This window comes from Microtus pennsylvanicus, chromosome 21 (assembly GCF_037038515.1).
Source record: "Microtus pennsylvanicus isolate mMicPen1 chromosome 21, mMicPen1.hap1, whole genome shotgun sequence".
Classification (NCBI taxonomy): domain Eukaryota; kingdom Metazoa; phylum Chordata; class Mammalia; order Rodentia; family Cricetidae; genus Microtus; species Microtus pennsylvanicus.
Genome location: NC_134599.1, coordinates 5,969,853 through 6,090,593, shown reverse-complemented (window position 1 = coordinate 6,090,593; position 120,741 = coordinate 5,969,853). Strand labels below are relative to the sequence as shown.

Genomic DNA, 120,741 nt, shown 5'->3' with positions numbered 1-120,741 from the left:
GCTTCAGTTGCCTAGTCACCACCGTGCCCCACACCCCTGCCAAGTGCAGCTTAGAGAAAGGCCTCTGCTTTCCATAGGAATTCCCCCATCTGGCCCTACCCTTTGTCCAGTTGGGGCATAAAATCTCCCTCACGGGGCAGCCAACCAGCCAAGTGGCTCAGCGTCATGCACAGTCACCTGACTGGCAGTGTACACATCACTTAGTGTGATTCTAAGCCCCCTGACAGCCACAGGATGGCTACTCACCAGGGAATGGGACCCTATGACCAATGGCTGGTGACCCTACCCTATCACCCTGGCTTGACTCTGCCAGCCCCTCAGTAGAGAACAGCAGATTAGCTGGGCTTCCTCTCAAAATATGTTTCCAAGAGTTAAGGGGGACATTTTATAACAAGGCCCTTAAAAGCCACAGTGCAGTGGTCCCAGAAAGCAGTCAGACCTGTGCCCCAAGCCATTGTAGTCACCTATCTTTTGTAAGGTGTTACTTGCCACTAAACCTGGGACAGTTTCTGAGACTGAGCCCAGTGTACATACAGTCAGAGGCAGCGCACTGTGCGGTGGGTGGAACTACATCCCCACCACTCAAGGCCTGAAGCTACCAGAATGAACCTGGTCTCCAGTGCTTTTCAAAGACACGGAATATAAATACAGTTCTGGGGCCAATGAGAAACACCTGCCACCAAACTGAAGGACCCGAGTTCCATCCCCCAAGACTCACATGGTGGATGAGCACACCCACAAGTTTTCTTCTAACTTCACACACATTGTGACACACACCCCCAATAAATAATAAATGAAACATTAGAAGAAAGTGTATGTAAATAGTGGGTGTATCTGATTACTCTTGAGCATACTAAGGTTTTGCCCAATTCCCAGATACATGAGAGTATAGAATTTACCCAGCACAGACCTTGCAGTCCCTGTTCAGATGCCCTCAGGCTATGGCCCCTCGTCAGAGTCCCTCACACTCCGCCAAGCCAGCTAGCACTGAGCTTGTGCTAGTCCTCCAGCTCCAGAGTGTACACACCCCACCCCTGCAGCTCTACCCTTCTCTTCTGAATTCCTGGAAGTAGCTCCAGGCCTTGGATCACTTGCTGCCTTTGCCCCCTGGGGGAGAGGGGTGTTAGGGCCTGGAATGCCCTCCAGGCATCCTCCCTGCTCAAGACTAAAAGGAGTACAAAATGACTCAATGGCTATTAGGGTGGGGGTAGCGGATCTGGTCACAGCTATCAAATTATAAGGCAGTAGTCAAAACCCAGGAACTCGGAGTTTATGACTGATCGCAAAGCTGGTATTGAAAAGGCTGGACTCCTCGGTGGTCATTAGAGAAGACATAAGACATCACCTCTCCATGATGGTGTTGGACCACTTTCAGAAATGAGGAAGCTTCCCAGGTGCCAGAGGTCATGATCCTAGAATATGTTAATCAAGAGAGGAAGGTGTCAAGTCACACCGGTACCCTGGCTATTTTGCGGGGTAGCAGGAGAGTCCATAGTCATTGCGGAGGAATATAGCCTCACAAACAGGAGGGCGGGAGAATGAGGAGGTGGGGTCTGGGTCACCAGGTCAAGCGGGACACTCAAACACAGAAAGCCATTGGATATGGAATCTGAAGAGGGCCTAGTCATGCAGGATGCTGGGGGCACAGGAAAAGAAGATCTGCTTGTGCCAAACCTCCCACCACTCTTCAGCTTGGTCAAGAGCCAGGTTCACTCTGCGAAAGAACAAATGGTTATGCCAGGTAAGTTCATGGAAGGGCAGGAAAGGCAAAAGGAAAGAGGGGCTGAACCAAAAATCAGCAGCTAACCCTCTGGTCTGGCATTCAGGGGCTGTGACTGGGAGCCTGAGGGGCCCCAAAGGCATCCCCAACCCCAATACATGTCTGGGTTTCCTTCAAGCCCTATCCAGCATTGCTGCGGTTTCCTCCTGGCGCCTCTGGTCTCTGACAGCAGTGACTCCCCCCGTGCTGCACTAATGGCTCAGCCTGGGGCCCCAGGGACCTTCCCTACCCCCCAGACTGCTCTGCTGGCCCCCAGCCCCCCCATGCTGAAACCTAATCCTCTGCAGCAGCTTCAGCTCAGTCCTGCCCTCCAGCCCCTGCCTGCCACTACCTCCTGCGCCCTACCTGGTCCTTACTGCAGAGCCCCAGCTCCAAGGAGCCACGCCTGTTCTGGGGAAAGCAGAGCTGGACCGAAATTCATCTCATCCAGTCCTACCAGGCCAGTACCTCTCAGTCTCTACCCTCTTTTCTACCTTCTCCTTTGCTCTCCCCCCTATTCCTCGCTGAGCCACTTAACTCCCTTTTCAATTCCCCAACTGTCCTATAAAACAGCCTCTGTCACTCCTTGGAGTCCCTGTACCCAGTCATCAGTCCCTTCCCTGGGGCTATAGCCATGAAAACCCCCTCAGGACTGGAGGAGGCCCAGCGGCGACAGGCCTCAGACATCCGGGTGTTCGCCAGCAGCTGTACAATGCATGGTCTGGGCCACGTCTTTGGCCCGGGAGGCCTGACCCTGCGCCGTGGGCTTTGGGCCGCAGCTGTGCTCCTGTCGCTGGCGGCCTTCCTCTACCAGGTGGCTGAGCGAGTGCGCTACTACGGGGAGTTCCACCATAAAACCACCCTAGATGAGCGGGAAAGCCACCAGCTCACCTTCCCAGCGGTCACTCTGTGTAATATCAATCCATTGCGCCGCTCCCGCCTCACACCCAATGACTTGCATTGGGCTGGGACAGCATTGCTGGGCCTGGACCCTGCTGAACATGCTGCCTACCTTCGTGCCCTGGGCCAGGGCCCTGCACCGCCTGGCTTCATGCCCAGTCCCACCTTCGACATGGCACAACTCTACGCCAGAGCCGGCCACTCCCTTGAGGACATGCTACTGGATTGCCGCTACCGTGGCCAGCCCTGTGGGCCTGAGAACTTCACAGTGGTGAGCCAAATGCCCTGAGACCATGTCTATAATCCTCGGCCTTGTTAGCCCAAGATTCCCCCAAAACAGGGAACTTTAACACCCCTTGTCTGGGTATTCCTTCCTGCCTGCCAGCCACAGGCTCTCCACTCACCAAGCCATTCTGTCTAGTCTAGGAAGTGGCTTCTGGGGGTTCTCTCCAGCTCACAATTAGACATTTGTGCACCTGGCTATGCCTCTCGGCAAGGACACTGACCCAAGCAGGCTGCAGGGCCAAGGGCCAGCTGGTAGAGACACTACTCCTAGGGTAAAATTCAATACCCCGGGCCTATTCTGGGGCAGAAGACCCCTCTCTGCTAGGAGAGGACTTTCTTCTGTCTCATCCAAATTTCGTCACCCCAAAGGAAGACAATAATAGATCCATTGCCTTTTATTCCAATTACTTCTATCGGCTGCGCCCAGGACTTTGGTGAGAGGCAGAGGAGCTGGAGTGAGAAGGGAGGTCTCTCCACTACACATATCTATATATGAGGCTAAGGGCACTGAGATGTGGGCTTCAGAGTTCTTTCAAGGAGAGTGGGAGACTGCATGAGACTTGGTATCAAAATGTCCACAGCATAAAACAAGTACAGTAGCGCACACCTTTAATCCCAAAGCCTGGGAAGCAGAGGCAGGAGGAGCCCTGTGAGTTAAAGGGAGCCTCATCTGCACAGTAGAGAGAAAGTGTATCAAAAAAGAAAGAGTCTTAGGGCAGGGTGGAAATTCAGCTAGATCACCTAGATTTAGTAACCTAGGTTCAGTCGCCCCCCCCCCACCCACCAAGTATTTAAGTAACACATTGAGGGGGTAAGATCCAAGGATTTGTATAGCAATTCATACCTATAATCCCAGCACTTGGTATTTGGAGGCAGGAGAACCAGAAATTGGAGGGCATCTCAGCTATATAGCAAGCACCAGACAAGCCCAGGCTGCGTGCCCCACCCCACCCCACCCCCAAAAGAAAAAAGCCCCAAATGACAAAAACAAAGAGAAGGGGTCAAGGAGGGGAGTGCTCCCATGCCCAAGGGCTTGCATAAGAGAGGGGCTATTCCTTTCTTCCCAGATCTTCACTCGCATGGGGCAGTGCTACACCTTCAACTCCGGTGCCCACGGGGCAGAGCTGCTCACCACCCCAAAAGGTGGTGCTGGCAATGGGCTGGAGATTATGTTGGATGTACAGCAGGAGGAGTACCTGCCCATCTGGAAGGACATGGGTGAGGGGCACAGGGTCATTTGCCTGTGAGGAGGGATGGGGGGGGGGAGGCATGCATGAGGCTGGGAAATCACAGAGACCATGGGAAGGAGAGGAGGCAGGTGTGCAGGGACGAGTTTCAAAGCGCATCTTGTGAGAAAAGACAGGGCTGGCTTTTCCAAATCCTGAGGAGAGGAACTGCCAAGGGATTCTCTCCTGGGAGTGGAGTGTCTGGGGCCTTAAAGGCCCCTCCCTGCAGAAGAGACCCCGTTTGAGGTGGGGATCCGAGTGCAGATCCACAGCCAGGAGGAGCCCCCTGCCATTGACCAGCTGGGCTTCGGGGCAGCCCCAGGCCACCAGACTTTTGTATCCTGCCAGCAGCAGCAAGTATGTTGGTTCAACTGTCTGTGCCTCCCACCTGCCCCAAACTCCTACCCACCTCAGAAGACCCTCAGACCCCAAACCACAATGCCTCAGCTTGTTTCTGGGGCCCTCACCCCACAAACTTCTATTAATGCAGTCTCCTTAACCTTGTCCCTCCACAGCTGAGCTTCCTGCCACCACCCTGGGGTGACTGCAATACTGCATCTGTGAACCCTGACTTTGATCCAGAGCCCTCTGATTCCCTGGGTTCCCCTAACTCCAGCCCCAGCCCTCCTTATAGTTTAATAGGGTGTCGCCTGGCCTGTGAGACCCGCTATGTGGCTCGGAAGTGTGGATGTCGAATGATGCATATGCCTGGTAAGAAGCTGGGGTCTGTTGAGAGTAGGGAATGGGGGTACCCTAGGGGGCGCTCTTGGGCTCCGTTCTCATCGCTCTATCCTAGGAAACTCACCAGTGTGCAGCCCCCAGCAGTACAAGGACTGTGCCAGCCCAGCTCTGGGTAAGGGCACGACTCTTCAGCCTCCCTGTCCCGTCCCATCCACTCGGCTGTTGACCTCAACCCTCTTGCTGAGTGGTCCTGATCCTTGCTTTGGGGCCTGCCTGCAGACGCCATGTTGCGAAAGGACACGTGTGTCTGTCCCAGCCCGTGCGCCACTACGCGCTACGCCAAGGAGCTCTCCATGGTGCGGATTCCCAGCCGCGCTTCAGCTCGCTACCTGGCCCAGAAATACAACCGCAGCGAGACCTACATCGCGTGAGCAAGGGCTGGTAGCAAAGCTGGAGGCACAGTGCCTGAGTCGAGGGGTTCCTAGCAGGGAACAGGACCGTAGCCCTTCTGCACATAGCCCAGGCTGGATTCATCTCCACATCATAACCGGTTCTGGGACTTTGGGCAAACTACTTAAACTTTCTGACTTGGGGGATGAGAATAACCCCAGGTTCTCCAAACCGGCCAGTGCATCCACACCTACTTCCCCCTGGCACCAGGTGGTGTACAGCAAGCAATTCAGGCTTCTTTTCCTCCAGGGAGAACGTATTGGTTCTGGACATCTTCTTTGAGGCCCTCAACTATGAGGCGGTGGAGCAGAAGGCGGCCTATGAGGTGTCGGAGCTGCTGGGTGTGTATGGAGTACCTGGGTCTGCAGAAGTGTGGATAGGGCAGGTGGCTGTGAGCTGACAGCACTCTGCCTCCACAGGAGACATTGGGGGACAGATGGGACTGTTTATTGGAGCCAGTCTGCTTACCATCCTCGAGATCCTCGACTACCTCTGTGAGGTGGGACAGAACCCCAGACACGATGGGGAGGAATCAGGCCTCAAGTGTCCAGGGAGGTGTATGTTGGCCACCTATTCCTGTCGCTTGCCCCCAGGTTTTCCAAGACAGAGTCTTGGGGTATTTCTGGAACAGAAGGAGCTCTCAAAGGCGCTCTCGCAGTACCCTGGTAACAGTCCTCTCACCTTTCCCCACCCCTAGCATCATAGGCCTCACCCCAGACCTTAAATATTTGGTCCAGGAGCTATCATGTGCAGCCATCTTGGCTGGTCTCCACCTGACTCTCCCTTTTCCTACAGCTTCAGGAAGGGTTGAATGGCCATCGAACACATGCTCCCCACCTCAGCCTGGGCCCCAGGTAATATAAGACATACCCCATAAGGTCAAGGGACAGAACAGGTCAAGAGGAAGAAATTCAGGTCTAGGGCGAAATAGGTGGAGGGGTCCCGCTCAGTGCTGTGGTTTGTCCCACCAGGCCTCCTACCCCTCCGTGTGCTGTCACCAAGACACTCTCAGCCTCCCACCGTACCTGTTACCTTGTCACAAGGCTCTAGACCGGCTGTGAGCACCTGGCTGCAGCGTGACATCCTGGACATATCCAGCCTGTACATCTTTGCTGTCTTCATGCTAATAAAGCTCTAGTGCATGTGCCTCAAGGGTTGCCTTACAGATCAGACACTAGCAGGGTTGGTGCCAGCCTCCCCACTTCCGTCCACTGTCCAGCTGGGACCTGGGTCCAAGTTAGGCTTTACAACTCTCTGGGGGGGGGGGAAGGGTAATCTTAAGAGATCAATCAATTGCACCTTAGTGTTAATGAGCTTATCAAACCCATTTTAATTTTTTTTTTTTGAGTAATGGGGACTGAGATCGGGGTCTGGAGGATGCCTGCTATGCAGTGTTCTCCCGCAGAAGTGCATCCCCATCACTTTTGTTCCTCAGAGGCAGGGTCTCACACACTTCAGGCTGTGGGTGAACTGTGCACCCACTGATGATCTTGATCCTAATCTTTCTGCCCACACCTATCAAATGTTGAGATCATAGGCATATACCACCATGTTTGGCTTCCAAGCCCTTTTTGTATCTTGTTTATTTAGAAACAGAGTCTCATTAAATTGTCCAGATTGACTTTGCACTCTGCTGCCCACACTGGCCTTGCAGCTCTCCTGCCTCAGGCTTATTGGTAGCTTGGAATACAGGCCTGTACCGCCAGGCCTACCTTCTATCAACAGCTAAGAAGGCAGGCTTTGCATGACCAGATGTGATGGCCCACAGTGGGCATGGTCAGTAGGTATTCGCTGTACCAAGAGTATAGCTAGAACGAGGTTCTAACTAGTTCAGCGAGAAGGTGGGAGTGGCAGGTTTACACTAGAGGATCTAGTCCTCGTGCAAGAACACAGGTTGGTGTCCTGCTTCCAAAGGTCATGCTATGGGAAAGTTTTTCCCTTTCCAACCACTCCACAGAAGCTGACAGCCTACCTGACCCTGCCTTTTCCTTCCTGCCAAGAGGGCACACTGGACCTCTGCCTCAGCTTGTTTCCTTCTTTTACTGTATCCCAACCACTGGGAGACTGGCAAACAGGAACTGGGAAGGACTGTTCTCATGACAGAGACCCACACAGTTCTGGGTCCTTCCTGCCCCAGCCTACAACTCCGACTGTGAAAACAGAGAAGGAAGGCTCTATCTAGAATGTGGAAACGCCCATAGAGAGGCCTGGCCCATTCTCCCCATTCTGGAGGAGGCTCAACTTTTGCACACAGGCCAGCAGCATCCTACCTCAGAACTGTATCTGGCCCTTCTAGGCAGAAGAGAAAAGTGTGCAGGAGGATATAAGCCTGCATGTGGAGACAGCACTGCCATGATACAATCAAAAGGATGGGGATCATGGCTTCCTGTTCCCGGTCTCAGGACATGTAAAGAGGCAGAGCAGACAGTGAGCAGCTCATTGCACAAGCTGTAGGCAGGGTCACAGAGGGTGGTAGGTCAGGGCAGGGGTCACCAGCCACCCTTCAGAGCCACCCCACCACCATATCAGCAGACTGTGGGAAAGGAGCCAATTTATGAAATTAAATAAAGTCCATGGAGGGAGTGAAAACTGCGGGCCAGGGCAACTCTACCCTGGCTGGGCCCAGCACAGCTGGGGCTCGGCTTCCCATACCCCACTTTTCCACCCTCCTGTGAGGGAGGCTTAAATAGGCCAGGCCCCAGCCTGGCCACCAGGAGTCAGAGAGCCTACGGGGGACAGAAGTCAGAGAAGTAGGGGTGCTGCAAGGCCTCCTCTGCTGAGATGCGCTGCACAGGGTTACACTTCAATAGGTTCTGCAGGTGGGAAGAAAGGCAGAGGCGCGCTCAGACCAGGACAGCCCACCATCTTTTTGTCCCTCTGGACAAGCACCACAATCCCCAGTTTCTAACCCTGGGCAGGCAAATGCCCCCATCTGCGTCTACCCCTAGGTGCCTACCTGCAACAGGTCTCTCCCTGTGGCATTGAGCTTGGGTACGACGTTCACCAAGGATGTTGTAGCTGGGTACATTGGGTAGGGCTGCAGAGGAGGGCCAGGCAGAGTCAGGCCAGAGATATGGAGCATAAGAGTTGGAAAACAAAAGGGTCCTCTAATGAACTAAGACCTCCCATAGCTAGTCACACCTTATAGTCTGGCAGCTTGGTCATGGCAGGCCATTGTTCTTCAGTCGGTGTCCCTAGCAGTGTGTCCATGTGGTCAAGGGTCACTTGTGGGGAGGGTTATACCTACACCTCAGGGAAGAGGGGGAGGATTCCTTACTCCCGCCTCCTCTTCTCTCATACCATCTTGCTCTATGCCTGAATCTAGCCTGAGATGGACCCCATTTTTATGGTGTTTACAGTGGACGAGGAAAATCAATCCCTGATGCTTGTGGTCCTAAAAATGAGAAACCAGTCATTTTCCTCCAAGAACCCCTACTCCTTTATCCTAAGGCTTACTGGAGCAACTTTCAACTGCCTCATCAGGTGTCCAACAGGCTACATCTCTCCACAGTGTGACCCCATGCAAGGACACTGTGGAGGGTAAGCAATGGTGACCTCTGACCCCTGCTCGGAGCTCCATGCTCACTCCCTTTCTACAATGAGGTGGAGGAGAGTGGGCTAAGGGCACTGGAAGGATATCGAAAGATCCTCTTCAGCTGGTCATCCACATCATTGCCAGGGAAGAGAGGCCGCCCCGCATTAGCCAGCTCTGAGAAGGAGACAGGGATAAAATAGAGCACATGAAGGACCCATCATTCTGCAGTGCCCCTGTGCCTTCCAGTCCCAGCCCCAAGAGCCCCTCTCCCCTCCCTCACAAAAGATCCTCCAGACCCTATTTGTTAACCCAGCTGGGAAAGCAAGTGCTTCTGCAGAACCCCAATGTGTCACCTGCAAAGATGCAGCCGGCTGACCACATGTCGATGGACGTGGAGTACAGCTTGGCCCCAAAGAGGACATCCGGTGGGCGGTACCACAGCGTGACCACCTGGAGAAGACCCCACCCACAGGGAGCCCCCTCCCACTTAGAGTGCTGGAAGGAGGTCCAGGAGGGCTCAGAGAGCAGAGGAAACAACACGGTATAGAGAAGCTACTGGGGGACTCCTTCCCTTCAACCTCACATACTACTTCCCAGGCTCACCTCAGCAGAGTAGCAGCGGACTGGGATACCAAAGGCTCGAGCCAGGCCAAAATCAGCCAATTTCAACTCCCCATTCTAAGGGGAGATAACACAAGGGGGACATGGAGAAGACTTTTAAATGGTTTAGGGCAGGCTCCAGCTTCCTTCTCCCCATCCCTGGCTCCGGTTTGTGTAAACTCACTCCCTGTTCCCAGAGCAATACCCTGTTTATGAGCAGGTTCTGGGGCTTCAGGTCCCTATGCAGCACGTTGCGGCTGTGACAGAATCCCAGGCCTTTCAGCAGCTGGAAGAGGAATGACTGGGGAGAGGCAGGGAAGAGGAAGTCAGATCCGCTGTGCCCTATAGCCCACATGACCTGCAGCAAATTGAGAAGTCCATCCAATTATTCTGGAATTGAGTGCATGTGTATATCTGGAGAGGCCAAAAGTAGGGTCACCTGGACCTGGAGTTACAGGTAGTTGTGAGCTACCCAATGTGAATACTGAGAAGAGAGTCCTCCGCAAGAGCAGCAAGTACTCTAACAACCGATCTCGCCTTTCAGCCTCTCATTTGGTTACTTTTATAAATCTGCTTCGCATGCACTGGGTAGAAGAGGTACAACATGGCCTGGCAGGTTAGTGGGCCTTCCTGCATCTCAGGTCCATGCTTGTCTCCCCTACACGGCTCCAATTTAGCACACACGCCATGACCATCAACACAGACACAAAGCTATAGTATGGAACCCGGGTCACGGCACTTGGTCTTGGGCCTAGAACAGTGACTGGTACAAAGCAAAACCTACAGCATATATTTGTTGTGTTAGCTTTCCCCTCTTAAGATTTAGTTTATTTTTAAATTATGTATGTATACGGGGTAGGGGTATGTACACATGAGTGTGGGTGCCCTTGGAGGCCAAAAGTGAGTACTGGATCCCCCTGGATCTGGAGTTACAGGTGGTTGTGAAGCCACCTAATGTGGGGGTTGGGAAAGGAACTCACATCATCTGCAAGAGTAACATATGCTAACTGCTGAGCCATCTCTCCAATCCCTTTCTGTTTTGTTTTTGCCTTGATGTTTGAGACAAGGTCCTGCTATGTAGCTCAAGCTAGTCTTGAGCTTGAGATCCTCCTGCCTCGGACTTCTGAGTGTTAAAGTTAGAAGTATGTGCCCCTCTGCAGGGCTGGTATTTGTTGAATCCATTTCAACAAATATTTCTCATGTGTCTCATCTCTCGAGTACAAATGACATCATTGAAGTCAGATACTGTGCAAGTCAAAGAATGTTCACCAAAACTAGTAGCCTTGGAGGACAGAACCAGGTTTTCTCTGGTACTCCAGGACTTCAACCTGTTACCCAAGGAGTGCTGATACTATAGGCACACCTGGGCTCTGTGAACCCCTGGCCACCCCCTGCCTCACCTTCACAATCTCAGGGTCCAGGTCACCATTGCAGCTGTCAAAATATTTTTTCAGGTCCTAAAGAGACGAGGGTGTGGAGAAGAGGACAGAGTTCAACCTTAGTCTGGGCTCCTATACCCTCCCATGATTACTAAGCCCCCCAGGCCCTCTTTCACCTGATCACAGAACTCAAAAACCAACGTCAGCTTCTTGTCACTATGCAGGACATCATGAAGCCTAGGGAGAATGAAAGGCTCAGCCAGATCCCCCAATAGGCCTCTAGCCGCCCAGTACCAGCCCAGTCTAATGAGGGCCTAGCTCCTCCAACAGACCTTACCTGACAATGTTTTTGTGCTTCAGTTCCTTGAGTAGACAGATCTCCCGGAGGGCTGAACTTGGCACACCCTACAATATGCAAGGGGACAGTAGTCATAGCCCACCCCAAATAGGCCTTATACCCATCCCCCCAGGCCTCAGTCCTACCTCATCGTCATCATCCAGCCTGACACGCTTCAGAGCCACAATCTCGTGGGTTTCCCGGTTTTTGGCCTTGAACACAGTTCCATAGGTGCCTAGGGGAAGGTCGGGGGTGAGGGAGAGGATTCTTCTCAACATCTTACTGTGTAAGGGCAAGTTTTCAGGTAAAGGCTGGGCATAGAGTAGTTTTGTGAGTGAGGATGCCAAGGCGAAGGTGTCTAAAAAAGCTCAAGGCTTCAGCTGCAGGGAGAATCTGCCATAAGCTCGGGGGTGGGGGGTGGGGTCGGGAAGTAGCGTGGAATCATCTAGGAGAGCAGTGAAGGCCTGCAAAAAAATGTTAAGGTTGGGGGTTCTGCAGTGAATTGAAGCAGGGGTTCCAGGTGAGGTTTGCATGTGATGCTGAGGCTAGGGCTGAGAAATGCAGGAAGTGCCGCGGCTAGGAAGACGGGTCCATAGAGACAGCTAACGCTAAGAGCAAGAGTTTGCCGCAGATGCTAACACAGGGAGAAGGGCTGGTATCTGCACAGAGTGTTGGATTCAGCGGCCAGATCTTTTGACCAGTGCTGAGATCGGACCCTGCAGGTATAGATAGCTGACGGTAAGGGAGCAGGGACTGCAAGCAGGGTCTTCAGAAAAGGACCTTGCAGGAACATCTCGTGGTTCCATTACCTTCCCCAATCTTCTCCAGTTTCTCGTATTTCTGCATCGCAGCGGCCGCGGGGACCCCTGCGGGCCCTGGGTTCTAAGACTCCCGGCCCCGGCGTTGCAGAGGAGGTGGTACCCACAGCTCCAGCCCCGCCCACCCGCTCCCCCACGCTCAGGCGTCTGGGACTTGTAGTTCCGAGATGGCCATGTTTCCCGAGAATGCCCGTGACGGAGGGCATGAGGACTACAAAGTCCAACAGGCTGCGCTCGGACTCTATGCAGCGATCAACTCCCGGGACTCGTTTCCACCGCAAAGACAAACCTTAAACTTCAACTCCCAGAAAGCATCGCGTGTCCGCTTTTCGGGCGTCTCCGCCAAGGCGCGGAGGTTCCCAGTGTGCCCCGCTCTTGTTATTATGCCTTTTCTGTGCTCACAGCCTTCCAGAAAAGGGTCGCTCCGGGACTACGCGTTCCAGAATACAGTGAGGGAGGGGGTGGGGTACTCCGCTTGAAGTTTGCGTTTGACGGCCTAGATCCCGGGCGCTGTTGGCCTGGCTCTGACCTGGTTGGGTGTATTGAGTCGCCAGCGACCTCCTGACAGCTTCAGCACTAGTTTCCACCTCTCCCTAGGCCACCTGGTGACCCCAGGACTGATTGGGGAATGACTCCTAGCGATGTCTTACTGCTGATGACCTCACAGGGACCAGCTGACCACAGGGCTGGGCAGCGAGACAGGTGTGCCCCGCTAGAGGCTGGATTTGAGTGGAGGGACACACGCCAGAGACCCCTCTTTCTGCTGGGCCCATTTTATCGTCTCGAAAGCCACCGGACTCTAGAGGCTCCACTTTGACATGCCGAGGCCAGCTGACTGGAGCCTGGGTGTCCCCCAGATCCCAGTCTTCAGAGCAGGCCCACTGGAGTCAGCCAGGGTGTGGTCCACGAGGACTGGCAGGTCAGTTACTCCCCTCAACAGACAAGACCACAGACAGATGCTACACTTGCAGCAAGCAGCCTTTACCTCACCCCATAAAGGAGCTGATTATAGATTTTCTTGCTCTGCTCTCTAATTGTCTCATGATTGCGTTCTTGAGGGCTGTGAACCGGGCGAAAACGGCCCCAAACAGCATTCCTCAGCGCCGGAACCAGAGTAACGCTAACCATTTGTTATTAACTTACTTAAATCTGAGTGCTTTTGCATAAACAATACTGTGAATCGCCCACGTGGCAGACTGAAGACGCATAAAGTGCATTCTTTATCTGAAATAATTGGTTTAGTTGAGAAAACAGGATGACACACTAAGGTCTTTGAAATAGAGATGTCGACTGTGAACAGGGTTCCATTCAGCGCGGAGGCAGTTCGAGCGAAAGCGAGTCCTCAACAAGTCGTTAGGTTTTTTATCAGTTCAGGGTCACGGTCACCTAACTCTAGCATCATTACCCCTCACATTCGTGTGCCATCCGTTCTCTCAAGCAGACACCAGGGCTTTCTTGAAGGCAGTGGGTTTGATTGGGCGGGAGCCCTGCTGAGCCTTAACGCCAGAGAATCTGTTGTTCAAGTCCCTGAGCCTCCATTTCCTGGCCCTCCCTCGATCCCCAACGTGAAACTGACTCCTTTCCTCCCAGAGGTAGTTTACTAGACCAAAAGAGGGCGTCCCCGGAGGTTTTGCGGGCGTGGTGGTGGTGGGGGGACAGCCGGGGTGCCGCGCCGGCGGTGTCGGGCTGTGCCTGGGAGCGCGCTCCCGCCGCGGAGTCTCAGAGGCCTCTCTCCACCACTCAGCTAGCTGCGCCGGGGCCGCGCACGGCGCTCTGCGGGGGGCGCGCACGCTGGAGGCTGGCCTGCCCGCGGCGCGGGGGAAAGTTGAGTTGGGAGAAGTTGGGAGCGGCGGGGGCGCGCCCCGGGGTGGGCACCGGGAAGTCGTCGGGAGCGCGCGAGGGTTCCGGAGGATCAGGGGAGACCCGGAGACCCCCGGGACACGAAATCCAGAGCTAGCGGGTAAGCAAATAGGTGGGGGAGGGGGAGGGCCGCGAAGGAGGGGGGGGGACTGGAGACTCGAGCGCCGAGGGAGTGGAAGTGGAGGAAAGGGCGGGGACTGGGGCGCAGGGAGCGAGGTCTTAGGGAGAGAGAAGGATGGGGAGGTGAGTGGGAGTACCTTTCCGAAACGAGATCCCGGGGTCCGCCTTTTAAGAGTTACCTAAAGCCAGGGTGCCGCGCCCCCTGTTACCAGGAGGGGGTAGTCTCAGAGAGTTGCTGCCTTCAGCTTGCTCTCTCACTCTAGGGCGGGTTCCAGACTACCCTTTTCCCCCGAAACTTGCCAGTTTGGGGGTTGCCCAGGATCTTAATCCCCCTGATCTCGCAATTGGAAAACGGAGCCCTGAAAGGGGGTTGGCGGGTCAGGTCAGGACAAGAGGTCAGACAGAAGGGGGAGCAACTGGGTGAGGATGGAAAAGAAGAGCCTGAAGTTTGATTTTTAGGGGGCTCCCTTCTCTGTTTAGGAAACTCCTTGCTGGGTGTGGAGGCAGTGCTGCCTCAAATCTGGGTCCACTTTATCAAACTCTCTCCGCCCCCACCAGCCCCACAGCCAAGAGCTGTGGAATGTACAAATTCACTTGGGGAATGGTTAATGCCCAAGTGGGGGTCCGGACTGCTAATCCCTTGGGCTTGGGGAGAGATGCTAATCCTTTGGGCCCGTCGGGGCTGGTCCGGGGAATGTGCCCCCACTAGGATTATCGGCACCGATGCTCTGGACAGAGGCTGCTTTGTATTCTACGACCGCGGGGGAGAGGTGGGGGCGCATGGGTAAAGGGAGGAGGGCTTGGTGGAGGAACACACTTGAGGGCGAAGCCTGGAGGTGGGAGTGAGCACCTGCAGGTGCTGAGGACAGATTCCCTATACCCCTCCTAGACCAGGTCCCCTCCCTGGCACCTCTCCCCCATACTGGCCGGCCCTGGCCGAAGGCCGTCTGAGGGGGGAGGTGGAAAGATCAGTCAGCTGAGTTGGAGTTCTTGCCAGGAATATGTAGCCCAGACTCCCCACCCTGGGCTGATCCCCCCAAGACCTCTATTTTTTGACCCTGTGCTAACTTGTCTCACTGCCAAGGTAGCCATAAGTCAGACAACCCCAACTTCCCAGCAGCACTTAAACAGCTTAGCTTTGCTACCTTTGGAGAGCCTTGGGTGGTGCCTTCACTAGGAATAGGTACCCCAGTGTGCACTGGCTGGGTTCCCTCCACCCCCTTCACAGAGCTCACACCCTATAGTCACTGTCAGGAGGGCTGCCCTGCCACTCAGATTTTCCTGGCCCAGGGCTAGGGAGGGGAGGAATAGAGACTGCCCCTCAGGATTCTTGTGCCCACCCCCTTGGCGATGTCACGTGCCCCTCCCCCATTATAAGCCCCACTGTCCAGTCCCTTCGTTTGTCCTTCGTCCTACTGAGTAAGTGGAGCTGCGCTGGGGAGCCTGTGTCTGTCCTATGCCTAGGCTGGTCGTGCTTCTGGTTGGCCTGCCCTGTGGGGGCACCACCTCCTTACTCGCAGGCCCTCTGCTCTCCCTTTTGGGTTTTCTCCAAAGTTCTTTCTGGTCCTCTTTTTTTTCTGTTTGGGAAGCCAGCCACCCTGGCCTCCACACCCCTCTTGCTCTGTGGGGTGTCTCACTCCCTACCACACCCCTTTCTGGTCTCAGGCTCACCTCCAGGAGCCCCTGGTTTCTGTTCCCGTCTGGCCCTTCACTCCTGATCCTTCTGTTCTTTACCATTCCCTCCCTCATCTCTTCTGCTTTCTTTCCAGGGCTGGGCCTTGACTCCTTCCTGCCTCATTTTTGTTGCCTCTTCCCTTTCTGCTTCTGTTCTCTCTACTGTCTTTGTGCCAGCCAACCAGCCCCTTATCTGCAGTGCAACTCTTTGGTCTTCTTTTCCTATACCTAACTCTCCTCTTTGTTCTTGCTACCTCTGAGAACTACTATGAGGTCCTTCATAGTCTAAAAGGATCTGGTATAGTTGGAGACACTAGAGTGGCAGACAGCTGAGGCTCCTCTACGTTCTTGAGCTGGACTGGGGATTGGTCTACTCTTCCCCGATGGTGACTAGCCCTTTTCCCTACTCAGGTTATGCCTCCTCCTTGTTGCCCTGAAAGCCGAAGCGACAGCGAAAAGGGCTAAGATTTGGCCATGAGCAGCGCCCCCAGGCGCCCCGCCTCGGGCGCAGATTCTTTGCACACGGTAAGCCCAGCCTGCAGGTGAGCTGGCCCAGGCTCCAGTGGGGTGTGGGTGGGGTGCAGAAACTACAAAAAAGAAGCTGTGTTGGATTGAGAGGCACTACCATCCATACCCAGACTTTGCTGAGAGCATGAGGATGCTGAAATGGGGAAGGGGAGGGACAGGTGGTCTCCATTTTTCTGAGGAGTTGGATAGAAGTTTGAGGGCCCTAGATCTTAAGCCCTGTTACCCTCTCTGACTGGGTATTAACTGTATAGGCCCCCACAAGAAGTTCTACACACCAAAGTTCTAGTCGGAGCTTGCCGGCAGTGACTGGCCCCGCCTCTGGCCCACGTGCCATCCAGGCCCGTCCTCCCCCCTTCCCCGATGTAGCCACTACCCCACATGGCCCTCTTTTGATTTTCCTAAGGAGTCTAATGATTAACTCTGGTGGCACAATCAGCCGCATTATATTGGTCACTTTAGCCCATCGGGGCACGTGACTGGGAAGGGACACTGGCTGGTGCCCTCCCCTTTCCAGGTTCACCCCTGCCGCCATGGACTTCCTCCTACAACCTCAGGTTTGAGGAGATGGCCCATTCCCCCACCCTACAAGCTCCTCAGGAGCTGGTGCCTCTCTTGCTCCCTGCCTGCTGCTCCCTCACTCACCAGCTTCCTCCTGCCCAGCTGCTTCTGGTGGAAATGGGGCAAGTGCTCGGGAGATTCTGCAAGGGCTGCAGAGAGATGGGCTGGGCAGGACCTCCTTTCTCCAGTCCCGCGTCCCTGCCTGCCCTGGATCTTTTTTTTTTCCTGTGTCCCCCCCCACCTCTACCCCTGCGTGTCTCCCCAAGACTGATCCTTCTCCCTGGCTCTTCCTTGCTGTAGCAGCTGGCACTGCCATGGAAGGGGTGGCATACCCTGGCCTTTGGAGGTCCTGACGCCCTTCAGGTCCCGAAGCTCTTGAGCAAATATTTGGTGGTGGCGCCTGGAGCTGAGACCTGCTGGGGGTGGGGTGGGTAGGGGGGCTGGACCAGTGCTGCTGGGCTTGCTGGGCCAAGCTGCTGGTCCTTTAGCCGGCCTGAGCTTTCCTGCAGTTCTGGCCTGCCCCGGCCCTGCTGTCAGCTGCTGCTCTCCCGCAGGATGACTCAGGTGGGGGGAGTGGGGGTGGGGTGAGGGGCGGGACTGGCTGGCTGGCTGTGAGGGGAGGATAGTGCCGCCTAGGTGGGCACGTGTGCTGCTGTGAAGGGGATGGGGGCTTTCTGGCCAAGCAGGAGCATACATTTCTGTCCAGGCAGGGTTAGGTTTGACTCAGAACTACTCTGAGGCAGTTAGTTTAGATGCCTTCAGAAGTTACTTTTAAAGCTCAGCCATCGTCCTCCAGCCAAAGGAATTTCTTCTGCCGCGGGAACAGGGAAGTTCACATTCAGCCTGGTTGCAGAAGGGCTAGACCAGGAGTTCTGTGTTTTCTAGTGTGGGCCTGCCCTGGATTCACTGGGCTGTTTTTAGGGGGGGTGAGCTGCTGGGAAGCTACGTCCCTGGCGTTGGAGGCCGCAGTTGCTGGAGATGTGGATTAGGTCCCTACATTGGAAGGATTAGGTTGATGGAGTCACTAGATCTCCAGCCTCTGGCAGATTAGGGCCTTTGGGACAATTCCCAGGGAATCCCGTCCTTCCTTCCTTCTCACAGCCAGAGCCTGAAAGCCTGAGCCCCGGAACACCTGGGTTTCCTGAGCAAGAAGAAGACGAACTTCGTACCCTAGGTGTAGAACGGTTCGAGGAGATCCTGCAGGAGGCTGGATCCCGAGGAGGAGAGGAGCCAGGCCGAAGCTATGGGGAGGAAGACTTTGAATGTGAGAGGGCAGCTGGGAAAGGGAGGCTGAGGGCTCAGCTTGCACTGTCCAACAGAGAATGGGCTGGGTCTTAGTGGGAGAGGCCAGGACTGGAAAGAGGGATGCTGTGCTTGCCTGCTGCTAAGTCCCTCCTCCCTGCAGACCACCGCCAGTCCTCCCACCATATCCACCATCCACTGTCCACCCATCTGCCTCCTGATGCCCGCCGCCGCAAGACTCCCCAGGGCCCAGGACGGAAACCTCGGAGGCGCCCTGGAGCCTCTCCCACTGGGGAGACCCCTACAATCGAGGAAGGGGAGGAAGATGAGGATGAAACCAGTGAAGCTGAAGGGTCCAGGGCTCCCCCACAGCAGCCATCCCCTGCCTCTACACCTTCTTCAGTGCAGGTAAGTGGTGCCTCGGCCCTGGGGGCTGTCAGCAGGGTCCTGCCCTTACTTTTCCCTGTGGGTTCCTCTTGTAGTTTTTTCTCCAAGAGGATGAAAGTGGAGAACGGAAGGCAGAGAGAACAAGCCCATCCCCCCCTACACAGATGCCCCACCAGGAGATAGCTTCCCGGCCCACCAAAGGGGCACAGACGGGGTAAGTAGACCGTACTCAGCAGTGTTCTAAGTAGGCACTCCCCTTGCTAGAGCAGGGAGGAGACATGAAAGAAAGCGGGAGTCCTGAACTAACCAGGCTAGGGTTTAGATTCCAGGCCCACCTCTCCCCAGCTACTTGGGGAGGTGAGAGCGTGACAGGACAGGGCTTACTGGCCTTGATAAGGATTATAGGGTGGTTTACCAGTCTCAGCTGCTCCCGTCCCCAGCACTGGCTTGAGCACTGGGCCAGTGATGGAGTACTTACTAGAACCCCCTCTTTCTTTTCGGGAGCTGCCAAGTGCACCCAGTTGGAAAACAGATGTTGCCACCTGAAGTGGCAGCAGAACATCCCTGCGTCCAATGACCGGGTGGGTGCAGGCAGAGTCAGTCCAGGCGCTTGGTAAGAGTGTGGGGGCATTAGCCAGAGAAGGCTTCCACGAGGAAATGACTTTGAGCAAAATCTTAAGGTTATGACTATCACAGACCTGTTGTTTCTGGGTACCAGGCAGCGTGATGTGCTATGGGAAATAAAGGACATGGTGTCCCTCTAGAGAGTGAGTGTATAGGCTCACTGGGTGCCAGGCTGGCAGGCGAACAGGTGGGAGGCGCAAGGAAATCCTGGCACTGAGGAAGGAAAGGAGAAGCAGGCAAGACCGTGGCATAGCGAGGTCGTGGGCTCAGTGGATGATAGGAGTAGGGGCAGGAACTGGTGCATCTGAAGGGCAAGGCTCAGCCCTCCATAAACATACTGCCAGGTTGGAAGGGCAGGGGAGTTAATATTGATAAATGCTAGGCTCTGAATGTTACTTTTCCAAAACCTCACCTTCTAAAACACTGAGGAATGCTGGCCTTTGCCCATGCTATGAGGAAGGTTTATATCTAGATGAGCCTTGGGGTGGCTGCGGCCACTGCACAACCCCGAAAGGCTAGAGCTGGGATTCAGATGCTGGCTGTCGGCTCTCAGAATCCTCAAGTCTTGTCACGTGCCCACCTTGCAAGAGTGGGGGTGAGAAGGGCTGAGGTAAGTGTGCTTCTCGGGCTCTTTGGACTCATGGCTGTTCTTTCTACAGAACCCTGGTGGAGGAGATGGTAGCGGTGGCCAGTGGCACAGCTGGAGGTGATGATGGAGGTGCTGCAGGACGTCCCCTGACCAAAGCCCAGCCTGGACATCGAAGTTACAACCTTCAGGAGAGAAGACGAATTGGCAGTATGACAGGGGTGGAGCAGGCATTACTGCCCAGGGTCCCTACTGATGAGAGTGAGGCCCAGACACTGGCCACAGCTGACCTTGACCTCATGAAAAGTGAGTGCTTGCTGGGGCCTATAATCAATCTCATTGTTGGTGGGACAAAGGGTAAGAAAAGGAGGAAACTGATCCTGGTCCTCTCTGCACCCCCAGGTCACCGGTTTGAGGATGTTCCTGGGGTACGGCGACACTTGGTGAGGAAGAATGCCAAAGGTTCTACACAAGCTGCCCGGGAAGGTCGAGAGCCTGGCCCCACACCTCGGGCACGACCACGGGCCCCCCATAAGCCCCATGAGGTACATCTATCTATATCATGTCTTCTATCACCTCCCCTTCTACCAGGCAGACCGATGGTGGTGCCCCAGAGCTGCCTCTGTAATAGGGAAGCTGCCCACTGCGTCCTTAGGGCAGTATGGGCTCATGTAGAGTACTGTGTTCCGTGAGGTGAGCCTTCAGCGAGGTGAGCCTTCCCTGAGGTGTGTATCCCGGCCATCTGCTGACAGGCTGCAGTAAGTGGTCTGCAAGAGAGAACACGGAACCCTCAGGCTGCCTGCATGTAGTGCTTCATTGTCAATGCCCATCTTCCCTGCTCAGCTGAGCCTTCCACCAGCTGGTGAAGGAGAAATAGTACGGGTGGTATCAGCCATAAACCAGGTCTGTTCCTTGCCCAAGGTCACTTAGTTATTTAGGGACCCTGCCCATCTCAGACTGCAGGGTTCTGAACTTTGACATAGTGTGGTTTCCTTTTTAAATGTTTTTATTGAGGTATAATAGCACTGTAATGTAAATCACACCTGTGCCAAGTGTCCAGTCCAGGGACACATTACACCCACAACACCCAGATGGCCACTGCCCAGCTAGGGACGGTTCCCACCCTCAGCAAATCCTTTCCTGCTACCACCCTGGCAGTGTCCTATAGATGACCGTGCCCTGTTGTTTTGTAGTCTAGACTGGCTTAGAATTTGCTATGGAACCCAGGCTGGCCTCCACCACAAGGCAGTTCTGCCTCAGCCCTCTCTGCCCCAGTGTCCTGAGGGCTGGGAGTACGGAAATAATCCACCGCTCGTTGCTGTTAGTCTTGTCAGGCTTATGTCGGTCTCCAGAAGCCCATGGCTTCCTTGCATGGTGACTCCACTTGTCTCCGTGAATCCTCTTCACAGTATATATTTTACAGATGAGGGAAACCCATGTCTGGTTAGTAAGTCACACGTGCCCATGTACCATCCACCATGGCCCTAGGTCATGTATGCTTCTGGTGCTGCTTTTCCTGAGGTGGATTCTAGCAGCCTCTGGCTATGTTCCCTGCAGCATTTTCTCGTCTCACCCCAAGGTGTTTGTGGAGCTGAATGAGTTGCTGTTGGACAAAAACCAGGAGCCTCAGTGGCGGGAGACAGCCCGCTGGATAAAATTTGAGGAGGATGTGGAGGAGGAGACCGAGCGCTGGGGGAAGCCTCATGTGGCCTCACTGTCCTTCCGAAGCCTCCTGGAGCTCCGCAGAACACTGGCCCACGGTACACCTCCATTTACCTGCTGTATGAACCCTCTGTATGATCTCCATAACCGAAGCTAAAAATGACTTGAAAGCATTTGGATGAGAAACATCTGACATTCCTGACGCGCCTTCTATAGCACGTTTTGTTTTAGGCCCTCAAGTAGCCCAGTCTAGCCTTGAACTCACTATTTAGCTGGTGCCGGCCTTGAACTCCTTATCCTTCTGCCCCTACCTCCTGAGTGCTGGAATTACTGGCATGTGTTACCACACCCAGCTTCCTTCTTAACATCTTAGAGGATCTGGGAATATTACCTAACCTGTAGGGCTGTCTGTGAACGTCACTAAATACCCAGAGGCTCAGGACTCCAGTGGACTTGCTTCCTCCTTCCTGTTGGGTAATCACTCCCAGTTGTTCTTTCAAAGGCTGTTTCTAAGCAGCTGAGGACAGAGAACTCTGCTCTTGGAATTGTTTCCAAAAGAAGAGCAAACACGCTGCAAGTGAAGTTTCTAGGCTTTGGGTAAAACGCCAGAGGGAGAGCTTTATCGCTTAGGGTGTTTTGGCTGCTCGGAGCAGTTGAGTCCGTTTATTCCTTAGTTCTTTGTTCTGGAAAGTTGACCTTGCCAGATAAGTGGCCTGGCAGCTTTTGAAAGGAGTTCCATTTCTACACGTTTTTGGGGTACGAGCAAGCACCCACTGGGCTTGCAGAAGTGAAGGGGGAAGTCTGGAAACTTTCAGTTGACCCCAGGGTTGCCATGTGGACAAGGCCACAGTCTGGCTGGAATATGAGGGAGATCCAGGACCCCAGGAGCGTCATGGGGAGGCAGCACCATGAATTTCTTACAGCGAAGACGATGTAGCTGTAGTGGGTGCCCCGTGTAACCTCAGCTGGGTGCTCCTGGGATAAGGCATCGGATAACTAAATCTTGGTAGTTTTTATCAACCTCATACAGTATTCCTGAGAGGGGAGAAGGAGGGAGACAAATAGGTGAGAAAGGCAAAGTGGTAGAAGCTTTAGGAACAGAGCTGGTACTCAAGCCCAGACCTTTGGCTGCGCCCACCTGTTCCCACTCTCCCTCCTGTCTGCTCCCCGCTGCTGTTACTGGTTCTCTCCCTACCACCTATCGCAGGAGCTGTGCTCTTGGACCTGGATCAGCAGACCCTGCCTGGGGTGGCCCATCAGGTGGTAGAACAGATGGTCATCTCTGACCAGATCAAGGCAGAGGATAGAGCCAATGTGCTACGCGCCCTTCTGCTGAAACACAGGTATGGCGTCAGGGTAGGAAGACCCCCACACATTCTGCCTCCCTGGCCCTAGCCCCACTGTTGTCTTTCCTGACCCTCACTGTCCTCTGTCCCATCAGCCACCCAAGTGACGAGAAAGAGTTCTCCTTTCCCCGAAACATCTCAGCGGGTTCTCTAGGCTCTCTGCTGGGGCATCACCATGCCCAGGGGACCGAGAGTGATCCTCACGTCACGGAGCCGCTCATCGGTGGTGTTCCTGAGACCCGACTGGAGGTGGATAGAGAGGTGAAGGGGAATGAACCCTATCTAAGGGCTGGCAGTAGGATATGAGCAATGTGGAGATGCAGCTGGAACATGTGGGAGGTGCTGCCTAGACTGAGTTCTGTTCTCTTCCTCCCTTCCCAACCCCTAGCGTGAGCTTCCACCCCCAGCCCCACCTGCAGGCATTACCCGCTCCAAGTCCAAGCATGAGCTGAAGCTGCTGGAGAAGATCCCCGAGAATGCTGAGGCTACCGTAGTCCTTGTGGGTATGTGGGGGAGATAGGGAATAGTAGAGGCTGGGCTTCAGGGCCATCCAAGACTTAGAGACCAGAGGGTTCCTGTCAACTGCTCTTGTCCATGGTGACTCCATATATCCCTAGGCTGTGTGGAGTTCCTTTCTCGCCCCACCATGGCCTTTGTGCGTTTGCGGGAAGCTGTGGAACTGGATGCAGTTCTGGAGGTGCCTGTACCCGTGCGTTTCCTCTTCCTGCTTCTGGGCCCCAGCAGTGCCAACATGGACTACCATGAGATTGGCCGCTCCATCTCCACCCTCATGTCTGACAAGGTCAGCTTCTTCTCCATCTGATCCTATGCATCCTGCCTCAGCCACTAACCTTGTGCAGCCCCAGTTCCCAGTCTGGCCCCCTGCTAGTATACTCCCTGATTCCTATCTGCTTGAGCAGCAATTCCACGAGGCAGCCTACCTGGCAGATGAACGGGACGACTTGCTGACTGCTATCAATGCCTTCCTGGACTGCAGTGTGGTGCTACCACCCTCAGAAGTGCAGGGCGAGGAGCTGCTGCGTTCTGTTGCCCATTTCCAACGCCAGATGCTAAAGAAGCGAGAGGAGCAGGGCCGCCTGTTACCCCCTGGGGTTGGGCTAGAACCCAAGTCTGCCCAAGATAAGGGTACGCCCATGTAGGCCTGGGCCAGGAGCTGCTGCCTTAAAGAGGGAGCCTGAGGGCAATAGAGGGCTTGTAGGGGCCTGGCAAAGGAGGCCGACTGTGTTGCTCCTGGCGCCAATGTGGTCTGTGTTCACAGAGGAGGGCCTGATGGGGTGGTTGGGAGGGAGGGCTCCACAGGCACCCTGACGGAGGCCTGGGTTGCAGCGCTCCTGCAGATGGTAGAGGTGGCAGGTGCAGCTGAAGATGATCCCCTTCGGAGGACGGGCCGGCCCTTTGGGGGGCTGATCCGTGACGTGCGGCGCCGATACCCCCACTACCTGAGTGACTTCCGCGATGCACTTGACCCTCAGTGCCTGGCTGCTGTGATCTTTATTTACTTTGCCGCCCTGTCTCCTGCCATCACTTTTGGGGGCCTACTGGGTAAGGAGAGGCTTTAGTGGAGATGGCAGGTGGGCATAAGGCTTGGCCACCAGGTACTGAGCTTGTTCCTTTTCCACTCCAGGAGAGAAGACACAGGACCTGATAGGAGTATCAGAGCTGATCATGTCCACAGCACTCCAAGGTGTGATCTTCTGCCTGCTTGGGGCTCAACCACTGCTGGTGATTGGCTTCTCTGGGCCTCTGCTAGTGTTTGAGGAAGCCTTCTTCTCGGTAAGAGCTCCTTCTGTCTCACTTCACTGCCCTTCCTGGACACAGTTCCTGTCACCCTAAGGGCTCCCCACCTTTCCTGCTCAGTTCTGCAGCAGCAATCAGTTGGAGTACTTGGTGGGCCGAGTGTGGATTGGCTTCTGGCTGGTGTTCCTGGCCCTGCTCATGGTGGCTCTGGAGGGGAGCTTCCTGGTCCGCTTTGTCTCCCGATTCACCCAGGAGATCTTCGCCTTCCTCATCTCCCTCATCTTCATCTATGAGACCTTCTACAAGCTAATCAAGGTGGGTGTGTGTAGGGTACAAAGGAGCCTGGGGCATACTGTTTTGTCTTTAGAAAAATGTTTTAATTCAGTTTTCTTTGTTCTGTGTGTGTGCATGCACGCATGTGTCCATGTGTCACAGTGCCCATGCGGAGGGGGTCAGGGTTGCACACAGGAGTCGCTTCGCTTCTTTGACCTTTTGATGGAGCTCAGATTGTCAGGCTTGGCATCAAGTACCGTCACCCACTGAGTCCTGTTGCTTCCTTCCTTGCTCTCTTCACTTTATTGTGTTTTTCTGTCTCATATCTTGGTTTTTTCTTCGGGACTACAGGCCAGGCTAATTCTGGCATCGTCTTTTCGAAGCACAAAGTAACATGAAATCAAGAAAGGGCTAGAAGAGCTGGGAAAGCAGGAAGGTCGCTGGGAGTGTGGCAGAGTTGAACTCCAGCGCCACAGTCTGTGCTCCCCCACTCCACCCCTATCCTCCCATGGCCTCCTTGTCATCAGCAAACAACATCAGATTAGTATTTCAAAAACTCATATTTTTCATAGCAAGGATAACATGCACTTTCATTAGAATCCAGGAATGGAAAAATGAGGGCCCAAAGGTGACACACAGTCTGGACATCTAACACACAAATCGCAGAAGTTACTATCCTTGATCTTCCGTGCTCATGGCTCCTCCTCTTCCCTTAGCCCCTGGAGCCCAGCTTTGGCTCTGGCTCTCTCCCATTCCCCGTGACCTTTCTGCCCCCTCTCCACCCCATGTAGCCTTACACTTACACCAGACTCTCTAGTCTCAACTAAATCTTTTTCTTTTACTTCAGTTTCAGTTTCAAATTCTTTATTATACGTCATGCTTGCTCAACATGAGCTGAAACAGTTGATTTTCAAAGTCTCTGAATATTTTGCAGATTTATACATGCAGGTGACTATGAAAATATTTGGCATTTTTAAGAACCTGAAACCCTGAACAGGCACTTACACGAAGAGAACATTGCCACCCACAGATACAGACATTTAAAAAGCTGTTCAGGACATGACCGTGCAACCTTTGACCAGTGAAGAAGTGGGTTCCTGATCACTCTCTCTGAAGGCTGTAATAGGGGCTAGGGTTTTAATTCAGGGGTAAAGTGTTTGCCAAGCACATGCAAGGCCCTGTGTTTGGTCCTCAGCTCCAAAACAAATTAAAAAGTTTAAAAACCGGAGTCTAAATGCCATAATAGTAAAATGAATCTAAAGAAATGTAATTTGGGTTTTTGGAATTCATAAAGTTAACTGACAAAACTGTTACTGAGATATATTAAAAAAAATATTGGGGCTGGGTACAGTGGCACACACGTTTGAGCCCAGCATTCTAGATGCAGAAGCAGAGGCTGTTAGATCTCTGAGTTTGAGGCCCGTCTGGTCTACATAGTGAGACCCTATGTCAAAAAGGAAAAAATAAATATTTGTGGAGAGCCAACAAGATGACCCAGTGGGTGAAGTTAACGGCCATCAAGTCTGGTGACTTGAGTTTGATTCTTGGGACCCACCTAATGGGTAGAAGAGAACTGACTCCAGAAAGTCATACTGATCTCCACATGGGTGCTATGAGTGGCACATGCATGCCCACATACATACATCATACACACACACACACACATACATACATACATACACACATATACACACACACATACATACATCACACACACACACACATTAAATAAATGTAAAGAAATAATATTTGTGCAAAATGAACTAAGTTAAGTGAAAATTTCCACACATACATCTCATACTTTGTATGTTTGTGGTCAGACCCTGTACCTGTGAATTTGTGACTGTAACCTTTCTTTGAGACACTGAATGAATGATAAAGTGTTAACTTAAACTGGATTAGCCGGGCAGTGGTGGCACACGCCTTTAATCCCAGCACTTGGAAGGCAGAGGCAGGCAGATCTCTGTGTGTTCGAGGCCAGCTTAGTAGTCTACAGAGTGAGTTTTAGGACAGGCTCCAAGGCTACAGAGGAACTCTGTCTTGAAAAAAAGAGAAAAAAAAATAAACTGGATTGAGTTTTTGAATATATGGAACATTTTAGTACAGCATACCATCCTTGCACAGGGCCATTCTGATCTTTTCTGTACCTAGTTTTAGTATCTGTGCTACTGAAGCAAGCACTAAGTAATTTTCTTAACCTGGTAAGACAAGCTTCTAAAAGGCAGGTTGGCCTTTGCCAAACTCCTCTACCTCGCCAACATCTACCCTGACCCCAGTTCAGCCCATGGTCCTTTGTGGCTCCTCCCCAGATCTTCCAGGAACACCCTCTCCATGGCTGCTCAGTCTCCAACGACTCAGAGGCAGACAGCAGTAGTGGCAATATGACTTGGGCAGCAACCATGCTGGTGCCAGACAATGGCAGCACAGCCATGCAGTCTGGACCAGAGAAGCCCCGGGGCCAGCCCAACACGGCCTTGCTATCGCTGGTGCTGATGGCTGGCACCTTCTTCATCGCCTTCTTCCTTCGCAAATTCAAGAACAGCCGGTTCTTCCCTGGCCGGGTATGTAGGATTGCAGACTGGAGGAGCTGAGGACAGGAAGGGGATAACTTGGAAGTATGGGGGAGTTGCATGGGATAGGAGGCCTCTGAGCATGGTGCTTGCCCTCTTAGATCCGGCGGGTAATTGGGGACTTCGGGGTGCCCATCGCGATCCTCATCATGGTGCTTGTGGATTACAGTATTGAGGACACCTACACCCAGGTGAGGCATTGCACATAGCAGCAAGATGCTACTGGGCTGTTTCTACCACCTTGGGTTCTGATGCTCCACTGAGTACCCTCTGTAACAGCACACTCCCTCTGCCTTGCAGAAGCTGAGTGTGCCTAGTGGATTCTCCGTGACAGCCCCAGAAAAGCGGGGCTGGGTCATCAACCCTCTTGGAGAAAAGAGCCCCTTTCCCGTGTGGATGATGGTGGCCAGCCTGCTGCCTGCTGTCCTGGTGTTCATCCTTATCTTCATGGAGACACAGATCACCACGTGAGCCATCCTAGCTAAGGGACCAGAGTCCTCAGCCAGGCTCAGGGATACAGTATAGGATCTATCACCATGGGGCAAGGACCTCAGGGGACCCTGGATGCCAGCTAACCAGCTTCTTTTGCAGGCAACAGAAACATCATTGATGTTACCTGAGGTGGGACAGGGCACACACATTGCAAGCTAGCCTAGCAGGGCTTAGAGGAATTCTGTAAGATACAAGCTAAGGACACAAGTTCAGTTCTATGATGGAGTTCCAGTGGGATGAACAGAGTCCACCAGAACCAGTTGGGACCTGCTGGAATGATATGATCTCCCATGCTGAGGGTACCCTGGGGTTCACAGTGCCTCTCCTCCCCCAGGCTGATCATCTCCAAGAAAGAGCGGATGCTGCAGAAGGGCTCTGGTTTCCACCTGGACCTGCTGCTCATTGTAGCCATGGGTGGCATCTGTGCCCTCTTTGGCCTTCCTTGGTTGGCTGCTGCCACAGTCCGCTCTGTCACTCATGCCAATGCACTCACTGTCATGAGTAAGGCTGTGGCACCTGGAGACAAACCCAAGATTCAGGAGGTTAAGGAACAGCGGGTGACAGGGCTGCTGGTGGCCCTGCTTGTAGGTATGCTGCCCTTACTCTGAACCTCACCTTTCCTGTAGGTCCCCAGCTTCACTGGAGGGAACCAACTGTTTCTTCCCCTTTCCCAGGCCTCTCCATGGTCATTGGGGACCTACTACGACAGATCCCCCTGGCTGTACTCTTTGGCATTTTCTTATACATGGGAGTTACTTCCCTTAATGGGATCCAATTCTATGAGCGGTTGCACCTGCTACTCATGCCACCCAAACACCACCCAGATGTTACCTACGTCAAGAAGGTAAGTTCCTGTACTCAAGTGGTGCAGAACCTCACCTCAGCCAGACTGTTTGTCTGTACATAGTAGCTCTAGAAATCCCTGTGGTAGTTCATCTCCCAGGGGAGAGGAAGGAGGGTCCTGGTCCTTGTGGCTGGCTGGGATATATGTCTAGGTTCGCCTCCTCTCTGCCCCCAGGTTCGGACCATGCGGATGCACCTGTTCACTGCCTTGCAGTTGCTGTGCCTGGCCCTGCTCTGGGCAGTCATGTCCACAGCCGCCTCCCTGGCCTTCCCCTTCATCCTCATCCTCACAGTGCCACTGCGCATGGTGGTACTTACCCGCATCTTCACCGAGCGAGAAATGAAATGTGTAAGCACCCCTTCCCCCCTCTCTCTCCTCCACTCCTCTCTTCTGTGGTTCTATAAAGGTCAACACTTCCATTCCTCTCACAGCTGGATGCTAATGAGGCAGAGCCAGTGTTTGACGAGCGTGAAGGTGTGGATGAGTACAACGAGATGCCCATGCCTGTGTAGCTGCTGTCCAGAGCATAGCAGAGGGACTAATGGGTAGGGGACAGGGGTTGGGGGCTGGGGCTCCCCTCCTACCCTTCCACATTTTTATTTAAGTGAATAATTTAAAGCCCCCTTCTCCCCACCCTGCAGTAAAGTGCTTCAACCCCAACCCTAGGCCTGGTCTTCTGTCTTTGTTAGTCGAGGTCATGAACAGAAAGAGATGCGGCCCAGCTCTGTTCCTTGGTCCAGAAATGAGACTCACCATGGGGAAGGAAAGGGATTTTAATGAAAAAGCCAACAGGGAGCCAAAGTGCAAATTGCCCCCTCCCCAATAGGGGTTCCATCCTGAGCCCTGTCTGTACTCCCTCACCCACCCTCAGGTCCCCAGCGGAGGCCTAAGGCCTGAAGTTTCTGCCTCAGGTAGCTCTTGAGTTGGGGCAGGCCTCTCTGAGACTCCAATTCTTCAAATGGCAGCTGCAGAGAGAAGACAGAAGATTACAGTGACTTGGCTCTTAATACACACATGGGTGGGGTGGGACAGGACTTCTCACCGGCAGGAGTTGGTAGCCCATTAGGCCCAGGTGCCGCTCCCTCAGAGCACGAGAGCCCAGAAGCACCCTGCCATCCCGGCAGAAATGCCAGCGTTCTCGCAGCATCAGCACCACCCTGAAGTAGAGTGGACCTGGCTCAGGTTGCTGTCGGCCCAGTAGCCAAAGACTCCCCAACCGTTTCATTTTCCTTACCTTTGGGTGGAGTGTTGTGTTGTGGGGTTAGAGCCAGCCTGGTCCTGTTGGCAGGACCGTGGTGGGTACGGCAGGAAGGGGTCTTGTGTCCTCATCGGCAGCACAGCACCAGAACTACCAACACAGAGCAAGAAGTCTGCAGGGCAGACAGGCCTTAGTCTTGTGCTGGCTTTAGACTGCTGGCCACCCATGTCCGTCCACACCTCACCTGTGCAGTAGCCCGGAGGCACAGTCAGGTCCTGGCGGTATTTTTCTTCCCCTAGCAGCTGGCGCAGCCCCTCGGCTACTATGTCCTTGTGACTGAGGAGAAAGGACAGTGGTAGAGGGAAGGTCCCTGTACCTGCTGAGCACTGCCACCCTGCAAAGGCCCTTTGCTGCCTCAAGGCTATTCTTCTGTTAGGAGACATGGGCTCTGGCTTTCCTACTCTGTGCTCCTGTGGCTGCCCCTCCTCTGGCCCACCTGTATTTGCAGCGGGCACGGTCAGTGATGAGGGGCTGTGGGAAGATGGGCACTCGCTGTCTTTGAGGAAGGCGGGGGCCTTGGTACCCTGGGAGTTCAAGCTCCACGGCCGTGTCGAGTAGAGAGAGGTAGCGTCGCACAATCAGAGAAGGAGGGGTGCCTGTGGGGAAGCAGGGACTGGGGGACACTGGGCCGCTGACACCTGGGCACACTCCTGCCCTGTAGCCCTTGGCCCCACCAACCATCCTGTCTGCATACCATTGATGTGGTTGATGAAACTGGGGGAGAAGACAAACTGCAGGGCTCTGAAAGGCAAGCACTGTAGCTGGCACAGTGACATCAAAATGTTGACTGTGGCCAAGGGTGCCACCCCTGCTTCCCGAGCCAGGATCCTCTCAAGACAGGGCATGAACTGCTGCTCCAGAGGCAGGTAGTTCAACCTCCCAAAGGGCAGGACCAGCTTCTGTACCACCTGCAGAAAAAGGCAGCGGCATCCAGCAGCAAACACTACTTTGCTTTCTTTCAGGGTCTTTGTCTCAGGTTAATTTGGAACTCCCTATGCAGATCAGGCTGGCCTCAAACTCAGAGATCCACCTTTCTCTGCCTCTGCCAGGATTAGAGGCACATGCCAAGTTCCCTGGCATGTTTGATAGGCACAACCTCAGGGAGGCCTGGTTCTATTAGTAATTTTCAAGGCAGAATGCCCTCTATAACAGCACACACTCCAAGTTCTGCTACATAAGTAGTATCTTCACAGAAGGGACATAACTGGGGACGGGGGGAGTGTATGGCCTGTAGATCTCTCTGTAGGAGTGGATCCTATGGAGCTAGGCTGCTGTGCAGGAGCTTTGGAGAGTTTCAGGGCTCCAGACATACTACTATACTGATTATGGGAACTGGACAACCAGTAAGCAGAGACAGATGTCCTGGACACAGAACACAGCCTGGGTAGAATGCTTGCTACAGAAGCCAGACAAGCTGGATGGGGGCTGGGCCCGACCAAGCAGCTGAGGATGACTCAGAGAAGCAGGGGAGGGTGGGAGGCCAGCCCACCTTGCTGTTGAGCTGGGCTTCCTCAACCACCAGGAAGTGAGCAATGGCTTCCAGAAGCTGGGGTTCCCGCAACCGGTGCCGGGCCAGGTGCTGAGCCAGAAGCACCATTACATGAGGAGTCAGTTCTTCTGGCCTTGCCTCTGTGAAGAACAGCCTGTCATACTGTGCCTTCAAGGAAGGCTGCTGGGGGCTAGACTGCGCTCCAGCCCAGGCACTCTATCCCAGCGGCTGCATCTCATCCCTTTGCCTCCCTTTTGCTTTTAACCCTCGGCACCTGCCAGGCTTCTGATCAGATGCTGACGAGGGTACCGCAGGAAATGGGGGCAGCTCAGGGCCATTTCCAACCTTTGCCCACCAAGGATGGTAGGCTGATGTGGGGAGGGTGGTTTTGGAAGGAGGCGGGACCTTCGCTCCTGCTCCAGGGCACACAGGAGCGGTCCATCTGATGGAAAGCCTGGGAGGGAGAGGGACAAAGACCATCCTAGTAAGAAAGCTGCGGTGTGCTGTCTTGCCAAGTGGAACGAATGAATCCCCAACTTCCTCTTCTTCATTTCTTGAGTGGGAAGGTGTACTGATTTCAGTGGAGAGAGGTGGTCACGTGAGCATGATGTATCAACAGTGTGTGGGGAAAGCCTTAGACAAGTCACCTTGTGCCAAGTCTAACAAAGTGATGTGGCTTCCTAGAGCGCTGTATTAGAAGGAACCTAGTATCCAGCAGAGGCAGAATGTTGGACATCCACCATGAGGATCATCCACCAGAGGACTCAGCATGTGTGCTTGGGGAGGTGCCATTACTAGGTGGGAATCTGAGAGTCCTCTGCTCTCTCTTCCGCTACTCTTCCCTAAACACCCACACCTTCCAACACCCTCCTCACCAAGTAAGACTGCAAGGTGTAGACACACATGGATGGTGTGCACGTCAAAGGAGGGGCAGTTTCGGATGATGAGCTGACTCAAGTCCCGCAGTGTGGCCTGCTCCACAGGGGAGGGCCTAGGCTGAGACACCAAAAGCTGTCCCAGACGGCGAAGGGCCACAGGGTAGTGATGAGCTCGCACTTTGGTGGGATTCTGGCTCAGCCATCGCAGCAGCTCCCCAGGGCTCCGTGCCTGTTCCAGAAGCCGTTGAAGGCCTTGCACAGGGCCTCCTCCAAAAGGTCGGTCCCCCGACTTGCTGGGCCCCGAAGAACAGGGCTGTACTGGCGGGATAAGCAGCAGACCAGACAGCCGAGCAGGGGAATTCTGGGCAGAGAGCAGGATTCGAAGCATGGAGGTGGGTGATGGAGACCCTGAGGGGTGGCCCAGAAAACCGGGTGAGGTTTCCTCCAAGGGGAAATAGCTATCTAGTCCTTACCTCACTCCCCACCCAAAAGGCCCCCTCTGGAACTCTTCCCCACCATGCTCCCTTTCCCCGTTCCTTTCTAAAGAAATCCTAATTCTTTAAGTGTGCTCGGTGCAGCTCTATACACATTTCACATACACATCTCCTTCGATGCTCCGTGCACGCTGATGAGGAGTCGCGGGGCTGCATTACCTCATTTCACAGGTGGAGAAACAAGGCCCAGAGCGACGAAGAGGTTAAAGACCGAGGTCATTCACAGGGTTAGTGGTCACACCCAGCCTGGAGCCCCGGTGGTCCCGGCGACGCGCCCTGCCGACCACCTCCCCTCTCGCTGGAGGCGGCGGCGGGGTGGGCGGAACGCGAGCTCAGCAGCCGGACGGTGCTGGGTCCCATGCTGGGCGCTCCCACTTACCAGCTGCGTGACCTTGGACAAGTGTCTCCGCCTCTCTGCCTAAGTCTCCTCACCAGTGAAATGAGAACACAGCGCAAACTCGCAGGGCGCGCGCTGGGCCCCAGTGCGCCGTCTGCCAAGGCGCGGGGTGGGTGCTGTCCGCGGGAGAGGCCCCCACACCCTGTCCCGGCCCTGGGAGGCCAGCAGCCCGTGGCCACTGTCGCTAACACCAACTCCCGCCGCCCTCCCGCGGCCCTCCCCGCAGACGCCACCCTACATGACTCCCCGGGCCCCGCGTAGGTCACTCTCTCAGTTGGTCTCGGGGCCCGGGAGTCGGGCTCCCCCCGTGGCCTCCTCATCAGCGGGCCACAGAGTCCGCCATCTTCCCAGCAGCCCCCGGATAGCCCCCAGACGCCAATCGCAGCTCAGTGCCAGGCAGCGGAGACGTGGCTCCCGGCAGGCGCTGCGAGCAGGGGGGGAGCCGTGGGTCCCGCCCCCAGCTTCCGGGAAGTGTGCGCGCGGCTGTGGAGGCGGTGCCCTAGAGCCTGGCCTGAAACCTGCGGGAATGATGGGGAAAGCGATGGTCCGCTGTCCAGCCCTGGGCAGCTGGCGCACACAGGACCTAGGGCAGGTCCCGTTCTCCCAGAATAAGGGCTCCCCACCCTCAAGCCCCGCACAGACACTGGGAATGAAAACGTCACAGTTTCTTTAATCTTCACAAAATTCCAGAAAACAGCTCCGCTTCTCTCAACTCCCCTTCACCAGTCTCCCAGTCCATCGGTCCCCAACTCAGCCACGGCAGCTTTTTGGAACTAGACGTACCTAGGTCCTCTGGCAGCACACTAAGATGGGCCCAGTGGGGTGGCCCGGCTTTGTGCCGGGCCAAGGCAGCGACAGCAAGTGCCTGATCCAGAAGAACCCACTGTCTGCGAAGGCTGAGGGCCAGCAGCCCCAGAAGATGGCCCCGAGATATGAAGATCACAGGGAGAAGCCCTGTGAGTCCTCTGCGGCGCAAGGCTGGGCTCCAGGGGAGTGGGAAAAGGCAGGCAGCGGGTGAGGTGGGCCTGGGCAGACAGCAGCTCCCTTTGCGCCTTGGGGACTGAGGTCCAGAGGGGCTGGCTACACTGCCAAAAGCCCGTGGAGGCACTACGGGCGATACATGGCAAAGGCCAGGAGACTGAGGAGCAGGGTGAAGCCGGCCAGGCCCAGGGTGGCTGTCAGGGGAAAGAAGGGCCGGTACTGGATCTGGCAGTACCAAAGCAGGAGCAGCAGCAGAAGCAGCAGGGGCAACAGAAGACTGCCGATTTCCAGCCCGGAGGGGCCGGGCTCTGACCCTGGTGGGCAAGGGGGATGTGGGGGACCGACTCTCGTGGACACGTGGCAGTGGAGAACGCAGTTGGGGGGGAGGTGGAGGCTGCCCAGTGTCTGGGTGTCGTCTCCTAGCAGTTGGCCTTGGTAGATGAGTCGAACCTGCTGTTCCCGGCCCGGAAACTGGGTCCTGAGGAGAGAGGGACCTGGGTAAGAGAGCAGGCCTCAGGAAGTCCTGGTCCTTTGCTCAGAGGACCGATCCCAACCTTCACCCCTGCACTCTACAAAGCACCCAGATCCTGGCCTCTGGGGGGCAGGTTTGAACAGATTAACAGCTATAGGGTTTAAGTGTCCAGAGGAGACAGTTTTCTCAAACAGAAAATAAGGGTGAGCTTCAAATATCTCTAGTGGCCCTTCTACAGTCACCCACCCCATTTTTAGGATTCTGTTCTTACCCTCTTCCCAGCTTACCTTTTCAAGGAGCCTATGGTGTCCTGAGGCCAGGCCCTGGCCACCTGCTCAGAGTCATTGAGAAATTTCAACCGTAGCACTAGGGGTTCCTGCAGGGAGTCAGGAGGTGGTGCTGTTGCTGTGACCTCGGTGTCAGGTTCTGGATGTGTTGATGGACCTCTGTGTCTCAGGCTGGGGCTCTCAGCCCCTGGGGCCTCCTCTCTGATGCTGTCTGTGGCTGCCATGGCTTCGCTGGGCTGTGCTGGGGTTGCGGTCCCTGACGGCTGTGGCAGGGGGTCTGTATTCTCAGTGGTATGTGTTGAGACCCAGGCAAGGGCCAGCACCAGAAGGCACGCAAGCACCGAAAAAAGGACAGTCACCTCATCGCCTACTCCTTCAATCAAGGCCATGGCACCTGAGTTGCCAGAGGTGCTACCGAGCTAAAGAAGCACAAGGATTGATGAGAGGCTGCTTTCTGACCCGACTTCAACAAGCCCTTGAATCCACTGTGCTACAACCCTCCCACCGTTCCAGTTATTCTGTCTTCTTACCTACCCCAGGATACAGACCGGTCCAGCATCCTGTAGTCCCAAATTTGCTTTCTTGTTTTGTCCCTTTCCATCACCAGAGTCCAAGTCTTAACTTTGCTGTCTGAGTTCTAGGTCTTCATTCAGCTCCCCAATTCACCCAAACCCTATATCCAAGTAAGGGCCTTGTTCTTCTAAGCGATCCTTCCTAAATTTAGCCTCCATCAAACTTTACCCAAAAGCTTACCTATACTTTTGTCCACTTCATCCCAAAATTCACTCCTTCACCTATTCCCAGCAAAGCTCATCTGATGCCCTGTCCTTTAAGTTTCTCTTCTCGACATAAGGGTCTCCTATAGCCCCTAACACTCCCCTTTACCATCTACCCAAACCCCACCCACAACACACAGAGCTTCCCAAAGCTTCCCAGACAACGCTAAACGTCAAACTCCGCCCTTGGCCAATCTGGTTGCCTATCCAGCTCGGCCCCTTCTTGGGTCCACCCAAACCCCACCCCACAGTAGCCCTACTCAGCGCCTGTGGGGGCAACCTTGCCAAACCCAGAGATCTCCAGACCCTTGATCCTTCCGGAGAACCTAGACTTAGCTCTCCCCACCCCCACTGCTCCATCACTCCTTCCATCAGCCCGCCTCCCTCTCCCTCCCCCCCAGCAGCAGGAGGGCACCAGAGATCTCGGGGCGGGGCGTGCAAAGCCCAGCTGTGGCCTGGGGCGACAGGGTGGGCGCGGTCACACGCGGCGACTCACCGCCCAACTCCACCAGCTCCATCTCGGCCCCTCGGGCACTTCCGGGCCGGAGGCACCGAGGTCGCAAACACCTGAGGTCCCTCTCCTTCCCCGCGGCTGCGACCCGGGAGCATTGTGGGAATTGTAGTCCACCCTGATTAGTTCCCGCCCTCCGCCCTAGGGACCCACGTCTCGGCTGGACCAGCTGTTCCCGGTACCCGCCGATCGTCGGTGGCCCGCGGGGACGACCCTAGGGGTTGTGCTTGTCCACAGAGAATTGGTCAGCAACGAGAACCTCCCGCTCCGCCACTAGCTGCTGGGGCATCTGTCACTCCCGACACCAACGTCAGCCTTCAGCACGTCAGAGCACCCGTGTTAGTGATGCAGTGATGAAGACTCTAGAGAACTCAGGTGGCCACTACTCGGACCTCGCCTACTGTCACAGTGGACGTCAGAAAGCATCTTGGTTTTCTAAATTGACTCTGTGACTCTGTATCCGAGAAGGCGTGGGTTGCCTGCCTCATTCGCTAGGGAGAGTGCCTAACCCCAGCTGTTCCCTTTCCAGGCCTCTCCCCCTTTGCTCCTACTGGATTGTAAAATTGGCATAGACTTTGGAACAGAGCACACATCCTAAGGCCTCTCGTAGGCTCATCAGCTACATAATCTCTGGTGGGTTATTAAATTTCTGAACAAGTATAAGTCTTTTAAGTCAGTTGTAAGGAAGAAATTTGATATTTTATTAAATAAGTATTTCAGCTATGTAAAATATATGTCACTGTATTTCAAACGTTTAGTATTAGTGCATTTGCTTCATTAAAACCTAAACTGAGAAACTAGCTAAGTATGGTGGCATATCCCTGTAAACCCAGCACTAAGAGTTTGAGGTAGGAAGATTTGAAACCACCTTTGACCACCCACCAACACTCTGTCTCATTCCCCAACATCTAAGAAAAAAAAAATGTTTCAGCACAGAGGATGTCAAGGTAGACCTGTGACAGCTAATCTCTGCAGATTCTTCCTTACTCCTCTGACCCCAAATAGCCACAGACATCTTGAATTGTGAATTTTATAGAGCGGTTTTTGCTTGGGAGTTTGAACATGCATGTGTGTATATGTGTCTGATGCACACATGTGAATGTACACACATACAGGATTTTTTTAAAATATTTATTTATTATGTATACAATATTTTGTCTGTGTGTATGACTGTAGGTCAGAAGAGGGCACCAGACCTCATTACAGATGGTTGTGAGCCACCATGTGGTTGCTGGGAATTGAACTCAGGACCTTTGGAAGAGCAGGCAGTGCTCTTAACCTCTGAGCCATCTCTCCAGCCCCACATACAGGATTTATTTGTCTCTGCTCCCCTATGCTAGGGTTACAAGCACTGGCAGCCATGTCAGGCTTTTGACATGAATGCTGTGCCCTCAAATTGAGGTCCTCATGTTTGCAAAGTTCTAATTATTGAAAATAGATTCATGTATTATATTTGTATGTATGTTTACCTGAATGAATATATATATTCACTATGTGCCTTACTGGTGCCTCTGTAAGTCAGAAGAGGACATTAGATCACCTAGTACTGGAGTTACAGACAGTTTCTAGGGGCCATGTGAGTGCTGGGAACCCAACCAGGTCCTCTGCTAGTGCTGCAAGAGTAGCAAGCTCAACAAGCACAGCAAGTGCTACTCTTAACTTCTGAGTCATCTCTCCAACCCATACAGGCCAGTCTGTCTTTCTTTCTTTCTTTCTTTTTTGGTTTATTGAAACAGTGTTTCTTTGTGTAGCCTGGTCTGCTGGTCTGTCCAAGAACTCACTTTGTAGACCAGGCTGGCCTCAAACTCAGAGAGATCACCTGCCTCTGCCTCATGAGTGCTTGGGATTAAAGGTGTGCAGCACCACCACCTGGCCAGAGACACTAGCATTACTTAGAATTATAAAACATAAGAACTATATGTTTTTGTGAGAAAAGCTATATTTTCTGTTTAATCACTTTATTTTTTCAGAGTAAGACCATAAAATTGACAAGACATTGCTAAAGCCATACAAACAGAAACACCCACCATTCTGTAGTTTGAGAGGTCCAAGTTTTCCTTAGTTTGCACTTGATCCTTTGGAAAGTAAGAGACATGTAGGAAGGAGCAGAGATGTGTAGAAAGTCAAAGATAGGCAGTTTTATTTTGAGAAAAAGTCCAGGTTGGTCTGAGAAGTGGGAAAGAATGTAAAAAAAAATAAACAAAAAACAATATGTGGGCAGGAAATATGCTTAGCAGTTAAGCGCAGTGGCATATCTGCTCTTTCAAAGGACCTAGGCTCATTTCTCAGTGCCCAGATGGCAACTCAAAACTACCTGTAATTTTAGTTTTAGAAGAAGCAGATCTCCACAGGAGTCAGGTACTTGCCTGCACGTAATGCACGTCCATACACGTAAGAAAAATAACATTCTGAAAGACAATGTGTGTAGCGTGTGCATGTGGCATTCAGTGCTAGAGCATTTGCCTAGCATGCTTAATAAGGTCCTGTAGTCCAACCAGGGGCATGTATCAATGGTGAAATGACCCACTTGAAATAGTTATTGACAACCTTGACAACCATTTTCTTTTTCGAGACAGGGTTTCTTTGTAGCTTTGGAGCCTGTCCTGGCACTTGCTCTGTAGACCAGGCTGGCCTCGAACTCACAGAGATCTGCCTGCCCCTGCCTTCCAAGTGCTGGAATTAAAGACGTGTGCCACCACCATCCAGCCAACAAACATATTAAGATATTAAAAGTTTTAAGTTTTTGGACTGGGTGGAGGTAATGAATGTCTTTAATTCCAGCACTCGGGAGTCAGAGGCAGAAGGATCTCAGTGAGTTCGATGCCAGTCTGGTCTACATAGTGAGTTCTAGGATAGCCAAGGATACACAGAGAAACCCTGTCTTGAAAAAGAAAAAGTTTTTGGTTTTTATTGATGTTAGACCAAGAGCAGGCATGTGTCTCTGAAACCTCTTGGTGTCCAAGCCCAGGGCTGCAAAGTTTTAAAGGGCAAAACCCACAAAGACTACAATTTACATCAAAATTAGATGAGGGTCATAGTAACCTTGAAACGTTTATTTCTGGCAAAGCATGGTAATTATTTCAAACATAACATGACAATTAATTTTTTGTTTTGTTTTGGAGACAGTTTCTCTGTGTAGCCCTGGCTGCCGTGGAACTTGCTTTGTAGATTGAACTGGCCTCAAACTCATTTAGATTCCCCTGCTTCTCCCTAGTGTTGGGACTAAAAGCATGCACCACCATGCCAGGCTCACAATTTCTATTTATATTGCCTTTAGTTATTTTAGTTTACTTTAATCATTTTGGCTAATATAACTGGACCATGGTTGAGGCCATGGAAATCTCAAATGTGTTGCCAAGGCAGACATGGTTGTTGGGGATAGAGGACTGAGAAATAGACAGGCAAACACAAGCTAAATAAAGTAGAGACAGAATGGCGTTACCTCACTCATTTCAATAGTATTCAGAAGATACCTGGGTGAACCACTGTTCTTTGTTGTGTTTTGTTTTGTTGTTGTTCTTTCTTTTTTTTAAATTTTTTTTTTTTTTGAGATAGGGTTAACAGTCCTAGCTGTCCTGGAACTTGCTCTGTAGACCAAGCTGGCCTGAAGTCACAGAGATCCACCTGCCTCTGCCTCCCTAGTGCTGGGATTAAAGGCGAGCACACCACTGCCCAGAGTTGTTTTTCTTTTCTTTTTTTTTTTTTTTTTTTGGTTTCTCGAGACAGGGTTTCTCTGTGGCTTTGGAGCCTGTCCTGGAACTAGCTCTGTAGACCAGGCTGGTCTCGAACTCACAGAGATCCGCCTGCCTCTGCCTCCCAAGTGCTGGGATTAAAGGCGTGCGCCACCACCGCCCGGCAGAGTTGTTTTTCTTTAAGGACAACTCTTCTGTGTCTATGCAGCATGTGCATACACATGAGCACCTGGTACCTGCAGAAGGTGTTTAATTCCCTGAAACTAGAGTTACAGATGGTTGTGAGCCACCATGTGGGTGCTGGGAATTGAACTCAGGTCCTCTGGAAGAGCAGTCAGTGCTCTTAACCACTGAACCATCTCTCCAGCCCCATTGATTTTCTTTTTTTTCTTTTCTTTTTTTAAAGATTTATTTATTATGTATACAACATTTCTTCCACGTATGTTTGCATGCCAGAAGAGGGCACTAGATCTCATTATAGATGGCTGTGAGCATGTGGTTGCTGGGAATTGAACTCAGGACCTCTGGAAGAGCAGTCGGTGCTCTTAACCTAAGACAGGTTTCTCTGTGTAGCTTTGACTGTCCTGAACTCGATATGTAGACCAGGCTGGCTATGAACTCAGAGATCTGCCTGTCACCCCCTTCCATCCCCAACTAGGATTAAAGATGTGGACCATCACTGCCTGGTGTTGCTTTTCTCTTTCAGACAGGTTTGGTGATTTTCTAGGCTCTACCTTCCTGGTACCAGGATTACAGGCACGTACTCATATTCAGCTGATTTGGTTTTTGAGACAGTCTCATTAAATAGCCCAGGCTGTCCTTGAACACCTGATCTTCCTACCCCACCTCCCCTGTGCTAGGATAACAGGTATACATCATGATACCTGTCATACTCTAGCAAATTATTCCACAGGGTCACTCCCTTGCACTTGCACAGGTCACCTCTTGGAGGTTTGGGGAATCTGCCTTGGGAATGTGGATTAATTAGCACCGGAACCTTGAAGGAAGCTCTCTAGCCCTAGTAGGGGACAAGATAGACAAGGGGGTAGGACAAGAAAAATTATGAGCCCTATGTGGGTTCTGGTGAATTTCGGTAATGAACCAATGAACTCTCCTCAGTTTGGCAGGGGAAGGTATTTTGGGAGAGGGCTATCACTGGGAGATAAGAATTGGGACACTATTGTTTCTAAGCGTCATTTGCAGGGCCCTCTGGTGAAACTCACGGAGAACTGGAAATAGGAGCGAGGGAACCCGTCCCTGTCTCCCAGCCACAGTCAGCAGTGGAGACCCGGGCAGAGAGCCAGGGAAGAGAACCAAGGCACGATCCCTAGGGCTGACCTCGAGGCCTGGGGACAGAGGTGCCGGTGCTGCACCAAAAGAGGGTGGCGCCGTTGGGCCTGTGCGAGCTTCTCGGCCAATCAACCCCATTTATCAGTACCCTCGGGCGCAGGGAACTGTTCGGAGTGGGCCAGGGATTCCACAGCGGTCTAGAGCAGAGCAGAGGTGAAAAGGCAGCTGGCCGGTCGTGGGGACAGCGCGGTCGTGTCCCCGGGCGGGTGGCCTCGAGGCGCCGAGGGATAAGGGGGTGGGGGGAACGGGCGAGCGGGCGGAAGGGCCTAGGCGGGTGGGTGGGGCCGCGCGTCGCGGCCAACGCGCGGCTCTTGGGGGTGGAGGCTGCTGAGCCTGAGCGAGAGAGGGGCGGGGGCGCAGGGCGACGCGCTGGGGGGCGGGGGCGGTTGGGAGGGGGGCTCGGCTGCGTGTGCCGGAGCCGGCGGGGGCGGCGGTGCGTGCGCATGACGCGGGGGGAGGGCCCGGGCCGCGCGCTCCCGGTCCCGTTGTTGTTGCCGCTGGAGGCAGCTCCGAGGCGGCGGGATCTCAGCGCCGGTAAACGCCGGGCGGCGGCCCCAGCGTGCGCGGCCGCGCCTTCTGGCCTCGGCTCCGGGCCTCATGCGCTAGCCCGGCGCCGCGCGCTTCTCAGTTCGGGTCCCTCCAGCGCCGCGCGCCCGCGCGCCCGCTCGCCGCCGCCGCCACCGCGCCGCCCCGGGCCCTGGCTGGGCCCGTTTCGGGCCCCGCGGCTCCGGAGCCATGAACTTCCAGGCGGGCGGGGGCCAGAGTCCTCAACAGCAGCAGAGCCTGGCGGCGCCGGGGGGCGGCGGTGGCGGTGGCGGCGGAGCGGGGGGCGGCGGGCAGTTCGGCGGCGCGGGGCCAGGAGCCGGGGGTGGCGGCCCCTCGCAGCAGCTGGCCGGCGGGCCCCCCCAACAGTTCGCGCTCTCTAACTCGGCCGCTATCCGGGCGGAGATCCAGCGCTTCGAGTCGGTACACCCCAACATCTACGCCATCTACGATCTGATCGAGCGCATCGAGGATTTGGCGCTGCAGAACCAGATTCGAGAGCACGTCATCTCCATCGAGGGTGAGCGGAGCCGGGGGGCTGCGGGAGCTGGGGCGCGGTGGCCTTTGCAGCGCTGGCGGGGGCACTCCACGGCCCGGGCCCGTGTTCGGGCCCGGCCCCTCTCTGGCGCTCAGGGGTCTTGTGGAGCTGAGGTTCGCGGTTTGCTAATTGGCGCTGCAGAGCCCCAGCTGGTCCAGGTTTTTCCATGTCTTAGCTAGGAACACTTTTTTTGGGGGGGGGGTCCGTCTTGAGCTAGTGGACACGCTTTTTGCTCTTCGTGACCCAGGAGGTGAAGGTGGTGTCGCTCCAAGGACTGATGCACTCTGAGTCGCCAAGGGCCTTGGGGCCACATCTGGCCAGGCATCAGCGGGCCGGGTGGGCGCGACGGAAGACCTTGGTGGGTTGTGAAGGTGGGGCCGATGCTCGGGAATAATCTTAGCTGATGCCGTGGCTCTGGCCGGCAGTAGGGGTAGAGGATCAGAACCTCGGGTTAGTGGATGGCAGTCTTCCTGGACCGCTCCCGCAGGCTTAGGAGGGTGGCGCACCCCGCGGCGCCCTCTCCCGACGCACACCCACCCCCACTCTTCTGCGGCCCGGCGGGCGCTGGCCTGGCCTGGCGCAGGGCTGGGGAGCTGTGGCCGCGTGGGAGGCGCTGGATGGTCCCTCTGGGCGCTGTCAGTGTCCTCTAACCCCCAGGACATTCATGCCTGCTTAGGTGGAGGTATATACATTGGGGCTACCGGATGCTGACTGACCTCCAGGGAGGTCGGACCTGGATATAGGGACTATAAACTCCAGACCATTCGCTGCTCCAAACAATGGTCCTTCCTGTGGGCACTTGGGTCATGAACTGGGGCCGCAGAAGGGCACATTAATTGGGGACACACTGCTGGCATGGAGCCCCACTACCTCTGGTGCGGTGGAGGCCGGCTGGCAGTAGCAACAGGCACCCCAGTGGCAGTGTTGACCTTCTAGCCAACTTGGACAGATGGGCCTCGCCCTGGTCCATCTGCTTCCTTTTCCAACTCTGCTTGAAGGGGGACGCCCACCAGCAGGAGGTGGGTTCTGCCTTAGTGGCAATGCAGGGAGAGCCAAGGCCAGTTGCTGCTGACATGGGGTTGAGAAGGGTATGCCCACTCTTTGGGCCCTATAGTTCAGATCCTGTTCCCAGCTTCATCTTGTGTGAGACTTTGGAGCCCTCTGTACTTGAACATCCCTGTTTTGCTTTTCTATTGTATCCATCGCTGATGAGTCTTGAATCTTACTTACGTGAGTAGACAAACCCCCCTCCCCTTAGATCTGGGCCCCTTTTGTTGTAACATCCCCTTCTGACTTCCTTTTGATCTTTTCCCAGCCTGCTTCTTCTCTCTCAAGGCAGAGCTCACTGTGAACTAATTAGGTGACAGAAAAAACTCATTAACATGGATTTGAGTAAATGGCCTGATTCACTGCTGTGGTTGGAGACTGGGAGGTGACATTTGTGTGTGCCCAGGGTCTTCAGAAGAGATTCAGAGAGGGTGAGGCCAGAAGAAGCTGTTCTCTGTTCTGGAGGAAGTACGAACTCCCAAGATGATTTCCCTTGCCTTTTTGGGAGGATGAAGCAACTTACTGGATAGCCACCAGTGTGTGTAGTGTGTGTGTGTGTGTGTGTGTGTGTGTGTGTGTGTGTCTGTGTCTGTGTATTAGCTGTCCCAGAGACTTTCCAGAGCAGGGAGAAGACAGGCTGAGTGGGCTCCACATCTAATTCCTGTTTATTAGTATTAGTGACCTAAGTCACTCTTACTCACATATCAGAGTGGTCATGTTCTGTGCAAGTCATGGTCCTGGGAAGTACTTGGTTTGGTGTTTAGCTCTGTCTTGAGTTCAGCATGATAGGCAACATTTCCACTCCTAGAGCCCTCCCCCAGACTAACTTCCCCATTGTGGTTTGGAAGTACCCTACCATTCCATCTGCTTTGCCTGGAAGCTTTATGTCACCATCGTGAAATCCTGGGACCTGATGATCACTGTCACCAGACTGACCCAGCTGCTTCCCAAACGCCAAGTCTCAGCTCTGTTGTCTCCTCCCTGTCCCTGCCACCCTGCTCTCTGGAGAAGAGTCCTAGCACCTTCTTCCACCTTCCCCTTCTGGGCCTCTCCTGGGAGCCTTTTTTTTTTTACCCCCACCCTGCTGGCTTTCACACTTCTATCGCCCCAGCTTTTCCACTGTAGGCAGGCTACAAAAAAAAAAAAAAAAAAAGCCCAAACCCAACCAACCAGACTCCTCCACTGTTCAGCCCTGTAACGCTTCCTGCGGTAGAATTCTCCATCTGCCTAACCATATTGATCTGTCCTATAAGGCAGTGTTCCCACCTTGTCCAGGGTAGGAAGATAGTAGCATCTTGGGTTTGCCCTTGTTCTTTCTGTTTGGCTGAGCCCCCTAAGCCCAGCAGACCTAGACTATTACATAAACACAGAGTTGCCGGCAGCCTCTGTTTCCTTGTGCAAAGGGCTGTCTTTTACCTGGCTTCACTTATCTTTGGCGAAGGGCTTATTTGTCTTATCAGAGGGTGACAACTATTTAAAACTATTTAAAACATTAAAATTCCTTTCCTAGTCAAGAGAGAACACCTGCCCATCACTAGGCCCCAGGGAATGAAAGAAGCACCCACCAGGAGCCAGCTTTGGGGCCTGGAAGACCCATGCAGGACCTCTGACCCACTCAGCCTTGCCAGTGAGAAACTGAGGCTCAGAGAAGGGAGGGACTAATGCTAACCCAGCCAGACAAGTGGCTTGTGATCAGCACACTCTCCCAAAGAAGAGTTCCCCCAACTTACAGGAGTCTCCTGGCTGTAGAAGGAAGAATGCAGGGACAGCGGGGCTTCAGTTGATGGCAGTGAGTGGGGGCCAGGGAGACACTAGACCTCGCCATCCAGAAGCCCAGAGAAGGTACTGGGAGATGCGACTCCAGTGCTTTAGGAAGACAGCCTTGGGCAGGTGTGTGCCTGTGGGGTATGGGTCAGTGGGGCCTGGAAGTGGACAGTACCTAGGTGTGTATGCCATATGGCCACTGTTGTGTTTGCATGGAACCACTTTGTTTTCCACTGGGAGAAGTTCCTTTGAGCATTCCTGTCCATCTCCTTGGATTGTTCTCAGCCTCATTCGTGCAGTTCCCATTCTGCCTGCCTTCCTACCCAGACTGTGGCTTAAATGATATCCCAAAGGGCTGATCTCTGTGAGTTCAAGGCCAGCCTGGTTTACAAGAGCTAGTTCCAAGACAGGCTTCAAAGCCACAGAGAAACCTTGTCTTGAAAAACAAAAACAAACAAACAAACAAAAAAAAAGATATACCAAAGGAACTGGAAGGAAGAGATAATGGGCTTCTTCCTGTTTGCATCAAGCCTCTGTTAGACAGAGAAGGGGCCAGGTATATTGGGAAAGCCCAGAGGAAGCAGGAAGAGGGTTCCAGCCATAGTCCCCGCATGACTCTCCTTGGGTGTTATGACTGCATATTCCCATTGTCCTGCGATTTCTCTTACCATATCCCTGCCATAAGGAAAGGACATGGAAGCTAGTTCCATTTAGAAACAGGAAGCTCCTGAGCTCCTAACTTTACTGATTATTCTGGGTAGTCTCCACCTGGCCAGGATTCTCACCGCAGGATCTGCTGTCTTGTGCAATGCCCAAGCTAGGCTTTCCCCAGCGGCCCCAATTGCAGGTCAGGAATGGGCTGGAACCTACATCTGTCACTCTGTAATTCCTACAGTTAGCTATTTTAGTGGGGAAGGCCTATTGGGGGCATGGCTGCTTATGTAGAACTTTGCACACAGGGGTTCTAGGAATTCTGAAAAAGAGGATACCCCTGTGGGGTGCTGGTAGGCAGCAAAAAGCGTATTTGTTCCCAGTCCATCTCTTTAACTCCTACTGGGTGGCCCAGTTGCATCTGGGACCTCAGAATACTGGAGTACAAAGGCAAGAAAGGAGAGGAGACATGGTAACAGCTGCCTTGGGATGGCTCAGCAGGCAGGAGGTATCTGAGGGAACCGGCATGGTGTAGCGCTGAAGCTGTTTTTTTTTTTTTAAACTAGGGTAAAGCTGGGAGACCCGCTTCAGAGCTAGAAGGGACAAGTGGAGGCTCTGCTCCCAGAGTCCATGACCTCAGAAAAAGCCCCTTCATTCCATTGACTCCAGGGTCAGTGTCTGCTATTCCTCCCTCATGGGCAGTCTTCGCCCCTAAGTACCGCCTGCTGTCTTCTTTTCCTTCTCTCCTCAGGTGTGAGCTGGGTGTGGTGGGTGGGAGGCTTTCCCACCAGAGGGGACAGGATTATGTTGGGGTGGTGTGAAAACAACATGTATGTGGTAGGATTCAGGGTGTATAGCAGTTGGTCTCTGTGTCCATAGGGAACAGATGGGTGAAGTGGGCAGGACCCTGGAGAAGGATTTTTTTTTAATTGAAAAAAATCTTTTTTCATATGATACATTTTGATTGTGGTTTATCCCTTCTTCCTCCCAGGTCCTCTCTACCTCTCAACCCACTCAACTTTATGTTCCTTTCCACTCCTCTTTAAAAAGAAACACACCACACACAACCCTACAAAAACAAACTAAAATATACGAGAAAAAGATCAATAAGACAAAATAAAATTCTCAAACAAAACAGCATGAGGTGAAAAAAAATCTACAAAAATACCATTGAGTTTGTTTGGTGTTGGCCAATTATTCCTGGACATGGGGCCTGCCTTGAAGTGTGGCTAATATACTCCATTGGAAAAAACTAATTTTTCCTTTTCCAGGGAATATGAATGTAGATAGATTCTTGGTTAGGTGTGGGAGCCTGTGTCCACTTCCTCCCCTCAGTACTGGGACCCAGTACTCCTTGAACCTATGAAGGTCACGTGGACACTCTCACAGTCTCTGTGCGTTCACATGTGTGTCAGTTTCCCTGGCGTCATCTCTGGCCTCTGGCTCGTACCGGCTTCCTGTCGCTACTTGTGCATAGCTCCCTGAGGTTTGGAGAAAGGGCTGATGAACGTCCCATTTAGATCTGAGTGACCTAAAGTCTCTCTTTCTGCACCTTGTCCAGTTGTGGTTGGGAAAGGAATTTTTATTTATATCCATCTTCCAAGATTGCAGGAAACCACGGGAGTTGGTGCTTCCTTCTATGTGACATAAGGTGGCCTGGGAGGGTTCAGTCAGGAGTGTGGAGTGGCTTGCGTGAGGGTAGGCCCCTCGCCACGTGTGCATTTGCCTGTGAGTCCTTGGCCGGCTGTTAGCATGTGTCATGTTGGCCCGGGTGTAGGGGAGCTCTGGCCTCATCAGGCAGGCGTTACAAGGGCCCATGGGGACTTGGGGAAACACATGCCTGCACATCAGCCTGTAATGCCACATCCTCTGTCAGGGGAGCTGAGTTTAGTTCCATCTGGTGATGTGCCCCACTGTTACCCTCCATCTCACAGTGTGTGCCCAGGACAAGGAGCTGCTCGCTTGTCCAGTGGATTCAGCTCTGGGGTGGAGGTGGGACAGGAAGCTGAGCGGGCAGATGGGGCAGGGGTGTTGCCTGCTAGCTCTCTATGCTCCTTGGTCTTAAACTATGTCCTGAAAGCAAGACAAACTTCCTCGGTATTGCAGTTTCCCCTCGTTTTCCCAAAACGTCCTTTCCATTTTGCACATGAAATGGCCTGGGACTTAGAATAGCCTCCCAGAGGCCCCCCAAATGAGCTACAGGGCCAGGGCCTTGGCCTGCTGTTCCTGCTCCTCACTTGGGAGGACTAAGAGGGCTTGGTCAGATGGGCTCATGGTGGCACATGGTTGACCCACATAAATGGCTCTAAGGGAAGTGTTTGAGATTCAAACAGCCCTGGAGTTTAGCTATTAGAAACTTGTGGGGTCTAGTTTGCCATGACTCAGACCTCTTTATCCCTGCTGTAACTTTCTCCCCCCCCTCAAGATTTAATTTAATGTGCATTGGTGTTCTGCCTGCATGTATGTCTGTACAAGGGTGCCAGATCCCCTGGAACTGAGTTACCCACAGTTGTGAGCTGCCATTCGGTGCTGGGAATTGAACCTGACTCTGGAAGAGGGGTCAGTGTTCTTAACCGCTGAATCATCTCTCAAACCCTCCTGGTGTAATTTTTTTTTCAATTTCTAGACTCTCCAGCTGAAGCATGACACTTGATGTTTTCACTTCCAGTCAGCTGAATGCATGGAGATAGCATAAATGAAGAGATGCCTACCCCAGAGACATTACAATATATATATTTTATTTATTTAAAATCTCAGTGTGCGGCCGGGCGGTGGTGGCGCGCGCCTTTAATCCCAGCACTCGGAAGGCAGAGGCAGGCGGATCTCTGTGAGTTCGAGGCCAGCCTGGTCTACAAGAGCTAGTGCCAGGACAGGCTCCAAAGCTACAGAGAGACCCTGTCTCGGAAAAACTGAAAAAAAAAAAAAAATCTCAGTGTGGGCTAGAGAGATGGCTCAGCCATTAAGAGCACTGACTGTTCTTCCAGAGGACCCAGGTTCAATTTCCAGCACCCACATGGCAGCTCACAACTCCAGTTGCAGGGGACCCAATACCTATGGCAAAACACCAATGCACATAAAATAAAAATGAAAAAAACACCTTCGCTAAGTAGTAGTAGTGCAGACCTTTAATCCCAGCACTGGGGAGGCAGAGGCAGGCAGATCTCTGTGAGTTCGAGGCCAGCCTGGTCTACAGAGCAAGTTCCAGGACAGTCAGGGCTACACAGAAAAATCCTGTCTTGAAAAAGAATAACAACAACCCAAAGCCTCATGTGTGCCATCATAGTTGTGTATGCCTTTGATTCCAGCACTTGGGAGGCAGAGGCAGTTGAATCCATATGACTTTGAGGCCAGCCTGGCCTATGTTGGAAGTTCCAGCCAGCCAAAGCTTTACAGAGACCTTATCTCCAAGTAAATAAATAGTACCAGCCTCGTTTGAAGGACTGAAGAAATGGCTCTGTGGTTAAGGTCCCTTAGTGCTCTTTTAGATGCTGAGTTAAGTTCCCAACATGTGCATCACAATACATAACCTTCTGTAACTACAGTTCTAAGGGATTTGATACCCTCGTAGGCCTCAAGCACATATGTGGTACAATGTGTACATGCACGCAGCTTTAGTTGTGTTTCGGTTTCTGTGATAATTCCAAAACCAAAAGCAACTTGGCGAGGAAAGGGTTTATTTCACCTTACAGCTTATATCCCATCTGGAAGGGAAGTCAGCAGTTACTCAAGGCAAGCATCTGGAGAGAGGAATGCTGTTTACTGGCTTGTTCTCCAGGCTTCCATTCAGCTACCTTTCCTTTTTTCTTTGTTGTTGTTTTTACTTTTGAGATGGGGTTTCTCTGTAGCCCTGGCTGCCCTGGAACTCACTCTGTAGACCAGGCTGGCCTTGAATTCAGAGATTTGCCTGCCTCTGCCTCCTTAGTGCTGGAATCAAAGGGAAACACTACCCCACAGGTTTCAGCTATATTTCTTAAATCTCCCAGGACCATCTGCCTGGGCTTGGCAGCAGTAGGCAGTCAACTGATTGGTGAACCAAAAAAATGTTCCACATGCTTGTCCCAGACCAATCTGATGGGGCATTTTGTCAGTTGAGGTTCCTGATCCTCAGATGACTTTAGGTTGTTCACAGAAAAACTATCCAGCACAACTAAAATACTCACATACACAAAAGTCTTTCTCTACTTTTGGTGTTTTTGAGACAGGGTTTCTCTATGTCACCCTGGCTGTTCAGGAACTCACTATGTAGACCAAGCTGGCCTCAAACCTGAAGATCTGCCTGCCTCTGCCTCCCAAGTGCTGGGATTAAAGGTGTGCACCACCACGCCCAGCACTAAAAAAATCTTAGTTAATACATGCTTAAAAAAAATACATGCTTATGTGCTTTAAAAAAAAAAAGTATGTGTTTATTATACCCAACTGATACAGCACAGGAAGTTTAACTATGACTGTCCTGTCTTCCTACCTAGACATTCTGTCAGGAGCACCTGCCCTGCTTCCTTAGGCTCCTTTCCAGACAAGGTTTCTCATTGAACCTGGCCTCGACGATTCAGCTAAACTGGCTGGCTGGGAAGTCCCAGGGAATCTCCTGTCTGTGCCACGTTCCCCACTGCTGTGGTGAGCGGCACATGCCACCATACCCAGCTTTTCTGTGTGGGTGGTTGGAACTGAATTCAGGTCCTTAGACTTTGTTTCTTTGATTGAGACTCAGTGTGGTCCTAACTGGCCTGGAACTTGCTACGCAATCGAGAATGACCTTGAACTGCTGCTGCTTCGCTGCTTTTTCCTTTCCAAGTGTTGGGGTTACAGGCAGGCAACATCATGTTGGCTTTACACTTTTCAAGAAAGATTTATTAGCCAGGCAGGGGTGTTGCACGCCTTTAATCCCAGCACTTGGGAGACAGAAACAGATGGAGCTCTGTGGGTTCGAGGACAGCCTGATCTACAAAGTGAGTTTTAGGACAGCCAGAACTACACAGAGAAACTCTGTCTTGAAAAACCAGAAAGAAAAAAGATTTATTTTATATGCATGAGTGTTTTGCCTGCTAGTATGAATGTGCATGCCTGGTACCAGTGGAATTGGAGTTATGGATAATTATGAGTTGTCATTTGGGTTCTGGGACCTGAACCCCAGTACTCTGCAAGAGTTACAAGTGCTTAACCACTGAGCCACCTCTCCAGCCCCTCCCTCCCTCTCTCTCTGTCTCTCTCTCTGTCTCTCTGTCTCTCTCTGTCTCTCTGTCTCTCTGTCTCTCTCTCTCTCTCTCTCTCTCTCTCTCTCTCTCACACACACACACACACACACACACACACACACACACACACACACACACACACACACACACCGTACTTGGCTTTTGTTTTGTGGCAGATGCTGCAGTGGCAGAAGAGGAGCCAGAGGTTTGGCTTCTCATAGTAAGAATCATTTGTTGATTGGCAGTCCCCTGTGTAGGGAGTTAGGGAGTGAGGATGCTAGGTCCTTGTTCCTGCTCTGCGTCTGCCTGACTAGGACAGTGAAGGCAGTTTACTTCATGGCTCCGTGCCTATCTCTCCAGAGTCATATCTCAATTATGTCTACCTAAGAACTGTGCGGTTTCAGTATTTAGAACCATCTCATGCTTGTTTTTGGGCCAGGGGTCCTAGCTGCCAACCAGGGGACTGAGGAGGACTACAAGCTCAGTACAGAGCCCTCTCTTTTGAGGCTTCTGTGATGTCTCACCTTAAAGCCTACAGGGGCTCATCAAGGGAATCGAGTCTGTGGGTGGAAGGAGAGTCTACACATTTGACATGTCTTAATCTTGGTGAGCTTAGAACAACAGGATCTTACATGAGCTAGGCTAGTGCCTGGTACGTAGCCAGCCCATGTTGATGGCAGTCATTATTTCAGAAGGCTGTGCAGAATCCTATATATGGTAAGTGCACACTGTTTATTACCTAGTTGTACATTTGTGATAGTTTCCTTTGGATCGTTTCCCAGATGAAGATGGTAAGATACAGAGTTCGCACATTTTTAGGACTTCTGCCACTGTTCTGACTCCCAGGGGTGGAGATAGCCTTTTCCCTGCCTACTTCCCTGACAGAAGAGAAAAAAATCAAAAAGGAAAAGTTGAAATGGCTTTCCCTGTTTCTACCTATATTTCTTTGATTATAAGCTTATTTGTTTTGCTATTTGATTGTTTTTATTAGGGAGAATCATTAAAGGTTTGTTGGACTAGGGGTGGAATACTTGCTTATCAAACAGAGTCCTGGCATCCATTCCTGGCAACACACACACACACACACACCATTCCTTCTCATTTGATTTAATTCTGCTCCTTTGTGCAGGCTCCTTTAGTGTTATTCCTGTTTCTGTTCAGGCTTATATTGAATTGTTTCTCTTTTCGGGGAGTCAGGTCAGCCCTTTTACCCCATACCGAGTTTTCTTGTCAGCACTTTGGCCCACTGTGCTCTAAGCAGGACTGACAGAGCTGGTCCCTGATGGGGACTCTGTCCTTGACCGTGGTGGTACCTGCTGCATGGTGGTAGCTGTTGGACAGTGCTACCTTTTCTTTGCCTCAGCTCCTCTCCTTGGGTACCACCTACCGCCCTAGCATATGCACCCAAACCTAGCTTAGAGTGGATCAAAGGCAGTCCTGAGACTAGGAGTCCAGATGAAGGGTGAGGGCAATGTAGGCCCTTCAGGTGCTCCTGACAGGCAGGGCCTCCGATTCGTAGCATTTGTGGGACAGTGAGTATCACTCTTGTTTGGAGTATATTATTTTCTTTTAAGTTTTATTTATTTATTATGTATACAGTGTTCTGCCAGCATGCCAGAAGAGGGCACCAGATCGCATTATAGGTGGTTGCTGGGAATTGAACTCAGGACCTCTGAAAGAGCAGCTGGTGCTCTCAGTGCTCTTAACTTCTGAACCCTTGGAGACTGTTTTCTGTTAAGACACCCTAACTATTTTATTCTGAGGAAACTTGTGGAGATTTGTCTGCTTTCCATGATTCAAAGCTCTGCTTGCTTGACTCTTGGCTCAAGTTTCTTCTTAGCCTTCTACATTGGAAGAAGTTGTCTAAGTGTAAGGAACCGAGTTAAGAGACGCGTTCTAGGGCTGGAGAGATGGCTCAGTAAATAAAAGCACTGTTGCACAAGTCTGAAGGACCTGAGTTTGCTCCTCAGAACCACAGTGGAAGCCAACTTCTTTTTTTGGGGGCCGGGGGTTTCGAGACAGGGTTTCTCTGTAGCTTTGGAGCCTGTCCTGGAACTAACTCTTGTAGACCAGGCTGGTCTCCAACTCACAAAGATCCAACTGCCTCTGCCTCCTGAATGCTGGGATTAAAGGTGTGTGCCACCACCGCCCTTCTGGAAGCCAACTTCTTAAAGTTGCCCACTGATTCCCCACCCTGGAGCATACACCTACACACACATGCGTACACATGCACAAACACAATTAAACAAACAAAAATAAAAATGACTGTCAGTATGATGGCTCAACCAAGTTTGACAACTCAGGTTTAATCCCTGGTATCCACATAGTAGAACCAACTTTTGGGAATTGTCCTCTGGCCTCCATATGTGTGCTGTGACCTGCTTGTGCACATGTGCATGCATGTACACAAAATAAGTAAATAAATAAGTGCATGTAAAATAATGAACAAACAAATAAAACTGCATTCTGGATGATTCCTTCAGTCTCTGTCCTTTTGCCTTTTCTATAAATACCCCTTTTTATGCAGTCATTTAATTCCTTTTTCAGTTTTGCAGATTTATCTTTACTCTGTGTGTGTTGTGTAGGCCTAAATATGTATAAATGGTGTGCATCAGTGTCAGTGTGCCAGTGTTCACGGAGGCCAGAAGAGGCCATTGAAGTCCCTGAAATTACAGATAGTTCTGAGCTGCCCCATGTGAATATCGGGAACTAAAGACTTCTGCAAGAGCAGCAAGTGCTCTTGTAATCACTAAGCTGTCTCTCTAGCTCCTAACAAATATTTTTACTTATTTACTTTTTGTTGGTAGGACAGCACAGGGTCTCCCTATCTAACCCTAGTTGGCCTCAAACACATAGCCACACAGCCTCCCTGTCTCAACTTTGCAAAGGCTTGGGATTACAAACAGGTGCTACCATTCCCCAGTTAATATTTATTGAGCACCCACCAAGGTGATTGATGGCAAATATATCCACTTGAAAGCATTACAATATACTAGAAGGGTTTATTTTGCATTTATTAATTTGTGTGTGCACACATGCAGAAATAAGTAGCAACTAGGGAATTCTTTCTATCACATGGATCCTGTGGATAGAATTCAGGCCATCCTGCTTAGTTGCAAACACTTTACCTTGGCTGAGCCATCTTGCCAGTTCTCCTACCCCCTCTGCAGTGTTTAGCCCTGAATATTTTCTGAAAACCTAGAAGTATGACTTTTATGTTTAGTGGTTCTTGTTCATGCTTCATACAGTTCTGTCGAGGGAGTGGGAGGAGGGTGGGAGAGAGGAAGTATGGCCACTCTTCCTGCTCCTAGGGCAGTCTGGAAGGCCATGTGAGCTTTGCATCCGGCAGCATCCTGGTCACGTGTTAAGATTTTCCTGAGAGAGGGTGAATGAACTAAAGGCCTCACCCCATTCCGGCAGTTTAGGCAAGGACTCTTGTAAGATGTTTGTGGTTTGTCCTGACTTTATGGTAAGAGGCATCATGACTCTCACAACAAGCTTGTGCACACATTCTTCTTTTGGAAACGGGAGGCACTAAGGAGCCCCTCCAACCCTCCCTCTAAGGTTTGTTCCTTGTTTTGTCTCATCCGTTCCCCCTTCCACCCATCCCCAGCTTCAGTGAAAAAGTAGGGAGGATTGAGCCGGGAGTGTCCCAGAGTGCTGCAGCAGTAACTGCATGCCATAGCTGACTCCTTATTCCCATATCTGAACCCAGCAGCCAGCAGTCAGACCCTGTTGTCCTCTGCCGTGCGTGCCGCTCAGATGGGACACTCCAAGCCTCCACAGGTCCAGTTTGGAGAGGCCTGAAGTGGTCATCGTGTTAAGAGTTAATTCTCAGGGCAGTCTTGGCCCACACCTTTAGTCCCAGCAATTGAGAGCAGAGGCAGGAGGGTCTCTGTGAATTTGAGGCCAGCCTGATCTGCAGGACAGCCAGGGCTACACAGAGAAACTCTGTCTTCAAAAAAATCAAGCGAACAACAACAGAAAGAATCCGTTTTCTTCATCTTTGTCACTGTTAGGGGACGATGCTGTCCTAACCTGTTTAAGCTTCTTAAACATATTTGGACCCTTAACAGAGCTGGTTCAAATTCTAGAGAGCTTCCTTGCTGACCTAGCGCCCAGAATATTCTTGGCGTGTGCACTTCTTTGTGTAGGACTTGAACCCTTGACCTGTCAGGGACAGACAGGTCACTGCCCTTTTATGTGTGGGAAACATTCTCTCCTAGCGGCCACACTTTTGTCTGTGTACTGGGTTAGACTGAACCTGTCTCTGTCCCAAATTAGTGTCCTACCCCCCCAAACCACCATCAGTCTACACATCCAGCCCCTCAACTCTGTCTCCAGCCGGGTGCTGCCTGCCCTGCCTGTCACGCTGTCCTGGAACTCACTCTGTAGACCAGGCTGGCTTTGAACTCAGGAGATTCACCTGCTTCTGCCTCCCAAGTGCTGGGATTAAATGTGTACACCACTATGCCTGTCCTTTTTTTTTTAACGAGTCCAGGAGTTGTGGTCCATCTTAGGCAGGACCAGGTGACTCTGAGGACAGCATGGGACCATTTCAAATATGAACATTGGCATCTTCCTTTTTCTGAGCTATGAGACCTCCTTCCCAGTGTCTTAGACCTGGTGACAGGGATACATTCCATGGACTTTGTTGAGCACTAGACATTGATGGTACTTGGGTAGGATAAGGAGAACGACTGGACTCTTCCTCAGAGGAGGGCCTAGAATAGGCCAAATTCAGGAGTATGGGGACACCATCTTAGGGAGCTTGGCAGAGGATCACTTTCTGGATACTCTGACTACCCTATCCCTTTCTGCCTGGAAGCCAGGGTGAACTGGTATACCCAGGAGGAAGATACCATGGGGGGAAACTGAGGGCTGGCAGAGGTGTGATCTAAACATGGGGATCACAGCCATTTCTTAAAGATTTATTTATTTACTTATTATGTATACAGTGTTCTGTCTATCTGTATGCTTGCTGGCCAGAAGAGGGCACCAGATCTCATTACAGGTGGCTGTGAGCCAGAACGTGGTTGCTGGGAATTGAACTCAGGACCTCTGGAAGAGCAATCAGTGTTCTTAACCTCTGAGCCATCTCTCCAGCCCACAGCCATTTTCTTGATCAACAATACAGTCCGCTGGGCCAGGCACCCAGATTGGAAGTAGGGTTAGGGTGTGTGTGTGTTGGTAAGTTAGCGTCAAAGAAAACTGTTGCTTTCAGAAAGCAAAGTCTCTTGTTTTAGCAGAATCCCGAGTGCACAGATTGTGGCTGGAAATGAGTGCTGCCTAGCGGCTGTGGAGCAAGAGTGGCTGAGCAAATGCTGGTGGTGCAGCACTAGCCTGCTGCCTTGACGAGCACGGCCAGACACAGTTTTACTGGAGTAGTGATTTTAGTATGAAAATTGCTGCCGTAGTGTGTTTTCAAACCACGCAAACGTGCCACCCCTCATTCCATCACGTTTTGTGTTTGTGCTGCAAATGTCACAAGATTGACAGCTCTTGCTGTGGGTGATGAGGAACTGCAGGAGTTTGAGCTGGGGGGTGCAGGACCAGCTCTGTCATCTCAGGTAGAAAAGCAATGGGAGAGGGACTTGGTCTGGTACTTTGGTGGCCCAGATACTGCCCCACACACCCGTTATTCTCCTAACAGTGTAAGTTTTGGGCCATCCTTACAAGGTATTGATTCCATTTTTCAGGTGGGAAAAGTTGAGGTATGGAGAAAATGCCCTACGCTACTTGATCATCATGGCAGAACATTTGAGGCAGTAGGGTAGTAGCAATCAGGTTTCTATGCCAAGAGCTCTTCTCCTGACCTATGTTAGTAAGCTAGGTTGTAGGGGGATACTTCCACACCCTGGGAACAAGCTGTACACAGCCCTTCCTTCCCCATGGCATTAGTGGACCTTGATGGTCCTTGCCTGTGTCTGTGGCTGTGCTGGGTGGTAGTGGAGAGACTGCCTCCCCCTCCCCTGACAAATACGACTCTTGTCTGGCGGATGGCTGGTGATGGTGTTCGCATCGCTAATCCATTACAAGCCTACCAGGAGAATTACATCTCTCCTCACGCAGAATACGTGTACTGGATAAGCAACTAACATGATCCCTTTTGTACAGAGCGCCTGCAAGTTGTTAAGAAATAGGTTTGAAAAACCCAAGAGAAAAGCAGGACGAGAGAGACGAGATAAAGAGACTCATGTGGTCAGTCACCATGAAAAGATGCTCTCCTAGCATGCAGAGAAACATGCAGCCAGGAGGCACTGCATGCCTTAAACACAGAGCAGAGCCTGAAAGTTCTGCTGGTATATGTGCATCTCTCTCTCTCTCTCTCTCTCTCTCTCTCTCTCTCTCTCTCTCTCTCTCTCTCTCTCTCTCTCTCTCTCTCTCGTGTCTGTATGTATGTACACTTACTGGTTCCACTTTATCCTAATTCAGACCCTTCTGGGTCAGAAAGCAGTAGTTTTGCAGCAGCACCCCTGACCTATTTCCTTCTTTCATGTAATTTTTTTTTTTTTTTTTGGAGACAGGATTTCTCTGTGTAGCTCTGCTGTCTTGGAACTCCCTTAGACCAGGCTGTTGGCCTCAAACTCACAGATCTGTCTGCTTCTGTCTCCTGAATGCTGGGACTAAAGGCATGGTGCCACCACCGCCCGGCCTTTCATGTGTTTTTTTATAAAATGGTCTCTTCCTTCAAAACTGAACACACAAGAGCCAGATGTGGGGCTCATGCTTGTAATTCTAGCACTGAGGATGCTAGGTAAGGCAGGATTGCCGTGATTTTAAAGCCAGGCTATTAGAGTGAGCCTGACCTAGAAGGGTCTAAATTGGGATAAAGAGGAACCAATCAAGTACGTACACTCACACACACACACACACACACACACACACACCAGTCCACTGCCTTAGAGGAGGAAGTAACAGCGTTTTGTAACATTATGCGGGAGTTAGGAGCCAGGTGTAGAGCTGCTGGGGCAAACCCAAGCAAGGGCCAGTGTTAGGAGCACTCCCAAGCCCTTAAAAGTGTAAGCAGAAATCTCTGCTTTCCCAAGCTGGAACCGCTACAGCTGCCTCCAAGAAGTCATGAAATCTGAGTTAACAGCGCTGGGATATAGATATTGAAGACTCGAAAGCCTGCAGCTTGACCATGGCATCGGAGTCCTGGGCTGTGCAACCTTGGGCAGTGCACTTTCCTTCTTTGAGCACCACAGTGATCACCTCCAGTAAACTAAGCTGTGGCTTCTTTCCTGGAATCCTGGCAGGCTGAAGGAGACTGGGAACTTCCTAAAAGCTACCTCAGCATAGAGTTTTTTCTATAGGGTCCTTGGTTTGTAGTTTCCTTGGGCAAAGAATCAACAAATTACCATGAGCCAGGTAGGAATTTATTGTCTTATTACAGTAATAACAAAAGTTTGGTGAAATCAAGATGCTATGATGACCACACTACTTCTGAAGGTACTAGGAACACATCTGCCCTTGGCTTATAGGTGACCATTTTCTTCTTGTGTCTCTGTGTGGCCCTAGCTGGCCTCAACTTTCTATAGCTGAGAATGATTTTGAGCATCTCTGATCCTTCTGCCTTCCGAGCACTGGGATTACAGGTGTGCTTTACGTGGCTGGCTTATTCTTGCTGGGATCAGTCCTAGGATTTTGCGCATGCTAAACAAACACTCTGCTAGCTGAGTGGCCCCATTGTGCCTCTTTACATTAGCATCCCCTGAAGATTAGGCCAAATATCCCCTTTTTCTAAGGACACTGGGGTCAGGTGCTACTCTACTCCAGTCTGACCTCATCATCTTAGTAAGCACATGTCCAACAACCATCTTCACAGGTTATGTCTGAGCTCTGTAGGTGGGGCCTCCAATTGGAAGGCTGAAGTGAGAGGGAACTCGCCTAGGCTGGGCTGCCCTGCGAGTTCACAACCTTTTCTTAGCAGGGAGGCCTGCACCTTTCATTGCTCATCTGCTGCCCACCAGGCCTCAAGACCAGCTCGAGCTGGGAAGGCTTTTTTGTTCCTGGTGTCAAACACCCGGCAAAAAGCAATTTCAGCAAGGAAAGGTTGATTTTTGGTTTGCAGTCTGAGTGTACTGCCTGCCCATCGTCGTGGGGAAAAGCGAGGCAGGACCATGAGGCAGCAGGCCGGCCACATTGCGTCTGAAGTTGAGAGAAGAGGAGAGATGGGGTGCTGGAGCTCAACTCCCTTGCTCTTTATGCAGTCCAGGGCTCAGCTGTGGGATGGTGGCACACATATTTACGGCGTGCATCTTTCTACTTCAGCCAGTCCAACCTAGAAACTTCCTCACGGCCATGCTCAGAAGTTGGCTTCCTGGGTGATTTCAGGTTCTGTCAGTTGATAATCAGTGCTGAAGGATGAGTGTGAGCCAGGCTGTGCTCTTCTGCTCTGGGCTCGTGTGGTTTGTGCTCCTGTGACTTAGTGTCTTCACACTGTCCCTGCCAGGAACTGTTTCTTTGAGGCCCATCTCCTCTCCTTAAGGGAGAACCTGGTACATAATTCATGTGTTGCTAAACTTTAATTGAGTTCTGCAAAAAGCACATGAAGAAGTCTCAGAGTGGAGAGAGTCGGGTGATGTTGACAGGGGTGACTGTGTAGTCTTCCAGGAGAGGGACAGTTCCCCTGAGATCCCAGTGACCAAAAGGACAAGGAAGGGGTGGAGACTGTATGGTGAAGGGGAGGAAAGGGCGATCATAGGTGAGAGCAGGCAGGGTCAGGGGCGCAGGGGGTCATGAACACCCCAGTGGGCATGAATATATATGTCAGTGTGGTGGCAGAGAGGGTACGGAGACCATTAGGAAGTTGATGTGGTGGCATAGGTGGGCTATTGGACAAAGGAACCCCATTTTGGAGAGAGTGCTGATTCAAAGGCTTGGATCAGTATGAAAGTGGTGGGAATAGGCATTGAGTGCCCTTGCTTCTTTGGCTTGAGCACCTAGGGGCAGATGTTCTGCCATTTGTCTTTGCAGAAGCAATTTGATGAGTTTTGCTACAGTTTGTAAGAAGGCAGTGTCCCCAACCTGGAAACTCTTTCTCTTGATTCCCTGACACCTAACCTGAACACCTGTATTGGGGGAAGAGCCCTCCAGACACAGCAGTTGCCCCTACCCCAGGGGAGTGTGTCCTGCCCAAGGACCCTGCTGTTAGCATGCCTGCTGCAGGAAGATGTCTGCTGCCACCTTGTGGCCAGAAAGAGAATGGCTGGTCTTGGAGGCTCTGGGACATACAGGCCACACCTTAAGACACCTTATGTATTCCTTGGGAAGCCAGGTGCAAGCTTTGGTCTCCAGGCAGAAACTGAATGAGAGCCACCATTTTCTCGTGGATTGTGTAGGTTGTAGCAGTCACTGTGCTTACCAGAGCATCAGTAGCTGCACTAGGTGGAGGCCTGTGGGAGTTATACATAGCCGACCCTCCCCCTCTGCTGAGGAACCAGTGTTCTCTTCCCAGGTGTGTCTCCCATCTCATCCCTGCCCATGCTGTCCTTCTCTTAATGCCTAGGCTTCTCTGTGCCCAGACACCTCTGTGCAGGGGTCTTGACACCCAGGCTTAACAGGAACAGAGGGTTGCTTAGTGCTTGCCTTCTGCACACTCTGGCCAGGGAAGAAATTGCTTATCCTGACCTAGAATGCACAGTCAGGGTCTGAGAGATTTATTACTAATCCATCAGAAACTTCCAAAGGAGCCACTCAGCCCCTTTGGTACAGATGCAGCCTGGTACTTAAGAGAGCTATAAGGGGCTGGAGAGGTGGCTCAGAGGTTAAGAGCAGTGGCTGCTCTTTCAGAGGCCCAGAGTTCAATTCCCAGCAACCACATTGTGGTTCACAACCATCTGTAATGAGATGTGGTGTCCTCTTCTGGAGTGCAGGCAGAACATTGTATACACAATAAATAAATCTTTAAAAAATAATAGAAAAGAGAGCTATAAGAAACAGCTGCCCAAGGAAAGTCTGGTTTTGGTCCTGTTTGGACAGTTCCAGCACATACCTTTCAAGGCCAGCGTTGTAGGTAATTGTATGTGGAACAAGTATATGAGTGTGCACACACGGCTGGAACCCACACCTCCCAGCTGCTCTCACACTACTATGCAGTCCACCCCTTGGGCACCTTGTCCGCTGTCCCCTTTCGTCCTCAGACACTGGGCCCTCAGCGGCTGCCATGTGCTTGCATTTTCACTGGGTATGAGGGGCGTAGTGGGCAGTCGTATTCTTTTGTGGAAGCATAGTTTCTATGTGTGGGGCATAGGGACAGATAGATGAAGGAAGGCAGGGAGCTGTTCAGTCAGGGTTTCTATTGCTATGATAAACACCAGGACCATAAGCAACTTGGGAAGGAGAAGGCTTACTTTGCTTACACTTCCACATCACAGTCCGTCATTGGAGGAAGTCAGGGCAGGAATCAAAGCAGAGCACAGGAAGGAGCGTTGCTTATTGCCTGCTCCTCATGGGTTGTTCAGCCCAGGCTCACCTGCCCAGGGCTGGCACCACTCCACATAGTAATCATTAAACAAGAAAACGCCCCCACAGACTTGGCAATCTTATGGAGGCATTTTCCCAATTAAGAGTTCCTCTTCCACCTGATATGATGGTGCACGCCTTTAATCCCAACCCTCAGAAGGCAGAAGCAGGAGGATCTCTGAGTTGGAGGCCAGCCTGGGCTATAAAAAGTGAGTTCCAGGACAGCCAAAGCTACAAAGAGAAACCCTGTCTCGAAAACCTGAAGAAGAAGAAAAAAAAGAAAGGTTTCCCTCTTCCCATATATGTCTAGGTTTGTGTCGGTTGACATAACCAAATATCACAGGAAGCTGAAGTAAAAGAAGAAGACTTAATGTTTCCCTGATCTGTAGCTCAGGACATTTGGCCGACTTAATGTTAGAAGGTGTGAGTCAAGAGTGCTGGAGTGTGTCTGTGTCCCTGGGCCTGCCTGAGATCCTGGCTTCTCTGTGGAACCGCCTATTACATCTAGTGCTAGGAACAGGGAAGCAACCATCATCCTCTCCACTCTTAATAACTAGTCCCACGAGAATGCAGAATGACCTGGAGATCCAGCCCAGGACTTGAGAGTTTCCAGCTCTCCTTCCTAGGAGCACCTTGATTGGAGAGGCCCTGCCTTCCCAGGCATTCCCCTAACCCCAGCCCCCTCAGGAATGTGCTGCGTTCTTTCATCTGCTTGTTCTCACTAGGACCATGGGATTCTAAAACTGGATGGGACTTGGAGTTGGGCTGGGCTGGGTGGAGGCAACCGGGAGGATGATCCCTTTTCAGGGACTCTCAGTCAAGCGCTACCCAAAACTGGTTTCTCCCGATCTGTTCCTGGTGCCAGTGGTTGTCCTCTGGGTGATGGAAGCTGGCTGTCTGGGCCAGGGGCACAGAGTGGTGCTAATAGCGTCATGTCCGTAGTATGGAGCTTTTGCCCATCCTGGGCATTGTGCGCAGCCCACACTACTGATGCTAAAAAGATATTGTAATTAGGGGTGTTTTAGTTACAGTGTCAGCTCAGAAAGGTGAGTACCACAACTTGTCACTGCTATCTCCAGGACGTAGCTAGGCAGTGGGGGCTCAGGAGTCTTTCCTGAGCACGGAGGTTTTACCTTTAGATTTTCCTGCTGCCCTTTGGTCTAGTCCAAGCAAAACTATCTTCTGAGTTTTATAATCTCCAGAGAAAAAGACTTTCTCAGTCATCAACAGAAGCCGCTGTAGCATCAAGCACCTCTCAGCTTTAAGAATGTCAGAGCCAAAAACTGAGATATAGTCATTTTGCTAAGTTCTCCAGCTTGAAGATAGAAGTCTGAAGCTCAGAGATGACATGAGATTTGCCAGTGTCCTGGCTCAGAATTTGGGCTTCTAACGAATTTGGCTGATCCTGGGGTCCTTGGTCTTGGTCCTCTCTCTTTGGAGAATGAAGAAATGGCTCACTTTTCTCCAAAACGGTGCTTTGTGTGGGGTGTGCTTGGGGGACTGTTATTTATTTGGCCTGTTCTTAATGACAGCTCCTCACCTACCTGCCCAGTCTTAGGAGGAGCCCTGGCTGGAATTTCCTGTTTTCTGAGGGCTCCCAGGGGCTGCCCTAGCAGGCCGACTGCCCTGTGCCGCCGTTCCTGGGTGTTCCAGGCCAGACTTGCCGCCTCTCCTGGTTAGGCTGGCTCCAGGCCCTTCCAGGTCTGGGCTTGCAGGCTCGAGGTGGAGGTGTTGAGGGATTCGGTTGGCCCGCACCAGGTGCCCAGAGGCCGGAGGTCCGTGCGCCCCGGCCGCGGCCCCGGCCCGGGCCCAGCCCCGCATCCCTCGCCATGGGCCTGGCCTTCGCCTGTGGGCCCTGAGCATGGAGCGGGGCTGGCCGCCGGGGGAGAGCTGCAGCGGGGAGCGGCCCGCCGTCTGCCGCCGCGCCCTCAGCGTCTGCGACTCGCTGGACTTGCACAGCTCCCCGGCCGATCGGACCGCCGCCGCCTTGCAGGCTGCCCTGTGCGCCGCGCGCGAACAACCCGCGCGGCCGCGGAGCGTGTGCTCCGGAACCCCGGGGTCAGCGCCCTCCGGCGCACGCGGCCTGCTGCTCGGCCTCCTTCGCCCGCGCCACGGCCGTCGGGGCCCTGCGCCCTCGGAACGGCCTGGCTCGCCGGCGCCCAGCCCTGAGCCCAGCCCGGCGCCCGTCCGGCGCAGCCGCGGCCCCGGAGAACGGGCAGCCAGGCCACGGCCCACCAGCATGACGTTCCTGGAGGTGAACCGTCTAGAGCTGGCGGCGACGGAGACACCGGGTGCGGGCCTTGGCCGAACGGGGAGTTCGGGCTTCCTGCGGGGCGCGTCGCTGTGGAGTAGCCAGCGCTGGCAGGTGTTCCGCGGTGGTGGCGGACGCGGCAGCACGGAGAGTCCCCGGCGCGGCTTGTCTGCGCTCAGGAAGAGCTTCAGCTTCCGTCTGCGCCGCGGCCAAGAGATACGGCGCTCCGAGTCGGGGCTGCTTGCCCGGCCGCCCCGCGCGCGCACCCGCAGCGACGGCGACGCCAGCTCCTTGGGTACCTTTCCCAGCCGTCGAGACCTGCTGGGCGCCGACACCCCGTGCGCGCCGCCAGAGCCCGGCCGCCCCCGCGCCGCCGCCAGCCTCTGGAAGCTGCTCACCAGCCGCTTCCGCAGGAGAGAGCCCGCACCTGCGGCGCCGGCGCCGCTGTGGAGCCGCCGGGCAGCCCGGGCCCCGGGGCTCCTGGGCACTTCCAGCGGTAAGGGGGAATGCCCGCCGTGCGCCATGGTGGCCTCTTAAGTTGGAGTCCGGCCGAAAACACTTTGTGTGAGAGACGGTCTGAACCTACCTGGTAGAGACTGGTGGGTGGGTGTACATTGCCTGGTATAGCTGGGTCTGACCCAACTGCCCTCGCCGCCCAGGTGGTACGTCTAGGGTCGTTGGAAGTATTCAGAGGCGATAGCAGTGGCAGAGAATTCCAGGCAGTGGGACTGTCCATAGCATCTTGGCGTGGTGTCCTAGGAGACCTGAAGGACTGGGGTTACAGTGCCACCCTCTTTCTATAGGGTGGATACAGTAAAATATGGCTGGCTGCTTGGGAAAGGAGCTCTAGGCAGGGCTAGAGTTTCCTGAGAGCTGGGACCTCACTCTAGCTGGCTCTGCAGCTGAGGTCAGGGGCTGATTGTGAATTTGAATAAGATAACGCTGTGAAACATCTGTGGGCTGAGCCAGTGAGTGGGAGCTGGGCTGGACAGGACAGCAAGCACTGCCCAGACGAAGTCCAGCCCAGTTCTGGCCATCTAGACTTGTTGGGGAATAGTTGAGCACTGGCTGTCAGGTCATGGGCACTGAGTAGCAAGAGGCTTTCCTTCCCAAGGACCTTGTCTGAGTCTAGGGGGCCATTGGTGCTGGGTGTGGTCTAATGAGAGGGAGCCTGGGGGCTGGTCTCCTGCAGAGGCGCTGGGGAGAAGCCCTGGCAGAGCCTGGTAGATGTATCTCATTGGACCTTTACAGTACAGCGCCAGGTGAGGCTCCTCCTTCTTCACCCTGGCTCAGGAATGTGGTAGGTGGCCCCACCCTGCCAAGGGTGAGCTGTTCCTACTCGCAGGAAGGAGACTGGTCCCCCTTGCCAGGGCCCTGCCTATTTTGGGTCTGGTCTGAGACCTGCTGGAGTAGCCTCTCACCTGGGTGAGAGGCTTCAGGCACCAGGCCAGGTGATCTCATGTGGAATCTATGCCCCTGATGGACCATGAAGAGGAGTATGGGCAGGAAGAGCCTCAGCTCACAGCCTGCCTTGAAGACTGTCTTTGCTCTGTTCCTAGGGAGTTAGGAGTGAGGGGCAAGGTTCCACAGAGGACAGTAATCTCCTGTGCCCTTGACTGAGAGAGGGGTGTTGTAGGTGGCCGTGGTGAAGGCTAGGGCAAGTGTGTGTGTACCACCACGGCCCTGATGGAATGGCTCTGTCTTTGCAGACTCATTTGTGAACAGCCAGGAGTGGACCCTGAGCCGCTCTGTGCCAGAGCTCAAAGTGGTGAGTGGGCCCATGGGAGCCTAGAGGCCCTGTGACTGGGTGGGCCAGACTTTATTTAGGTTGTGGGTCTGGACATTGGTTCTCCTGACTTCCAGTCTTTCTTCTCCTGCCTTGCTCCCTCCTCTGGAGATTTCTGGGCCTCTCTCTACCTTTCCAACCTGCATGTTCCTTCCTTACTCTTAAGCCCCAATCTCACTTTTTCCTTGTGCCTTTCTGACCGCTGATTTACCCATTCCTCTTCTGCAGGGCATAGTGGGGAACCTGTCTAGTGGGAAATCAGCCTTGGTACACCGATACCTGACAGGGACCTACGTCCAGGAAGAGTCCCCTGAAGGTGAGCATCACAGGCTAGGCTACCCTAGAAGCTGGCCATAGGTTGCCTCTTTGTCCACCATTGTATACACACACACACACACACACACACACACACACACACACACACACCCTGTTCCCTTTCTTTACATTTGGCTCTGGCCTCCATTCTGTCCTAGGGGGTCGATTTAAAAAGGAGATTGTGGTGGATGGCCAGAGTTACCTGCTGCTGATCCGAGATGAAGGAGGTCCCCCTGAGCTCCAGGTGATGCTCCTGTTGACATGCATGCCTAGTGCCCACGTTCACCAGGGCCAGTGGGGTGCTGACTCTGCTTATCTCCCCAGTTTGCTGCCTGGGTGGATGCAGTGGTGTTTGTGTTCAGCCTGGAGGATGAAATCAGCTTCCAGACGGTGTACAACTACTTCCTGCGCCTCTGCAGCTTCAGAAATGCCAGCGAGGTGCCCATGGTGCTAGTGGGCACACAGGGTGAGGCAGGCCATGCTGTATGGCAGGGTATGGTGGTGGACCAGTGAAGTTTTCCTCCCCTCCAGTTCCGACTCCTTGCCGAGCAGAGACAGGCTCTTAACTACCATGGGACCTGTAACCCAGGGTCTTTAATTTGTTTTTCTCTGGATGATTCTGAAAATCTATGTGATTATTATGTCCATAGTTTTCACTGTTATTATTTATTTATGAAACAAGATCTCACTCTGTAGCCCAGGCTGACCTTGAATTCGCGATTCTTGTCTTAGCTTCCCAAATCTAGGATTATAGGCATGTGCCATAACACCAAGCTATATCCACATTTGTTTTCATTGAATGGGCATGGACTCATTAAATCATTGGTTTGTTTCTTCACTCAGAAAGGCATTAGTAGAATGAAGCAAGGTCTAGGCACCTGAGTTCTCCATACTCTGTGCACCCCCACTTGGCCCTCTGCCTGCCCACCAGTGCATTGCCCTCTATTGCTTCTCAGCCAGCTGAGTGATTCCCCCATCTTCCAACAGATGCCATCAGTGCTGCCAATCCCCGGGTCATTGATGACAGCAGGGCCCGCAAGCTGTCCACAGACCTGAAGCGCTGCACCTACTACGAAACATGTGCAACCTATGGGCTCAATGTGGAACGAGTCTTCCAGGATGGTAACTCAGGATCCCAAAGCTGGGTATAGGGTGGCTCTGTGGCAAGTGACTAATGCAATGTGTATTTGGGGAGCCGCCAAGCTAGGCTTTCAACCCCTCTCTTCAGCCAGTAGAATTGATTTTGCTATTCCCTGCAGTGGCCCAGAAAGTGGTAGCCTTGCGGAAGAAGCAGCAGCTGGCCATTGGGCCCTGCAAGTCCCTGCCCAACTCACCCAGCCACTCGGCCGTGTCTGCTGCCTCCATCCCGGCTGTACACATCAATCAGGTGCGGTCACCTCCCTGTACTCCCTGGCCTTGTGTGTCTGTTTCCCAGCATCTTTGCCTCATCCTCACCCTTGCTCGTCTCTCGACTTCTAACCTTGCTTGTGGCTCCAGTTTCGTGTAGTCTGCATGGCTGGCCTTGGTCTGGCCTCTTCCTTGTGGCGACTGCCCCTTATCCCAGTTTCTGTGCTATTCACTCCTCTGTCTTCCCTCCCAACTACTTTAGCTAAGACATCACAAACACATACTCTAGCGAACTCTCTTTAAATAGTCTCCTAAGCTACTGCTTAAGGAAACCTTAGCAGGCACGAGAGATAAGTTCTGCTGTGCTCTGCACTCCTCTTGCTAAGGCAGGCTGGCCCTGTCTTCTCTGATGGACAAACACTTACACTTGGTTGCAGGTGCAGTGCCTTCTTCCCAGAGAGGAGGAAGTGACTGACAGCCCAAGCCTACTAGGCACTAAGGCTGGCCCTCTGTGCCCTGTGGCAGTGTTTTTATATTAGAAGAGCAGCATATCCTCATGAAGGTGTTTGGATTTCAGCTCCACTCGGAATGCGCAGACTCTGAGCCAGTTCCTGCCATTGCATGTCCTGTCATACCATCTGGACATTTGTCTATACCTGGGCCTATTATTGGGTTAGTGTTTGACCTTTGGCGTGTGGGCCAGTGCTTTCTTCCCTAGCTGCATACCCTTCCTCCTCTGCTTCACCGCCCTTGCCGCAGCCCAGAGTCATCCTCAGTGGTTAATGGTCGGTCGCTGCTTTCCAATGACAGCTTGGCTACAGTGCCAGGACCCTTCTTCTTAGGACTTGTAAGAAAGCACAGGATTCTTAACACTGTTCCTCAGTGAAAAGATGGGGGATAAGGAGGGGACAGAGAAGAATGTCTTTATATCTTTTAAGTGGTACACCTACCTTCACCAACAGGGCTAAGGTCACACTCTGCCCCTTCGCAGTGGGCCTGCCCTTGGGGGGCTGCTATGGGCAGGGGTGCATTGCAGTCCCTTGGTTATTACTGTTGGAGATGGGACCTGGCACTCTAGTGAAGCCTGATTTCCATGCGCCATCTCTCTGGTCCTGGGAAGACACTTCTGTGGCCTCTGTCTCCATCCTAGAAACATTTCTGGCCTTTTTTTTTCTTTTCCTCTTCCATTCCCCATCTGCAGCTTATTGTGTGTGGCAGCCTTTGCTCTGTTCTGCACTGTACCTCAGACTGTTGCTTTCTGCCATATACTTTGTCAAAGCAAACCTCAGACTGCCAACATCCTGAGAGAACCCAGCCTTCTGCCCCTGATTTTGAGGATTTAGAAATGGTGACCTACTTCCTTGTCCCAGACCACTTGCAAACCATGATGCCACTGTTGGCTCACTTTCAGGCTATGTCCCTGATTTTGGAACATTAGCTTCTGCCCCGGATTTAGTTATTAGGTTCGCACAGAAGCATCCCCATCCAATCCCTTCCAGCACCCCAGTAAAGTTTCTCATGGTGGCGGTTGGATTCCATTGGCTTCCAGGACATGCCAGCTCCCTTCAGTACCACCTTTAGGAGTCAGTGACCCTTCTGCTGCCTCTTGTGCTGTCCGCCCCCTCCCCAAGTCACACTCTCAGCAGCCCTCTCTATTCTTAGGCCACGCCCCCTGCCCAAGTCACTCTCAGCAGCCCTCTCTATTCTTAGGCCACGCCCCCTCCCCAAGTCACACTCTCAGCAGCCCTCTCTATTCTTAGGCCACGCCCCCTCCCAAGTCACACTCTCAGTAGCCCTCTCTATTCTTAGGCCACGCCCCCTGCCCAGGTCACTCTCAGCAGCCCTCTCTATTCTTAGGCCACGAATGGCGGCAGCAGCGCCTTCAGTGACTACTCGTCCTCAGTCCCCTCCACCCCCAGCATCAGCCAGCGGGAGTTGCGCATCGAGACCATCGCTGCCTCCTCCACCCCCACGCCCATCCGCAAGCAATCCAAGAGGCGCTCCAACATCTTCACGGTACGTGCCCCGTCCTCCTCCCTGCCCAGCTGCCATCACTGCGCAGGCAGGGCTGCGCCGAGCTCCCGAGCAGGAGGGCAGGCAGCCCCAGGTCAAGAGGATGCAGTCTCTTTCACACTTAGACACACAGGGCTCCTCGAGGTTCCTCATTGGACCCGCAGCATCTTCCAGGCCATACCTCTTGAGCCCAGGAGGGCCTTCCCTCAGACCTTCCCCTGTGCACATGCTCACCCCCTGTAGCCTCCCTCCCTCCCAAACCATAGAGTTTCTGTATCAGCTTGAAGGGATCTTTGGACTTGTGGCCTAACTTCCCTGACCCCCTTTGATTCAACAGCTAATGAACCGGAGGCCGGAAGGCTGTTTGCCCAAGGCGACACAGAGGGTTAGCTGGCCGAGCTAGAGTCCCAGCCAGGCCTCCCAGTCCGCCTTCCGGCTCTTTTTCCGTTACCCCACTGCCGAGGGGAACATTCATGCTTCCCACCCACCGCTGTGATTGGTTTAACAAAGGCTTAGCCATCTTTTCCTGGGCTTCACCACGCTGCCTCGTGCCTCCCGCTCAGGTTTGTCCGGTCTCCTTGTGAGCTCCTTGCCCTTCCCCACCAACCTCATGCCCCTACCCGGGGTCCACTGAGCCTCCCTGCTCAGGGACAACCCCTCAGCTCTTTGGTCCCTGAACTTACCACTCCCCATCCCAGTTTTTACACACCATGCCCTCCCTGCCCTGGCTGTGGCCCTTCTGTGGGGCTCTGGCTGAACTGTTCCAGGAGCTGTGGGCAGACAAAAGGTGGGTGAGCAGCCTGTCCCTCTGCATCACACCACACCTCTTTCTGAGAGCCAGGGCTTGGCTCTTGGCCTGGGCCTGTATCCAGCTGGCCAGGGTAGACTTTCTGGACCCTGCCCAGACAGAGCCAGTGCCCCTGGGCCTCTATCCTCCATTCTCACATCTATCCTGCTTGACAAACCTCTGCCCTGCATCCCTCTGTCTGCTGGCTCCTAGTGTGCGCGCTCACTGGCCTCTTTCTGCTGATGGCTACTGCTGCTGTTGTTGGGGCATACTGTGCTTACACAGCTCCAACCCTCCAGACCCACAGCTCTCCTTTCTGTTCTGTTCCATCCATTGAGATATGCAGAGTCTTGGTGGCTGCCTGCTCGTGTCCACACCTGCTGCTGCTACTGCTGCTGTAAAGCCCTTGGGTGCCTATGTCACAGTGACCACCATTGGTACCCTCCACAGCCTATTCCCCACATCAACATTGTGTTTCAATCATCCACTGCCTTGATTCCATTCTTAACATCCTCCCATCTTCCCCCAGTGGCTGGTTCAGCATCAGGTCATCCCTGCCTCCCTGCTTGGCGTCCTGGCCACAGTACCTTCGGGCTCCCTCCCTGTGTACTCTGCTGCCTGCCTGCCTCAACTGTGCTGCCTTGCACCACCGCACCCCTTCCGTTGCGAGCACGGCCTTCCCTCCAGGCCTTTCCATTTTCTCCATCTTCACAGTGGCGACCTTATTTTTTCTTTTCATCGTTTCCATGGTGACCTCACTTGCGCCATTGTCCCTAAGACAGCCTTAAGGCATGTTCAACTCTATGGGTGTATCTTGGGGATTCACCCCATCATTGTTGTTGGGGCCACCCTTCCTTCATTCTTCCTGGAGGAGTTACACCTGCTCCAGGGGGATCCTGTTATGTGCTGCCTGTTCTGTGACTGGTGACTCCTCGCTGGGCATGGTTGTGATGTCCCCAGTCTCCCTTCATGGCTCCATGTATTCATTTGTTGCCACTCTTGCCCTGGTTCCAGTTCCCATCCTTCATGGGGAGGTGCCACTCTGGCTCCTGGGATTTTTCTGGTTGTTGGCAGCCCCTTGGCTTACCAGCCTGGCTGGGGGTAGACCTCACCACACTCATCCTGACCAGCAATTCAGTCTGGAAACCCAGTGACAACAGTCCCATCCTCCTTCCTCCCCCTGGGGCCAAAGGGACAGAGGGCTTTAGCCCCCGGAGGGGTCTGGAGGCAGGTGCTGTCTGTGGAGCTGCTGGGCAGCAATTTAATCTTTAGTAATTTTGCCCAGTTCTTCGTGCTCCCCCTGCTGGGCCTTCTCACACATTGCAGTTGCATTCCTTTGTCCGGACCCTGTACCCTTGGCTTCTGACAGCCTGGGAAAACAGGAGGGATGGGGCCGGGGCAGCAGAGTGGTGAACATTCCCTGCTGACATGGACTGCTGGGCCACAAATGTCCAGCTGTTAGCGGCCTCCTCCTCCTTTCCTTTTCCAACCTCCTCCTCACATCCTCCTCCTCCTCCTCTTCATCCCGCTGCCGCCTCTCCCCAGGCGCCTGGGTCTCTGCCCTCACCAGTGCTGACCGACTTTTGCGGGGCTTAAGTATAACTTGCCAAAATCTTTATTCTTTCGATATTTGCAGATATGTGCCACTGTTTCCAACTTTTCATCAACAAAAAGGCCTTTCCAACTCCTTCCAAATTAGAAGACCAGGTGGTGACACACAGCACCTCTGGACATTCCCCCTGTGCGGGGCCGGAGGCGGGCCGGGCCCTGGGACTGCTCTCAGATGAGAAGCGGCCGCCGAGCTCCCCGCTCCAGAGACCCACAGGAACCTTTGTAACTAACCCCACCCCCAGGGAAGGCTAGGAACGCCGGAGCCCGCGCTGGGGGCTGCCGGGGGACCAGGCCCGGCTGGACGCTGCGCCAGGCTCGCTGAATGGAGAAGAAGGGAGCTCGGCCCACGCCGGCCGGCCAGAGCGACGAGGCCCAGAGGGGCGGGGGCACTCAAGCCCACTGGCCCAGCTGCTCCTGGGGGGAGCTTTCCTGCCCCTCCCCTCCTCTGCTCCTTCCTGCATGGACTTCTGCCGTTCCTGCTCCTGCTCCAGAAGCCGCCGCCACCGCGCTTGCCTTGCCCCCTCTTTTTGGCCCCTCCCCATTTCCTAGGATCCGCATTTGGGTGGACTCTGCCCCAGGAGCTTGGCAGGGCGCAGGGCCTCTTCTGGCCTCTCTCCTCTCTCTCTCCATCCACTGTGCCCCTCGGGCCACACCGATGCACTCGGTGCCATGTGTCTGTGCCGCAAACGAGCACCTGCCCGCTCACTTCTGGACTTTGCTCTCCCTGGTTGTCGTGCCCTGTGCTCCTGGCCAGCCCTCAGCCCCACCGGGCCACCTCTCCTTGCCCCTCCCGTCACTTATACTCCAGCCCCTGGGCTGCGTACTCATCGCGCCCTACGTATTTCATGTCCTTGCTCTTTGTGAGGGGCGGGCCCGGCTCAGTGACCTGTGCTGCTCTGTATGGTGCCGTGTGTAAGAATAAACCCATTGGAATACTCGTGTCTCGGTTCCTTCCCGACCCGCCGCCCAGGCCTGACCCAGTGCTAGGGCTGCCCAGGAGAGGGAGGAGTAGGGGAGGGTGGGGAACAGCAGGCAGGCTGTTCGCCCCAAAAGGCCCCAGACCTCTAACACTCCTCTTCTTTTCTCTTCCAGTCTCGAAAAGGTGCTGACCTGGACCGAGAGAAGAAGGCTGCTGAGTGCAAAGTAGACAGCATTGGTAGCGGCCGGGCCATCCCCATCAAGCAGGTCAGCACTCTGTCTCCTCTTGGCCCAGGATGTGTCTCCCCAGTGATACCTTTTAACCAAGAGAGGGCGATTCTAGTCTGAAGCTTGAGGCCCAACAAACCTGGTCCCTAGACAGTTGTCTTCCTTCCTCATCACCACCGGAGGGCAGCAGAGAGCCACTTGCCGCCTTCAGTTGGCTTCCAAACCTGATGGTTCTCTTTGGTTCATACAACCTGTAGAGAGGGCCTCCTGGTCTCTGGGCTAAGGAACAGAGTTGAGGGCAGTAATATTATAAGGAATTGGGCGTGGTGGCACATGTCTGTAACCCCAGGACTTGGGAGGCAAAGGCTTGGTTTGTGTAAGGAATCCTGGGGCAGTCTCAGCTACAAGGCATGGCCATGACCCTGTTTTAAAAACATAATCCATGCCAAGCGGTGGTGGCACATGCTTTTAATCCCAGCACTCAGGAGGCAGAGGCAGGCGGAGCTCTGAGTTTGAGGCCAGCCTGGTCTACAAAGCAAGTTCTAGGATAGCCAGAGCCAAACAGTGAAACCCTGTCTCAGAAAACTTAAAAAAAAAAAAAAAAACCCACACAAGCCAGACAAAGGAGCGTGAGAAAGAGGCAGTACTGAGGGATGATCCCATCTGGGATTTACTGGTACAGTTCTACCATTGTGAGCATCTCTTGTTATTTTTTTTCCTTTCTCATCTACTGATTCTAGTTACTGACTGTTGCCCATACGCATATGGGTTTAAGGCTCACTGCTTAGGCAGCCTATCTGGGTTCATCCCTGAAGAAAAGAGGTTCTCCTCCCTCAGTAGCATCCTGTCATGTCCAGAAGACACTGTCTTGGTCATCTGGTTCTTAGAAAGAATCTTTCTGCCCCTTCTTCTGTTGTGTTCCCTAAGCCTTAAGTGTAGGGGTTGTGTTACAGATATCCATGGCATTCCATGTCATTTGTTCTCTGTCAAATGGAAACTCCTTGGGTTGGGTGGAATGAGATGTATTTATCAAGAAAGCTGTCGCTGTCTGCCCTCTCTACCCCTTTCCGAGTCACTCCCCGAGAGCACGGGTAGTGAAGGCGGCAGTACAGGTGTTGAGTAGGAGCTCTGTCCAGCTCCAGTGCTACTGAGTGGAGGGTGACATTTGAGTGCACAGGCACTGTTAGGAGTTAAGTGTGCCAAATGGACCGTTCTTGGTACTAGTGTGGTACAGGTCTTTCAAGTATTTGGTGGCTGCAGAGAGACATGTTTAACCCTTCCAGGGACTTGTGAGTTCATTTGCAGTATGAGCTATTGGGGGCAGGCCAGTCCCTGTGTCTGCATCACGTGTTAAGGTGGGAGGGGGTGATTCTGATGCTCTGTGTAGGTGTGTATATAGAAGAAAGCATCCCAGGAGGCTTATAAGGGCCTAGAGGCTAGGGCAGGGAGCCACACAATCCACTCTGTTCTCTCTCCTGCTTTCTCTTCTTCATCCCTGGGGTGACTGAATTTATGTCTGGCAGGAACCATTCCAGTTGGGCCAGTCTCCTGGGAGGGGAGTCACCTGAGAAGGCTGAGAGATAGAATGGCAGCCGTGAGAGTCCCCCGCCTCCTGAGCCTCAGTATGCCAGTGTGCTCCTGTGTTCACAGAATCACGACACAGGATCCTGTTTATGGCTTGATCCCTGGAGTCCTGGGCTTTCTGGTGCACTGTGGATGCGGCCCAGTCACCTGCCTGTGTGGAAGTGGGAGGCTGGAGGTGGCAGGTGCTCTCAGAGTGGTAGTGGTGTTATTATACACACCCAAACACATTTGATGAGTGAATGAGAACACTTGTCTCAGCTCCCACCCGCTTTCCTGTCTGGGGGTTGCAGTAGCTGAGGTTGGATTATTTGTTCTCTGAGTCCCCCACATGCAGGGGTGGAGGGAAGAGGCAGTCCTGTCAACTTGGAGCCTGGAAGTCAGGTGGTCACTTGTTTGTTACATTCCCTGATCTTCTTGGAAAGGTCCCTCTTGCATTGAGGCCCTGGTAGCTGTCTGGCCTAGTGTCTGTCTTTTGTGCTGAAGATGAGGTTGTTCATCTGTGGTCCACCTGCAGAGGTGGGGGAGGGCTGCCCATTCAGGAGGCCCTGCCCGTGAGGGAGGGGAACCTCAGGTGCACCCTTACCCGTCCCTCCTGGGTGTATTCCAAACTCGCCAGCCCATCAGGTCTCTGCCACATTCGTGGTCCCTCCCCTTCCCCGCCCTCCTGTCCCGTGCTCCCCATTTCGGTTCCCTCCCCTCCCCCTAGCTCCTGCTGGGAGTGGAGATTGCATTTCAGTTGCCATTTGCATTCCCAATCAATCCGGACTCCGCAATTAAGTCGGCTGGCGGAGCTGGGAGGGAGGCGGTGGCGGGAACGGGTCCTCTGGGGGCTGTCGCCTCCGCACCGCTCCCATTCCGCCCCAGATTGCTTCCTGCTCCGTGGTGCGCAGCCGGCCGGCCAGGGAGGGAGCGGGAACCCCGCAGCTTCTCTCCCTCCTGGAACTCGGGGTGGAGGGTGTGGGCTAGGGTCGCTCTACCGCCCTCTAGCCCGTCGGCGAGCCCTGAGCGCCACGCCCACGTCCTTTACTAACGAGCCTCATTAAGCGGAAGGGAGCCTGGCATTCTGTTGGGCGGCGAGGGCTTCGCTCCCGAGCTGCCTCCGCAGCAGCCTGACGTCTGACCTCCTTGCCAGGTGGAGGAGGACCTGCGTAGGTCCGGTGGTCTTAAGGCTGCTCTGACCCAGACGGGCTCAGAGCTGTTGTGGATTTTGGATGTTCCTAGCCAGCTGGTAGCACAGAGGGGAGCTGGGCTCCAGGGATTAGAGGCAGAGGGTTCAGGTGTGAGAGGCCTGGAACTGGAGGCTGAGTAAGAGGAGAGCCCTGTGATGATGAACATCAAGAAAGTTGTGAGTCCCCTGGGTCTCCCAGGAGATTCTGCACCCTGCTGTCCCGCCTGGCTTCCTTCCCTCTCCTTTCCTGATGGTTGTCTGTCCTCAGAGACTGTTTGCCCTTAGGGCCCATTGCTGTGGGTCAAGGAGAGGGAGGGAGTAACTTGGCTCTCTTCTGCTTCTACCGTTCTACCGCTGGCCGACATCAGGGACACTGTAGCCACAGACACAGACAATATGACTGAGGAATTGATGGTTTTAAAAAATTATCTCAGAGCCGGGCGGTGGTGGCGCACGCCTTTAATCCCAGCACTCGGGAGGCAGAGGCAGGCGGATCTCTGGGAGTTCGAGGCCAGCCTGGTCTACAAGAGCTAGTTCCAGGACAGGCACCAAAGCTACAGAGAAACCCTGTCTCGAAAAAACCAAACAAACAAACAAAAAAATCTCAGGCTGTCTGCCTTCAGAAACTTCATTTGAGGGTAGGGTCTCACCATCAGAAAGCAGGGTATGTCCTCAGATGCTACGAGTACCTTTGCATCTCCTGTAGTGACATTTGTCTTTTGAAGGTGGCAGGAGGAGAGTTATCAAAGATATGACTTGTTGAAAGTAGGAGCTGGGAACTAAAGCTATTCAGGCTTCCCTGGTTGAGCACCCTTCCTCAGCTTCCAGTTTGCCCCCTAGTGGCCAGGGGTGAGAACACTTGTAAATCCTAAATCGCCTTTTATGTTGTTGTCTAGGCTGGCTGGCCCTTAACTTGTCTTCAGCCTCAACCTCTCAAGCCCCGAGGCCACAGGCATTGCCACCAATCTCACTCCTTAATTACACATTCTGATCTCATCCACTAGATCCTGAAGGACTCAGGGAAGGGTGTGGTTGACTCTGGTACTTGGCCTGCTCTTTGGCATTCCTCCATGTCAGTTTCCTGGCTGGCTGAGGGCAGGGCCCATTGTTTGCCTCCACATCTGTGCATTGTCACCCCTCATCCCCATGGGGAGCCCAGAATACACCTTCCTGCTGCCCCAGAAATGTCTCTCATAACTCCGCCCACCGAATCCCAGGCTGTGAATCTACCTCATTCTTGCTCCTACCTGTATGGAGTTGGGGGGTTTGAGGACCCAGCCACCTGGAGTCCATCTGTACTGTTTGTGTTCCCAGCTGTTTTCATGTGCTATGGTCGTGGACTGGTTTGGAGCAGTCCTGAGACCTCTTTAAGGGCCTGTTAGAGTAGCAGGTTTCTTCCCGGGAAGAAGGGAGGGAGGAAAGAAGGCTGTGGTGGGTATTTCCCATCCGGTTCTATATCCTGCCTTCATCTCTTGACAGCCACACAGCACAGTCTTGGGGGGAGGTGCTTTTTTCCCAGTTCTTCTAACAGATACGTCCAGTGTTCGCTACGGCCCAGGTGTCGTGCTAGATGCTGAGAGTTCTTAGCAAACAAAACCCACACAAATGTCCTCGTGCTGCTCATGGGCCTTGCTCTTGCCCTTGCCTACAGGACTTCCACATTTGAAGGGCATAGCATGCCATACCTTGTGGTATAGGTTTGTAATCCCAGCTATTCAGGAGGCTGACGCAGGAGGGCTCACCTAGGCTACAGAGTGAGTTTGAAGCCAGGCTAGGGAATTTAGTCAGTGCCTGTTATAAAAAGGGAACTGCCTGGTGGTAGAGTGCTTACAAAGCAAACCCCCGTACTAGGCGTGGGGGCGGACAGCAGGGGCAGCTGACAGACAGGCTCAGGTGGCTGAGATGGAAGGCTTGGACTTCTTGATGCCTAGCATGGGGTCTAGGGCCTTCTTGGGACAGTTAAGGGATTTTTCTGTCCTATATTGGTGCTCCCTCGGGTGGTAAAAGACTAGAAGCCTCTGTAGCTGGCCTTTTCCTCTCTTGTAGAGCCTTCTAGATTAGCAGCGGCTCAAACGGCCTCCCCCTGGATGGCCACTGAAAGCAGAGCCTGTGGGAAATGCCCTCCTAATGCACCTGAAGGTCTTTAACCCCTCTGCTCAGGTGCAGTGGTTCCAACAGAAAGCAGGGTGAGGATTTGGTTGTTTAATCACATCATGGTCTTCCTGTGCTAGGCTGGCTCCTGGTCTCTAGTGAGGTCCCGGACATCAGAATTTAGAGACTTTTGGGCAGATCTGTGGTCTGAACCCTGACCTTGGGGTGTAGTGTTCCACATGCTGACTCCTGGTCCGTAATTATACCTCTCTTCTTAGGGGATCCTGCTAAAGAGGAGTGGCAAGTCCTTGAACAAGGAGTGGAAGAAGAAGTATGTGACACTCTGTGACAACGGGTTGCTTACTTACCACCCCAGCCTGCACGTAAGTCCAGAAGATGGGGTGGGGATGAGGGAAGAGACAGAGGAAGGACTCCTGGTGAGCTCATGGGTTCCCTTTGAGAATGCACCATACTTCTGTAGTGTGGGAAGAGCACAGGACCCAGGTTTTGCCTTTCCTATAAAGCAAGCTCTCTACCAGTTATGCTAAGCTGAGCTGTTATGGTCAGCTTACTCCTCCTTTGCCAGTCAGGCTCTGTGTCCCGTGTAACTATAGAACTTCTGTGGCCAAGGGCATGTATATTCCCAAACAAGTATCTGAGGCTGACCATGGCAATGAGGAGCACTAGGCTCCTGGGCCAGTGATGATGGGTGAGCCTGGATGTTGAGTTCAGCCTAGGAGGAGTAGAAAGGTCTGGAGCACACATGGTGTATGCCCAGCAGTGGGGACATGGGTGTTCGAGTGATCATCATGTGGCCCCTGTGGCAGCTCTCCCCACCTCCTTCCTTCTCCTCCCCTCACTGCGTGGCTCCAGCACACAGCTGTCACCAGAATCCATCTCTGTCACCACCCCACTGTGGGGCTAATGAGTTCTCCTGTGAAGCCCCTCGAGCACAGCACGTGGGCCAGCCCCACCTCCCCCGACCCCCGCTCAAAAGCTCTGGGCTTTGCCTCAGAGGGTCCCTAGCCCATCTTTAAATCACAGGATGTCAGGGAAGTCCTGCCCCACAGGTTCCAGGGTTTGCATTTCCTGGCCATTACGTGGTCCTTAGAGGCCTACCCAGATAACCCTCCAGAGAAAGAGGCCTGGTGTGGATGTAGGCCTGGGCAGAACAGGCCTTGGGAGGGCTCCATTCAGTCCAATCTGCAGCGAGGGATTCCCATCTTCCCCTCTGCTGATTCCTCGGGGTACTGGCCTTTCTGCTTAGCACAGGGAACATTGGTCAAGTTAATCCTCTTAGTTCCTGTGCCATAATGCCAGGTGGTCGTGGTCCCTGAGAAATGAAGGGCCACATCCATTACAGCAGCCGCTCTTCTCGCCTCGACCCCGTTTCTCACACAGCCCTCGTCCTTCTCCCATGCCCTCAAAAGACAACAGGAGGCAGTTTGGCTAATTCAGGTGGCACTGACTGCAGAGATAAAAGGTGTCTTAGGCCAACGGTGCTCTCTGCTGGTACAAGGCCTTTCCATGGAACTCTGTACCTAGGGAGGGCTGGAGAAATATGTGCTATACAGACTGTAGATTCAGAGTGTTCCCTACAAAAGGGATCTGAGGGGTCCTCCCTAGATGCAGGAGGAACTGGGCTATGTGTTGAGACCCAGGAACATGCCAGCACCTGCCAACTCTTATGAGTCATGTTTCACCCTTTGTCCACTGGGCAGGTTGGCATATGTTCTCTGTATGTTTACATCAGGACCAAGCGCTTGAGAACTGTCTGACTAGGACACCTGCCTTCCTCCTGTGTGGGTGGTCTTAGCTGCCTCCTGCCTACATCCTCAACAGTGTCTTTCTGGTTGTGCAACTATGGCCGGGTGTGGGGGTCTGTCCCTTTTGCTGTTCCTTGTACTGGAAAGTGAGGGGAGCCAGGGTGAAGAAGAGGGGTGGAGACCGGGGCAGGGGGGCTCAATTGTATCAAGCTAGGTTCTGGTTTTGGAAGCAGAGGGCAAGAGGGAAGGTAGTAGGAACATCATTCCTACAGCTACAGCTGGAAAGTAGTGGCTCAGCAGGTTTGTAGCGCATTCTAGCCACCCAGCTAGTAATTGAACGAAGATGAGGATCCATTGTCATCAGTATTACCTGAACTTGCCAATGCTTACCAAGGACACCTACCTCTGAGACTGGCTGCAAAAGCCAGAACAGAGAGTAAGTCAGGTAAAGCTGCCAGGGAACCTGGCTGGGCATCCAAGTCTCCCAGGACTCCTTCTCACCATAGTTGTACTGTGTGACAGGACCTGGGCCCAGGAACTTCCAGGCCTGCCCTAATGCCTTTGCAGGGTGAACTCTAAAAGATGACTGCCCATTGACCTAGTCTCTTGGATTCTAACCCTCCAGGCCCCCTTGGGCTCTGTGAGGATTGTGTGGCTAATATCTCAAGTTGTATCACTTGGTCAGACAGCCAAAAAGCTGGTTCCACCATCACATCCATCACATTGGATGTCAGGAGGCACTGACATAGCAGTAGCCTGGCCTTCCCTGTAGATTCTGCTCATCAGAGTTGCTAGATCCCTTGAAAGCTTCCCCTTAGACACAGCAGGCCTGGTTCATTTCTAGGTTCTTACTTTCCCGCTTGACCTGCCCTGTGGCTTTTGCTTGTCCATCCTCTCCTGCTGTTCCTTGCTCTCTCCTCTGTTTTCCATCTGCCACCCTCCTCAGACCTCAGAAGTGTGTTAGCACAGCAGTGACCTAGCAGTCTAACCCGCAAGAATCGTAGATCCCTCGGATGCTAGAACCTCAATCTCGACAGTGAAAGAAAGGGCACCAACAATTCTCAGCCTTGATTGGGTCTGTCTGGCTTCCCTGAAGGGGACAGGTCTCACCTGAGAGCCAGGACCACAGTGTCTAGGCCTCTTCTAGTAATGGAGGCGGTTAGGCTCAGCACGTGGAGCATGAGTTGTTGGGCAGGCCGCAAGCTTCGTGCCCGAATCTCGCCTGGCCCAAGAGAGCCTGCCACAGCCTCCCCCATTTTGCAGCCAGCGGAGCCATTCACACAATCACCTTCTGTTAATTCTATCTGCAACATCAATTAAATTGTTTGTAGAAACTAATTGAATGTGGCTTAATCACACATCTTAATAGCTTTCCACGCTCTGAACTCGTTGTTAATTCCAGTAATAAAACGAGATGAGAACGCTGGCTGGGTAATTAGCGAGGAGGCTGGGGAAGAAATTGCTGTTTGATGGTGGGTAATAAAGGCAGCCGTGGTGACCGCTCTCCTGAGCAGCCGCTGCCACCACCATGCTCCCCTGTTCTGCTGACGGAGGGAAACGCTATTGCTCTCTGCCTGAGGTCCCTGTTCCTGCTGGTGCTCCTCCAGGCTCCTCACCATGCCCTCCAAGCCCAGGCTGCATCAGACAGCCCACCACTCAGCCCAAACTTCTGAGGGTTTCTTCCTGCCTAAGCCACAGGATATGGTATAGTCAGATGCAGAAGTTGGGCAGTCCTTTCTCTGCTAGCCAGCTATTGGCTCCTTGGCCTTGAATAAAGTCCCTCTGTGTAGCTCTTGTTCTTGGCCTAGGGTCATTTTCTCGTGCCACATCCCAGCTTTGGGCATCTCAGAGCTTGAGTAGGACCTGAAAACTGTTATAATTGCTGTGACCTCCTTGTGAACTGGAGCAACCCAAACCCCTCCCTCAGGAGAGGGACTACAGCTGGGCCTTTGGCCCAGCCAGCTGTTGGCAGTTGTCTGGAGCAGCCGATGCAAGATGTAGTTATATCTAAGGACTGGAGATGGTGAGCAGGAACCAGAGCTAGTGTGTCCAGAGACTCAGATCAGTGTGGATAGGACTGGAGATGGTGGGCAGGAACCAGAGCTAGTGTGTCCAGAGACTCAGATCAGTGTGGATAGGATCTAGAGGTGAGCACATGTAGAACCAAGCCTGGAGTGGAGGGAGAGAGAAAAGTTACATACTAGACACTAAAATAAAAACCAGAGGACCAGCAACAGTGCCTGATGGGGCAGAGAATGGTCAGGTGAGGCAGTCCTTGAGGCAGTGTGTGGGCGTACGACCTTGAAGCCAGAAGTGTCAAGGTCCTCGTGGGTTGGAGGCTATTCTCTTTGATTTCTTGGTAGATTTTTCTAGGAATCCAAAAAAATGAGCAAAATCTTAGAACAGCTGTGCCCGAGCCAGGCCTTATCACAGGAAGAGACAAAGCAGGAAGGCACAGACACAAATCAAGATGTAGTGGAGGCAGGGATTAAAACTCAGCCCTCAACACACCTTGGAGGAGCAGCAGTTGGTTGGGTTTTATATCTGATCAATACAATTTTAGATTCTTCTCTCAGGAAGTTACATAGCACCAAGGGAGGAAATTTTGTCATACAGTATGGAGATTGAGAGCTTGGAACTATCTTCATGTGGAAGCCAAACCAGTCTGGAGTGAGAGATAGGAAGTTGTAGTCAAAGCCAGGCTCCAGGTCTTGTCTAGCTTTAACCAAAAGCTACAGGGACAGAGGGTTCTGTAGTCTTTAGCTTGCAGGCAAACTTTGGGAATCTCCAAACCTGGGCTTGGTCTAGCTCCATTACCTACTGTGATCTTGAGCTGATTAACATTCCTAAGCCTCAGCTTCTTCATCTCCAACATAGGGCAAAGAATGCTCTGGAGACTGAGACAGGAGGATTGCCGTGAGTTGAGTCTGGAAACACCTCACTCAGCTAGTTGGAATTTGAAATATACCGATAAATTAACTGTATATATTGTACATAACGCACAACCCAGGGATGGGCAAATAACAGTCTGATGATGACAGGTCCTACTGACAGAAAATCCATGGAGTGCATTGATGCTTTCCCAAGTCCATCGGAAAAAGTTCAAGACTGTCCTATAAACAAATTGTCATCCGGGGTCGTCCTAAGGGCTGATTATTCCTCAGTGCCCAATTTGTGATAGGAGCATCATAGAGACTTGGAACTGCTCTGTCCTTAGCTCAGAATTCGTTGTTCCCCTCCTCAGCCACACAGGTGCCCTATCTATCTCTTTACCACCTAAGCCATGGCCTTGAGCCTAAGTGCTTGGCTCCAGAGCCTTTTTAAGCCTTCATCCTGTCTTCCTCGCTGAACTTTGAGCCTGTGAAGACTTGGATGTGATCCAGATTTGGAGACTTGGTTGGGCCTCAAAAACCTGCTTTGAGACTAAGTGTGTGAGTCTTCATTGCCCTCCTCCCCCCCCCCCCCCCCGCCCCACCAGTTAGTGGTGAGGGAAGAGTCTTAGGTAGTACTGGAGACAAGCTGCTGAGGAGAGCCGTGCCTAATGCATCTTCTGTCGTCTGTGCACCTTTAGGATTACATGCAGAACATCCATGGCAAGGAGATTGACCTCCTACGGACCACCGTGAAAGTGCCAGGGAAACGCCTGCCCCGAGCCACACCTACCACAGCCCCAGGCACCAGTCCCCGTGCCAATGGCTTGGCCATGGAGCGGAGTAACACACAGCTGGGTGGAGGCACAGGTGAGGTGGCTACTGTGAAGGAGAGTGGGGAGTTTCAGAAATGGGGGGTGGGGGTGGGTGTGAATGGGCCTAGCACAACAGGCTGCCTAGACGTCAGAGCTGCGAACATGCTCACCAGCCAAGGTCCCACTTTGAAGATCCTCTCCACCTGGAGTCATGGTCTGTATGCAGACCTAACAGTGCTAGTTGTGGTAGCCTTTGCTATCAGGTGGGGATTGGGAACCTTGGGATTGGGATGTGGGGACAGCTAGTGATCCTTGGCCTACCTCCCTGCATTTTAGCTAAGGTAGGCCAGTGACTGACTTGCCACAGGAGTGGGTAGAGTTGCCTGGGCTTACCCAGGCAGCCACTTCAGGTGTAGTAGATGCAGGGTCTCTGCACAGAAAGCACTGTGTCTAAACCCAGTGGTTTGGGAGGGCAGGGAATGGAGAGTTCGGGACCATGAGTACACAGTTGTGTATGGGTAGCTTTTCTTTGACTGTGTTCTTTCCTGTGTGTGGGTGTGTTTGTGCTTGTGTATTTTGTGAGAATGAGTGCAAGTGTCCATCGGGACCAGAGGCATCCAGATTCCCCTGAGACTGAAGTTGCAGACAGTCGTGAATCACCTGATGTGGGTCCTGGGAATCAAACCCAGGTCCTCTGGAAGAACAGTGTGTGCTTTTAATCACGAAGTCATCTTCTGGTCCCTGACTGTACTCTTACCTCTTCATGTAACTCTGGTCTCAAGGAAGGCCTCTGTCCCCAGGTCCCAGTGCCGTTCATTCTCCCTGGACCTTTTTTCTTCCCCTCACTCACTTTCTTTGCTCCTAGACCTGCCCTGGATTTCTGGACCCTTCTGTAGGGTTTAATGTCCTCAGTTGTCCTGACTCAGGACACAGGTGGCTCACCAGTGCTGACCCTGTGCCTTGCCCCAGAGGCCCACTCATAGAATTACCAATTTTCCCAAGATGTGCCACCTTGCCGAGGGTGTAAGGAGATGGGGAGTTCTTTTTACATGATAGGAGGGCATCTTAGATACTGAGAGAACATAGATAGGCCTAAGGACAAACTCCAAACAATAAAAAAACTGTTCGCTGTAAATGCTGGTGGGATTTGAACGTAGGGCCTTGTGCACATTAAGCAAATAATCTACCAATGAGCTATATTCTACCACCCTCTAAGAGTGGTCCTTGTTTGGAGCAAGGCACCTTATTTGTGGCTGGTTCCTTCTGAGTGAGCTGGAGGTGTGGGGAGAGCTGAAAGAGGGACCTGATGTCATCAGTTTATCTGTGCCGGCACACTGGTTGTCTCTGACTTGGGCACCAGGGCCACAGCAATGCGTGGACATTACTGTCCTGTTTCCATGAGAAAACAAGGCCTGAGAGGTGCACTAATCTGTGTGTAAAATCCTGTAGGTATGGGATCTGGGATTTACTCTGTTGCTTCCATTAAGCACATGAGCCAGAAATGCGGAGCCCTTGAAGTGTATGCAGGGAGAACTCTGGACAGCGGAAAGGGAACAGGCCCAGGAAGACATAGTCTACCTATGGGGTTATTTGCTGATTGCCTGCTTAATAGGGTGGGCTGTAGAGGCTGGCCTTGGTGGCAAAAATATTGGGTCATATGCTGTCCTCAGGGCTGAACCCATAGGATGTCTCCCAGGGATCCCTATCTGGCCAGCCTCATCGTGGGGTTCTTGTTGGTACCACAGGAAGTAGGGGTAAAGTGGCCAAAAAGCAGACCTGTCTTTGAAGATGGGTAATGAGAGAAAAACTGGAGTATTCCCCCAAAAAACAGAAGAAGCAAAATGCCTCTGGCCTGTCCCATCCCAGTCTGGGCCCACCCTCCTAGCCTTCACCTAGGATGCCACGGTGGAGTGCAGGAGGGAGCCCCAGCAACTCACTCCTCTAATTATGGCACCCACACACAGAACACATGGATGACGCTTCCCAAGCACGAGTTCCTCCTGCCGCATGCTGACACCAACCCTCATGCACACTCACACATGTCTCTCGCTCACCGGGCGATGTTAACATCTCATTATCTTTGTTACTGTAATTACATTATCCGCTGCTTTATGCAGAATTATCCTCGGAGGACTAATTGATGGCTCCATGTTTAATTCATTAATCATTAGCATCAAATTCGACAATTACAGTGCACACTGATTGTGGGATTGCAGGCGTAATGAGGGGAGAATTAACAAAGAAAAGGAAAGCACTTTCCTTCCCTCAGGGTTTGGGTTGGGGGCTTGGGGAGGAAGTTGGGCCTATGATACCTTTGGTCCAGGCAAGGGATTAGGGGGTCCTGTTTGGAATCCAGAAGGCATAGGGACTAGGAAGAAGTAGGGAGAAGTAAGGAGCCTCCAATGTTTAGGGAGGGGACCTGAGACCTGAGGATGGGAGCTGAAGCCTGGGTTCCATGTTCGTGTTACAGGCTCTTACTGTGTCCGGTCATTATGCAGCAACTGGAAGGGTAGCATCAAGCTCATCTCTGCCTTGAAGGGCCACTCTGCAGAGCATTTGTAGCATGGGCCCCCCTCCCTTCCTCTTACAGCTGCTTCAGCTCTGTGCGTCCTTAGACATCCAGAAACCCAGTCCACATGCTTGGCCTGCCAGGCTGCAAGACCAGCCGTTTGGCATTTCTCTTTGCTTGCCCTTGCCTGCCTCCTCCAGCTTTGGCCGGCTCTAGTTCATCAGCTTGCACTTGAACTTCCACACTGGAGTTTCTCAGGAATCCTGAGAACATTCGGGTTTGTGTCCCACCTGTCCTGGGCCATCTGTTGGGTTATTTCTTCCTAGCCTCATCACCACCCTCAGTCTTGGGGACACTGAAGAAGGAGAAAGAAGCTTCGGTTCCTAGGCCCCATAAGTGACGCAGGCTTTGTGGCTGTTGCCAGACTCTATTTAGAAGGCCTCTATCTGGGCCCTGTGTGGAGCCAGGGAGAGCTGAATGTTCATCCTCTTTGCCCACGGTGGGCTGTGCCTGCCCAGCCTTGAACTCCTCAAGCCTTCGATTCCCCTTGGCTTTGCCTTTCTTCCCTGATGGGAAACGAAAGATTAATTTTCTCCAGCCCAACAGGATAATTACTAATACTAATTAGACATAATTACTTGAATTTGATACACTTATTTCTCGTCAGAATGGCAGCAAAGCTGAGGCAAAGCAAGTGACGTGCCGACTGAAGTGCTAGAGGCAGGGACCTGAGTGGGGTGTGAGTAAGGGGAGTGACGGGTTGCGGCACTCAGCCTTGGCCAGGATGACCTTGTGTGCACCCTTGCCCCTGCCTCTCCCAGCTCTCAGTCATAGTGATGACTGTGGTCCTTTATATTCTCGGAGAAAGGAGGATATGAAGGCTAGAAGTCGGCTCCTTCAGGTATGGAGGCTGCAGGAGGCCTTGGCATGCCCTGGTGAGCCTGACACTACCCAGTGAAGCCCAGGCCCTCCTTTCTGGTCACTGTCCAGCTGGAGTTAACTCAGACTTTGCCCTGTGACTTGTTTAGCATATTATTTCTATGCAGCCCCCACCTGTCCCTCCTCCCAGCCTGATCCTTCCCCTCCCCCAGGTGCCCCCCACTCGGCCAGCAGCGCATCCCTGCATTCTGAGCGCCCCCACGGCAGCTCAGCCTGGGCTGGCTTGCACCCTGAGGGGCTGCACCAGCGCTCCTGCTCGGTTTCCAGTGCTGACCAGTGGAATGAGGCAGCTGCCCTGCCTGCCAGCGTGCAGCACCCTGGTGAGTGGTGGCTTTGCCACTTCCCACCTCTTCTGGTCTCTGCTGAAATGTCAGAGAGAGAGAGAGAGGGCGCCCAGAAGCCTAGAGAGTGGTGGGGTGGGCCCCGCGGAATCCTTCACTGCCTGTTTCAGATACTGTATACTGCAGGGCTGGGTACCTCAGGGACTCAGTCCCGTCTCCAACAGCCAGCTTCTCTGACCCCAGGCCTACAGGCCTGCCCTCTGCAGCTCCTTCTTCCTGAGCCCCCAAGCATTGCTGGTAGCCCTCCTGCATCCCCATCAGCCCCCTGCACAGTCAGCTCATCAGCCTCTCGGCAGGGGGACAGAGAAGCAGAATAGGGAGGTTGGAGGCTGGGGGCTGTACACAGTGAGAGCCATGTCTGGGGCAACACTGACCTGCCAATGCAGAGAGCATCCTAGTCCCTGAAGGGTTGTCCTGAAAGGCTTCTGCCCATGTCCTGCTTCCCTTGACTGGGCCTGCTGTCCAAAGAGCTGGAGACTGGCTTCCATCCATCCTGTTTCCATTGCTCTTCCCAAATATTATCTCCCCCAATCCCATAACTTTTTAGCCACAGACCCTTTCTGCCCTGTTCACCCACCCTCTTGAGCTCCTACTCACTGGGCAGGGGGGTGGGTCACTTTTACTTTTCTCACAGAGGCCTCTCACAGACCCTTCCCCACTCCCAGTACAAACAGAAAGCCCAGCTACTGTGCTCTGGGCCCAGTAGCCAGAAGAACCCCTACAAGTCCCCATCCTGAAGCAAGGCCACCTTGGGGAAAGTAAGCATGGAGCCAGGGCCAGTCCCTTGGGTCACCGACCCATGGCCTGTCTGGGCTTTGGTGAAGCCCCTCTGTTGAGTCTGGAAGGAGGTAGTCAGGGAGGGAGGGAGTGTGTCTGCCTCTAATGAAGTTTGACATTTAGTGGTGAGCGCCGGGCGGGGTGTGGGAGCGGAGCTTGATTAGCGCGCTCTAATTGACAGTAATTAGGCAGCTCCCTGATTGTTTCTAATTCTGCTATTAATTGTGAGGAGCGGGGAGTGTGATTGAGGATAAATTTGGTGCGGAGCTGCTGGGGCTTCAGCTCCCTGTGAGTTCCCTGGGCCGCCCGCCTTCCACCCCTCCAGGCTGCAGAAGCTCTTGCCTCCCTCTGCTTTATCCCGCTCTGCTTAAGTTTCCAACTCTTAGTTCTCCTCCTTCAGGGCAGGAGGCTTTGGGGCTGGGAGGCCTGGGCAGTCCCTGGCCCAGAGAAGGTGCCCTGCACACCCACTTAGAGTGAGCAGAACTGGCTCTCCCCATACCCTGTGCCCAGCTTTCCTCCCTCTTCCCACACATCTCCAACTCTCCCCTCACCAGCCAGTGGCCCAGCTGAGGTACTCAGTTCCAGCCCCAAGCTGGAGCCTCCCCCATCTCCCCACTCCAACCGGAAGAAGCACCGCCGGAAAAAGAGCACCACCGGGACCCCCCGACCAGACGGCCCCAGCAGTGCTGCTGAAGGTTAGGGGGACCCAGAGGTGGGCAGTGGGATATGGGTGCAGTACCATAAAAGCACAGTTGTTCCTGTGATAGATGGAGGAAACACTCTCATGAATGATTCCTGAAAGACTTACTCGTGACCCTCTGGTAACCTAGACCCTTCACCTTACTGAATCCTTCCTGTTGAGCTGGGCTTGCTTCTGTCGTTCCTGGAGAAAGGCAGGCAGCATGAGAGCTTCCAAGACCTGCCGAGAAAGGCTGGTTCTGTGTCTCTTCAGTTAGCCATGACAGGTTCCTCACACACGTAGGCTTGGCAGTGCTCTCTGGGGATGTGACGGTGCCTCACACGTGTGCTCTCAGTGGTCAAGATGCTCTTCTGACCTTTCTCTGTTGGTCTCTATCACCAGACACTGCTCCTCCAGCGTCTTCCCAAGCACGGGGCGGGGGGGGGGGGGGGGGAGGTGTTCTTTACATAAGTAGCATCTGTGAACTTGCAAGTTCTCATCTGTGTCCTGACTGTTGTGGGGGTGGGCGTGGCTCAAGTGAATCTGGACAGTGATACAAAGTCATGGTGACAGTGTCCTGTGGTCTGGGGACTCAAGGCCTCCCAAGTGGTGGTAGAATGAGCATGAAAGCACGAGGAGGGACCTGGAGAGGAGAGGTTCCAGTTTACGCGTGGGGAAAACCAGAGCAGGAACCAGCAGGGGGAGATTTCCAGGAGTGTGGCAGAGAAGCAGCAAGAACTTAGGATCAGGGAAGACCCTGGCAGAATGCATGGCTCACCCTAAGGCCAAATAAGTACTAGGTCTCTCTTAGCCCCCATGACAAGTCACACTGCCTATTGGCAGCTCTTTAGGGACAGTAGCCACTGGGAATAGATCTGTCTGTCTTTAAGGGGTCTAGGGGAGCAGATTGGGAGAGCACAATCCTGGGGTCACAGTGCAGCCCTGGTGTTGGCCACTATTGCCTCTACAGATGTCCTTGGGTTCTTGCTGGTTCCCATCCTCCAGTTCTTGGAGAAAACATGTCTTCCCCCACCCACTTGCCCTTCCTGCCTGTCTATGCCAGGGCAGTGGGGGAGGGGCCCAGCTCCCAGGAGCCCTGTGCTGACGCCGTCCGGAATATTGGGTTTAATGAGCTGCAAAATGAGGAGGCTGCAGCTGACACGTACGGGTGGTGCTCGCACCCGCCTCCTTGCCCAGCATGTGCCTTCGAGCACCCGTCACCTCCTCCAGACATTTAGCTCACCTTCCTCCGGATGCTGTCTCATCTCATGGTGTCCCTTTCTGGTGTGGTCAGGAAGCGAGTACTGGCCCCCGTCATTTCCTGACTCCACAGGTGGTCAGAAATGGAGGACAAGGACTCAAACTGGTCTTGAGCAGGCAGTTTCCCTGCTTGTGAATGATCCTAAATAGTGCGGCATATTTGAGGCATATTTGAGGAAGAAGGATGAGTGTTGGCGAAGGATCTGAATGGAGTTGTGGCAGTGGTGTGCCCCTGGGTGTGTGTGCTGGCAAAGAGCCCTAATAGTGTAAACGTCCTCTCCCCAGAGACAGAGGAGTCCTTTGAGTTTGTGGTGGTGTCCCTCACCGGTCAGACCTGGCACTTTGAGGCCTCAACGGCAGAAGAACGGGAGCTGTGGGTACAGAGCGTGCAGGCCCAAATCCTCGCCAGCCTCCAGGGCTGTCGCAGCGCCAAGGACAAGGTTGGCATGGGGTGGTAGAGCCTGCTTGGAGAGCCTGGCTGGGTGAGAACCAGGGAGGGGACTTGGGACTGATTGACTATCCTTATCTCTCTTGCCTCATGGCAGACTCGGCTGGGGAACCAGAACACAGCTCTGGCTGTGCAGGCTGTCCGCACGGTCCGTGGCAACAGCTTCTGTATTGACTGTGAAGCCCCCAGTGAGTACAAGGACAATAGATCTGGGAGTTGGGTGTCTAGGGTTCTAGTGGCATGAGGTGGTGGACAGTATGCAGAAGGGGTGACCTTCCTCAAGGGCCCTCTCTCTGGGTGCCACCTGCTGTATCTTTCTCCCTCTGCCTACATAGATCCAGACTGGGCCAGCCTGAATCTGGGCGCACTGATGTGTATCGAGTGTTCAGGGATCCACCGACACTTGGGGGCTCACCTGTCCCGGGTCCGCTCCTTGGACCTTGATGACTGGCCACCTGAACTGCTAGCTGTCATGACTGCAATGGGCAATGCTTTGGCTAACAGTGTCTGGGAGGGGGCTCTGGATGGCTACTCGAAGCCAGGCCCCGAAGCCTGCAGGTAAGCTAGTACCCAGGAAGGAGACAGCCAGGCCCTACTACGGGGGGGGGGGGGGGGGATAGAACCTATAGCACTGGTAGTATTAGAAGGGTTAAAACGCTGTTGCTTTGCTTGACGGTTGGCCTCTGGGGGTGTCCCTCCCCTGCTGGTACCTGTCACTCAGGCGTCTCACAACAACAGGGCCTTTTCTGAGCTGTTATCGGTAGGTCAGGGGCCAGCAGGAGCCGCATGCGCAGGACCCATATCACTGTGTGGCTCCCGTGTGCAAGCCTGCATGCTGAGATGGGGAGAATGGGTGGTAGATAGGGTGGCCATGGCCCCCTCTCAAGCTGTCACCCGCTTTGTTCCAGTGCTACCAATTGCAAAGAGTTCAGACGGCTTGATAAGCTGCCTCTCAGGCCTGCTTGGAATCTTCCTGCCCTCTCTGCCCTCGTATCCCTACTGGCCCCAGAGGTCTCCCTTCAGTGTCCTTCCCCTTTTACTCAATACCATCCTATTTATGTGACCTGTTGCCCCTCTGAGGGCCCTGGGATCCCTGGGGCTCCTCTGTGCCTTCATTCTCATCGTTGCAGTAGTCCTCCCTAGTCCCTGCCTAAATGCCTGCTTCCTTCATTGCCTCATGCCTTGATGGGCCTGTGCTTATAGAGAGGAAAAGGAGCGCTGGATCCGGGCCAAGTATGAACAGAAGCTCTTCCTGGCCCCGCTACCAAGCTCGGATGTGCCGCTGGGGCAGCAGTTACTCCGGGCTGTAGTGGAGGATGACCTGCGGCTGTTGGTGATGCTGCTGGCCCATGGGTCCAAGGAGGAGGTGAACGAGACATACGGGGATGGTGATGGGAGGACAGCCCTGCACCTGTCCAGTGCCATGGCCAATGTGGTCTTTACACAGCTGCTCATCTGGGTGAGTCTGGGTACCTCTGGCCTGTCCTGGGCCCCCCTTCTCAGCCTTCAGAAGCTGCCTCTCCCCTGCCCTGAGAGCTGAAGCCTTTCCTTCCACATATGCCAACTGTGAATATGCTTTCTCCTGCAGTACGGGGTGGATGTGAGGAGCCGTGATGCCCGGGGTCTGACTCCACTGGCCTATGCCCGCCGGGCCGGCAGCCAGGAATGTGCGGACATCTTGATTCAGCATGGGTGCCCTGTGGAGGGCTGTGGGTTAGCACCCACTCCCAACAGAGAGCCTGCCAATGGCACCAATTCCTCTGCAGAGCTGCACCGCAGCCCTAGTCTCCTATGAAGCTCAGGAAGAGGGCAGAGGGACCAGAAGGACTCCATGGCCTGGAGGACACAGAGATGGAGAAGCAGGGATGCACAGTGAAGAAGAGGACAGGAGAAGGGTCCAGGGATGGAGGAGAGCTTTGGGATTTGAGCTGCAGCAGAGAGCAGGAGTGTGTTGTGCAGCCCTCTGCCCTATGGTGCCATTAAGGGACAGAACCCTTTGGAGGTACCTGTGAGGAGAGGGGGGCAGGACCTCTCCCTCCTCCAGAACCCTGCCTCCTCATGACAGCTCCCACAAGCCTTCACCCTGCAATGGGTGGGAAAGGACAGGACACAGGATGGGGGTGCCAGATGAGAGACCAGGGGGCCAGTCTGTGAGTCCCATGTAAAATTTGTACATCGGAGTATTTATGTTTGTGTATATACGTGGCGTGTGTATGATGAGCCAATAAACCAGGCTGTATGTGTGGCGTCATTTCTCTGTGCTCGGTTTCCTGACCTTCCCAGAGTGACCTTCACCTCCACTTTCTGCTTTTGTGGTCTGTTTTGAGATTTATGGCCCCTGCTCTCCTTAGTTACCTCCTCCTGTCAGTTCTTTCGGCAGTCCTGGGCAGGGGAAGCTGACAGAGGAGACTGGCTCTACTTCCTGCTTTGTGCCGCCTTATCCTCTCACCGCCCCCTCCTGAAAACTGCCAGCGATCTCTGCTGTCGTTGGCGTTCTGTGTAGTAAGCATGCCCTGCACCGGCCAGTGTGCAACGGCATAGCCTCTGCTTCTTCCAGAGAGACTCCAACACCGCGGTGGCTAGTGTTGAGGGAGGCTTTAGGGCTGCGTGGAGGCTCTCCCAGAGTGACGAGAACAGCTGTGTGATAAAGTGGCTGGCCCATGCCTTTCGAGGAGAAGGGAGGGGCAGGGCCAAGAGCCACCGCAACCTCCAGCAGCGCTCTAAACTTAACCTGTCTTGAGCAAAGCTGGAAGCAGAGTCCAGATCCCCTTCTCTTCTCTTCCTGCCATGTCCCTTTATTCTTGAAAGAACCCTGGGGAAATGCCTCCCTTCTAGTTTATAATGGATGAGAATTGACTGAGTTTCAGTGCTGGATCTGTTTCCTATCCCTGAAACCACCTTGCTAGTGGCCCATATTTTCTGAAACATCTTGAACAGGGGCACTTAACCCACCAATTAATGTCTGTTAATAATCAAATAACGCTATTGAGAGGAAACCAGGTTTTATTTTTTTCATCCACATTCCCCCTTTCAAGTCTGTTAAAGAGTCTTACATGACAGAATCTGAACAGTGCCATAAGTAGGTACAGGACTTGGTTCCCGGACACAGGATGGGCTAGCTCCAGACTCGCTAGACAAGCTGCTTGGGCTGGCTCCATGCTTAGCACAGTTGAAGCTGTATGGAAAGCCAAAAGACTGGATGTTGGTCACTTGCCCTCTCAGAACCTGGACTCCATCCAGCTCTGCTGAAGAGGCAAGAGCTTAACCTCTGTGTTGACTTCTGTGTAGATCAAGTATAAGGGATCCAAGTCTCTTGACTTTGCGGTCCACCTGGCTGGGAATGAGCTGGACCTGGACTGCGTATTCAAGGTTAAATTCCCATGTCTTACTGGAGTTAAATTTCCAAGGACCAGAGAAAGAGACACCCTTACTCTAGATCTATGTTCTCACTAGAGAATTGCTTGGGGGAGATGAACTGCTAAGGACAGACTGACTTGGTCTCATAGAAGTATTCGACACGTACATGAACATGAAACTGACACCTTTGCCACTCTGAGGCTCACCCGTGGCCAGAGCATCCTGTAAGGCAGGACTCCTCCCTTGTTGGCAGCTGCCTGATCCAGCTTGTTCATTTTTCTGTTTTCCACTCTCCCTAATCCGTACAGGTCACGTCTCTTCCCCCAAAAGCTCATTACCCCAGCAGCAGCCGCAGTGCGTTTCTCTTAACAGTCTCCTTGCCCCAACGTCTGCAGATGTCTAGAGCCCTGCTCCTGGGATTTGTCCGCCCATCATCTCTGCCCAGAACCTTCCAGAACCATCCTGGACTCACTCTTGTCCTGTCAGTTCAGCAGTGGCTTCTTTCAACCCATCTTGCTCTGTAGTAGAAGAGGCTGATGGGAGCCTAACCCTTCCAAATGTAATAATAATGGACAGGAGAGAGCACAGCTAAGATCGTAAGAGCCGAGGGGCGCTGGGTCTCTGCCCCAGGTCCTGCGTATGAGATAGCCATGCAGGCAGAGATGAGGCTGTGCCCTCTGTAAAGGAAGCACTTCTTTATCTAGCTTGCATGGTGGAGTGAGCCTCCTGTCCTGCCCTAGTCACTGACAGGATAGTGTCCTCTATGTAGGTGACCTGGACATTCTCCAAGTTAAACTGGGATCTCCCTTCAATTCAAACTGAACTGAGTCTCTCCCCAAAGTGTGCCACCTCTCCCTAAGAGAAGACACCAGGAGCAGAAAGATTTGGGGAAGTGGGGACAAAGTAGCCAGTGGCAACAGGAGGGTGGGGTGGGGGCTGGATGCACTGTGGAGGCATGCTTAAGAGTGGAAGAGGGGGCTGCTGAAGAACCCCTCACTTTGGCCATCACAGTTCCATCTCATGTCTTTGCATGTCCTTATACTGAGCAGCACAATAGCGCCTTCACAAAGCAGTAGGGTGGGACAAACTAGGTGAGGCTCAAGGAAACAACTGTCCCGGTGCCCCGTAGGAGAACAGACGGACAAAGATAAAATAGTTCCATATATACAAACTTTACACAAAATAAATAAGGAACTGTGGCCCCAGGCTGGTACCACCCAGTACTTCTCCCCTCTGTTAGAAGCTGCTCCCACAGGCCTTAGCCATGGAACCCTCTAGGTCCTGGGCATTTCGGAGTCCACTTCTGCTCCAGAAGCTCTCGGGGATCAGAATTTGAACCCTGCACCCCTGAAATCCCTAGGTCTGAGGGCTCCAGCACAGTCCCAGGCCAAACACTCATGTCTGCAATCCAGGGAGCACAGCTGACCTCTCCCGGAGCAGGTCCACGAGGCCCCTTTAGTGGGCAGCACCCAATGAGTCTTGGGCAGGGACAGGTGCAGATCCTTTGCCTTCCGGTCCCCAGGAGCCCCGTCAGGGCCGGGCTCCCTGCTCCATCTGTTGGTGCTGGCTGCGCACAGCAAACCTGTTGACATGCACAGGTATGGGCACCACAATCTTGGGGTTTCTCACGGGCTCCCCAGAACGACTGCTCACATTGCCAGCCTTGATGCGCTTCCACTTGGCCCGGCGGTTCTGAAACCAGATCTTAACCTGCACCTCACTGAGCTTGAGGGCGTGGGCGATCTGGGAGCGCTCTGTCAGGCTCAGGTATTTCTTGCAGTGAAACTCCTTCTCCAGCTCCAAAAGCTGCTCGCTGGTGAAGGCTGTGCGCCTCCTTCGGCTTTTCCCCCCAGGGGTGGTGACCCCTGTGGCCACTGGTGCCCCCTCCTCAGCACCAGTCCCCAGGTTTCCCTTTAGCTTCGGTTTAGGTCCCAGAAGAGCCCCTGGGCCCCCTGCAGAACTGTCCAGGAAGCTGTCCTCGCTGTCACCGCCTGAGCCCTCTTCCTCCTGCTCGCTGCCTGCTGGGTCTCCTGCTGGGGCCTCCAACTTCTCCTCATCTGAGCTGTACACCTTCCCCTCTGCTGTGGGGGGTGGAGTGGAGGAACCAATGGATGGGGAAGGAGCGGCACGTGGAAGCATGGCCAGGAATGAGTCATTGACAATAGGAAACAGCACATTCGGAGAGGAAGAGATGGGTCGGGAGACAAGATGGGCATCCACGGGGGCGCGGGGAAAGGGTTAGGGGAAAACAAAGAATGGGAAGAAAGTTTTTAACCAGCAGACTTCACTATGGGAAAGCAGAGAGGCAACGCGTATGACGGTGACCCCCCAACTTTCCCACCACCCCATTTCATGCTCCCTACCACCTCCCGGCTTCCTCCAAACCTGGTACCCACCCTCCAAACCCCGACCAGCAGTCCCAGGAGGAAACAATGTGGGAGCTGGCCGGAGGGAGCTAGAGCTCCCAGGAATCCCAAGAGCAAGTGGTATCCTGACTCTTAGTCCTCCAGACACACATACTAGATCTGGGTCACAGAATCTTACGTCAAGACGGAAACCGCAGTCATTTGGTCTCATTCCAGGTCTGAAGCCAAGAAATTGACAAGGCTGGAGAATGGGACCTCCTCGTCTACCTGGTCCCAGCTCTTAACCAGACTGCCCTGATGGGAAAGCGCCCAGCATGGACACCTCCTTATCTGTGACCAAACTTTCTAGGGCTCATCCTTAATGTCAGCAAGCCATTATCTCTCTCCTGCACAGACTCTCTGGCCAGCGCTGCCTGCACGACACCAACGGAGGAGAGTCCGGCCTCAGCGGGGAAGCCTGGAGGGGATGTAGGACATCTTAACTCCTAGTGGGTGACTGTGTTATCACAGGATATAAGTATTTTCATCTCTACTTAATTCTAAAATCGAAACCACTGGTTTTAATTGTATCTCTGTCATGACTGCTAACGCATTTCAAATGCTTTTTAGGGTTGGGGAGACGGCTTAGCTGTACAGGCACGAGGGACTGGCTATAGATCTACAACACCAACATAAATAGCCACATGTGGTCAGCCGTGGTGGCTCACACCTGTACCCCCAGCCACAGGGCAACGATGGACCCCGGGGGCTCCCAGCTAACCAGTGTAGCTAAAATAGTAAGCTTTAGTTTCAGTGAGAGACCCTGTCTCAAAAAAACTAAGGTAGAGACCAGCATAGTGGGTGCTGCCAAGCCTGGTGACCTGTGTTGGACCCCTGAGGCTCACATGCCAAGAGGATAGAACCAACTTTCAAAAGCTGTCCTCTCTCCCTCTCTCTCTCTCTCTCTCTCTCTCTCTCTCTCTCTCTCTCTCTCTCTCTCACACACACACACACACACACACACACACACACATACACACATAATTTCCTCTACTTTTTTCTTTTGTGTGTGTATGTGAATTTTGCAAAGTTATTTTCTGCCCAAAGAAAACAATAGGAATTTAAAAGACAGCCCAGCAACCAGTAAGGAAAGAACCCAAGGAAGCTGTGACTTAGGAGCTCACTGAAGGTAGACTGGATGAGAGCAGCGATGCAACCCCCACGCCCACGTCACCCACACCGCATCCACAGCCCTTAGGCATGTTCAGCAGTGAGATTACAGCTCACAGCAAACGGGATCCCGGGCGCAGGGAATGAAAAGAGAAAGGCTGTACAAAGGCATAGCACAGGAAGGGAAGGGGAGCAGTTGGCCCTCCCTTGTTGTAGACCCTCCCACTTGGCCTGGAGTCAACAACCTGTTCCCTCCCAGTGAGTCCACACCTGTTCCTTCAGGCCTGCTCTTTCTCCTCAGGATCCTCTGAGGCCTTGTCCCCAACCCTACTATGCAGCCATCACCTTCTTGCTGCCCAGACCCCAGCTTGCAGCAGACCAGCCAAGATCCAAACTACCCCTTACCTTCCCATAAGCAGCTTTGCCATTCAGGTGCCTTGGAAAAGTGCCAATATTACCTCAGCTCTAGTCACAAATATTTTCTTTTCTGCAAGATTAAGGCCTGAGGGCTGGAGAAACAGCTCAGTGGTTAAGAGCATTGGTTGCTCTTGCAGAGGACCCGTGTTCTATTCCTAGGACCCAGCAACAACATGTCTCAGAATCGCCTGTAACTATAGTTCCAAGGGATCTGACGCCCTCTTCTGGTCTCCATGGGCACCACATGCACGTGGTGCACAGACATACATGCAGGCCAACACTCGTTCACACACAATAACAGGATAAAAGCAAATAAATCTTTTGCTAAAGATTCGGGACATGGGTACCCTCCTTCTTCTTGCTAAGGGATCTTGTTCATACCATTTTATTTTTCATTTGCACAGACTCACACTTCTCAAGTCCCAAATGGAAGTCTCAACCTTCCTCCAAGCTTTTCACCCTTACTACACTATCGCAGCTGACCTAGGAAACCCCTCCTCCCCATCTCCAGACTCCACCAGGACAATACTCTTATTCTCCTTTCATGGTCCTATCCAACCCCTCCCCCACAAGTCTGCCTCTCAGGTCTGACCAGAGCTGGGCCCTTTCTAACCACCAAACCTGCTTCTTCTAGTGGTTTTCCTGTCTTCTGTACCCACCTGTCCCTAGCCCTGTCTCTGTTGGGAACACCACATTTCTCCCCAGATCAGGCATTGGCTCCCTCCCTGGCTCCTTCGGGCTGGCCCTTCTTCCTTGTCACCCTCTTAGAATTTGGATGCTTCTTGGACTCATCTGCTGCCATAATATGTGAGTGATGTCAACCTCATTCACTTTATTTAAAAAAAGCAAACTATGTCTCTTCCTATTAGAATATAAACTTCACAAAAATGCGGGTTTCAATCGTATTTTATTCACGGTTATAGCTTTGATAGCTTAAAAATTACCTATAGAATAGGCATTTAATAAATATTTAACAAAATAAAAGTAGCTATTTCCAGGACAGGCATGCATGCTCTCTCCCTCTCTCCAGCTGTTCCCTTTCTCAGACCCTCCTGAGATAGCCCCCTTCAGCTCCACCCATTCCCAGCATCAGGATGACTCCCTCCCTACGCATGCACCCCAGTGTGGAGTGTGCCTCCGATCTTCCCGTACCCAGAGGAGTCCTAGAGGATCTTAAGGCACTAAAAGAAGTGAAGAAAATCCCAGCACTATTACTAAGTCCTATGGTTTCAATTTTAAAAACATACTCTGTAATAATTAATAATATGTTAAGAAAAACATAACCCAATGGCGCAAAGCTTTAAACAGTGTTAAAAGGGCAGAAACTGGATTTCGGGGCTTGAAGGATAGAGGCAACCATTTAGTACAGCGCCAAGCCCCCGGGGGGGGGCGTCCAATAAATCTAAATTGATGATGATTGAGAGGAGGCTCCCCGCTCCTCCATCCGGCAGAGCCCTCCTGAGATCATCTCATCCATCCCTCTGTCTTCAGACAGATCCAGAAACTCCAGCCCACACACGCAGGCCACCCTCCCTGCCACTTTTAAAGCCGCAAGAGGAGCGAGGGTTCATGGCCTCTCACTGTTTCTTGATCCCCGTGGGGCACTGAGTGGCAGGGGCAAGAGTTTCTGCCTGGGCCTTTATGACTGTGACAGTGAAGACTCTGATAAGCCACCTCTAGACTCAGGTGGGGGTGGGGCAGAGGAGGGAACACACAACCAAAAGCTGGCCTCAGAGGACAGCCATTGGAACAATGAAGACGTCCCAAAGAGGGGCGACTGAAGGACCGGGGAAAGCAGGCAGAGAGGAACGTAAGCCAGAGGGGAGCAGGGCCCAGCAGTGGCAGGAAGCTGAATGATGAACCAGACAACGTGGAAGGCCGAGTTTCTTACAGAGACAGGGAAAATGGAGGAGCCAGGGACGGACAAATTGAACAGCACCATTTCCTCGCTCCAACCCCAACCCCCAGTGCGGACACATTTGCTGCTGTCACTTGCTCTTTGCTCCACCAGCAGAGGGCACACTGAGAACCTGGATGGAGTCAGTGGCCAGGAATGAATGGCCCCGCAGGCAGCAAGCTCACACAGTTTACCAATTCCTCGTAACTTAGTTAAGAAAGAAATGCAGGGGGGCTGGAGCAATGGCTTGTTACAATCATCCACCCATAACTCCAGTTCCAGGAGGTTGGATGCCTTCTTCTGACCTTCTGGGGTACCAAGGATGCAACTGGTACACGTACATACATGCAGACAAAGCACTCACACATGAAATAAAATGCATGCATCGTTTTTCAAAAAGAAAGAGCAAGAAAGGAAAGAAAGAAATGCAGCTGGGTGTGGTGGTACACACACCTTTAATCCCAACACAAAGAGCAGAGACAGGCAGACCTTTAGGGATTCAGGGCTCTCTGATGGACACAGTGAGAGCCTCAGTCAGGACTGTGAAGTGGGACCCTGCTTTAAAGAAGAGGAGGAGGGGAAAAGAAATGCAAGCTGTTTTCCTTTATCTGATTTATAATAAATGTCAATAGTGAAAGAGTCTAAATAAAAATCCCACATTTTTGTGGTTCACTGAAAACGAACAGAAGCACTTAAGGAAGCCTGTTGCTTCTTGCTTGAGGTCAAGTCTCTCAAAGTAGCTCAGTGCCTGGGAGCTTGCTATGGAGACCAGGGTCGCCTTAAATTTGCAGCGATCTTCCTGTTTCTGCCTACAGAGGGACTACATGGCTTGGGTTTGTCATGCCTAGCTGTCAAACTTTTCTCATCAATTTTCTATTTGTGAAGTTTGATTTAGAGGAACTGGACTAGACAGACATCAGATCCACAGAAGAAAATTTCCAGTTGTAAATGGACTCAGCTAGCCGGGCAGTGGTGGCGCACACCTGTAATCCCAGCACTCGGGAGGCAGAGGCAGGCGGATCTCTGTGAGTTCGAGACCAGCCTGGTCTACAAAGGAAGTTCCAGGACAAGCTCCAAAGCTACAGAGAAACCCTGTCTCGAAAAAACAAAAAAAAAAGAAAAGAAAATGGACTCAGCTGATAAAACAAGATGCCACTGAACATCTTAAATTTTGTTGTTGTTGTTGAGGCCAGGTCTCTCTAAGTAGCCCTGGCTGTTCTGGTACTTACTACATAGACCAGGCTGGACTCAAACTCACGGAAATCCACCTGTGTATGCCTCCCCCGTGCTGGGATTAAAGGTGTGAGCTATCATGACCAGCTTCCACTAAACAATTTATAATGGAAAACAATTTATAATGGGAAACAAGAATTCTGGGGAAGGGGAATCTTCAGCAAAATGAAAACTGTTTTGAGGTAGAAGTTGCCGAGGAGACAGAAAGGTCCTGACCTCATGTGTGGGAATGTCAGGACTGCTGCCAGAGTGTGCGCGAGGCTCCCTGTGACCCCAGAGCCTGTGGGGAAGCCTTGGCTTTGGGCGGGGGCGGGTGACAGTGCAGAGGCTGGGTAGTAGGAAACAGGCAGAAGTCACTGTGACTGCTCTTGTGACTTATAGGACCTAGGGACTGTTCCTCGTGGACTTGGAGAACCCGAACGCGCAAAGCTTGAACTACAGTTATTCAGAGAGTTGGTGTCAAGAGAGCTGCCACTCCTCGGAGTGCAGAGGTTACACTCAGGCTGCCTCAGAGGAAGGGCGGAGGCTCCAGAGACCGGAAGCCCTATCAAGGCCTCCCCCATCCACTAGACAAAGAACTACAGGTAAGGGAGAAATAGCCTTCTCCAGAGAAGAGTACACCAATTGGTTACCCAGCAACGAGTGGTCAGCCCTGAAAACATATAAGAGTAACGTGATACAGACCGAGCGGGTTGTATTTAGTAATATGCATGTAATAACAATTAATGAAAAAGAAGCCATGATTTCTTTTTCTTTTGAGAGAGAGCATTTGTCTGCTGCTTTGTAGCCTGTCCTGGAACTCACTTTGTAGACCAGGCTGACCTCGACTGACAGAGATCCATCTGTCTCTGCCTTCCAAATGCTGGGATTAAAGGCGTGCATCACCACTGCCCAGCAAGGCCATGAATTATAAAGAGAAAAAGGAGGGATATATGAGCAGGTTTGGAGAAAGGAAAGCCAAGGGAGAAATATTGTAGCTATATTATAATCTCAAAAATAAAAGGAGTAATGGGTCCAGCTGGGCTAGAGAGGAGCTCACCAGCCACAGAGAATCTATGGGAGGTATTTTCCCATACAGTCCTCAGGCTGGGCATTGCCGTGCCTGTCAGAAATCCCAGCACCGGGGAGGTCAAGACTGGAGGATGGTGAGTTCGAGGCCAGCCTGGAACAGCACCAGACTTGCCTGCTACACTGGAACCCATCAAGGACGATGAATGCCATTGAAGGGACGTCTTCAGACTTAGGCCTCAGGACACGCTCAGACTGAGCTGTTCCTCAGTGTCCCAGCTCCTGAGGCTCAGAGGACAGCAGTCACTTGTGGGGCTGAAAGAAGCCCCAAGTTCTGACTTCTCTCGTCTTCTTGAAAAACAACAGCACCAACATTGCCCTGCTTGGCTCCCAGGACAAAGACCCTCCCTTCTCGTACTCCCTAGACAGTCATTCTTTTCCAGCTGGTGGGGTGAAAAGGCGGGAGAAATCCCAGGTCATTTCCCCAGAGAGATCTAGCTGCACTTCCCAGCCCTCAGCACCGAACCACTCCTTTGCGGGCCAGGACTGTCTCAGTCCCCTGCCAGCTCTTTCTTTGCTCAACCCTTTGACTTGACGTGATTGGCATGCCACTGTCTCCATCACTTGATGCACGGAAGGAGCATTCCTGTCTCTGCACTCTCTTCTGGCCCCTTGGCATTCCCCGCTCCACAGAAACAGGAGGACCTTTGCTAGATCACTGCGATTCTGCCTCTCCCAGTTCTGGGACAAGCTCAGGGGAGTTCCAAGTCCCCACGTGTTCCAGTTAGTTTTTCTGTCTTGACACAGCTAGAGACTCTCAATGGAGGGATATCCTCCACCAGACTGTCCTGTGGATACATCTTTGGGGACATTTTCTTGGTTAATGATTGAGCGAAAAGGTACAGACAGACCAGTGAGGATAGCGCCATCCTTGGGCAGGCCGAGTAAGTCAGCAGTAAGCCAGTGAGCGGTGTTCCTCTGTGGCCTCTGCCTTAGTTCCTGCCTTGCATTCCTGCCCTTGATGGTGGGCTGTAATTGAAGCCATATAAACCCTTTCCTCCCCAGATTGCTTTATTGCAACAACTGAAAGCAAACTAGGACACCAGGCTGTTTCAGACCCAACGACCTTTCATGGACTCTAACATCACTGCTGCCCAGGATGCTTCTGTGTAACCTTGGACTTCCCTGCGCCTTTTCCACGTTTCTGTTTTCTCTACCTTAGGCCACTGGCTGAAGGCTGAAGATGTAGGGCTGGTCCACTCTATCAGCACAGACAGCAGAGTCACTAACCCGACTGTCAGGTGAAGGAAATGGAACTGAGAAAGGGTGCGATGATGTTCTAAGTCCCACACGTGGGGACACTGCACCGCATCCGGAATCTCGGTCTCTGAAACCTAGCGCTCATTCCAGCGTTTCCAGCAGGTTTTCTTCCCCTTACCTTCCGCTCAAAGTAACAGCTCTTGTCCAGTGCCCCCCCAATAGAAAACCTCTTTAAGTTGTGTGGCTTAGCTTTATTTGCATGAGTGTTTTGTCTGCCATCATGTCTTTGTACCAAACGTGTGCTGGGTGCCCAAGGAGGCCAGAGGAGAGTACCCAATCCCCTGGGGATGCAGTTACAGATGGTTGTGAGTCACCACGTGGGTGCTGAGAATTGGAGCCAGTCCTCTCTCTAGAAGAGCAGCCAGTACTCTTGACCACTGAGCCATCTCTCCAGCCCTAAATTGCCTTCTTATCATACACACAGGCTCTAATCACCGAGCTTACACCTAGCGTACTCACGGAAGAGGGCCTTCTTCTCCCATTATTCCCGAGACAGAATTCCCACCAGGTCTTCCTTGCCTTTGAGAGCGTGTGGAACAGAATCTTACCAGCTGGTATTCTTTTTCTTTGAAAATATATTTTCTAGCTCTGGAGAGATTGCTCAGAGGCTAAGGGCACATTCTGCTCTTGCAGAGGACCTAAGCTTTTTTCCCCAGTACTCACCTGAGCTGGCTCACAATCACCTGGAACTCCAGGTCCAGGGAGATCCCTGTATTCATTCATATGTACATACTTACATGCAGACACATACACACTTAACACACAGATAAACAGAGAACCTCACACACATACCTACATACACAGACATACACAAACACAGACACACACATAAACACACACACAGAGACACACAAACACACACAATTAAAAGTAAATTTTTGAAAAAGATAAAAATGTGCTGGGCAGTGATGCTGCACACCTTTAATCCCAGCACTCAGGAAGGAGAGGCAGGTGGATCTCTGTGAGTTTGAGTCCAACCTGGTCTACAAATCAAGTCCCAGGATAGCCAGAGCTACACCGAGAAATCCTGTCTCAAAAAACAAAACAAGAGAGAGAGAGAGAGATAAGAAGAGAGAAAGAGAGAGAGAGAGATAAGGAGAGAGAGAGAGAGATAAGGAGAGAGAGAGAGATAAGGAGAGAGAGAGAGAGATAAGGAGAGAGAGAGAGAGAGATAAGGAGAGAGAGAGAGAGAGAGAGAGAGAGAGAGAGAGAGAGAGATTGTGTGTGTTCCATGTGCCATTAGATTCCCTGGAAACCAATGTGGTGAGCCACTGAACATGGGTGCTGGGAACTGAACCTAGGCCCTCCAGAGGAGCAGCAAGTGCTTTTAACCACAAAGGCATTGCTTCTAGCTCCTCAACTTTAATTTAAGCTAAAATGGGCATATGTTGATTCGTGGTACAGCAAAGTACCCAAGTGCATCCAAAATGCAGATAGTGTGGGTCTTCCTCTCTCTGTTTCAGGCTTCTCTCTCTCTCCTTTCTCTCCTCAAGGCCCCTCCACCCTAGAGAGAGGTGGAGAGGGCACAGCCACAACTCCCTTTACTATCACAATCCCTGCTTACAGTTCCTGCGTGTACAACTCGGGATACAGCATGTCCTTTCAGTCCCATCTAGCCACAGGCCAACCTGAGCCCAGCAGCATAGAAAAATGTGATTGACAGGCTACCAGGTACTGTGTTGCCCAAGAGGAACAAGGCCCTAAAGAAGGGGGTGTGGTCACTGGGCCAGAAATAAGGCAGGATGGGGGAGAAATACTGGCGGGAAGGCGCTTAGGTTCCTCTTGGGCCAGTGAAGCATCCAGAGGACTGGGAAGAGGTCAGGGTGGCTCTGAGAGCCTGGGCCTGCGATGAAGAAAGCAGAGCTGAAAAACTAAAAACTACCTCTCAGCAAAGCTCTGGCCTTTTTGTTCTCATTCCAACCTAAGGAAGCTCTGCTGGTGATCGAATTCAGGGCTTTGTGGACACTAGGCAAACCTTCTACTCTCTAAGCTACAGCCCCAGTCCCCCTGCCTCTTTTAGACAGAGTCTTACCCTGTAGCCCAGGGCTAGCCCTTAAACTCACCATCCTCCTGCCTCAGCTTCCTGAGTGCAGGGTAGTGTGTACTACCATACCATCTCTCTCTCTCTCTCTCCTTCTCTCTCTCTCTCTCTCTCTCTCTCTCTCTCTCTCTCTCTCTCACACACACACACACACACACACACACACATACACACACACATACACACACACATATACACACACACACACAAAATAAACTGATGAGTGAATAAATATTTTTTAAAATTCGGGTTGAGCTACCATCACAAGCAGTCCAAGGGGGTATGGTTAAATGAAGTCGGAAGTGGGGGCCCATGCCTTTAATCCCAGCACTTGGGAGGCAGAGACAGGGGAATCTCTGTGAGTTCGAGGTCAGCCTGGTCTACAGAGTGAGTTTGAGGACAGTCAGGGCTCCACAGAGAAACCCTATCTGGGGGGCAGGGATGCTGTCACAAGGTACAACAATGACCAACAGACTGCAGACGTGAGGTCCTCCACCCCACACCTACAGCAGTCCATCGGAGACAATCCCGCCCCATTTCCTGATGCCCTTCCTCAGAACACCACCTAGTCTGGAGTTCCTTTGGAAGTTAAACATCTCCACGGCCCTCCTGATTAAGTGTCAGCGTCAGCCAGTCAAAGTTTTGTTTCCAGCTCCAAATAGAAGCAGTAAGAGCATGGGAATTCAGATGAAGAGAAAAGACTGCAGAGGAAGGGGCAAGCAGACTCCAGGGGGGCACAGGAGAGCACTTCAGGTCAAAATGGAGACAGGGAAGCCTAAAGGAAAGAGGAAGAGCCAGACACACAGGTGGCCTTGGTGGTTCACAGCTGTAATCTCAGTACTTGGGAGACTAAGGCAGGAAGATCACGGTTCAGGGCCAGTTTGGCCTATGTCACAAGAATAGGCAAAGACGCCGGGCGACGGTGGCGCACGCCTTTAATCCCAGCACTCGGGAGGCAGAGGCAGGCGGATCTCTGTGAGTTCGAGACCAGCCTGGTCTACAGAGCGAGTTCCAGGACAGGCTCCAAAGCTACAGAGAAACCCTGTCTCGAAAAACCAAAAAAAAAAAAAAAAAAAAAGAATAGGCAAAGACAAATTGGAGCCTGTATTATATCACACTCAGCACAATGCTCCATTCTGCCTGTCCTCAAACTCACGTGTCCACCATCACCCCTGAAGTATCTGTCTTGGTCAGTAGCTACCTCTCCTATGCCACTTCTAAGGCAAGCTCTCACAGCAAAGTTCTGTGGAAAGTGACTAGCTATTTGAAGAGCTTTGACAATGATGATTCTGTCTGATTTATGTATGCATGGATGTATGTGTATATGTATGTATGTTTGTGTGTATAGATATTTTGCTTGCATGAATGCCTGTTTATTGCATGCATATTGGTGCTCAGGGAAGCCAGAAGATGGTTTGGGGTCCTCTGCTATTGGAGTTGTGGGAAGTTGTAAGCAATCAAGTGGGTAATGGGAATAGAATCCAATGCTCTTAACTGCTGAGCCACCCCTCCAACACTCCCCCCCCCACACACACTTTGATATAGTTTGCTAAGCCATCCCTCCAACACCCCCCCTCACTGATATAGTTTATCATATAGCTCCAGGCTGGCTTCAAATCCTCAAATTTACTATTCATCAAGAACAGCCTTGAACTGCTAATCTTCCTGCCTTCACCTCCTCAGTGCTTAGACTCAAGGCATGACCACCACACCTGCGGTTCTGGGGATCTGGCTCAGGGCTTCATACACGCTGGACAAGCAATCTGCTGTCTGAGCTATATCCTTAGCCCTCCAGTAAGACTTTCCTTAAATCCAGGACTCAGTGTAAAGGTCTTCCTGTATACCTGCTAACTCTGTGATAAATACCACGGCCCTCATTTCTCTGGTAAAGACCACTGGGGCTTTTCAGGTTAGTCTCAGTTATATTCCTCAAAGAAGCAGCAATGCTGGGTCTATGCCCGTCTTTCCCAGGCACAACCTGTGCTGGCGCCTCTGTGCCCCTCCCTTCTTACCACTGACTGTGTGAAGAGACTAGAATCCAGTGTTGTTTAGCTAAAGGATAAACTGGACGGCAGCAACAGAAAGGCCAGCTCTGTAGGCCAGCTTCTCCTGCTCTGGTTGCCGCCCTCAATGCACACCAGGTACACACACCTCCACTGCTATGCTATTGCCTGATTCCACCTCCCCAGTCTCTGATGGTAATGTCTTCCCAGCCTCAGACCCACACCTGACATCACCACACAACGCACACAGCTAGCCAGCCTCTGACTTCTTCGTGGACACACCCACACCTCACTGGGAAGCACAGTGTTCACAGACCCCTTGTTCAGGGTACCTTTAATGTATATTAAATATCACACACACACAAGCACATGCACACGCACGCTCACGCGCGCACACACACACACACACACGTGCAGGAGCCAAGGGGTATCAGAAGAGGCATTAGGTCCCCTGGAACTAGAGTTACAGGCAGTTGTGAACCACTACATGAGTGCTGGGAACTGAACTCAGGTCCTCTGCAAGAGCAGCAAGTGCTCTTAACCACTGAGCCATCTCTCCAGCCCCACACCTTTAGAAAAAGAATGACTCATCAATAAAAGTATCCTTAAGGATCAAGCGGAATTGTAAACCAGACTTTGAGGCATGCACCTCTAACCCCAGCTAACTGAGAGGCTAAGGCAGGAGGATTGTGAGTTCTGGGCCAGCCTGGAACTGAGACCTATCCTCATCTTTAAAACAAACAACAAACTCAAGCACATTAAAATACAAACAGAACTGTACAGCCAGAAACAACCTTAAAGAAAACGTAATTCGCCGGGTGATGGTGGCGCACGCCTTTAATCCCAGCACTCGGGAGGCAGAGGCAGGTGGATCTCTGTGAGTTCGAGACCAACCCGGTCTACAAGAGCTAGTTCCAGGACAGGCTCCAAAGCCACAGAGAAACCCTGTCTCAAAAAACCAAAAAAAAAAAAAAAAAGAAAAAGAAAAAAAAAAAAAGAAAAAAAGAAAACGTAATTCAAACCCCTCATTTTCCTGATGAGAAAGCAGAGAGGTGATGTGGCCAACATCAAGAAGTTCTGAGCGTGGGTGCAGCAGCAGGTGCATTGAGACAGAGGCTCACTGCATAGTCTTGGCTGACCTAGAAATTTCTGTATAAACCAGCCTGGCTTCAGACTCACAGACATCCACCTGCCTCTGGAGAGCTGGCATTAAAGGAACGCACCACCATGCCCAGTCATTATTTATTATTATTATTATTAATAATAATTCTCTCTCTCTCCTCTCTCTCTCTCTCTCTCTCTCTCTCTCTCTCTCTCTCTCTCTCTCTCTCTCTCTCAACAGGGTCTCAGGTAGCACAGGCTGACCCCAAACTTGTTCAAGAACAGAAGTGGCCTTGAATCCCTCCTGCTGTGCCCGACTGGCTCTTCCCACTCTTCCTCTTGTCTTTCTCCCACTGTTCCAAAGAGAGCCTCCCAGCCCATTACTCTGAGTGAAAGAATTTTCTTCCTAATCTTGGTGTGGTGGCAAGTGCCTTGAATCCCAGGCAGGTGGATCTCTGAGTTCAAGGCCAGCCTGATCTACACAGATAAACCCTGTCTTCAAAAACCCAAAATAAAGCAAAAAGAATTCTCTCGGGCTGGAGAGATGGCTCAGCGGTTAAGAGCACTGCCTGTTCTTCCAAAGGTCCTGAGTTCAATTCCCAGCAACCACATGGTGGCTCACAACCATCTGTAATGAGGTCTGGTGCCCTCTTTCTGGCCTGTAGGCATACACACAGACAGAACATTGTATACGTAGTAAATAAATAAATAAATAAATAAAGAAAAAAGAATTCTCTCCCTAACCATCTGTAATATATGCCTTCACACTGTGTGTGCCGCCGCAGAAGCTGCTCCTCCCCATCTGAGTCAAGGGAGCGAAGCTCTGGTCCAATCCCCCAGAGAAAGTCTCCTGTGTTACCAGCACGGTGAGACTGCATCTCAGGAAGGGACTTTGAGATCTGCCAGTCCTTCCGGGTTCTTAAATGCTTTGTACCATGAACTCCCCTGGAGGTGGATAAAACCTGCCAGCTCCTTCTCAGCTCCGGCTATGCAGCAGAGAGTACACTTTTATACTTGAAACCAATAAGTTAGAACACAGCTATCAAGGGCTGAAGAGGTGGTTCAGGGACTAAGTGTGTATACTGCTCTTTCAGAGGACCCAAGTTCAGTTCCTACAGCCATGTCTGGAAGCTCAAAATGACTGCAACTTCAGGTTCAAAGGACCTTTTGACCTCAGAGGGTACCTGTATTCATGTGCAAATACTACACATAGTCAAACACATATACATAGAATTAAAAATAGGCTGGGGTGGTGGTGGCGCACCCCTTCAATCCCAGCACTCGGGAGGCAGAAGCAGTTGGATCTCTGTGTTCGAGGACAGCCAACTTTACAGTGTGAGTTCCAGGACAGCCAAGACAAAAATAAAATAAAATTAAAAAATAAAATAAAACCCTAAAAAATAAAACAAAGGAGTTGGAGAGATGATTGGGCAGACAAGAACACATATTTATTTATTTAGAGGCATGATTTCTCTGTATAAAAGCCCTAGCTGTCCTGAAACTTGCTTTGTAGACAAGCTTTCCTCAAACTCGCAGAGATCCATCTGTCTCTGCCTCCTGAGTACTGGGATTAAGTTAAAGGTATGTACCACCATACTCAGCAAGAGCAGTGGCTCTCAAACCCAGGCTGGGTCCCCAGGACCCAGCTCACAGCAATCCATGACTCCAGTTCCGGTGTATCCGATGACCTCCTCTAACTTCTGTGGGCACCGGGCATGCACACGGTGCACATACACACAGGCAAGACATTCATATACAGAAAATAAAATATATTTTTAAAAATTAATTAAAATAAGTATTTTAAAAAGTTATTCAATATTTAAACTTAATCTTTTTTTGTTTTTGTTTTTCAAAACAGGGTTTCTTTGTAGCTTTGGAGCCTGTCCTGGAACTACCTCTTGTAGACCAGGCTGGCCTCGAACTCAGAGATCCTTCTGCCTACGTCTCCTGAGTGCTGGGATTAAAGGCGTGAGCCACCACCACCCAGTTAAACTTAATCTTGTCATATAATCCTGCTCCTTTACTAACTCAAGAAGTTCTCTCTCCAAAGAATGTAAATCTTCATGAAAACACATGGTTTCTATGAAAAAACTTCATGTATTGCTAAGACAATCACAGTTTTTCGTTCCACGATCACACATTAAAGAACATACTAATTTTTAACTAGGACTTAGTAAAGTGACTTAGGGTGTGACCTCACTCATCATGTTGACAGATTCCTGTCAGGAGATCCTTGGAGCTCAGGTTCAGATCCCAGCTTTAAACACCCAGTCTAGGAATAGAAAGGGACACCAAAGATCCCCTTGTGGGCCAGGTGTGGCACACGCCTTTAATCCAGAGGCAAGTAGACCTCCAGGAGTTCAAGGTCAGCATGGGCTGCAAAGCAAGTTCCAGGCCAGTATAACGTGTCCCCAAAACAGACAGACAAACAAAAATCCACCACAACAAATAAACAAAACCCAGCCAAACACACACATGTATACATGTACACGCACGTGCACACATGCACGCACACACATGTACACACACGTGCACACACATACACAATGTCACCTCAATGAAAACTTTTGATCTAGATGAGGAAACTCAAAGCCTAAAGAGGTTGTGTGACAGTGATTCTCCCAAAGTGTCTTAAACACCCTAGGTCCATAATAGACATACAATAAAAAAATTAAAAAATAGACAAACAATAAAATATTCTCTAACTGAAGCATGTGTCAAAATTGCACAGTAAAATAGTGACAAAGCTGAGACTTGAGTCCTTGAGTCAGAACTTCAACTACAGCAAGCAAATGCAATGCTTGTCTTTTTATAATTTTACTATTACATTACTGTGTCAGTGTGAACATGTGTGTGGGAGTCAGTTTTCTCCTTTCCCAGGTGGGTCCCAGGGATTGAACTCAGGTCTTCAGACTTGACAGCAAGAGCTGACACCATTTCTCTAGCCCAACATTTGTCTTCCATTAAAAGTCAGTGGACCTCTGGATGTAGTGACACAGACCTTTAAGCCCAGCACTCAGGAGGCAGAGGCGGGAGACCTAAGCCAGGGCTCCATAGAGAGACTCTGTCTCGAAAAGAAAAAAATCCCAGAACTCGGGAGGCAGAGGCAGGCGGATCTCTGAGTTCAAGATCCGCCTGGTCTACAGAGCTCCAGGACAGGCTCCAAAGCTAATGAGAAACCCTGTCTCAAAAAACCAAACCAAACAGCAACAAAAGTGAAGTAAGTTGATAGAGGGTTAGCTGGGGCTGTAACGTCAGAAGTCCATGGTCATCTTGTATATGGTGAGTTTGAAGCCAGCCTAGGTTTGTCTCAATACCTTGTCTCAAAATAAAAATAAAAATGGCTGGAAAGATGGCTCAGCAGTTAGGAGCATAGACTGTTCTTCCTAGCACCGCATCAGGTGGCCACTGACAGCTGCCTATACCAGGGTCCTCGACAGTCTTCTGGCTTCTGGACACATATACATGTAATGTTAAAAAATAAAATATTTCAGAGAGAAAAAATAAAAACAAAATGTGAAAAGTCAATGAAGCAAGCTGAGAATAGTGGCGCACGCCTTTAATCCCAACACTTGGGAGGCAGAGGCAGGCGGAGTGAATCTGAGGTCAGCACGGGAAACTGAAAGATAGCCTGTTTTTAAGAATGAAACAAACCCAAAAGTCAGTGGAACAATCAATCTCTGTGTACTTTCTCAAAAGTGCTAGGAAAATATACTCTAGGTCTTTGTCACCCCCCACTCTTGTTTTTAACAAAAGAAATCTCTGGCTCTACGGCATGTCATTTCCCTCTCATAGATAAATACTGTATCTTGCCAGTCATAATGGACACCTATTCAGAAATTAATTAATGGTCATCTAAAAATGTTCCCTAGCTGCAATCAGGTGCTTCGCTTACAGCAATCAGCCCTTGAACACCAGGCTGCTCTGAAGTTTCTTGGCTCCCTGTGTGATTACCATCATCACTGCAATCCCCATTCGGAAATTAGCAAATCCTTACCTGCTCGGTTTTTAAAACATAGTGCTCACTGCACTGACGTCTCTCAGGCTGGTCCCTCGTCCTCTCTCATCCTCTCCACCACCCTGGCTACCAGTGTTTACACTTGTCCCTCTTTCAACACAGGCATCATTTCTGTCTCTCCTGGTGTCTTTATCGTCCATCTAATGGTTCTCCATGGTGTACACACACCCTCACTCGCTGTCTAAGCTTCTACATCCAAGAGGTCCAGCCTTCAAGTGGGTTGCTCCAGAAACTCTCGGTTTGAAGTGCCAGTCTGCACTGTCCCCAGAGGACAGCTTTATTCCATCTCTCCCCACCACACAGCATCCTTTCCCATCATCAGCTGTGTGCCGCACAGCCTTGCCATATCCGGCACACGGGTTAGCCGTGACTGACTGTCACAGCCAGAGCCCACACACTTCTTCAGGTCCCCAAGACCAGGTCAGACCCTCCCAGCTGGGGCTGAATCTGGTCTTGTCCTTGGGAGCTCTCTGCAGCCCTCTGTCTGTCTCCTGGGACGCTGAGGGTCTGCCACCCAATGGCTGTCATGAGACTGCTCTTACAGACTCTTTAGATGTGTTGATACAGTCACTGTCAGCACCTGAAACATGGCGAGTTTGAAGACAGCTGAGCTGGGGAGTGGAGAATGTATGCACTGGATTTCAAAGGCAGTATGAAAACAGGATACAAGCTATGTCATTGGAACATGGATATGGATCGATGATGAAATATTTTAGACATATTTGAGTAAATAAGATTATTATCATTCATTGCACTAGTTTCTTTTATGTTTTTAATGTGACCAGTGAAAACCTTTAAATTACATATATTAATAAATTGCTTGTTTGATATTTCTAGTAAACTCTCACTTCTTTGGGTTCTTTTGCTGGTGTGTTTGTGTGTGCACGCACATGCGAGTGTGTGAGAGCTCAAGTGGGTGTGAGCACTCGTGTGTATAGAACCCAATACCGCACCCATTCTAGGCAAGCCCTCCACCACCCCAGCCCTCTGGGCCATATTTAATCCTCCCTGCGCTCCTATTAAAAGTGTGCCCTACTGCTCCCCACGCTCCCAACCTAGAACTCTTTTCCTTCCATCTGCCGTTGTCAGGGCTTCTTCTAGTCATCCTTTCTCCACACAGTCCTCCCTTTCCCCTTCATTTGCTAACATAGCTTTTTCCCCTCCCCTCAAATTATAACGAGGTTCCGGGCTTTGTCTTCCTCAGTTCTCATACAGAGTGACATCTTTCTTAATTCTTAGCCAACTGAAAACAATTCTCTGTAATTCCCAAAGAATAGAACTTTTTCATTCTCCAAATTGGCCTGTCTTCACTAGAAGTTTTCTTCTCTTTTTTTTCTTTTTAAAGATAGGGCTTCAAGGAACTCCTGCTGAACTACTCTTCTGTCGGCCCCTCCCTCCTAGTGCTGGGTGCCACCCCGCCCAGCTGTTCTATAAGGTCATTTGGAGGGGCTAGCAAGCATACATTAAATATTCAACAAGTGTGAATGAGCAATAACTTCAGCCCAATGCCTCCCACCCATCGCCACCGGAAAAGCAACTCTCCCTCTGTCATTTTATAGACTGTATTCCTTCCCAGACTCTTTTCTGTGGAGGTTCCAGTCCCATGCACAGCGGAGAACTCTCTTACTCCATCCCAAGTTTCCCGAGATGGTCCCCCAACAAAAGATTCTATTTCCCATCAGCCTCGGCGGCCGTGTGCTGTCATTCCCGGATGGAGTTTATGCCTAACCTTTGGGTAACTGCATTTTATCTTTCCACAGTCATGTCAGGGAACACTCACGGCTGGGGAGGTAGGGGAGTGGCTGTCAGCAAAGGGCCCGGACAGCTGTATTGAGGGTGAAGACCGGTTCCGGTCCCTCTGAAGCCTGACTTCCTTACTGCTCTCCCAGCACCTAAGGTGATACTGCCATAGACCATCCCAGGCTGGGACGTGACCTTCAGCACAGAAACTGTCAACACCCTTCTCTGCCCCCCCCCCATTAAATTGCCAACAAAGCCCCTTCCCTGTGCTTCAGCAGCGGTATGCACAGCTCCTTTTCTTGTGGGTTCCTTTTTTCTTAGATCGGGAAACCTGTTCTTCCTCCCTGGGTCACCAGCCTGCTGGCACCCTCTGTCCATGCTGAAGCTCTTAGCATGCCCTGGCATTTTTGGTTAGCTCTCTCCCAGTCCTGCCTTGACACAACACTCATCCCCACACACTTTTTTAGTGAAGTTGCTCACTTCTCATTCAGCCCAGCCCAGAGTTCCTCTTCCCACAGAAGGCCAGTTCCCTAGTACCATCTCCAGTCAGTGTCTGCCATCACCCCCTCTCGCCCACCCCATCGCCCCTGTCATGGCTCTTTCCTTCTTTTCTTCTCGATAGTTCTATTGTGCCCTTTTCTTCTGTTGACGTATTCAGTTTTATAGCCAATATTGGGTTTACTTCAGAAAAGAACCCCCATTATACATAAGAGTGGAGAGAAGGGCAGGGGACCCTGGCAGTGTGGGGATGAGCGGTTTGTTTCCCCCATGGTAAGGGCACACCCCCTCAGGTCTGCCCCACCTGTGGGTCCCCTCCCTCCTTCCCTCCAGCTCTAGGCTCCCCTGTGTCTGCCTGGCTGTGCCTCCAGGCCCCATGGCCTCCACAGCACCTCTTGAGAAGCCAGCCCTGCTCCTTCCTGCTTTTGAACTATCCCAAATCTTCCTTCGGAGGAGCCTCCTTCTGCTCTGCCCTGTCCTCTTGTCCTGAAGACACTGTCTGCTATCTCCAGGTGTCTCTCTTCTTCTTAGGGTCCTCCTGAGGAGCCGCTCTGACTTCAGAGCCTCTTGGGTCAGTCAGATTGGAAAAGGATTTAACAACGGATGAATCCCCACAGCCAAAATGCCCAGAACCAAACATCAAAACTGGAAGACAGGCTTCTTGACAGGCCCCCCAGCACCTGAGACAGTGGGCAGCCCCTCTTCCCCGTGGGCAGTTCCACAGCAGAAACCTGTCCTCAGGAATCACCTACCTGCCCTGCCCAATGACTCTTGGATCCTCTGCTTGCCTCTGCTATCACTCCAAACCCTTTGGGTCATTTACATCAGCTAAGCTAAGTGCCATGAACTGCGGAGCAGACGTGGGCTCATCCGAGTGTGAAGGAAGTTTAAGCTCTTTACTTTTACATGGGCTATTTTTCTTCATTAGAACTCCCCAGATTAAAAAAAAAAAAAAGAACTCCCCAGATTGCATAAGCCTCGATCTCAGCGCACCTGGCTCTGCCCGGAAAGGGGGAAGCTTGTTGGCTGTAGGATACTGAGGACAGGGCAAGAGGACTTCCAGAAATGGACTCTGATCAGGGTTCGTTTACGGCATGCACCCTGTCACCGTGGAGATGGCATCCTCCCAGGGCTCTTGAATGACCTGTCAGCAGGATCCTCAACTCTTGTCTGCACTGCCACACCCAACTCTACCAGCCGCCAGTTAACACCCCTCTAGTCCTGGTCTGCGCTGCTCCAGCGCCCTATCTGGTTCTCCAATGTTTAGGTCTAGTCTAAATGAGAGTTCCATAGTGACCTCTGTTAAGGTGAAGAAGCCACAGGCTCATCAGCCCCTCCTTCTGCGCCGCATCCATAAAGCCCATGCCCACCATTTGTGTGCTGAGGGGTCGATTCAGAATGCGCCCCCACATTCTAAAGTGACAGTTGTTCCCGAATGCCGTCACCGTAGGGTCCTGCTGACGCCCTCAGGAATCCCATCCTTGGGAAGAGAAAAACGAAGGGATTCTGAAAAAAGAGACAGGGCGAGGCTTGTGGACTACAATGCCGAAAAAGCGTGCCGCCGGTGAGGCTTCAGGCGCTCCGAGGCCAGAGCAGGGCTTTGGGACCTGGAGGTGTTGGGGAATGAACATCGCGCGAGCTGGGATCTGGCACTCCAGGGCTCCAAGCAGGTGGCAGGAGTTCTGGACTGGTCCCGGTCTGGGACTTCCTGACGGTCGAACCCACGTCGGCCCCAGCACTTACCCGGCAGACTCGAGAAAGTCTCTGAGAAGTGCGGCGGCGGGGGCGGCGGGGGTTCAGCCACTTTCTCGCGCGCCGGCAGCAGCTCGTCGGCGTCCAGCGCTCCCTCCGTGCGCCGAGCTGCAGGCTCGGGGTTGCTTCGCGAGGCGGTGGAGGCAGCGGCGGCTGCAGCGGCGAGCTCCGGGGGTCCGTAGTAGGCATCGGGAGGCTCTGCGAAGCTGGGCAGTGCAGTGGTCAGAGCCACCATCGAGGGCACCGCCTGGCCCAGCCCGGCGCAGAAGGTGTTGCTCAGGCGGCCGGCGAATGAGGCGAGCGGGGCCAGTGGCGGGAGGCCGGCGGGCAGCGGCGCGGGGGCCAGTGCCTGTGGCAGCACGAGTGGCCGGTAGGGCATGAACATGGGGTAGCCAGTGTAGAGCAGGTGGCCCGAGCGTGGCGGCGGCGGCCCGATGAGCGAGTCGATGGAGAAGGCGGTGCCCGGGCCGCCGCTGCCCCCGCCGCTGCCCCCGGGGGCGCCGCCGCCCGCCGCTCTCTGCATGGCGCTGCCCGGGCCCCGCCGTGCGCCCCGCGCAGACACGCAGGGCTCGCTGCGGGCGCGCGGGCCGAGGTGGCGGCGGGGCGCGGGCTCGGCGCAGTGTGGCTCCGGCGCCGCGCTCCCTCGCTCATAAGGAGGGAGGGGGCGGGCGGGCGGGCTGGGGGTGTCGCCCTCCGGACTCATCCATCTTCCTCAAATTACGCTTCACTTGCTCCCTCCGCCCGCCGCAGCTCTCGGCTCCTGCGCCCCGCGCCCCGCGTCTTCCCAACGGATCGGCCGGCCCGGGACCCCGCCCGCCCCCCGCGGCCCAACCAACTATTATTAATGCAGATTGATGAGGCCGGACCCGCTGCTTTGTGAAAGTTTGCGGCGGGCGAGGAGGCGGCGACGGCAGCTGGCCAGGTCCCCTCCCTGCTCCCGGACCTGCTCCCGGCTCAGTCCACGCGGCCCCGGCTCTGCGTCGCTCGAAGGGCGAGCGGGGCCCGGCGGGGCGTGGATGCACGGGATGCCAGGAAGTACTCCGGCCGGCATCCCACCCGGGCCGCACGATGCGGCTTTCCCTAGAAGCCCAGACGCGGCGGGAGACAGCAGGGGGCGCGCTTTCCGCCCAGGGCCCCGTGCGCGCCTGGGGCCACTCGTGGGCAACAGCTTTCCTACTGTCTTCCCAGCCCCTTTGCACTCTCTGACCTGGACTCCATTCTCTAAGCATTGACTCTTGCCCCTTCTCCCTCCTTCCTCCTCCATCTCCAACTTCTCGCTTCTGTGGGAATTCCTGAGTGCCCACACTGGACCAAGTACTTACCCTTTCTTCACCTTTCCTTCTTCACCTCTTTCCCACCCTTTCCATTCTTTTTCTTCTTCTGCCCTTCCCTCCCTTTTTGGCCTCCTTTTAAATTCCTATTCCTCTCTTTTCGATTCTCTATTCCAGTCTGTCTTACTCTATTTTTTCATTCTCTGCCTTTACGTGTATCTCTTCTGTCTGTCTGTCTCTCGTGTTCTCTCTCTCTCTCTCTCTCTCTTGTTCTCTCTCTCTCTCTCGTTCTCTCTCTCTCTCTCTCTCTCTCTCTCTCTCTCTCGTGTTCTCTCTCTCTCTTCTCTCCCCTCTCCTCTCCTCTTCTCTTCTCTCTCTCTCTCTCTCTCTCTCTCTCTCTCTCTCTCTCTCTCTCTCCATTAATTTCCCTGATTGGCTCCCTGGCTCCAGCGCGTCTGATGAGCCTATTCATTCCCGGGCCTGACACTCTCGACCTGCCCTGGCTGATTGCTGGGGGCTGGCCCCAGGAGCGCTGATGAGCCCCAAGGGTCAGCAGCGCTAATTATCTGCTAATTGCAGATGACTCTGCTCACCTCCCCCATTCCGCCTTGACTGTCCCCCTCCTCTGATTCCCAGCAGCAGACTTGCCGTTCTAGAGGCAAAAGTCAGCGGCTTTTGGCTGTGTAAGCACCTCGGGTCAGCGAGTGGGAAGGAGGCAAGAAGAGTGTGGCCCAAAGTTGAGAATGCAGCGGTTAGTCTGGCCAACAATTGCAGCTTTCGGCTTAGGGAACTATTCGGGTGGGGTCAGGAAGAGCCTAACAGAAGGGGTCGATAGCCAAGACAGACAAGTTCAACAGGGTGCAGGTCAGGAAGGCTAGTGACTCAGGTAAAGAGAAAAACCTACCAGACCGAGCTGCACAGCTGCCACAGGGGACAGAGGAGGGCAGATGGCCCTGCTGGGTCTCAGTAGTGGCTGTCCCAGGCTAGTGGGCTGAGCTATATTGTCTGGCTGGGGAGCCCCGAGGAAGAGGGCAGGATTACCTGAGACAGACATTGAGCTAGAGGTCATGTTCTCAGCTGGGGAAGCAGAGGCAGGAGCCTCAGGAGTTCAAGGTCATTGGCAGCTATATAGTGAGTTCTAGGCCAGTCTGAACCCAAGGCCAGATCAGCCAGGGCCACACAGTGAGACCCTGTGAGTGGGAGGGAAGGGAGAGGGAGGTTACACCTTCAAGAAAATTCACTTCACGGGAGAAGCAAATGGAAGATGGTGTTGTTTCTATGCAGCCCTGATAGACTTGGGGTTCTCCATGCTGCCAATGAAGACTACAGACAAGACTGGGGAGAAGATGCCACCTTGGAGAAAGAAGAGGTGTTTTGGCTAAGTCTGGGAGCCCCCAACTCACAATCAAGAACCAGAATACACCACTGGCTGAAGACAGTCTTCCAAACAAGTCTTGGTTAAGTTAACCAAGCCCTCCACGGCGCTGATAATGAAGACCAGATTTCAAAAGCATATTGTACTTCAGAAGGGAGAGGTCAAGTACTTGGTTTGATGGCTTTACAGTGTTGGATACATAATAGAGGTTTATTGACTTGATGAATTATGGAGGGAACTTTGAGCTACAATTACAGCAATTAAAGCTGTATGAGTAGCTTCCGCACCAATCAAATAACACACGGAGAAGAGCCATTTTTAAAAGTAATTGCATCCACTTTTTGCATAGGTAATAACATCACATAGAACAAAATTTCAAAAGCTCAAAAGGACATATGTTGAAATACCTCTGTCCCAAAGCTCCCATAGTGAATGCTCACTCAAGCAAGCCGGCCATTCTCTGTGAACACAGAACAGATCATAGTCTCGGGGACTAGGGGGTAAAGACCTTCTGGTCTCAGAAATGTGTGTCACCTATCTCAAGCCTGGAGCTGGTTGTGTAGCACTTACCCTCAGGGCACTCTACTCCCCACTCAAGCCGGCAAGGAGGTGGAGGTTTATATTTTGGTACCCATGAATCCCAGTGGGCAGCCCACTCAGAAGTGATGAGCTAAGTGACACCTCAGGGGCTTTTTTTTTTTTAAATATTTATTTATTATGTATACAATATTCAATCTGTGTGTGTTTGCAGACCAGAAGAGGACAGCAGACCTCATTACAGATGGTTGTGAGCCACCATGTGGTTGCCGGGAATTGAACTCATGACCTTTGGAAGAGCAGGCAATGCTCTTAACCACTGAGCCATCTCTCCAGCCCACCTCAGGGGCTTTGTATTGACCCAGCATGTGAGCCAGATACTGAGCTCTATAGCCCATTTATATCTTCAATCAGTCCCTTGCCCCGCTGGGGTCATGAGGAGTGGCTGCTCCTGTCTTTGATGTTCAGCAGCTAGGATCACATGCTTAGGGGTGACTGTCGCAGCCCAGTTTCTGTCTCTGCCCTTGCTTTCTGGGTGGAACTGAGACCACACAGCAAACGGGGAAGCGTTTTCTGTCTGCGAGAGGGAGCAGTTATCTAAGCTGCTTAGAAAGCAAGGCTTACATGGATCTGAGGCAGAATGAGTCTTCCAAAATGAGTTCTTGCTGCAAGGAGCAAAGGAAGAGTGTATCTGCCCAAGAGAGAAAGGACTCACCTTCCACCCAGTCAGCAGCACTTTAGACCAAGGACAGACACTGTTGCCATCAAAGCCACCGAATCTGAACAAAACTGGCTCTTTACCAGCGGAAAATGGGGACTTTGCTACGGAATCCCCGAGCATCTAGTACCTGATCTTTCCTATAATGGAGCCAGGGAGCTATAGAGATGGTTCAGCCCTTAACAAGCAGTGGCTGCTCTTCCAGAGGACGCAGGTTCTGTTCCCAGCACCCACGTGGCAGCTCTCAGCCTTTGGTAACTTCAGTACCAGGGAATCTGACTCCCTCCTCAAACCTCTGGGCACCAGGCTTGCACTGTGCGTGGGGCACAAATGCATATGAAGGTCCAGCACTCGGATTATAAACAAAAATCTAAAAACCATTAAAATAAATAATAAAATAAAAATGGAGCTGTGCATGAACCCCGAGGTGGCCCGCTCTCATCATGCAGAGCTTTGGAAAATGCTCGCCACAGGAATTTGTGAGCTGTGCATGAACCCTGAGGTGGCCCGCTCTCACCATGCAGAGCTTTGGAAAATGCTCGCCACAGGAATTTGTGTTTCGCTTGTTTTCATTTCTTTGTTGGAAATATCTCAAATGTGATTATTTACTTACTTGGTTTTTAAAAACAGGGCTTGCGGGAAGGTGAGGAGTTGGCACATGTCTTAAATCCCAGAAGCAGAGGCAGGTGGATGTCTATGAGTTCGAGGCCAGAGTGAGTTCCAGGACTGCCAGGACCTCACAGTGGAACCTTGTCTCAGAAGAAAATAAAACAAACAACAACAACAAACAAACAAAAAACCCAGGGCTTATGTGGCCTGACTGACCTAGTTCTTGCTATATAGACCAGACTGGTCTCAAACTCCGAGATTCCCCCTGCGGGCATGCATCTCTACAAGTGTCTAAATAGTTTGATTTACCCTCTCTGTTTGGTCTCTGTTAGGCCTCACCTTCTGTCCTCTACTTCATGTGCTGGCAGTTTGCACCTAGGATACAAAAAAATGAGCAAAGTGTTCTAAAGCCAAAGTCAACAGGTCCATATCTCCGATTCACTTAGGCGGGAGTGCCCTCCCATTGAGCTTCTGTCCGCGAGAACCCTCTGGTGGCACTAGGACGCAACTGCAGTCACATCGAGGGAGCCGCGGAGTGCCGCAGCGC

General features: G+C 52.5%; 7 protein-coding genes across 29 annotated transcripts; 3 read left to right on the top strand and 4 right to left on the bottom strand.

Annotated features, from left to right (window-relative positions):
* Positions 1-2,213: 2,213 nt before the first annotated feature.
* Positions 2,214-6,416, top strand: Asic3 (acid sensing ion channel subunit 3). 5 transcript variants are annotated; one of them, XM_075955821.1, is made up of 11 exons: positions 2,214-2,930; positions 4,012-4,162; positions 4,400-4,527; positions 4,686-4,881; positions 4,967-5,023; positions 5,131-5,278; positions 5,551-5,642; positions 5,721-5,800; positions 5,895-5,966; positions 6,097-6,155; positions 6,273-6,416. In XM_075955821.1, the coding sequence occupies exons 1-11, from the start codon at positions 2,394-2,396 to the stop codon at positions 6,349-6,351; spliced, it is 1,599 nt and encodes a 532-aa protein (XP_075811936.1). In that variant the 5' UTR covers positions 2,214-2,393; the 3' UTR covers positions 6,352-6,416. The 5 variants fall into 5 exon arrangements, with proteins under 5 accessions (XP_075811936.1, XP_075811934.1, XP_075811935.1 ...); XM_075955819.1 differs by having other exon boundaries at positions 5,895-6,155; XM_075955820.1 differs by having other exon boundaries at positions 5,721-5,966.
* A 191-nt stretch (positions 6,417-6,607) lies between these two features.
* On the bottom strand, positions 6,608-12,092 carry Cdk5 (cyclin dependent kinase 5). Its single transcript, XM_075955822.1, has 12 exons — positions 11,962-12,092; positions 11,299-11,387; positions 11,153-11,220; positions 10,992-11,052; positions 10,837-10,893; positions 9,642-9,737; positions 9,440-9,514; positions 9,190-9,286; positions 8,941-9,010; positions 8,443-8,503; positions 8,258-8,338; positions 6,608-8,114 (listed from the first exon to the last, which is right to left on the bottom strand). The coding sequence occupies exons 1-12, from the start codon at positions 11,996-11,998 to the stop codon at positions 8,028-8,030; spliced, it is 879 nt and encodes a 292-aa protein (XP_075811937.1). The 5' UTR covers positions 11,999-12,092; the 3' UTR covers positions 6,608-8,027.
* A 202-nt stretch (positions 12,093-12,294) lies between these two features.
* Slc4a2 (solute carrier family 4 member 2) lies at positions 12,295-29,154 on the top strand. Of its 4 annotated transcripts, none has more exons than XM_075955811.1 (23): positions 12,295-12,889; positions 16,036-16,149; positions 17,812-17,974; positions 18,116-18,360; positions 18,435-18,553; positions 19,623-19,855; positions 19,952-20,094; positions 21,129-21,309; positions 22,419-22,554; positions 22,653-22,818; positions 22,946-23,060; positions 23,175-23,359; positions 23,478-23,703; positions 23,905-24,120; positions 24,203-24,351; positions 24,436-24,630; positions 26,898-27,149; positions 27,260-27,349; positions 27,459-27,625; positions 27,985-28,238; positions 28,325-28,494; positions 28,669-28,842; positions 28,926-29,154. In XM_075955811.1, the coding sequence occupies exons 2-23, from the start codon at positions 16,099-16,101 to the stop codon at positions 29,004-29,006; spliced, it is 3,711 nt and encodes a 1,236-aa protein (XP_075811926.1). In that variant the 5' UTR covers positions 12,295-12,889; positions 16,036-16,098; the 3' UTR covers positions 29,007-29,154. The 4 variants fall into 4 exon arrangements, with proteins under 4 accessions (XP_075811926.1, XP_075811925.1, XP_075811927.1 ...); XM_075955810.1 differs by lacking the exon at positions 12,295-12,889 and adding an exon at positions 13,748-13,930; XM_075955812.1 differs by lacking the exons at positions 12,295-12,889; positions 16,036-16,149 and adding an exon at positions 16,531-16,706.
* A 95-nt stretch (positions 29,155-29,249) lies between these two features.
* On the bottom strand, positions 29,250-33,440 carry Fastk (Fas activated serine/threonine kinase). Of its 5 annotated transcripts, none has more exons than XM_075955344.1 (10): positions 33,249-33,431; positions 32,117-32,527; positions 31,516-31,695; positions 31,242-31,381; positions 30,447-30,660; positions 30,189-30,348; positions 29,937-30,028; positions 29,729-29,864; positions 29,537-29,651; positions 29,250-29,459 (listed from the first exon to the last, which is right to left on the bottom strand). In XM_075955344.1, the coding sequence occupies exons 1-10, from the start codon at positions 33,328-33,330 to the stop codon at positions 29,352-29,354; spliced, it is 1,638 nt and encodes a 545-aa protein (XP_075811459.1). In that variant the 5' UTR covers positions 33,331-33,431; the 3' UTR covers positions 29,250-29,351. The 5 variants fall into 5 exon arrangements, with proteins under 5 accessions (XP_075811459.1, XP_075811462.1, XP_075811463.1 ...); XM_075955347.1 differs by lacking the exon at positions 33,249-33,431 and adding an exon at positions 32,993-33,121; XM_075955348.1 differs by lacking the exon at positions 33,249-33,431 and adding an exon at positions 32,773-33,029.
* A 220-nt stretch (positions 33,441-33,660) lies between these two features.
* Positions 33,661-36,089, bottom strand: Tmub1 (transmembrane and ubiquitin like domain containing 1). 3 transcript variants are annotated; one of them, XM_075955352.1, is made up of 3 exons: positions 36,023-36,089; positions 34,751-35,169; positions 33,661-34,469 (listed from the first exon to the last, which is right to left on the bottom strand). In XM_075955352.1, the coding sequence occupies exons 2-3, from the start codon at positions 35,137-35,139 to the stop codon at positions 34,118-34,120; spliced, it is 741 nt and encodes a 246-aa protein (XP_075811467.1). In that variant the 5' UTR covers positions 35,140-35,169; positions 36,023-36,089; the 3' UTR covers positions 33,661-34,117. The 3 variants fall into 3 exon arrangements, with proteins under 3 accessions (XP_075811467.1, XP_075811465.1, XP_075811466.1); XM_075955350.1 differs by lacking the exon at positions 36,023-36,089 and adding an exon at positions 35,285-35,708; XM_075955351.1 differs by lacking the exon at positions 36,023-36,089 and adding an exon at positions 35,281-35,414.
* A 5,580-nt stretch (positions 36,090-41,669) lies between these two features.
* Positions 41,670-92,035, top strand: Agap3 (ArfGAP with GTPase domain, ankyrin repeat and PH domain 3). 10 transcript variants are annotated; one of them, XM_075955334.1, is made up of 18 exons: positions 41,670-42,142; positions 65,242-65,300; positions 65,547-65,634; positions 65,792-65,877; positions 65,958-66,099; positions 66,621-66,755; positions 66,893-67,020; positions 68,838-68,996; positions 72,484-72,576; positions 77,659-77,763; positions 82,718-82,886; positions 86,432-86,599; positions 87,952-88,092; positions 89,622-89,776; positions 89,882-89,972; positions 90,120-90,342; positions 90,988-91,243; positions 91,373-92,035. In XM_075955334.1, exons 1-18 carry the CDS (start codon positions 41,815-41,817, stop codon positions 91,577-91,579), a joined length of 2,733 nt encoding a protein of 910 aa, XP_075811449.1. In that variant the 5' UTR covers positions 41,670-41,814; the 3' UTR covers positions 91,580-92,035. The 10 variants fall into 10 exon arrangements, with proteins under 10 accessions (XP_075811449.1, XP_075811450.1, XP_075811451.1 ...); XM_075955335.1 differs by lacking the exon at positions 68,838-68,996; XM_075955336.1 differs by lacking the exon at positions 86,432-86,599.
* A 736-nt stretch (positions 92,036-92,771) lies between these two features.
* Gbx1 (gastrulation brain homeobox 1) lies at positions 92,772-116,222 on the bottom strand. The gene is made up of 2 exons (XM_075955581.1): positions 115,676-116,222; positions 92,772-95,222 (listed from the first exon to the last, which is right to left on the bottom strand). Exons 1-2 carry the CDS (start codon positions 116,205-116,207, stop codon positions 94,672-94,674), a joined length of 1,083 nt encoding a protein of 360 aa, XP_075811696.1. The 5' UTR covers positions 116,208-116,222; the 3' UTR covers positions 92,772-94,671.
* Between the last annotated feature and the right edge of the window lie 4,519 nt (positions 116,223-120,741).

Coding starts and splice junctions, on each gene's coding strand:
- Fastk (XM_075955344.1), bottom strand. CDS start 33,330: ATGAGGAGGCCACGGGGGGAGCCCGACTCCCGGGCCCCGAGACCAACT. Junction 31,382..31,515: donor TCTGATCAGAAGCCTGGCAG/GTGCCGAGGGTT, acceptor TGTTCTTCACAG/AGGCAAGGCCAGAAGAACTG. Junction 29,460..29,536: donor TGGGCTACCAACTCCTGCCG/GTGAGAAGTCCT, acceptor TTCTCTCTGCAG/CTGCCATTTGAAGAATTGGA.
- Agap3 (XM_075955334.1), top strand. CDS start 41,815: ATGAACTTCCAGGCGGGCGGGGGCCAGAGTCCTCAACAGCAGCAGAGC. Junction 65,635..65,791: donor CCAGGAAGAGTCCCCTGAAG/GTGAGCATCACA, acceptor ATTCTGTCCTAG/GGGGTCGATTTAAAAAGGAG. Junction 89,973..90,119: donor TATTGACTGTGAAGCCCCCA/GTGAGTACAAGG, acceptor CTGCCTACATAG/ATCCAGACTGGGCCAGCCTG.
- Gbx1 (XM_075955581.1), bottom strand. CDS start 116,207: ATGCAGAGAGCGGCGGGCGGCGGCGCCCCCGGGGGCAGCGGCGGGGGC. Junction 95,223..115,675: donor GACTTTCTCGAGTCTGCCGG/GTAAGTGCTGGG, acceptor CACCCCCCACAG/CAGAGGGGAAGGTGTACAGC.
- Asic3 (XM_075955816.1), top strand. CDS start 2,394: ATGAAAACCCCCTCAGGACTGGAGGAGGCCCAGCGGCGACAGGCCTCA. Junction 4,528..4,685: donor TATCCTGCCAGCAGCAGCAA/GTATGTTGGTTC, acceptor GTCCCTCCACAG/CTGAGCTTCCTGCCACCACC. Junction 5,279..5,550: donor CGCAGCGAGACCTACATCGC/GTGAGCAAGGGC, acceptor CTTTTCCTCCAG/GGAGAACGTATTGGTTCTGG.
- Tmub1 (XM_075955352.1), bottom strand. CDS start 35,139: ATGGCCTTGATTGAAGGAGTAGGCGATGAGGTGACTGTCCTTTTTTCG. Junction 34,470..34,750: donor ACCATAGGCTCCTTGAAAAG/GTAAGCTGGGAA, acceptor CTCTCTCCTCAG/GACCCAGTTTCCGGGCCGGG.
- Cdk5 (XM_075955822.1), bottom strand. CDS start 11,998: ATGCAGAAATACGAGAAACTGGAGAAGATTGGGGAAG. Junction 11,053..11,152: donor AAGCACAAAAACATTGTCAG/GTAAGGTCTGTT, acceptor CATTCTCCCTAG/GCTTCATGATGTCCTGCATA. Junction 9,011..9,189: donor AGCCGGCTGCATCTTTGCAG/GTGACACATTGG, acceptor TCTCCTTCTCAG/AGCTGGCTAATGCGGGGCGG.
- Slc4a2 (XM_075955811.1), top strand. CDS start 16,099: ATGAGCAGCGCCCCCAGGCGCCCCGCCTCGGGCGCAGATTCTTTGCAC. Junction 18,361..18,434: donor CTACACCTTCTTCAGTGCAG/GTAAGTGGTGCC, acceptor TTCCTCTTGTAG/TTTTTTCTCCAAGAGGATGA. Junction 28,495..28,668: donor ATGTTACCTACGTCAAGAAG/GTAAGTTCCTGT, acceptor CTCTGCCCCCAG/GTTCGGACCATGCGGATGCA.